Source organism: Mesoplodon bidens (assembly GCF_964165515.1).
Source record: "Mesoplodon bidens genome assembly, chromosome: 5".
Taxonomy (NCBI): domain Eukaryota; kingdom Metazoa; phylum Chordata; class Mammalia; order Artiodactyla; family Ziphiidae; genus Mesoplodon; species Mesoplodon bidens.
Window position 1 is genome coordinate 9,467,310 of NC_138161.1, and position 125,874 is coordinate 9,593,183.

The 125,874-nt window shown below is 43.6% G+C and overlaps 3 protein-coding genes across 6 annotated transcripts; 1 reads left to right on the forward strand and 2 right to left on the reverse strand.

Moving 5' to 3' along the window:
- Positions 1 to 235: 235 nt before the first annotated feature.
- On the forward strand, positions 236 to 946 carry CLDN14 (claudin 14; the record flags this gene model as incomplete). The annotated part of the gene is made up of 1 exon (XM_081235473.1): positions 236 to 946. The coding sequence occupies one exon, from the start codon at positions 236 to 238 to the stop codon at positions 944 to 946; it is 711 nt and encodes a 236-aa protein (XP_081091599.1).
- A 47,098-nt stretch (positions 947 to 48,044) lies between these two features.
- On the reverse strand, positions 48,045 to 68,920 carry CHAF1B (chromatin assembly factor 1 subunit B). Of its 4 annotated transcripts, none has more exons than XM_081234260.1 (14): positions 68,844 to 68,920; positions 67,979 to 68,173; positions 67,401 to 67,533; positions 65,369 to 65,486; positions 64,670 to 64,773; positions 62,299 to 62,395; positions 60,531 to 60,615; positions 59,021 to 59,114; positions 54,543 to 54,612; positions 54,356 to 54,447; positions 52,729 to 52,876; positions 51,302 to 51,727; positions 49,346 to 49,440; positions 48,045 to 48,772 (listed from the first exon to the last, which is right to left on the reverse strand). In XM_081234260.1, exons 2-14 carry the CDS (start codon positions 68,102 to 68,104, stop codon positions 48,681 to 48,683), a joined length of 1,680 nt encoding a protein of 559 aa, XP_081090386.1. In that variant the 5' UTR covers positions 68,105 to 68,173; positions 68,844 to 68,920; the 3' UTR covers positions 48,045 to 48,680. The 4 variants fall into 4 exon arrangements, with proteins under 4 accessions (XP_081090386.1, XP_081090384.1, XP_081090385.1 ...); XM_081234258.1 differs by having other exon boundaries at positions 67,401 to 67,536; XM_081234259.1 differs by having other exon boundaries at positions 67,401 to 67,536; positions 67,979 to 68,151; positions 68,844 to 68,900.
- Positions 68,921 to 80,160: 11,240 nt separating this feature from the next.
- Positions 80,161 to 121,543, reverse strand: MORC3 (MORC family CW-type zinc finger 3). Its single transcript, XM_081234478.1, has 17 exons — positions 121,336 to 121,543; positions 112,577 to 112,649; positions 110,705 to 110,837; positions 109,336 to 109,550; positions 108,647 to 108,794; positions 106,842 to 106,989; positions 103,836 to 103,964; positions 103,502 to 103,624; positions 100,402 to 100,499; positions 93,490 to 93,594; positions 92,426 to 92,548; positions 92,245 to 92,319; positions 91,277 to 91,322; positions 89,361 to 89,527; positions 85,344 to 86,229; positions 83,661 to 83,815; positions 80,161 to 80,889 (listed from the first exon to the last, which is right to left on the reverse strand). The coding sequence occupies exons 1-17, from the start codon at positions 121,372 to 121,374 to the stop codon at positions 80,736 to 80,738; spliced, it is 2,817 nt and encodes a 938-aa protein (XP_081090604.1). The 5' UTR covers positions 121,375 to 121,543; the 3' UTR covers positions 80,161 to 80,735.
- Between the last annotated feature and the right edge of the window lie 4,331 nt (positions 121,544 to 125,874).

Below are 125,874 nucleotides of genomic sequence, written 5' to 3' on the forward strand. Positions count from 1 at the left end.
TTCCAGGGAAAGCGCCTTAGGCGAGCCGCTTATTCGTTCACCCAATCAAGTCTCCGAAACTATTTTTAAAAACATGTTAATCGTGGAACCAACCGCCTATGGAAATCGCCGTTTCGGTGGCAGAAATAAATGCATCGAGATAATCTTTAACCCGTTTCCTCTCCCCCCGCCCCGCCTCCCGGCTTCATTAGGACTCCCGCGGGCTCCTGAGCGAGCGGCCACCGCCAGCAAGGTCATGGCCAGCGCAGCCGTGCAGCTCCTGGGCTTCCTGCTCAGCTTCCTGGGCCTGGTGGGCACGCTCATCACCACCATCCTGCCGCACTGGCGACGGACGGCGCACGTGGGCACCAACATCCTGACGGCCGTGTCCTACCTGAAGGGGCTGTGGATGGAGTGCGTGTGGCACAGCACGGGCATCTACCAGTGCCAGATCTACCGCTCGCTGCTGGCGCTGCCCCGCGACCTGCAGGCGTCCCGCGCGCTCATGGTCATCTCCTGCCTGCTGTCGGGCGTGGCCTGCGCCTGCGCCGTGGTCGGCATGAAGTGCACGCGCTGCGCCAAGGGCACCCCTGCCAAGACCACGTTCGCCGTGGTGGGCGGCGTGCTCTTCATCCTGGCCGGCCTGCTCTGCATGGTGGCCGTCTCCTGGACCACCAACGACGTGGTGCAGAACTTCTACAACCCGCTGCTGCCCAGCGGCATGAAGTTCGAGATCGGGCAGGCCCTGTACCTCGGCTTCATCTCCTCGTCCCTGTCGCTCATCGGCGGCACGCTGCTCTGCCTGTCCTGCCAGGACGAGGCGCCCTCCAGGCCCTACCAGGCTCAGCCCCGGGCCGGCACGGCCACCGCGCCCGCCTACCGGCCACCCGACGCCTACAAGGACAATCGGCCCCCCTCGGCCACCTCGGCCTCGCACAACGGGTACAGGCTGAACGACTATGTGTGAGTCCCCATGGCCTGTCCCTCCCTGGGCCCCCAAGAGGCGCCGGGACCCAGGCTGCCGACTGCTTCAAGGTCCGGGCACCAAGTTTACTTTTGGGCTGCTTTGGTGTCCAAAGGAATAATGTGAACCTGAGGAAATGGGCTTAGGATGCAGGGAAGGCGGGGAAATAAGATGAGGAGAAAAGCTCTACATACCAAAGACTAAAAAATAATAATAATAATAATCCTTCCTGTTTTTATATTTATTATATGTATTTATGTGGGTGATTTAATGACAGCTGAATAAAAAGCGACTTGGGAGTTTGGTCAGTGGGGTTTGTTTGCAAGCCAGGAATAAACCTTTTGGATGCGGTTGTCTCTGAAACTGACAATATCCGTGTCTGTTTCCAGACCCTTATTCTGTCTGCTAAGATGCTGGTAACCATAGTCAGCACACCTCCGGGCTCTGCCCACACAGGACAGGAGGGCTGGGCTGATGTTCATCCAAAAGATGCCTGAGCAACATCACCAAAAACTGTTGCCCTATCCTGGCTCGATCTCAGAGGCAAGGCAGGAAATACAGGGCTTCCTTGAAAAAAGATACTTGCCATCCACCACAAAAGAAGGGCAATGTCATTTTCTGCCGGTGAGCAGTCGGCCCCCACTAGTAAGGCAGCAAAAGTCAGAAGAAAACAAAAGGCAAAGTGAAACACGCCTGTTCACTTGGCTTTCCAGGCACTGACAAGAGGCCCAGTTAGGAAGGCTGCTCGCCCCAAGCACAGAATGTCACTGGCTTCTTTTCTGGGAATAGAAGTATGATGGCAGCTGACATCAGAGCAGGTACAAGGGCTGCTGACTGCTCTTTTAGCTGGAAAGAACTGCTGCGAGGGCCAGGTGAGGCCTGACCTCTTTAAGGACGCAGATGTTGCTTTCAGGGCTGTGATCTAAATCTCTCTCTCACACACACACACACACACACACACACACGCTGCTCCCCCGTTAGCCCAGGGAGTCTGCTCATGCCTCTGCCGCAGCTTCAAGCTGTGAACATGGAAGGAAATACCCTGCCGTGTGGAAGGGCTGAGTCTGAGGTCTGTTACGTGAAGCCCCACCATTCTCAAGGGGTCTTCGAATAGGGCCACCAGGGCTCCATCTGTCACTGTCTGCAGGGAAGTGAGCCACAGAGGGTTAGCCACACGTGGCTGGGCTTACTGGCGGGGCGTGGCCTGGTGAGACTCTGGCCCTAGGATCAGGGAGGTAGAAGGGGAGAATCCCGGGCAAGGATTAGGAGGCCAGACGGACCTCAGCCCTGCAAATCTGGATCCAGCAAGGCTGGAAGTTGCTTGATGCTCCCCTGACTTCATGCCTCCTCCTGACCGGGTCCTCCAGGCCACTGAGATGGTGACAAGAAGCCCAGCTGCCACGTGCTTCCCATGTAGGCAGAGGCTCTCACCAGTAATGTGCGTACACCCCGCAATCCTCTTCTGATTCCTTTAAGCCTCACCAGTTACACCTAATAAACTACACCATTGATGAGATCTAGCAACAGGAGAATCTTCTAGCAACATTGAAAAGTCAGGGTTTAAGGTACAATCCTACACATACATATTTCTTTTCTATTTTGTGCTGACCTCTAGACTCCAAGCAACAGGGGCCGCTTCTGTTTGGAAGGAGAGGGTACCACACATTTTAGCCTCTATCTAGCCCCGCAGCAGCTAAGAGGGCTGGGATGTGCCATCCTATTTAGGTCAGGGATTTAGATCAGAAAGGTCTTCATTTATTTATGATGAAACAAGCAATTTTAACTTACTCTTTAAATGATAAAAACAAATCTGAATCTATAAAGAAGAGAAACAAAATCTTCTTAAAACGAAATGATATTCTGTCAGTCCTTACTTGATGGTCACTATCTAGAATGTGTTTAGTGAAGTTATTCTAGTTAATAGACCGATTACAAATTTAAAGATAAAATAGCTTTTTAAAATTCGAAGTAGAGTTGATTTACAATATTTTATTAGCTTCAGGTGTCTAGCAAAGTGATTCAGTTATATTTTTCTCAGATTATTTTCCATTATAGGTTATTATAAGATATTGAACATAGTTCCCTGTGTTATACAGTAAATCCTTGTTGCTTATCTATTTTATGTATCGTAGTTTGTATCTGTTAGCCCCAAACTCCTAATTTGTCTCCCCCCTTCCCTTTGATGACCATAAGTTTGTTTTCTATGTCTGTGAGTCTGTTTTGTATATAGATTTGTTTGTATTATTTTTTTAGATTCCACATATAAGTGACATTGTATATTTGTCTTTGTCTGGCTTACTTCATTTAGTATGATAATCTCTAGGCCCATCCGTGTTGCTGCAAATGGCAATATTTCTTTCTAAAATAGCTCTTATCAAAGTCTTTCTCTGAATTCTGTCACTACTGAAGTAAAAGATGTTCCTCTCTCCTACTCAGGTGAAAGACTAATAATAACAGTGATTACAATTTATCAAGCACTTACTATGTTCCAGGAATACCTTTTACTTACTAATTTGGTCCAAAGAGATACATGAGAACCCAATGAGACAAATACTCATTTTAACCCCATTTTCCAAAGGAGGAAATCAAAGTGCATAGAGATTAAATTATTTGCCCAGGGTCACAGAGCTAGTGAGCAAAAGACCCAGGATTTGAACCCAAACAGGTAAGCAGGGAGAAAATACATTCACTCAAGTAGAAGCATGACCTATAAGCTCATTAATTTCATGTCCAGACTATTTCCAAATAATTAAGTGAATTGTTTCATGACCGTATTTAGTTCTTTTTAGAACCATCACTCCACAAAGCTTCTGTTAACTGGGTTCTGGCTGGATTAGAGGAAATGTGATATCAGACCCATAGGTCCAAGTTTGAATCCCCATAGAAAGCAGGAAGTGACACAGAGGAAGTGACACACGGATGGCTCTGACCTACAGCTGGCCCACCAACTGTAGGAAATAGACCCAAATTAGACCTTAATTCCCTCCTTCAAGATACAGGGTGTAAGAACGCTGTTCCCAGTTTCCTCTGGCTCCTTTGCTCTCATCCACTCCTAAGACAAGAGCTCAGGTCCTGTGGTCCCCTTTTTCATCACATCACAATCACCAGGGCCATCAAGTAGATGCCTGCCTCTGCCCACCTCTTTGTGACTAGGCAGTCATAACCAAGGCTGTTTTGAACAAAGTATGGTCTCCTTTCGAGGTACAACATGTAATCCCAAAGTTCAAAATAAAAAGGAAACATGAGTCAGATTCTGATGTTTTCCAGCAAACTGTTGTTATGAATGTAAATTACAATATGACCCTCATGGGATAAAGAATGCTGTATGTCTTTGCTTCCCTAAATCAAATCAAATTTGGCTCTGATCCAGAGGTCTAAAGCCAGCCACGTTTCCTTGTTTCCTCCCCAGCATTTAGGAGGGCTCAGGGCCCCAGCACTAATGGAGGCCCTGGACTTGGGGAAGGGGTGAGGCCCAGCCTTTAGTCCTTGGGGTCGCTCTGGTTACCTACTGACTGCCAGGGGCTGGTTCCTTCACAGCCTGGGGCCCCTGATGCTACTCCCAGGCCACAGCCCATCCACCCACACAGTCACCCATGTCGTGCCCCAGCCCCTCCCAGGCCATGTGTGTGAATGGGCACTGGAATCTTCTACCCTGAGGAACCCTTAGTCCCAGGCTCAGTCTCTGGGAAGCCACTTCCTGAAACGGATCCACGCCTCTCCTATACTCAAAGCACCAGAACGTCCCCATTTTTGGAAAAGACACCCTAATAGCTTTCCTGGGTTAAGTTTTTTGAAATCAAAAGGCTCTGAAATCCCACAGAGAATCCTAATTTCGTAGCAGCCACTGTTGCCCTAAGTGGAAATAATTTGAAAACTACGGCACATTCACCATTTGTATAATAGTCCATTACTTGATAGTTATAAACCAAAGATGGGGCCAGGATCTGCACCCTAAATGCCCAGCCCCAAAGCCCCAAAGCGTTGCCACATGCCTCCCTGCTTCTCCCTGCCTTGGACCCTGTGTTTGCTTGTTTCCAGGTAGAGGGAACAGCGTGGATGGTGACAGTCGGGCATGAGATGGGGATCTGGACTAAGAGGCAGCCGTGGAGGTGGGAAGAGGCTAGGATGTGCCCGAAGGTAGAGATGATAAAATTTACCGACGGCTTGGTTGTGGGGTGTGAAAAGAAAGAGGCTTAACTGTTGATGCCAAGATTTGGGACTGGATCAACTGGAAGAATGGGTTCACCATCTTCTGAAAGAAGGAGATTCTGGAAAGAAAGTGTTCTGGTAACATAGATTTTTGTTTTCCATGTGTTTGGTCTGAGCCGCCTCAAGTGGAGATGGCGATCAGAGCCCTTAGATGTGTGAAGCTGGAGTGGAGAGACAGATTACTGTGGGAGCCTCAGCCCAGGACACAGTTAGCCATGCAGCTAGAAAGGGTCTCATAGGACGTGAACACAGGTGAGCAACCCAAGAAGCCAAGGGCTGCTGAGGGTTTCACATTTGGAGGCTGGGAGGACGGGGGCATCCAGCAAGGCAACCAGAAGAGGAAGACCCCGGGAGCACGGAGAACCAAACTGGGAGGTTCTGGAAGCCGAGGGGAAGGGAGCGGCGTTCAGTCACCTCTTTCTATCTTCACAGTAACTTAGGCAGTATGAGCAGCTGCATTTAACAGATGAGGAAACGGGGCTTCCCTGGTGGCTCAGTGGTTGAGAGTCCGCCTGCCGATGCAGGGGATGCAGGTTCGTGCCCCGGTCCGGGAAGATCCCACGGGCCGTGGAGCGGATAGGCCCGTGAGCCATGGCCGCTGAGCCTGCGCGTCCGGAGCCTGTGCTCCGCAACGGGAGAGGCCACAACAGTGAGAGGCCTGCGTGCCGCAAAAAAAAAAAAAAAAAATTTATCCAGCAGGGGAAGTCTAATAAATACTGCAATTTCAAAGCAATAATAAGCATAAAGGATATTTTAAGAAATTTGCAACAATTGTAATTTGATGTGAAAATATCTGTAATTTTCAAAGTTACAAGGGTTGAAATACCAAAAGAAAAGTAAAGCAACTTGCTCAGGTGACTTGAAGACACTTAAAGCCCCTTGAGCATGAGAAGACATTCATGCAACCGGAAGTTCAATTTTCCTTCTGCATGTAAGCGATAGTTCATTAAAATAATCCCTAATTGCTCCCTGGGGACCCAGAGGGTGTTAAGTGTGTACCTCTGGGGTGGGGACTGCAGGACAGCAGGGTGAAACTGAGCACCATTCCTGAAGACAGCAGAAGCCTGGGTCCTCCATTAATTCTCAGAACACCCTTTCCTCTATTTGTCCAATGAACACAGTGATAAACCTGGAACTTCTGTCATTTGTGCAGGAAGCGCCATCTCAGGGCCCTGAGGGGATGAATTGTACCACTCCTGTCAAAACCCAAAATCCAACCGAGTAAATTTGAAAGATCCAGTTGGTTTTATTAGGCGATTCATGAGTTAGGCAGCAACCCAGCTAGCACCTAGAAGCACGCCCAGAGGGATTGTACATAATGGAAGGTTTTTATAGGAAGAAGGAGGGAGCTATTAGCAAGAGAAAAGAAAGGATTCTTTTTAAGTCAGTATATCTTTGGTGGGGGGGGGCGATGACAAAGGTTTGTGGGGTTTTTATTTTTATTTTTATTGGAGTATAGTTGCTTTACAATGTTGTGTTAGTTTCTACTGTACAGCAAAGTGAATCAGCTATATGTATACATATATCCCCTCTTTTTTTGGATTTCCTTCCCATTTAGGTCACCACAGAGCATTGGATGACAAGGGTTTGATCACACAGATTGCCTCTTCTTCCTCTGGGGAGGGTTGGAGGGGAATGAACAGGACCCACGTGATGGTGCTGACCAGGTTTGGTATCATGGGCTTTTAGCACAAGTGATGCTATCTGGGGCCTGTGGCTTTCCTGTTAACACCCCAAAGGCACTGTTCCCAACAGTGATAAACCGGACAGGGAGCTCCTCCCGGTGGCCGGAGAAGCACCAGGCACCTGATACCCAAGTCGTGGGTTTCAGGCCAGGGACCACTGGCTGCGGTTTGCTTGTCCTCTCGCAAGAGGGATGGAGAGGCAGCTCGCTAAACCGAAGTAGGCGGACAGCAAAGGCAAACCCATCACACATTTCTTATTCAGGAAACGTCCATTTCAGACAAATGAGATTAGAGCTGGCAATGCTCTGAAGCTGAATGGTCAGTGTGGGAGAGTGGGCAGCAAGCTGAGGAAGTCCCAGTGGCAGGGGCTGGAGTGGGGGACAAGTGAGGGAAACAGGTTTAACTAAGACTTCTAGGATTAAAAGGAAAAGCCACCTCGCTTCTGCTATAGCATCCTCACTCCCAACCAAGAGACACAGGAGTGTGTGTGTGTGTGTGTGTGTGTGTGTGTGTCTGTGAGAGAGAGAGAGATTGAAATCTGAGGTCCTGTAATATTTGAAGCCTTTTCTTGAATCAAAAAGCACAAAGCCATTTTCTGGGCAAATATCCAAAGGAAAACACAGAAATTTCATTCTAGTAAATTATTTTAAAGTACCACCAACTGGCTTTCACAGGTGTGTGTGGCAGGGGAAAGGCATTAGCAAACAGCCCATTTCCTGCCTGAGAAAGGCCAGTGGAGGTCACCCCGTCAATCTCGGAGGGCCCAGGCCCTGGGGGCGGATCACCTGGGATGATGATGGCACCTCTTGACTGCCAGCTTTGCCCCAGGAAAGCTCAGCACAACATACTCCTTAATTCTTTTCTCCTGAGGGACTTTCTATTCAAAAGCTCGCCACCCTCCCATCCCTGCTGAGTAAATGATTGACAGGCTCGAGCTTTCCATCCCACCAGGGCTCCTGCAGGGAGCATCAGCTGCCTGCAGCTCGGGGGGAGGTCTGGGGTTGTTTTAGTCATCCCAGGCATTTTTCCAAAATAAAGCATTTGCATAGGTTTCCTATCCAGCATAATAAAGAGCAAGAAGGCAGGACTTAACAGCCAGGAAATCGCTGGAGAGTTTTGGTCTAGTGGCTTCACCAGGTGTCTGGGGAAGCTGGTGCCTGCCTTGGGGAAGAGCTCATTGTGACTTTGCTGAACATGGGCAGTGAGCGGGGTCCCGGGACAGTGAAGAGGTTGGGGGAAGGGAGAGACCCAGTGCTGCACTTGGGAGTCCTTGAGCCCAGCCCGCTGCCCAGACAACCCTCTCAGCAGGAGGGATGGTCTCTTTTCCATCCATAGCTCCATGGATATTTCTGCTATGAAATTCATCATTCACCTTTGTAGGCATTATGAATTGCTCTATAATACCCAAGCATAAGAATAACACCTGCCTTTGCTTTTTTAAAAAATCAAATCTGGTTCTCTTTCAACCACAATGAGATACCACTACCTGTGAACACCTAAAAGTTAAAGGATTGACCATATCAAGTGTGATGGTGGTGACGGACACAGCTGAGAATACAGGTGGAGAGTCTACAGTTAAGAAGAAGGGCCCCAGGGGTTTGAGCGCAAGGCCCGACGGTCTGGAAAGCTGGAACTGAGGGTGGGGAACACGTGGGCTTCAGAGCTCAGCAGGAAGTGGAACCAGTGCTTGGCAGATGCCGTCGGGAAGATAGGTACTGGTTTTGGATTAGGACTTGTTTTCTCACTTACCTTCTCTAAAAGAAGAATGTGGCCATTAGCCTTTGGTTCTGGAATGGGATTGGGAATGGCCTACTCCAACTGTCAGCATGATTTTCAGGCTCCATATCTTCTTTTTTTTTTTTTTTATCAGTTGAACACATTTTAATACGTTTAAGTGGCATTTTAACCTCTTTTATTTATTTTATTTTTATTTTATTTTATTTTATTCTATTTATTTTATTTTATTTTATTTATTTTATTTTATTTTATATTTTTGTGGTACGCGGGCCTCTCACTGTTGTGGCCTCTCCCGTTGTGGAGCACAGGCTCCGGATGCTCAGGCTCAGTGGCCATGGCTCACGGGCCCAGCCCCTCCACGGCATGTGGGATCTTCCCGTACAGGGGCACGAACCCGTGTCCCCTGCATCGGCAGGTGGACTCTCAACCACTGCGCCACCAGGGAAGCCCTAACCTCTTTTATTTTTAATTTATTTTTTTATACAGCAGGTTCTTATTAGTCATCCATTTCAAACACATCAGTGTATACATGTCAATCCCAATCTCCCAATTTATCCCACCACCACCACCCCCTGCTGCTGCAGGCTCCATATCTTCTACATGGAAAATATGTCAAAGAGCAGGAGCAGTGACTTCACATCTGAGGACATCCCAGTGGGAGGGAAAGAGAAATCACGTTTATTCCTCAGGAACACTGAGGTACCCTGGAGTAAGCTGACACTCTTTTGTAACAATGTTTTCAGTAATGCTTTAAACTCCAACACACTGTTTATGTATTTGAAACCAAGTCTGTTTCTTGTTTTGTATTTTCTCTCTGGAAATGGCAAGGAGGTGGTCTTAAAAGAAATAAATTAAACAAAAATAGGCAAAAAAAAAAAAAAAAAAAGATGGACCTGACCCAGGGCAGACCCTAGGGATATTCAACATGAAGGCTGACAAAGAGCAGAAGAGGAGGAAGAGGAGAGTGGAGGTGAAAATGCAAAATGCAGGGGGTTACTTGTTTATTGACTCCCTCCAGCCCTACCACACACATACAGAAGGTTATCCTAAAGCAAGTGAACAAACTGTCTGGGGAGAGAATGATTACCTGGGAAGAGTCAGGTAGTGTAGGTGTCAGCTTCTACTTCAGGCATTTGAGAAGTCCTTGGGATAAAACCAGCTTCCTACTCCGTCTGGTAAAGGGAAGCTTTCCTTTTGATAAACCTGGCTTATGTAAATAGCACTCCCTGCCAGTTTCTGTTTTGCCTTACACTTCAGAGAAGCACCAGACATTTGAGGAAAGCCTGCAGCATGAAAGAGAGAGAAAAGATAAACAAGGAGAAAAAACTGACACTGGAGGAAACTGATAGTTCAGGGAAGAGAAGAGAAGGTTTTAAAATCTGTATTCTCTATTCTCAGAGAATTCAGGGTCTTGTTTCATCCATCACAACAGAATGCCATGAGAAAGATGAGGAAATGGAAAAGACTCTCAAGTTAAAATTTTTCTAATATTACATTTTTAACATTTAAGTAGAGGGATTTGAATGTATAGTAGAGAAAATGTTCCAGAGCATAGCAAAGATTAAAATACAAATAAAAGGGCACCATGAACTAGAAAACATTTTATAAAACATATGAAAGACACAAAACATCATTGTAGGAGGTCAAACATCTGACAAATAAGAGTTCCTGAAAGCAATAAAGAAAATGGATGAGTGGGAAAAAATGATGAAAAAAATTTCCCGGAACTGAAGGGAGACATGAATTTCCAAATTTGAAAAGGCTTAACAAGTGTCACATAGAAGGAATAAATGAAAATTTACACTATTAAATGAGATACATCCCCATGAAATTTCAGAACATCAAAGTAAAAGAAGCAAAGACCTTAAAAAAAATTCCCAGAGAGAAAAAACAATCCAGATCATATAGAAAGAATAACTGGCTCCTTCTCATCCAAAGCAGCCCTATATCCTTGTTAGTCTCTGTCTCAGCACACTGTGAACTCCTCTCATAGGCCTCCTCAGAATGTGTGATTGTTTTCTTAATTTGCACATGCATTTTTTCCTGACTCCTCTGTTAGATTCCAGGTCCTTCAGGGCAGAGATTTTGCCCATCTCATTCACTGTCATGTGTGTGAGACCTGGTACAGCCCTAGGCTGAAAATATGTCTGTGTTTTAATTGGAGGGGAGCAGGGAAGGCAGGAGGCATGAGTCCCTCCCTGGAAAGTCAGCAAACCAGCACTGATTCATACTACCATGTAAATGACTGCTACCTCAGCAACTTCAAGTACCTGAGGGTGGAGGGAAAAGGGCACCAAGAGTTACTTGGGTCCTACACCACTTGGCAGCCTACCCAAATTAAGAACAGTCTTGGGAGAGGCCTCAGCCCAGAAGCTGTCTTTGGAGCTTGAGTTAAATTCAGTCTCTTGTCTGCTCTTCCATGTTGGCTAGGCCACATTGGCATAGCAATCTTCCTCTTTTATGTGCTTTTTCCATTTCAGCCATCTACTTTTTCCACTCCTGAAATACGACACTGCAAAGCCAAAGCAGTGTATGAGGGCTCAGGTCTTATAGGATTAAGAAACTCTACCAGCACACACCTTAGGGTCCATGGGTTCTATGAGAGCATTTCAAGTAGGTGAGACTGGATAATTGAGAAAGTGTGAAATGATGGATGGGAATCCTACAGGAAGCCACAGAAAATTGTAACCAACACATTTTGAAGGGAAGGAGAATCCTTCTAATTAAAATGTAATAATGACCCAGCAATTTCACTCCTAGGTATATACCCAAAATAACTGAAAATAGATACTCAAAAAAAAAAAAGAAAGAAAAGAAAACAGATAAACAAATCTTTGTACATGAATGTTCATAGCAGCATTACTCACAGTGGCCAAAATGTGGAAACAATCCAAATGTCCATTAACAGATGAATAGATAAACAAAATATGGTATGTTTGTACAGTGGAGTATTACTCAGACACAAAAAGGAATAAGGTAGGAATACACGCTTCAATGTGGTTGAACCTCAAAGAAAACATGCTAAGTAAGAGAAGCCAGACACAAAAGGTCACATATCGTATGATTGCATTTATATGAAATTGCATGATGTCTTCAAGATTCATCCACATTGGGCATGTATCAGAACTTCATTCCTTTTTATGGCCAAATAATATTCCATTGTGTAGATAGACCACATGTGCTCTGTGTGTTCCCTGCTGGACCAGCCCATTCAGATTGGAGGTTCCCAGGGATTGTGGGGGAGAAGAACAGGGAGTGACTGCTTAGAATGTTCTACCATTGCAGATCAGCATCAAGGCTTAAAGAAAAGGCTCTCAACTAAAGCAGCATCAAGCTTTTTCACAGCTCTGGACTTCTTTATCTGCTGTTTCTTCTACCTGGAATGCTCTCTCCCTAAATCTTCAAATGGCTTATTCCTTTCCTTCATTCATGCTCCTTCTCAAATGTCAACTCCTCACAGATGCCGTCCTTTCCTCACTAGGAAGATCTGGAAGCTGCAGACAAGTGGCAACTGTTGGATAAAATAAGTGCTAATAGACAGAAGAAAAATCTTACAAACCAGCCTACAAGGCATCACTCCAACTCAACTGCTCAAACCAATGCAGAAGGGCAAACTGAAATCCAAGGGTAACCCCACATGCACAGAGCAAGATAAGACATCAACCCAGTTTCCAGTAGAGTCAACAAGTTCAGAGAGAAACCACAGGGCCAGAGTTTCCAGAATGCAGCTGTACATAACCTTGGTCTTCCTTCCAAATCCTCAAGCAGCTGAAGATCTAAACAGAGAATAGAAATTATTAGCATCTCACATTCCAAAATAAATGCTAAGGGGAAGGTTCAAATAGTGCTCAGGAACACAGGAAAGAGAAATTCCACCAATATTATTTTTGAACAATCAAGATAATAAACATCTCCAAAAATTTAGTCATGCCTCTTTGCAATCTATCCCTCTCTCCACCCTCATCCCCAAGTAACTACTATATGGTTCCCTTTATAGAAAACTCTAGACAGATCTTAACGTTCTCACCACACACACACAAAATATAATTCTGTGATATGATAGAGGTGTTAGCTAGAGCTATGGTGGTAATCATATTGCAATATATAAATGTATCAAATCAAATCAACATGTTGTACACCTTAAATTTATACAGTGTTGTATGTTATACATACACATTGTATATGTATTGTTATATGGTATACATATACATTGTATACTGTTATACATATACATATACAATGTTATATGAAAATACAAACAGGGATAATTATACTTTGTCACTTCTTATCATTATGCCTTCATGTCCTTTTCTTGCTTTATTGCAATGTGTGTAACCTCCAGAACAATGTTGAATAGAATTGTTGAAAGTGAGAATCCTTGCTTTATTCCCAATCTCAGAGAAATCAGCTGTCTTTCACCATTTGATATGATGTTAGCTTCAGTCAAGTATATTTTAGAGAAGACTATATAAGTGACATAGTTCATGAATTCTTGACCATTTGATAACATATTTCTGTTGCCTTGTCATAGCAATGATAACTTGACTGGGTATGGAAAATTGGGTCATACACAACCCCTCAAACAAAACACTCATTAGACAATGCTCCAGTTTCTTCTTTCATTTAAAATTGCTAAGGAGAAATCTGAAGTTAGACTAATTTTCTTTTAGTATATAACTTTATTTTTGCCATATTTCCTTTAACCTTACCCTTTCAATAATTTCACTGAGGCTTTACAGTTCTTTATTATTTTTGTCCTAAATAATGAAGGACTCTATTGACGTACAAATGTATGTTTTCCTTCATTTCAGAAAATTCTGGGTTTTATTATACCTTTTAGTTTTTTATCTACTCATTTTGTTCTACTATATTTTTTAGGTCTACAAAATTAACTGTATATTGGATATTTGGGTTGTCAGTCCTCCATATTGAGCATTGCTTTTTTTCAGATGGAAAGGGTTGTCATCTTGATCACAGTGGTAGGTTCACAGAAGTGTGTGTGTGCATGTGTGTGTGTACATAGACTGATCTTGTATACTTTATATATGTGCAGTTTGGTGTACTTCAATTATACGTCAATAAATTGCAAAAAAATTTACTTGAAACTGTAATCTGAGAGCTAAAATAAAAATAAATAACTCAGAAGTGGGGAAGTCATAGGATGAAATATCAGCTTTGAGTATTGAATCTATTAAATATAAATTACATCTAAATAAGACAGACATTCTAATTACAAGAATTCTAATTCCTGAAAAAGAGGAAACTAATTACTTTTAATTGACAATGGTATAAAGTAGGACAATAACTCCAGAACAAGCAAATAAAATTGGGGAAGAAGAGAATAGGTCGTCCAAAAGTGCTAATTTTCTCATCTTTCATATGAGAAAATAAAGAGGGATGATTGTGTTACTGAAATTGATATATTGTGAAAAATAGGCTTAAGTCTACTTTATAACTTTAAAGTTATTTAAAGTTATAAAGGTAAATACTGGAACCCAAACAGACTATATGCCTGATAAATTCAAAGGAGAAAAAAAGTTAACATAGCAAATGTTTAGAAACAGAAAAAGTAGAAAGGAAATATTAAAAATACACTCATATATGTTTTCAGTTAAACGTAATCATTTATAATATAAACAGATAACCTTACTAAAAGGTGAGAATTCTCATATTGGATTTGAAAAAATCCGGACTTCCCTGGTGGCACAGTTGTTAAGAATCTGCCTGCCAATGCAGGGGACACAGGTTTGAGCCCTGGTCCGGGAAGATCCCACATGCTGCAGAGCAACTAAGCCTGTGTGGCACAACTACTGAGCCTGCGCTCTAGAACCTGTGAGCCACAACTACTGAGCCCACAAGCCACAACTACTGAGCCTGCGTGCCACAACTACTGGAGCCCACATGCCACAACTCCTGAAGCCCGCGTGCCTAGAGCTCGTGCTCTGCAACAAGAGAAGCCATTGCAATGAGAAGCCCGCGCACCACCCCAAAGAGTAGCCCCCGCTCGTCACAACTAGAGAAAGCCTGTGCACAGCAACAAAGACCCAATGCAGCCAAAAATAAATAAATAAATATTTTAAAAATCTAAGTATATGCCCATGTATTAAAACAAAATGACTGGGGCTTCCCTGGTGGAGCAGTGGTTGAGAGTCCGCCTGCCGATGCAGGGGACACGGGTTTGTGCCCCGGTCCGGGAAGATCCCACATGCCGCGGAGTGGCTGGGCCCGTGAGCCATGGCCGCTGAGCCTGCACATTCGGAGCCTGTGCTCCGCAACGGGAGAGGCCACAACAGTGAGAGGCCCACATACCGCAAAAAAAAAACCCCAAAAACAAAAACAAACAACAAAAAAACCCAAAATGACTTAGAGAAGCTGAAAATAAAATTACAAACAAAATGATAGGTAAATGGTGAGTAAAATGATGACAAAAAGAAAGCAAGGGAAGGTGTATAATATTAAAACCAAAGAAATTTGAATTCAAGGAAAACTCACTAAGTTATACATAAGGGTCACTTCATCATGATGAATTTTATAATCCACAATGAAAAGATCTTTCTCATGAACTGGAAAAAACTGGCAGAAACACGTTAATGGCAAGATATTTTAACTCACTATCATCAAGTAAGACCAAACAAAATAAAACAAAAAAACCAAAAAAACCCCCAAAAACCAGATATAAATGGTCTGAATAATAGGATGAACAAGGTTGATCTTATACATGCATGTCTAATTCTTTGTCCTGAAACAAAAGAGAAAATATAGCACATTGTCTTTTCAAAAACAATAGCAAACTTATACAATTTTACAATCTATTAGATCACAAAGAAAACCTCAATAATTTCCAAGAAGTGAAATAGGAACCACATTCTAAAGCTATAATAAAACTAAAAATAATAAAGTTGAAGTAAAAAAAAATATTAATACCCAAGCTATTGGAAATGTTAAAAAAAAAAGTCTGTTTTTCCTTGTTTCAAAAAGGAAATCAAACTAGAACTGCAGACTATCTAGGAAATTACAATAATGAGGATATTATATATCAAACCCCAGGGGATAGGGTCAAAGTTGAAGGCAAAGTAATAATCATATCCTTAAACACTTCATGCAAAAATGAATCGAGCATTTGGGTGGGGGAGGGACTAGAAAAATTAATACAAAACTTAATGAAAACATAAGGGGAAAAAAACAGAAGAGTTGATAATGAATTCAAGATTTAGGGTTTTTGAAAAGCAAAGTAAAAAGACCACAAACTAGCTTGATCACTTTTTTTAAAAAAGACAGGGATGGGAGAGCACAAATACATAAAATCGGGATCAAGTAAGGGAAGCAATTAGAAAACAATACTTTTAGCAACTCTTGCCAGTTAATGGTCTTCTGGGAAAGAACATCTTACTGAAATTGGACTGAAGAAAAGAGGGGAAGGCTAACTCGGTAATTTGGGTAAAAACTGTAAAAGCTGTCAATGAACTGTTCCCCCACAAAAGCCTCAGGCTCAGATGGTTTGATGGCAATTCTTTCAAACTCTGAAATAACAGGCAGTTTTGAGGCTATTTAAACTCTTCAAAGGCATGAATGGATGGTGGTACCTTCCACCAAAGTAAATCGTGTGTGTGGAGGACAAAGAGAGGTAGAGTTTCTGTTGAAACTCACCAGCATGTTTGAATTTGGAAATGCTTTCTCAGCTATAGGTTCTGATCTCAGAAGACCCATAGGAGCCAGAGACAGAGCTTGGGAGATGTGAGCCTACAAGCCATAGGTGACGCCTTAGGTAGGTGACCTACTATCTCACCACTGAGAAATGCACAGAGGAAAAAGGGAAGGGAAACATCAACCCAGAAGGGTGGATGGAAGAAAAATAGCCCAAGAAAGAAATTAAGGAGGACTAGCCAGAGATTCAGATACATGTCAGTGAAAGACAGACCCAGGGAAAGTGACCAGCCGTCAAATGCTGATGTGGGCCACTCAGTAGAGAGGTCAGGGCGATGGTGAGAACACAGCCAGTGAGCCAAAAATAGGAAGCACTCATTTCACAAATAGTTACTGAACATCTACTAGAGACTAGGCACAGAGGAAAAAGAAAAGGATGTAAATTTTATGTCCCTTAACATTAATAAAGAGGAACAATTCAAATTATTCATTACTTTAAAAAAACTTTTCAAGGGCATGGAGAAAGAGAGAAAGCCTCCAGACTCTCTCAGGTGCTAATCATTCACCTACCATTTCTCAGGTCTAAAGCTACCTTTCTGTGGTCGGCTAGATAGAGGGCCTGAGAACTTGCCCTTCAGACTCCAGCAGGAGGCGCTAGAGGGAGGTGAGCGTCGTAGCTGCCCGTGGTTCTGACTCCAGGTCCCTTGGCTCACCCTGTACAAGCACCTCCTCAGAGTGACACGGCAGCCAGGTAGTGCCCCTCCTCAGAGGTCTAATCTCAGGCTCCAAGGGGGCCCCTCGTGTGCCCTTTCACCTCCAGCCCTAGGGGTGGAAGCTGCCCCCTGAACTCTGGATTTACCATGATGAACCCTCTTTGTTTCTTTCAGCCCATCAGTACCTGTGTAACAACACCCCGTATTAAATCCCTCTACTTGACACACCTAGTATGGTTTCTGTTTTGCTGGCTGAACCCTGACTAATACAAACACTGATAGCAAAGCCAGTGAAAAATTTCACACAGACACACACACACGTACACACCAGGCCAAGCTCAGTATCTCAGTTATAAATATTGATACAGATGCTTAATAAAATATTAGCAAACAGATTCCATAAAGATAAATATACACCATAAATAAAATGCATTTATTCTAAGTGGATCTCAGAGACCTCAGTAGGTCAAAGAAGAAAAAGTAAAATATGACCATCACAAGAAGAGCCATTAAGACATTTGATAGACTTTCACAGCCTTTTCTTTTCTTTCAGTGTAGTTATTTTTTTTTATTGAAGTGTAGTTGGTTTACAATGTTGTGTTAGTTTGAAGTGTACAGAAAAATGATTCCGATATATATATGTATACACTTTTTTTAAATTCTTTTCCATTATAGGTTATTACAAGATGTTGAATATAGTTCCCTGTGCTGTACAAAAGGATGTTGTTGTTTATTTTATATGTAGTAGTAGTATCTGTTAATCCCAAACTCCTAATTTATCCCTCCCACCCCTTTCCACAGCCTTTTCTAATTGCAGAAGAAGAAGAAGTCAGAAAAAAAAGCACATTTTTAGGTATAAAACAAGGGGACCTGCCTCTGGTGTTGAACATTGTTCCGAAAGTGTTGAACTATACTACTGATCTAGGGAGTCAAGAAGAGAAATAAATGATTGAAAATGGAGGGAAAGTTATATTTATTTCCTGATAATATGGTTGAAAGCCTAGAAAATCTATTTCAGTAAGATGGCTGGTTAAAGAACAAATAAATATGACTTCCCTGGTGGAACAGTGGTTAAGAATCCGCCTGCCAATGCAGGGAACACAGGTTTGATCCCTGGTCCAAGAAGATCCCACAAGCCGCGGAGCAACTCAGCCTGTGCACCACAACTACTGAGCCCATGTGCCACAACTACTGAAGCCTGTGCGCCTAGAGCCTGTGCTCCACAACAAGAGAAGCCACCGCAACAGAGAAAGCCCGCATGCAGGAACGAAGACCCAATGCAGCCAAAAATAAAATAAATTTATTTTTTTAAAAAAAGAACAAATAGATAGATGATAGGTAGGTAGATAGATAGGGATAGATTTAAAACTTTCGGGCTTCCCTGGTGGCGCAGTGGTTGAGAGTCCGCCTGCCGATGCAGGGGACACGGGTTCGTGCCCCGGTCTGGGAAGATCCCACATGCCGTGGAGCAGCTGGGCCCGTGAGCCATGGCCGCTGAGCCTGCGCGTCCGGAGCCTGTGCTTCGCAACGGGAGAGGCCACAACAGTGAGAGGCCAGCACAAAAAAAAAAAAAAAAAAAAAACTTTCATATAACAAGCAATAACCATTGTATTAAGATCAGGCTGGATCTAGTTGAGAATACAGAAACTGCACCAGTTATTATAAGAGAGTAGTTAATATAAGGAATTAGTTAAACAGGTATTAGAGAATGGAAAACGTGAAAAGGGAACTGTGGTAAGCAAAAGAAATTCCCCCCAGAGATGTCCACTTGGTAATACCCAGAACCTGTAAACGTGGAGGGTTACAAGGCAAGGGGGAACTGGGGTTGCAGGTGGAGTTAAGGTTGTTAATCAGCTGACCCAAAGTAGGGAGAGTAGCCTGGGTTATCCAGGTGGGCCCAATGAATTCACCAGGGTCTTTATAAGTGGGCGCGGAGGGGGAAGGGGAGGGCGCAGAAGAGGCACCACCAGAGAGCTGGCGGCGTGAGACAGACTTAGCCCAGTGCTGCTGCTGGCTTTGAAGATGGACAAGGGGCCCTGAGCCCAGGAATGCAGGCAGCCCCTGGAAGCTGGAAAAGGCAAGGAAATGGATTCTCCTCCCCTAGAGCCTCCGGGAGGAACCAGCTCTGCCTACACCTTGGTTTCAGCCCAGGGAGAGCAACACTGGACTCCTAACCTCCAGAGCTGTAAGGTAATAACTTTGTTTTAAGCCACTATGTTTGTGATGATTTGTTATAGCAGCCACGGGAAATCAATATGGGGACACTGAATGAATACAGAGAAAGTAATTGCAGGAAGCAGCTGTCTCCTGTAGGGCTGGGAAGCACGGGAAGAGCTGAGAGGTTTGGAAGCTCAGAGGACAGGTCTGCAGAGCTGGGGCCCAGAACTTTGGGGTCTGAGCTGTTACTCTGGGACCTCTAAGGAGAGGGGGCTGGACCAGGGAGTACAGACTGGCACCAACCACCGTGTGAGGGTGAGGGCCCTGCTAGGCGATGCCAACAGGACATCAAGCAAAGGAAGGTGCAAGTTCGGCCCCCTCTAGCCTAGCAGCCTCCTCTTCGCTGCTGGTCACAGAACCCAATGCACAGTCAGCTTTCAAAGGAGAAACGTAAGAGGGGGTGTCCTTGCCTCGTTCCTAATCATAGAGAAAAGCTTTCCATTTTTCTCCATTGAGTAAATGTTCCTGTGGGTTTGTTGTATATGGCCTTTATTATGTTAATGTACATTCCTTCTATACCCAATCTGTTGAGGGTTTTTATAGGAAAGTGTGTTGTATTTTATCAAATGCTTTTTCTGCATCTACTGAGATGATCATGAGATTTTTATCTTTCATTTTATTAATGTGATGTATTACGTTTGTTGATTTGCATATGTTGCATCCCAGGGATGAATTCCATTGGGTCATGTTGTATAATCCTTTCTACGATGTTCTTGAATTCGGTTTGCTACTATTTTGTTGATAATTTTGGCCTCGATATTCATCAGGGATATTGGTCTATAGCTTTTTTTTCTTGTGATGTCCTTATCTGGCTTTGGTATCAGGGTAATGTTGGCCTCGAGGAATGAGTTTGGAGGTATTCCCTCCTCACTTTTGTGGAAGAGTTTGAGAAGGATCGGCGTTAATTCTTGTTTGACGTTTGGTAGAATGTGCCCGTGAAGCCGTCTGGTCCTGAGGTTCTCTGTGTTGGAAGGTTTTTGATTTCTGGTTTAATCTCTCTGCTCTTTTGGTCTCAGCACTCTTATTTGATACAGTGTTGGAAGTCCTAGCTAGATTAGTTAGGCAAGACAAAGAAAAAAAAAGCCATCCAAATTGGGAAGGAAGAAGTAAAACTGGTATTTGCAGATGGTATGATTCTGTATATAGAAATCCCAAGACTCAGTGAAAAAAACTGTTGAAACAATGTAGAGGACAAACGTATGGACACCAAGGGGGGAAAGCGCAGGAGCAGGGGTGGTGTGATGAATTGGGAGACTGGGATTGACATGTATACACTAATATATATAAAATAGATAAATAATAAGAACCTGCTGTATAAAAAAAATTTATTTAATTAAATTTTAAAAAACTGTTGGAACTAATCGATGATTTCAGTAAAGTTGCAGGATACAAAATCAACATGCGGAAATCAGTTTGAGGTGGATTTTTCCATTACTGGCAACAGAAACACACCCTAACTGATACATAAAACTGCAATTATTAAAACAGTAACTGGCTCCACAGTAGACAAATTCATGGATAGATTTATAGGACAAAAGAGAATAGAGAAAGAGATTCATCAACATATGGAAATGTATTAAATAATAAAAGTGACTTCAGGGACTTCCCTGGCAGTCCAGTGGTTAAGACTCCGTGCTTCCAATACGGGGGGGGTGGGGCGGGGGGGGCGGGGGGGGCGGGGGGGCGGGCAGGTTCGATCCCAGGTCAGGGAGCTAAATCCCACATACCCCAAGGCGCGGCCAAGAAAAAAAACGTGACTTCAGATTAATTGGGGAAAAGTAAATTACTCAGGAAAAGGTGTTGAAGTGGCTGGCCAGCTATTTGGAAAATGAAGCCTGACTTTCAACCTCACTTCTGACACCGAAATAAAATAAGTCTCATAGAGCTCAAAGATTCACTCTTAAAGAAACTACAAAACCTAGAAGAAAAGGAGTGAATATTTTTATAGTCTTGGGGTGACAAAGGCCTTTCTAAGCAGAAAGGAAAAAAACAAGAAATTTAACTATATACAATGTAGAATTTAAAGTTACCAAAAATAACACTTAAAAACTCAAAACAAACTAGAAAAAAATTGTAATACATATATAAAGGAGCTCTGATAAATTGATAAGAAAAAAACTGAAAAGAAAAATGGGGAAAAGATAGGCATACAAATGACCAATTTAAAAAAAAAGGAATTAATGGAGATTCCAAATGAAAACAAGATATTTTTCAACTACCAGCTTACCAAAGATTTCACTTTATGTTAAACTGACACATACACTGTTGGTGGGAGTGTAAATCAGTATAATCATTTAGTAGACATTTGACAATACAGATTACACCTTGACATATGCATATCTTTTGACTCAGTGGTTTCTAGGCCTTATCCAAAAGGAATACTTTCACATGGTAGCAAAAATAGTTACACAAGATATACCTTGTAGCATTGTCTTCATTAGCAAAAAAGAAAAGGAGGGGGCTTCCCTGGTGGTGCAGTGGTTGAGAGTCCGCCTGCCGATACAGGGGACACGGGTTCGTGCCCCGGTCTGGGAAGATCCCACATGCCGCAGAGCGGCTGGGCCCGTGAGCCATGGCCGCTGAGCCTGCACGTCCGGAGCCTGTGCTCCGCAACGGGAGAGGCCACGGCAGTGAGAGGCCCGCGTACCGCAAAAAAAAAAAAAGGAAGAAAAGGAAAAAAGTGAAAAAACGACTCAGGGGTGCATGACTGGGGGAATGATTAAGGAAATATGCTAAGTCCACTAGGCACGTAATAAAACCTCTTCCCAGGGTCGCAAATGGCCTCTACTTTGCCAGAACCACTGGTCATCTTACCTCTCGGCAGCCATGTGACACGCGGACCACCCCCTCCTCCTGGAAGCCTCTTCCTCAGGCCCGAGGACACGTGGTCCCCTGGTCCTCCTCCCGCTCATCTCTTTCCCTCCTGCAGTGTCTCTGCTCTTCTTCCCTCCCAGACCCAGATCTCTGTCCTTGACCTTTTTTCTCCTCCTTGACTGGTGATATCATTCAGTCCATGATTTTAAAATTTCATTCGTATGCTGCTCTTTCTTAAATCTGTATCTCTCCAGAGCACCGGGTATGACTATTCCACGCGTCCTCCATTTCTCTACTCACAAGTCCCCTAGTATCTCCAGCAACACGGCTGAAAGAGAAACCAACGTTTCCTCCCAAACCCCAAGGTCCCCCTATCTCAGCCCCTGGTATCGTTGGCCTCTCGGTCCTAGAACTTAGTGTCATTCTTGTTTCCATCTTTGTACAACAATTAGGCAGTAAGACACTGGGAAAATGCTACTAGCTGTGGACCTCTTATCCGTTCTACTGTTTTTTCTTACTAACAGAACTCCAGTTTTCTTTGGGGGTAGCAGTGTACTCAGATAAACACATTTATATTTCCTAGTCTCCCTTATATCTAGATTTGGGCCAATTAAATATAAGCGGAGTTGCTAAGGCTTCCAGGAAGTCATTTTAGCAGCTTTTTGTCAATGCCTGGAACACAGATGTGACACTGGAGCTATGCAGCCACTTTATGACCACAAGGCAGCATACATGAAGTACTTGATTTTTATGTTTAAATCCTTGTGGCCTACACTCCAGGTCTGGCTTCCCTCGCCACCTAAATTGGAAATTAGGGAATTCCCTGGCAGTCCAGTGGTTCAGACGCCGCATTTCCACTACAGGGGGCCTAGGTTCAATCCCTGGTCAGAAAACAAACAAACAAGCAAACAAAAAATTGGAAATTAGCTGCAAACAGACTTATCAATGTCCCCAAGGCTCAGCAAACCATAGGATCCTCTCCTGTTCCCTTAATCTTCCTGAATGTTTTTCTGCTGCAGAGTGATTTTTTTTAAAGGAACAAAAGAAAATTCATAAATCTGAGAGCTGTCTGACCATCTAACAGTTGACACCATCTCTGATCCCCAGGTTGGAAAACGGGGATCCAATAACAGACATACACAGGAGAAACCACCACTGTAACTGGTTATGAAGCTCGTAAATATGCACAGCCAGGCACCTGGTGAGACGGCTGTCGCTGTGTTTCAGAATGTCATTGCAAATGGGGCCAACTTGGAAAAACACTTTTTCCGCTGAGCATTAGCACCACCGAGAAGGGAATCAATCCCTTGGACTTGTTACAAAGGAACAAAAAAACGGACCTTTCAACTAGGCATTTTATTGACTTTTAACACATACCGGTCACTGCCTTTTAGTTTTTTGCATTTCCACAGTAATTTCCTCTCTCTACCCCACTTTTTAATCTCTAAAGGTACATTTTTTTTCTAAATGGACTAAATAAATAAGTGTGAAAGGGTTGAATTCATAGCAGGATATGGGGGACATGTTGGCCGCGGGGCAGGAAATGTACTTACCAGAGAATCGATAAAGCAATCTCTCTTTTGAGGGTATGCTTTTGAATTTGGGAAACAGCCTGAGTTTGTCTGGCAAGAGGAATAACATTCAGCAGCCCCAGCCCTCTGCAGGATGCTTCGATGCAGACGCAAGTCTCAGCAGGACAGCCTAGAAGGTGCTAGTGATACGCCAAGAGCCTGGGGAGAGATAGAGCCCCCGTTACAACTGCCAGTGACTGGGACTTGTTGCACCCTTCCACCACCTGGCTAATTCTTGGAAACCTCTCTCTCCTGAACTAGGACTTTGGCTTCCATTTGATCTGGACCCTTCCAGAAGGGGCTATCTAAGGATAAGCCAGTGCAAATTAAAACCCCAGATGGCATCAATTGACTTATTCAACAGTTGTCTTCCTTGTGTTTAAGGCATGAAGAAAATAACCCTCTTTGCTCCCAGCGGGCAGGGCACGTATGCAGGTGCTGTCTCTAGTCTGGGTGTCATGTAAAGGAAAGAGAAGCCCCACAGGTAGCAGAATCGTGTCCCCTCTGAGGCGCCCCCCACCCCACACCGAGCTTCCGGCTGGATGCTGTTAACAGTAGCTCCTGGCTCAGTTGAGATGCTGGGGCTCGGGTTTCCTCCTCTGTAACTGAGGGCGCCGACTGAGCAACTCTGCAGTCCCAGCCAACTCTCTTCGTTCTATGGCTGCAAACACTTATTTCATCCTGGGGGTCAAGGAGACAAGTAAGAGTGGTGGGGTGCAGGGAGCAGCTCCAAGGGCCCATTAAGGGGCTCTGCATCTCTCTCTGTGGGTGGGAGATTGTCAAGCACAGAATCACCGGATCCAGACAGACAGATCTGTAGGCTGACCTTTGGAATAACCAGACCTGCAGCTGGGCCTCAGGCTGCCCACATCCCCAAGTCGGCGAGGTCTGGAGGGAAACCTCAGAAGCCTCCTCATTTTTTTGAATGCAGGTAACCTTCCTCTTAGGATGCCTTGAATGGGAACTGACCTAAGCAAACTACTGCTCCCGCTGGAGTAGTTTGTTCAGAGCCAATATGGGCCACTTGACCCAAGCACCAGGAAAGGGAACCTGGGTAGGTTGGTAGTAAGGGAACGGATGATGCAAGGTGAGAGGTAGACGAATAGGTGGGGGAGAGGGGATGGTTATACAGCAGGTAGATGGTGCACAGATGGATGGACGGATTGGTGGGCATGATGGCTGGGTCATGGTAGGTGGATAGGCGGGCGGATGAGTGAGTGGCTACAATAAAGAGGCCATTTTCAGGACTTCCCCGGTGGTCCAGTGGTTAGGAATCCGCCTTCCAATGCAGGGGACGTGGGTTCGATCCCTGGTCCAGGAACTAAGATCCCACATGCCACGGGGCAACTAAGTCCAAGCGCCGCAACTACTGAGTACGTGAGCTCCAACTAGAGAGAAGCCCGTCGGCCACAAGGAAGAGCCTGCGTGGTGCAACTAAGACTCCATGCAGCCAAAAATGAAAAATAAAATTTAAAAAAAAGAGACCATTTTCGTAATAGCTTTTAGATAGAAATGATCAGTGTTTACAATGATTCCAGAAAATCCTCTGGCTAAAGAGCAGGTTGAGAGACGAGTGTTCCTCATTGGTTTAATGTTTTCCAGCTTGTGAGTTCACTTTTCACAGAACCTGGCTCTTTCAGCCATGTTTTTATAATTTCTCAGCTGTCTTTTATAGAGTCACACCACAATGCCTTTCTTATCTTAATGGATCATTCATTCATTCAACAGCTATTTATTCATTGTCTAGCTTTTGTCGGGCACCATACAACACGTTGTTTCTATTTTTTTTCCAAATAAAAGGGAAATGCTGACATTCTAGAGTAAGCAGACAAAAAGCATACAAGAAATGAATTTATAATCATACACTGTGATCAATGCTGTGAAGAAAATGAGCATGAAGTCGTGAGAGAATGACAGGTAGGTCTCAGCCAGAAAGAGGTCAGCAGGGACCTCTCCAGCAGAAGTGGTTGAAGCCAAGACCTGAGGGCCAGCAAAGAGCCAGGTGGGAGGAGAGCAGGGAAGGGGCCTCCAGGCACAGGACAGGGTGTGTGCAAAGGCCCTGCGCAGGGAAAGAGCTGGGGGTTCAGGGGCAGAGGCGAAGTGTGATGACCAGGCTGACCTCACATCCTGGTGCGCTGGGACCATCCCAGGTCACACCTGTTATCCCAGTGTATCTGCCCAAAGTGCCCTGGTTTGGACAATCTATTTCACGGTCACCCTGATGATAAGGAAGAAGGAAACGATAAGAAACAAGTCAGAGAGGAGTGTGGGAGCCAAGCGCACAGGCTGTGCAAGGATTCTGTCTATTCTATGCACACTGAGAAGCCACTGGATGCTGCTTCTGTAACCTTCCCCACATACACTTAACAAAGGCAGCTGGGAAGTTCAAGACCAGGAATTTCCATCCGTTCATAAATCAATATATATTTATTGAGCATATCAGACACTGTGCTATGCACTGGAGATTTAAAAATGAAAAAGATGGGTTTCCCTGGTGGTCCAGTGGTTAAGACTCCACACTCCCAATGCAGAGGGCACAGGTTCAATCCCTGGTCAGGGAACTAGATCCCGCATGCCGCAACTAAATATCCCGCTTGCTGCAACTAAGACCCGGTGCAGCCAAATAAACAAATAATTTTTTTTTTAATTTTTAAAAAAATAAAAATGAAAAAGAGAAGGGAGTTCCCTGGTGAGCTAATGGAGAGGATTCCAGGCTTTCACTGCCATGGCATAGGTTCAATCCCTGGTTGGGGAACTGAGATCCCACAAGCCACATGGCACTGCCAAATAAAAAAATAAATAACTAAATAAGAGAGGATATACAAATGGCCAATAAGCAGGTGAAAAGATGCTCAGCGTCATTAGTCCTTAGTGAAATGTAAATCAAGATAACAATGAGGGTCTCCCTGGTGGCACAGTGGTTGAGAGTCCGCCTGCCAATGCAGGGGACACGGGTTCATGCCCCGGTCCGGGAAGATCCCACATGCCGCGGAGCATCTGGGCCCGTGAGCCGTGGCCGCTGAGCCTGCGCGTCCAGAGCCTGTGCTCCGCAATGGGAGAGGCCACAGCAGTGAGAGGCCCGCATACTGCAAAAAAAAAAAAAAAAAAAAAAAAGATAACAATGAGAATTACCACATGTGTTCGTTTCTTAGGGCTGTCATAACAAAGTACCACAAACTGGGTAGGTTAGACAACAGAAATGTATTGTCTCCTGGTTCTGGAGGCTGGAATTCCAAGATCATGGTGTGGGCAGGGTTGGTCTTGTCTGAGGGCTATGAGGGAGCATGTGCTCCAGGCCTCTCTCCTGAGCTTCTCAATGGTCATCTTTTCCCTGTGTCTTCACCTTGTCTCCCCTCTGTGCATGTCCATCCCTGTGTTCAGATTGGATAAAGTCCCACATTAATGGCCTTATTTTAACTTGATTATCTCCGTAAAGATCCTATTTCTAAATAAAATTACATTCTGAGGTACTGGGGGTTAGGACTTCAACATATCTTTTTGGGGGGACATAATTCAATCCATTATGTCATATGACCCAACAATTCCACAACTAGGTATATACCCGCAAAGAATTAATTACAGACTCAAATAGATACTTGTACACAGTGTTCATAGCAACATTATTCACAATAGCCAAAATGTGGAAACAATTCAATTGTTCATAAACAAATGAATGGATAAACCCAATGTGGTATATCCATACCGTGGAATATTATTTGGTCATAAGAGGGATTTAAGTTCTAATACATGCTGCAACACGGATGAACCTCAAAAATATTATGCTAAGTGAAATAAGCCAGTCACAAAAAGAACAGATAGTGTACAGTTCCACTTACATGAAATATATAGAATAGGCAAATTCATATAGACAGAGTAGGATAGAGGTTACCAGGGGCTGTGGGGTGAGTGGATAGGGAGTTGGTGTTTAATGGGTATGGAGTTTTTGTTTGGGGTGATGAAAAAGATCTGGAGACAGATGGTGGTGCTGGTAACAACATAATGAATGTAATTAATGTCACTGTGTTGTACATTTTAAAATGGCTAAAATGGGGCTTCCCTGGTGGCACAGTGGTTAAGAATCTGCTTGCCAGTGCAGGGGACACGGGTTCAAGCCCTGGTCTGGGAAGATCCCACATGCCGCGGAGCAGCTAAGCCCATGCACCACAACTGCTGAGCCTGCGCTCTAGAGCCCATGAGCCGCAACTACTGAAGCCCACATTCCTAGAACCTGTGCTCCGCAACAAGAGAAGCCACCGCAATGAGAAGCCCATGCACCACAACGAAGAGTAGCCCCCGCTCGCCACAACTAGAGAAAGCCCATGTGCAGCAACGAAGACCCAATGCAGCGAAAAATAAATAAATAAATAAATACAGAAATAAATAAAACTAAGCAAAAAAAAAAAAAGGATAAAATGGCTAATTTTATATTTTGTGTATGTTACCACAACTTTAAAAAAGGAGATCTAGTTCCTGCTTCCCATGACCTCACAGAGGGGTGGTGGGGTGGGAGTGGTAAACAGATGGAGCTGGAGGGAGAACTGCTTTCCCTCCTGAAAGGCCCCTTGGGAGTGGCCTTGGTCACAGCATCCACCCTAGACAAGGGCTGGAAGGGGTGGCTCCCAGGCACCCTGAGATTCTGCTGGTGGTGACAGGTAAGAATCCCAGGCCAGGCAACGGCTAGAGCCAGCTCCAAGAGAGACCAAGATGATTTCCTATCAATGGTTTTCACATCTAAAACCAAAACACTGTTGGGGACTTCCCTGGTGGCATAGTGGTTAAGAATCCACCTGCCAATGCAGGAGACACAGGTTCAAGCCCCGGTCCGGGAAGATCCCACATGCCGCAGAACAACTAAGCCCGTGCGCCACAACTACTGAGCCCGCGTGTCGCAATTACTGAAGCCCGTGCACCTAGAGCCTGTGCTCCGCAGCAAGAGAAGCCACTGCAATGAGAAGCCCGCACACCGCCATGAAGAGTAGCCTCCGCTCGCCACAACTAGAGAAAGCCCGCATGCAGCAACGAAGACACAAAGCAGCCAAAAATATTTAAATAAATAAACTTATTTTTAAAAAATAAAATAAAATAAAAGCAAAACACTGTTGATGAAAAAAATTAATTGATCTAAGAAAGAAATGGAAAATTTTATTTGAACCAACCTGAGGATTATAACCTGGGAGACAGTCTTTCAGAAAGCTCTGAGGACTGTTCTCCCTGTCATAGGTTAAAGCACAGTTACATAAGTTTTTTAGACAAAGGGTTATACATCAAACAGCATATACATCAAACAGTTTACACAATCCAGAGCTACACGTACAAAGTAAGTAGTGGGTCATGGGTCATTGTGGCCCCTTAAAGATTGAGAGGAAGGTTATTTCTTAAGGAGTTGTGACCCTTTATGAGATTAAGGAGGAGTGTTATCTCCTAAGGAGGTCTGGTTAATGCAGCATAATATCAATACATGCTAAAGGGGAAGGAGGAGGCCCAAATGGGCAGAGAAAAGTTTTATGTTTAAATCTTCTTGTCTTGACATAAAATATGAATTTTATTTCATCAGTTTTCTCCTTTAGATCATTAGTCTTTCAATAGAAAGCACTAGGTGATCAAATATTTGGTCCCTTGATATGCTAGAATGATTGCTTACCTACCCTGGGTCCACCTTGTCCCTTGATGTTGGTCCTTAATAACCTGGTTCTTTCTTTCCTTTTAGGGGGTTGTACTAATAAGATGTCTGGCAAGGGCTAACAGTCAATTCCAAGTTGTCCAATAGGACTTCTGCCAATTTTACCTTGCCTGTGCACTGTGCATGTTCATTAATTATATAGAGAACTATAGATGTGATCAAAATTGACAATAGGAGTAACAAAGTAATGAGTAAAGCTTTCTTTTTTTATTGAAGTATAGTTCATTTACAGTATTATGTTTCAGGTGTACAGCAGAGTGATTCAGTTATATATATATATATTTTTTCAGATTATTTTCCATTATAGTTTATTATAAGATATTGAATGTATTTCCCTGTGTTATACAGTAAATCCTTGATGCTTATCTATTTTATGTATAGTAGTTGGTATCTGTTAATCTCACACTCCTAATTTATCCCTCCCCTGATCCCTCTCCCTTTTGGTAACCATAAGTTTGTTTTCTATGTTTGTGAGTCTGTTTCTGTTTTGTATATAGATTCATTTGTACTGTTTTTTAGGTTCTACATTTAAGTGATATAATATTTGTCTTTCTCTGTCTGACTTACTTCAATTAGTATGCTATTCTCTAGGTCCATCCATGTTGCTGCAAATGGCAGTATTTCATTCTTTTTTATGGTTGAGTAATATTCCATTGTATATAGATACCACATCTTCTTAAGCCAATCATCTGTTGATGGGCACTTGGGTTACTTCCATGTCCTGGCTATTGTAAATAGTGCTGCTATGAACATTGGGGTGTATGTGTCTTCTTGAATTAGAATTTTCACTTTTTCCAGATATATACCCAGGAGTGGAACTGCTGTATCATATGATAGCTCTATTATTAGTTTTCAAGGAAACTCCATACTGTTCTCCTTAGTGGCTGCACCAGTTTAAATACATCCTCACCAATAGCATACAAGGGTTCCCTTTTCTTCACATCCTCTTCAGCATTTATTGTTTGTAGACATTTTTATGATAGTCATTCTGACCAGTGTGACGTAATACCTCATTGTGGTTTCAGTTTGCATTTCTCTAATAATTAGCAATGCTGAGCATATTTTCATGTGCCTGTTGGCCATCTGTATGTCTTCTTTGGAAAACGCCTATTTAGGTCTTCTGCCCATTTTTTGATTGGGTTGTTTGGGGTTTTTTAGATATTGAGTTGTATGAGCTGTTTGTATATTTTGGATACTAACCCCTTGTTGGTTGCATCAAAACTAGAATTTAACCCTGGTGGTTCAGTGGTTAAGAATCCACGTTCCAGGGCTTCCCTGGTGGTGCAGTGGTTAAGAGTCCGCCTGCCGGTGTAGGGGACACGGGTTCGTGCCCCGGTCTGGGAAGATCCTACATACCGCGGAGCGACTGGGCCTGTGAGCCATGGTCACTGAGCCTGCGCGCGTCTGGAGCTTGTGCTCCGCAATGGGAGAGGCCACAGCAGTGAGAGGCCCGCGTACCGAAAAAAAAAAAAAAAAAAAAAAAAAAGGATCCACGTTCCAGTGAAGGGGATGCAGTTTCAATCCCTGGTCTGGGAACTAAGACCCCACACGACGCAGGGCAACTAAGCCTGCACTGCGCAACTACTGAGCATGCGAGCCCCAACTAGAGAGCCCGCGTGCTGCAAACTACAGAGCCCACACATTCTGGAGCCCACACGCCACAACTAGAGTGAAGCCTGTGCGCTGCAACGAGGACCCAGTGTGCCGCAACTAAGACCTGTCGCAGCCCAATAAATAAATAAATAAATAGATAGATAGAATTAAAGATTTTGGATATTAATCCCCTGTCGGTCACATCAAAACTAGAATTTAATATCCACTGAAACATAATCTTTTCTCTGTCTAAAATTACCCTAATTTCTACCAAATGTAGCCAAATTAAGACTAATTTGTTTGCAAAATAAGTCTGGTTAATGACCACATAAACTCTTTTAAATTGTCTGTGCTGGAATTTTTCATAAGGAATCTCAGACTGAACCTTTAGAAGGCCAGGAAAGCCACGCCAAGGACTTTCCACAGATCCCACCTGCGATATCTATGGATATGGATGAATTCCTCTCTTTTCAAGGTCCCCATAATATCTTGAGATTCTTGTATCTGTTAGGAGGTGGCCTTTCTCATTTATCTGATAAGACTGCTGGGAACCTAAGAGTTTCCAATTTCAGGAGGGATCAGGTAGAGAGAAAAGATAAATGTTTCAGTTTCACTTACAAAGATATAATTTATCAAATTGCCATGAAGTCATAATTAGCTTGAGGGGAAAGATTTCCTTATCTGGAAAACACAGATTAAAAACCAGTCATATTTCAGACAAATAACCAAAGAATTATAACCATATTAATCAGTTCACTCAGTCTTATGTGACTAATTCTTTTTTTTTCCATTGAAGTATAGTTGATTTACAGTATTGTGTTAGTTTCAGGTGCATAGCAAAGTGATTCAGTTATATATATTTTTTCAGATTATCTTCCCTTATAGGTTATTACAAGATATTGAATATAATTCCCTGTGCTATACTATGTGACTAATTCTTTATCTTAATCTTCTATTAACAGTTTTATGAAGCCATCAGTATTTCCATTAGAATTCTTTAGTTTCTTACCCAGTTCAGCAGTATGATCTGAAAGTTATCAGAAACTCGTACTTGTCAAAAAGTCCTTTCTATGAATCTTTTTGAAGATGAAGGCTTTTTTTTTTTTTGCAAAAGCATCAGGTGAAACAATAATTATCTACCTGATTATAACACAATTGACAAAGAAAATTGGTTATTGCTCTGACAAATATTTAAGATCATTGCTAGAACTATGACTGATAACATTTTACAAGGACATTTTCAACTTTTAGAAATTTCATATAATTTCTAGAATGTTTATATTAATGGCACTTACCCATACAATATATCCTAAGGTTTATCACCACTCATTTGACAGTGCTTCCCATGTAATTTAACATACCAAATAAGCCTAATTAGTTTAATATTCTTCTCTCTGAGATGCTTCAGGGGCCCTCTCTGAATATTTAGGACTATTAATGAATATGTTTGGTGCCACACTAAGACATTTTCTGTTTGGAAGAACAAAGAAGTAAATGTTTTCTAGAAACCATAAATAGTATTTATAAGTTTTTAGTTTCTCTGTAAAAGGAAGCCTGTGTTCAGTAACTAATGTTCCAGTATCTTATTTGAAAATGATCTGAATATTCAATGAATTCCCATTATTTAATTTAGAAAAACTCTGAAGTCTTGAGTTACCAAAATCTGGAGAGACTATTTTGGATAGACATTCCCCAAATATAATTATTTCTAAAGAGTTTACCTATAGGCTCTTATCTCATTTACATCTATTTTATTTACCTAAAATTTTCATCATACCAAGTTATTTTTCTTGCTTACAAATTTTGAAACAGGAATAAGATCTTATTTGATTTCTAGTAAACCTAGTTACAGTAAAAGTAATATACTTAACGTTGATGACTCTAAAGACATGTCTATATTAATTAAACCAACAAACTTGTTTTCTTTCATTAAAATTAATCCTAGATCATGTGATTCTGAAATTCATTTGGGTTAACTTCTTTTATATTTCTGAGTATTTATATAAGCGCTTAAATTCCTTTAAGCCAATTAAATAGAGCTCTTTTACAAATTAATTTTGGCAATACTATACATCTACAACACACATGCATAGATACATACAAACATACAGACAGACACAGAGACCCCATAGTTCCCAGTCCAAAATTTCAGCCATGATTCAGGTACAGTAATACAAAACCCATCAGTTACAAGAGGCTGGATTCAAACTGGGTTTCTGGCAGATGGAACAAATCAAGGTCACCTGTTTAGATGGCTAAATCCTTTTTACTAGTATTAATAGAGAAGACACTTAAGATCTGTATTTGTCCTTGTCAAGTTCCAAATAGCCTATCCCACTTTTGTTTTTTCTTTCTATAAGAGTTTACCTTCCTGAAATTTGCATTTAAAAAGATGGCCTAGATAAGAGTACATTTGCATCTCAAAGGCATAGGAGGAAAAATTCAAGTTCTTAAGGCCAGAATTTTTTTTCAATACTTAAAATCCTCTTAAGATAAATAGGGGAGGGACTTCCCTGGTGGTCCAGAGGTTAAGGATCTGCCATCCAATGCGGGGAACAAGGGTTCGACCCCTGGTTGGGGAACTAAGATCCCACATGCCACGGGGCAACTAAGCCCATGTGCTCTAGAGCCCAAGTGCCACAACTAGAGAGCCCGCAAGCTGCAACTACTGAGCCTGGGCGCTGCAACAAAAGACCCCACACGCCTCAACAAAGATCCTGTGTGCTGCAACTAAGACCCAATGCAGCCAAATAAATAAATATATATTTTAAAAAAGATAAATAGGGGAGGGCTTGGGAGTGGTAAAAGAATAGGTGGGCCTTTGGTCCTGGAGCCACACCTCTGGTCCTATAAAGATTAGATTTGTAAAACAAGGATAGCTGTTTTTAATTCCTCAAAGAGTAGGGCGGCCACCTCAATGATATCAAAAGACTGACATATCTATTCACCTATGTTGAAATGTTTTACTTTCTCTCATTTACTTTAAGCGAGAAGGCAAAAAAAAAAAAAAAAATTCCTATCAGGCTCTGGATATCAGCTTTGGTCAGTTTGCTCAGACCAGTGTCCTCCTTGGTAATGTAAGCAGATAGGGTAGGGGGTCCCTGGAGAAAGAGAACCAGGCATGGATTTCTTTACAGGAAAGCCATTTCTGGCCTAAGCTATTCTGTGATCTAAGCCTGGCCACAATGCTTGTCCTTGAACAGGTCTCAGTAACTAATGATCTTAAGGAAACAAAAAGAATGCAGAAACAAGTGACTGCTATCAGGCTGTGAATGAAAAAATGTTGCCTGCCGTATGAGTAAACAAAGGATGTTGCAGCCATCAAGCCATCACATTACAGCCACCCCCGATGGTGAGCCCTGAGGGGACTCAGGATAGAACCAGGATGCCTGCCATCAAGCCATCAGGCACTGCAGCCACCCCCAAAGGTGTACCCTGAGGAGACTCAGAATGAGAAAGAACAGAATACTGGCCCCAGATAGCTGAGGTGCACATCAAAGGAATGATTTCAGTGAGCCCAGATTCTTGCCTCTTTCCATACATAGAAAAGCACTAAATCCCTTAACTTGAGATGTCTGGTCTTCTTTAACTAACAGTAACCTTTGGATGTTCCCACTACCTGGTCTTTGTTGCAGAAACTCCTATAGATCCTGGCTCCTCCCTGACCTCTTTGGACCAGTTCCTCAGAGCTATCCGAGAAGCTGCCTCCCGGGCTTGAAGTCCTCAGGACATCCGTGGAATAAAACATACTTCTCAACTTTTAGGTCGTGCTTTTTTTTTTTCAGTTGACAGGCAAGAGAAATAACAATAGCAAAAACAACATGTCAGTTGTAAAGACTCCCAGTTCTGTTTCAATGGTAAAGATAAGCCTGAAGCTCAACCACCAGATCAACGGGAAGCTAAGGGAGGATGATGTTGACCTTTTCTGACCCTCATGACTTCAATCAAATAAAGCTTGGACACTGTCACGGCCCAAGCCCCTTCATGAATATGCATGTACCCTTAACTTAAAACTTCCCCAATTTTGCTGTTCAGACAGATACTGCTTTCGGAAAGATCCCTGGTCTTCTCCTTACATGCTGCAAGTAATATTAAATCCTTCCTTCTCCCGTCTACGGCTTGATTGTGTATTTTGGCTCAGCACCCACCAAGAGGCAAACCCAGTTTTCGGGTAACAGTAACCCATTTACACGTTTTTTTCTTTTTTTTGCAGTACGCGGGCCTCTCACTGTTGTGGCCTCTCCCCTTGCGGAGCACAGGCTCTGGACGCGCAGGCTCAGCGGCCATGGCTCACGGGCCCAGCCACTCTGTGGCATGTGGGATCCTCCCGGACCAGGGCACGAACCCGTGTCCCCTGCATCGGCAGGTGGACTCTCAACCACTGCGCCACCAGGGAAGCCCCATTTACGAAAGTTTTTGAGGACCCTCCCTGGGGTTAATAAACCATGGCCCTCAGTTCCATCTTTGATCTGAAGAGGCTCACCTACAGCTTCAGGTGGTCCCATTTCTAAAGGTAACTAGTTAAATAGTCTCTTCAGAGTGGAAAGGCAATTCAGACAGAGGATTACTAGAATGTGTACTTGAATAAAGGAGGATAGAGGGGAGAAGTAATTAAAGTTTAAGTACCTTTTGTATCGTTAATCTTGCATCAGCTTTCCACAGGCCTTTCAATGAGACTGTTTTGGAATTTTGAAAACTTTTGGGGCTGTAACTGAGCAGGGCCCTGTGGGGCTCCTGTGCACAAAGCCTTTCTGTGTCCCCCATTTCTTTGATTATAGGAAATAGCCTTCATTCAGCCTCCATGACCTTCCCTGAGTTCCAACAGGCAGCTTCAAGCAGTTGTTAATTAGGGAAGGGAGGGGTTGCCAGACAAGAGAGAAACAAATAGTCAAGAGAAACAATAGTGCAGTCTTGGGGCAGGGTCCTGGTTCCCCATCAAGGGATACACACAGCAATATCTTTGAGCTGTTTTGCAGATAAACACCCCCGACCAGGTGGAAGAACCTAATGGTTAACGATGGTACCCTGCCCACACGCACTAGACCCCAGACCAGCTGGAACCAGAAGGTTGGAGATGCTGGCTCCCACGTACCTCACCACCAACCAATCAGAAGAGTGTCCCCAAGCTGATCACACCCTCTTGGAACCATTAGTATAAAATTTCTCACTACCTTCTCCAAGTTGGGACACAGTTTTGAGGGCATCAGCCCGCTGTGGTCCCCTTTGCCTGGCAAAGCCATAAAGCTATTCTTTTCTACTTTACCAAACCTCTGTCTCTGAGATTGAGTTCCGTGTCAGGGTACAGAGGCTAGATTTGGCTTCAGGGCTTCTGCATACCAATTAAAATAGGTACAATGGTTCAAGATGAGAGGCTTCTAAAATTTTAACAATTTTAGAATTCTTTCCAATTCAGAGAATCCTAGAAGCTAGTCCTATAAATATTCTCTCCTGCTAATCTAATTTTAGAAATTTACCACTCTAGTTTCCAGTAGACTCTGCAGGCAGGGATCCAGGAGATGGACATCCCCATCTTGGCCATTTCAGGGCAGAATTTTCTTTAATTCCCAACTAAGTACTTGAGACATACATAAACCCAGCTGGTATCCCCATAGGGGGCCGTCTGTCCCCATAGGTGGCTGTCTGTCCACAGACATACATAAACCTAGCTGGTAGCCTAATTCAGATATGAGATATGATCTGAACAACTTTCTGAGGACAGTGTGGTGGATGTGGGCTGCTTCTGAGTCCAGTTCCCTAAGTAGTTACTTTTGGGTCAGTCTGACTCTCTTTTTTTTTGGCTGAGCCAAATGACTTGCAGGATCTTAGTTCCCCGACCAGGGATTGAACCCGCACCCTTGACAGTGAAAGCACGTAGTCCTAACCACTGGACTGCCAGGGAATTCCCCAGTGTGACTCTCTTATGTGACTTGGTTTCTTCCTCCAATTGTCTAAAAGTGCTGTGGTCTTTATATTATATGTCCCTGGAAGAGCAGTATTTACTTAATGGGGTTTGCCTGTAGGACCGCTATGTATTACAAGGACTGATCCTCAGACACTTCCACTAGGTTCTCAACCACCTGAGAACACCTTGTGCCCAGAAGGAGCAGATGTCTCTTATTCTTCAGAGCTGAATTAATTCAGTTTCTCATCTTATTAGCAAAAGTTTGGTTCAGACCATATGTCAACTTTTTTTTTCAATTTAAGCCAAATTTAACAAAAACCCAGCCACCTATGTTTCCCTGGGCCTCCTACCCAAATCCCCCTAGGTCCCAGTCAAGGAAATGCACTGCTACCCCTCAAGACTCCAAGTCTTAAGTAAAAGGAGCTGGAATAAAATTTGGGGGATCATCACTTAAAATGCGGGTATCAGGAGAACTCACTAGAACACCTGAGAAGTACCGAGAAGCCAGTGGGGCCCATGCTGGTACCAAGTGCCAATTCGGGGTAGACTCCAGGTGTCCTCTAGGTGGGTGTCTCTAATATCCTGCATATGCCATGCAGATGTCAATGAAAAAAATTAATCAGTATTCAATCTAAGAAAGAAATGGAAAATTTTATTTATGTCAATGAAAAAAATTAATCAGTATTCAATCTAAGAAAGAAATGGAAAATTTCATTCATGTCAACCTGAGGTTTATAACCTGGGAGACAGTCTTTCAGAAAGTACCGAGGACTGTTCCACCCATTAGAGGTCAAAGCACAGTTGTATTAAGTTTTTGAGACAAAGGTTTCTACATCAAATTATGTATTATTGACAGTTTACACAATCCAGATCTACCCGTACAAAGCAAGTAGTGGGTCATCATGACCCCGTACGAGATTAAGAAGGAAGGTTATCTCCTAAGGAGACCTGGTTAATGCAGCATAATACACACTAAAGAGGAAGAGGCCCAAATGGGCAGAGAAAATTTTTATGTTTAAATTTTCTTGTCTTGCCATAAAATATGAATTTGGTTTCACCAACACTGATGCTTAGTGAGCACCTACTACACAGAAAGCCCTGCACTGTCTCATTTCCTCTTTATGGAACCGAGGAGATAAGAGCTGTCTGCAACCCCAACTTTCCTGAGGGAAACCAAGGTGCAGTGAGGCCACGTAACTTGTCCACGGCCACCGTTGTTCCGTGGTGGGGCTGGGACTCGGGACCAGTTCTCTGGGCCCAGGGCCGCCCCCTTTCTGCCAAGGAGAGCCCAGCAGGTCCATCCTAGCAGGCTGGAAGGGGTCTCTGGCCAGGCCAGGCAGGGGGTCGCAAGCTCCATCTCTCCCTTGCGATGCCACCGAGTGTGTTCACAGTCCTCACAGAGCATTCTGGGCTCTGCAGAGCTCACCCCAGGACCTCCAGCACATTCCACCAGCGCTAAGGTCTGAAGTGGGCACGGCCAGGGACAGAAAGGAGACCCCGCGTAGAATGACCAGGCCCAACTCCTCCAGCATCGCAGAGCTGAGCCCTGAATGGTTCGTGCCCAGAGAAACCGACTTCCCTCCCACAAGCGCCTGGGGTGCGTCTCCACTGAGGCCCTACTTTGAATTCTCTCGTTTAGTTAAGCGCAGTATGACACCTCCACGTTGCATTGGAAAAGAGAGCTCTGGTTGCACAATTCCCCACACTGCTGAGCAGACAGGCACAAGAAACCAACCAGAAGATGAAGGTAAAGGCCACATAGTGCCCAAGACCACGAGAGCGCAGAGGTGGTGTCTGCCCGCCCCGCTGAGCTCACCGCCAGCATCCCCCCAACGCCCAGGCCTCTGGATGGCCAGATCCTATTTCTTCCATCTGCTTCATCAGCCAGGAAACAGGAGCCCCCAACTAAGCCAAAGCTCTGGACTTAGAAGTAAAAATAGCCAGTGACTCACGGCTGGAGCTGAGATCAGACAGACCCGGTTTTGTCACTTGGGCCAGGCTGCTCCACAAAGCTGTCATTTCTTCCACGGCTGCCACAGTTTCCACCACCCAGGGCAGGGCAGTGGTGTGGCAAACTGCACGATGGAGGGTGCCCTTTCTGAAGCGTGTTTAGCCTGGAAAAGAGCGCCCCGAACAAGAAGGGGGTGTTCCGTGAAATACTGGAAAGAGGGCGTGAGCTACTGTGTGTGGACACGACCAGAGCCGTGTTTTTTTTGTTTTTTGCGTGTTTTTTTTTGCAGTACGCGGGCCTCTCACTGCCGTGGCCTCTCCCGTTGCGGAGCACAGGCTCCAGACGCACAGGCTCAGCGGCCATGGCTCACGGGCCCAGCCTCTCCGTGGCATGTGGGATCTTCCCGGACCGGGGCACAAACCCGTGTCCCCTGGATCGGCAGGCGGACTCTCAACCACTGCGCCACCAGGGAAGCCCCAGAGCCGGGTTTGAGTCCATAGATGGGAGATCTGTCTACCTAGGCTGAGCGGAAATGGAACAGGCATCCTCACAAGGTTGAGGGCTGAGCTCCCCGTCACTGGAAGGGTCCAAGCTGAGGCTGAGGGAGATGAAGCAGCAATGCACGGTATCCCCAGTTGGGAGGAGGGGGAATTACATGAGCAGAACTGTCAGCGGTGGTCAGGGGCCTGGCCCCAGGGCTCTGTTTTCCTGGAAGCCAGTTTGGCATCTGGCCCTCATACAGCCCAGTGGGGGCACCTACCCTCCCGGGCTTCGGTCTCTCCTTTTTCTGTAAGAAGAGAAATTGGACAGACACAAGGGATCTCACCAGACTGGCTGCTTCCGGCTCTGAAACTCAAATCTCACCCTCCCGAGAGTGCAGTCTTAGAATTTCACGCCATCAAGTAAATAACTACAGTAATGAGAGCCCGAGTTGCTGCCGCTTTCATCTTGATCTCCAAAATGCTCCTCAGGTGTGGCCCCCTGACCGCACGCCAACCTTCTGGCCCAGGCCCATCACCGCTGCCTGGGCTATTGCAGTAGCGGCCTGACTGTGGTTCCCTGCACAATCCATTTTCTGCACGGTGCGCAGAGGGCCCTTTCTAAAGCACAGGGGAGAGCAGGTCCCTGCAAGGGGTTCTCCTTTGCACTTTAAGTATATTTGGGCTCCTCTCCACAGCCCCTGCCCTGTGTCTAACCTCATCACACACCATCTACTGGCTAGTTTGCAAAGCTCCAGCCACACGGGTGTCTGTCTGTCTGTCTGTCAGTCCATTCCTGAAATAGGCCATGCCTTCCCACCTTGGGGCCTTTCTGTCTGTTTCCTCTCCCCACGCCTCCTCGTATTTCAAATCTTGGCTTAAATATCATCCCTCAGCTCACACTATGTGAACACACTTTGAAAAACGGGTCCTCTCCCTGACCCCTGCCCCTGCCCCTACCCTTCCCCACTGTAAAGCCCTGTAGTACGTGCTGCCGTAGAGGAGGGGTCACGCTCAGCGGTAAAGGTGTCAGAGATCTGGAAAGGAGCAGTAACGGCTGATGTGTTTTTTTGTTTGTTTGTTTTTAATTTATTTATTTTATTTATTGATTTTTGGCTGCATTGAGTCTTCGTTGCTGCGTGAGGGCTTTCTCTAGTTGCAGCGAGCGGGGGCTACTCTTTGTTGCCGTGCGTGGGCTTCTCATTGCGGTGGCTTCTCTTGTTGCAGAGCACGGGCTCTAGGCATGTGGGCTTCAGTAGTTGTGGCTCGCAGGCTCAGTAGTTGTGGCTCAGTAGTTTTGGCTCACGAGCACAGGCTCAGTAGTTGTGGCTCTCAGGATCTAGAGCGCAGGCTCAGTAGTTGTGGCGCACGGGCTTAGTTGCTCCGCGGCATGTGGGATCTTCCCAGACCAGGTATCGAACCCATGTCCTCTGCATTGGCAGGCAGATTCTTAACCACTGTGCCACCAGGGAAGCCCAGCTGATGTGTTTTGAGGCTCAATGGGGGGCACCCTGCACCGTGCGGTCCACCCCCAGCTTCTCATTAAATCCGTATTGCAAGTCCATGAGGCAGGGGCTCTCTGTGATCTCATGTTACAGGTGAGAAAGAGACAGACAAGGCTCAGCAAGGCGAAGCAACAAACCCTTTGCCACACAGCAAGTGGCAGAGCCAGGGTTCAAGCCCAGGCAGGCTGCCTGGCTGGCCCCAGAGCCTGTGACCTTCAAGCCCTGCAGTTGCCAAGAGCCTGTGTTCTGCTGGGTTCAGCTACCACAGGTTAACTCACTGGTGCTTCTGGTTGTACCTTCTCATACGAGCCACTTCCATGCTATTTCCAAAGTTCCTGTATTGTTCTTTTAGGAGTTCTCAGAGTATCGTGTATTCTCATTTTGTAGATTAGGATATTTGAGTGAAGAGAGGGCATTCTATACTAAACGTCTTAGAGACCAAATTAACCATCAATTAGGGATCTGGACCCACTGCTGTTCAGAGTCCAGTCTGCTGGTCAGCTCACCAGGCCATGGGCATTCTCAGTTCCCAAGGTTGGCTCGAATTGGTGGTTGTGATGCTTAATTTTTTTATGTGAATTAATTTATTTTTTATTGAAGTATAGTTGATTTCCAATGTTGTGTTAGCTTCAGATGTACAGCAAAGTGATTCAGTTATACATATACATATTCTTTTCCATTATAGGTTGTTACAAGATATTAAATATAGTTCCCTGTGCTATGCAGTAGCTCCTTGTTGTTTATGTGATGGTTAATTTTAAGTGTCCATTTAGAGAGTGTTTTGGGGGGAGGTTAACATTTAAATCTGTGGACAGATTGGATGAGGCCCACCCAGTTTAGGGAGAGCAATCAGTTGAAGGCCTGAATAGAACAAAAAGTCCAACCTCACCAAACAAGAGGGAGCTCTCCTGGGTTTCCACTTGCCAGCCTTTGGACTGGAACTTCAGCATTGGCTTTCCTGGATCTCCAGGCTGCAGGCCCACACTGCAGATTTTGGACTTGCCGGCCTCCATAACCGTGTGAGCCACTTTCTTGTAATAAATCTCTCTCCCTCTCTGTCTCATTTGTGTATTTATATACATATATAAATACACATATATGTGTATATTTACACACATATATGTGTGTGTGTATATTTATATACATATATAAATATATGTGTATATTTATATATCCGCACACATACTATTTGTTCTGTTTCTCTGGAGAACCCTAATATAGTGGTTAAATATCTCCCCAGAAATCACTAAATTTCTCCCCTGAGAAAATGGAACTCTCAGCTTAAGAGGAAGGTACATGTCTCACTCTATCCTTTCAACGACCATATGAGGCACTGAAATGCTGGAGTCCTATTTCACAGATGGAAAGACTGAGGCCTAGGGAGGTGACATAAAACGTGCCAGGTCACACAGCAGCTCATCAGTTGAGACAGAATGAAAACCCCATGCTTTCTAGCTCCAAAGTCCATACCCTTCCCACTGTCCTGGTCATGTATCCCACACTCCCCTCACACCATCCCACACACTCCGGCAGCCACATTTGTGGGGAGAACCCCACAATCACTTGGCCTCCTGGCCTAAGTTCCCCCGCCTCCTTCAAGGACAACTCCCTCGCCAGTCTTCCACGCACGAGTGTGTGGAATGAGGGCTAAAATTCTTATGTGCTGGCTTGAACTTTAAAGCTGGAAGGGCCTTGACTGGCCTCAGCAGAAGTCCCCCTCCTGCTCTCCTCCTGAGGAGAAGGTCCAGAGACAAACCCTCCTCTGATCCCAGCGTGGTGCCTGCTTTCCCTGAGTCTCGCGGGCCAGGCCCCTCTCAGCTCTCAAGGAATGTGACAAACCAGACTTCACCTTGGTTTTTCCACTTAACATCTTTCCATGGCAGTGCACGTGGTCCAGCTAACAGCTGCATTACATGCCCCTGTATAGCTATACTGTAATTTAATTGATCTCCTTTTGGTAGACACTTGGATGATTTTCAGCTCTGTTTTCCATTTCAAAATATTGCAACAAATCTTTGTGCATATATCTTTGTGTAGTTGTGAGGCACGGCGGATATTACATTTGTTGCTAACGTAGAGAAATGTCATTAAGACTATTTTTTTGGTTCAAAACTTTAAAAACCTTTTTGAGGTTAGTGTCTTCCAACGCATTATACCTTTGACTACACTGAATATAAACACCTTCTAACTCTAGCTTGTATGTATGTGAAACGCTCCTGGAGTGCCTGCCAGCATACGACTTGGATTTATACAACTCTTTGGAACAACAAAATAGCGTTTAATTACCTAGAAAGTAATAAACATGAAAAATGTATTGTAATATATAATACACTACTTCCATAACGGGATTAAAAATACACTTTTAGAGCTTCCCTGGTGGCGCAGTGGTTGAGAGTCCGCTTGCCAATGCAGGGGAGATGGGTTCGTGCCCCGGTCCCGGAAAATCCCACGTGCCGCGGAGCGGCTAGGCCCGTGAGCCATGGCCACTGAGCCTGTGCGTCTGGAGCCTGTGCTCCGCAACGGGAGAAGCCACAACAGGGAGAAGCCCGCGTACCGAAAAAAAAAAATCCTTTTTTAAAAATGCATGAAATCAGTTAATAAATTTGACAGTGGAGCGAAGGCCTAGCAATATCGCCCTCTAGTGGCTCGTTGGAGTACTCGTTCCATCAGGAATCGAAATTCATCACTTCCGCAACCACGTTCAGGAGGCGGGAGGCCACTGTGTGGCGCTGGCTTTGGGGGAGGCTCCGGTAACACGGAGTCTCCTCATTCCTGTAACTGCTGGGTTAGCAGCAGTGACACTGGACCTGGGGGGCAAAGTTTTCTTCAAGATCCACCCTCTTCTTGAGTAGCTGAATATGGAGGGTTTTTTGTTTTTGTTTTTTTTTAAGGAATTTTGCCTTTAAAAAAAATATTTATTTATTGCTGTGTTGGGTCTTCGTTTCTGTGCGAGGGCTTTCTCTAGTTGCGTCAAGTGGGGGCCACTCCTCATCGCGGTGCGCGGGCCTCTCACTATCGCGGCCTCTCTTGTTGCAGAGCACAGGCTCCAGATGCGCAGGCTCAGTAATTGTGGCTCACGGGGCTAGTTGCTCCGCGGGATGTGGGATCTTCCCAGACCAGGACTCGAACCCGTGTTTCCTGCATTGGCAGGCGGATTTCTAACCAGTGCACCACCAGGGAAGCCCTGGAAGTTCTTCATGAAACCAATGAGCTCAAAGAATTTTAACTGCGCGTCACTGGTGTATCTTCAGATTTCACAACTCCTACGAGTTCTCAGTGCTGACTGCACGTTGAACCTCTCGGGTTTTTACAATGCACATGCCCGGCTGGGGTCTCCCTCACCTTTAGAAGCTGCTTCCGGGGTCACGAGCCTAGACTCGAGTTGGTTTTATTTTGTTTTGTCTGTAAAGCCCCGCTGGCGATGTGGAGCAGGGCCAGGCTGGGAAGCACGGGTGCTGCCAGCTCCGTGTCCTTGGTGGGCAGGAGGAGATGGCGAGAGAAGAGGGGAAGAGGGCCTGGAGGGCCGACACCCAGCACTGCACTCCTCCCAAGCAGGCACTTCTCAGACCTGCCAAGGGCGCCGACCAAAGGCAGAGAGACCTGGAGTTACTACAAAGACTTGTTATTACACTTGAAATGCCTTTCCAGGTAAGCTTCTATGACAGAAGGCGACACAAGTCATTTGGGGTGTTAAGAGGCCAGAGTGTGGACCCAGGACAATCATCACTAAGCATTTGTTCTTAAAACAGTTTTTTTTTTTTTTTTTTTTGCTGCGCCATGCAGCACGTGCAGGATCTTAGTTCCCCAACCAGGTATCGAGCCTGTGGCCCCTGCAGTGGAAGCGCGGACTCTTAACCACTGGACCGCCAGGGAAGTCATGCAGACAGCTTCTTAACAGAGGCCATACTTGTTGCTACAGTGTCTCTCAGAGCCTAAACCAGAGGGAAAGTACAGGACTTCTGTAAGGGATCCAGGCCCGGGAGTTCTTTTCTCTGCATGCTGACACTGTTTGTGCTGACGAGGGCAGGACTCGGGCACAAACTGAAGAAAACAGCCACCGCCTCTCGCGATTTAGCTGTTAAAGCCACCGTAGATCTTGCTTAAAAGCAGGAAGTGGGGGCTTCCCTGGTGGTGCAGTGGTTGAGAGTCCGCCTGCCGATGCGGGGGACACAGGTCCGTGCCCCGGTCCGGGAAGATCCCACATGCCGCGGAGCGGCTGGGCCCGTGAGCCATGGCCGCTGAGCCTGCGCGTCCGGAGCCTGTGCTCCGCAACGGGAGAGGCCACAGCAGTGAGAGGCCCGCCTACCGCAAAAAAAAAAAAACAAAAACGCAGAAAGTGGAAGGAAACAGCTGGGTGATGTATGGCTCGGCCTTTGATCTGGGATGCGAGCTGCACCAGAGATTCACAACTCAGAAAGATTTTACTCCCGCTGGAATATGACAGGGCGCCTTCCCGACCCCGATGATAACCTCAGCCTGGTCTGGACCACCCGACCAGCATCCCCGGAGATGCGCACAGGCAGGTGTCGGGCCGACTCCCAGCGGTGCGCGTGAGGGGCCAGGGAGGCCGAGTAGCTGGTGGGGCTCCACACCAGCGGGGGCTGCAGGCTGTCCTCACCCCCATCACCCAGGGAACCCCCAGACACCCAACCCAACCCACAGAATGCATCAGAGACGAGAAGGACTCCTTGCCTCAGGGAAATCCTAGAACACCTGGCCTGCTTCCTTCCCTCCCTGTCCCCTCCCTTATTCTGTTCCCGCCTTCCTGAGAGGTCCTCCCACTTTAAGTTGTCAGCCCCTCTCCACCCAGCTCTCCTAACACCCCTCAGCTTTCTTTTTTCCATAGTCATCTTCTAATATATATTTACTAGCTTTATTGTTCGTCTCCCCCAGTCAGAATGTGAGCTGCAGGAGGGCAGAGAGCTTCGTCTGTTTTGTGCCCTGATGTATCCGCCGGTACCTAGAAGGTGTCAGATAAGCATTTCTTGAATGAACAGATGAACAAACAAGTGAGCACGTGGACGCGTGGATTACTTCCGCAGTCCTCTCCCACCACCATCTGCTGAATGATGCTCCCCTCCGTGTCTGGCCGCCAGGGGCTGAAGCCGGTGTCCAAGGCCACTTTGGTCAAGCCTGACATAGACGTGGACCCCTCAGGGGAGGTGGGGCTGAGTGGCAGCAGAGGCTCCGAGCCAAGGCAGCCCTACCGCCAGGCAGATCCGGTGGGGACAGTGCCCTCCAGTGGCCACAGGAGTTCGCGTGAGCACAGATGCCTCTTACCTCCGTAAGCAAGGATCTGGTTTACCCTCCAGCCCTTTCATTGTTTCTCATTTCCGCCCTCCTGCCTTTTCTCTGACCCCTCTCCCCTGCCAAAGGAGGCAGTTTTCAGAGCTGTGAAGAAACTTCCTCAGATGAAGCAACTTGTCCCTCAGAGACAGACAGACAGACACACACACACAGGTGAGAGGGAGCTGAGACTGAAATACAGCAAAATAGCCCGAAAGATGCAGGAGTATCGGGAGATTCCACCCCGTCTCCTCAAGGACTCACGACCTACTTAAAAGGACACCGGCAATATTTTGGTGAGAAGGGTCAACAGCACTGTTACAATGCACAAGTGAGTGCTCTCGGGGCTGCAGGGGACACAAACGGGCCCGAGGACTGGCTGTGGCTCACCCTCCCGCTGGCCCCTCTGCCTCTCCCCACCGGGGGGCCCTTGCCCTGGTGGACAGCCTGCGTGGGGACGCCCCTCTCCCCACGGCCGCAGCCTGGCCCGTGATGAGCCTTCACCTCTGCCACCGGCGGCCCTGCCAGCTCTCCTCGCGCGGGTGCGCGGCCAGGGCAGGGCGGCCCTCCCTCACTGCCGGGCTCCAAGTTCCCCTGAGCCCTCCCGCGTCTCCCCACCTGTCAGCGGGATTCAGACACGACCCCACCCAACTACAGATGCAGGATGGCCCTCGGCGGGCATGCTGCCCACCCAGCGGGCGAGGCTCCTGTCGCAGAAGGCCTCCCTTCCCCAGTCACTACCCAGATGGAAGCAGGTGGCTTTAGACGAGGACTGGGAGGTGACACCGCCTGGGCTTTTATTGCCGAGTCTGTAATTTACAGTCAAGGAGACGGCTGACCAACAGGCAATGGTGCCTATCAACGTGCACTTCCGCTGAAGGGGCGCCGGCCCCCTCCCACCCATTCCCGTCGCCCCTCCACTGGGCGTGGCCGGGGAGCCAGCCGGTTCACAGAGACAAGGGACCCATGACGACTCCTGTTTGCACGGGGACCGACCCCTACAAAACACACCGTGCTCCAGCCGCAGGCAATGTAAAAAGACCTTCTCCTCTGAAGAGCTGACATCTCACACGTTACCCTTGCAGTTTGGCAGCCCGGGGAGAGAGGCTTTGCTGTCAATCGGCGATGAACCAGAGAAGAAGCCAGAAGCAGCTTTTGGTGCAAATGCATTTAACCAGCAGAGACCATCTCCGGGGAAAGCTTTCCTCTCATGATTTCCCAATCTCGGCTGCGCATCAAATCACCAGAGGAGGCTGAAAGAATCCTGATGCTCAGACTGTGCCCCAGACCAAGGAGGGCAGGACCTGGGTGTTGACGTCTGGCAGGTCTTTGGGTGACTTCAAGGTTGAGAACCCCTGGTCAAAACAGCTGCTATTTGACATTTTTAAATGTCTTCATGTTGAACGTGACCCACATCTGCATTATTACAACTCTGCATGGATCCACCTGCCAGCTCTCCACGTGGTAAATCACCCCGCTTGCCACTTTCCCATGTAGAGAGAGGCAGACTCTTTTTCTGGTTAACTGGGTTGTGGATTAGCAACCGGCTGACGCGTCTTTCCAGCTCTCTTCTTTGCTGCTGACCTGAGCTGACAAGAGTGTGTTCTTCCATCCTCAGCAGCTCCCTGCCCGAGCCTGGACCTGCGGGTCCCGAGCTTGCCCTCTGATTTGGTTCAAACAGGGAAGGGGTCCTGGGTGTAGCCTCACCTGCGGGACTCACCGTGTTCATCGTGCCAGAGGGACAGCATTGAGGGCCACGAAATCATCTGTAAACCCCTCAACGTGAAGCAGCCGCACCAGCTTCTAGGGCTCCACCCATCACCACCTGTTGGTCACATCACCAGAGTCTCCTGCGCTACGAGGAGACTCCAAACGTGGGAGGCCTCCTGCAGCGACAGCACCTCATACGTCTCAGCCCAGGAGTCCGGTCTGCTCCCCAGAGGGAAAGGACCATGCCAGCATCCCAGGGACCGAGAGCAGAGGCACAGACTGCTAAGGAAAGGTACTTTTTTTTGCTTTGAAAAATCAGTCTAAGAAGTTAACCTATTTGGATACCAAACTGTATCTAAAGTAAAATCTCAACTCTCCCCCCTCCCCAAAATAAAATAACATTAATAAAAACATAGAAATTTTAAGGAAATATGCCAAAACAGTAACAAGGGCTCCCCCTGGTGGTGAGATGGGTGATTTCCACCTCCAACCCGTTTTTTCTACTTGACTCTTTTCTAACTTTCTAGAATGTGCATTACCACCTTTAAAATCAGAAAGCAAACATAACAAACTTCCAAAAGTTAATCAACTATTTAGAAGCTAAGGTGATCTAATAATCAAACACTCTAAAATTCAACAGAATAAGCCTTCTCGAACCACCTTCTCCTCTAATTCTAGCTGTGGAAGGAGTCCACCCATAAAGTGTCTGTACTTTCAGACAAGTATTCCAAGGGGGGGCGGGATTTACTGATTTTCACACTAGGTAACATTGAACTGTTCCAGTCTCAGAAACTCATCAAAAAGAGAACTTAGTCTATTAAAATGTTCACATCTCTGAGGTAAAAATGTGTGCTAAATACAACAGCCAACATGTTTCTGGAGAAAATCGGTCCATGCGTATCTTCTGTTACAGAAATCCATTTTCTAGTGTCCGTCAGGCTCCATCTGATTTCACTGGTCTCAGGTGTGTTTGGTGTCGCCCCTCCCTGGGCACACGGGGGTCCCCAGACCTAGCAGCCTTCAGGCACATGACAGGTCTCATCAGGGGTCCAGACCTTGGGGACCTTCTTTGTGCTCACTGAGTCTGGGCCGCTTAAGCTCCGGGGGACTGACCTGAAGGTCTCCAGGCATCTCTAAAATGTGAACACACATGGGGTGGACAAGTGAGTGAAGACATCTTTAAGTCAAGAGCTGATGTTTACAAAGTAAATTTCATGCGCAGACAAGGAACTGAACTGCCTGGCCAGGTCCTCTATGGATCTAAGGGGAAGGTCTATCCCAGTGGTTCTCAACCCGGGGCGACTGTGCCTCTCGAGGGACAGTGGGCAGTGTCTGATGACGTTTTAGAGCGTCACAAGTCGGGGCAGGGGATGGGTACCGGCACCCAGGGGCGCTGCTCATCATCCTGAATCCACAGTGCAGCCCCAGAGCGAGGAATGACCTGCCCAGCTGCCAACACTGCCGAGGCTGAGAAGCGGCCCAGCTCTACCCATCTTCCAAACCCACCGTCTGCGGGGCAGGGAACACCGTGGCGGGAAGGTGGGCTCCCGGATGAGAATACACACGCAATCAGTGGGTTTAAACGACGGGCCTGGTGAGATGCATCCTTGCTTTCTCAGAACTGACTCCAAGTTAGGTGGTGTTCATTTCCAAAAGAGATGGTATTCTATCTTTAATTATACTAAACCAGTAACAGTATCACTTACCTGACTGAATTTCTTCTGTGGAAGGGCTGGAAATGACGCTGGTTGGTATAGAATTCAGTGGAGTATCTGTCTTTAAGGGTATCAAGTTTATTCTCCTTGATTAAAAAAAGAAAGAAAAGGCCATTAGTATCATCGGAATGGTTTGCATACAACACCAAATATCAAAGGAAACATGTAAAACTTTCAGCTCGTATCATGCAAGGCACCAATATGCCCCCTTACTTAGTAACTAAGGATCATGTATTAAGTTAAACCATCACATAAATAAGAGTCAGCTTAAACCTTAACCAGTCCTCTAAGTTTCAAAACCCGTGTTTTGTGATCTACCAATGACATGCTAAACCCTCTGCTAGATGTTTCCTCCATAAGCCTATCAGACATGGCTTCCAGTGTGGAAAGCTCCAAAATATAGATGGTTCTTTTTTAAAATCCACAGTCTTAATTCTCAACAACTATTTTTTTTTTAAATTATAACTGAAAGAAGCTCGCAAGAAATTAAGAGGGGAAAAACTTTAATACCAAAAATGTTTCAAAGAACACTTTCCCACTCCCTTCCCCCACCTAAAAATAAATTTAAAAAACATTGCTAGGGACTTCCATGGTAGCACAGTGGTTAAGAATCCGCCTGCCAATGCAGTCGACACTGGTTCAATCCCTGGTCCGGGAAGATCACACATGCCATGGAGCAACTAAGCCTGTGTGCCACAACTACTGAGCCTGCGCTCTAGAGCCCACGAGCCACAGCTACTGAACCCGAGTGCCTAGAGCCTGTGCTCCACAACAAGAGAAGCCACCGCAGTGAGAAGCCCGCGCACCACAATGAAGAGTAGCCCCGGCTCGCCGCAACTAGAGAAAGCCCGCGTGCAGCAACGAAGACCCAACGCAGCCAAAAATAAATAAATTAATTTTTAAAACAACATTGCTAGTCTGTAGAAAGAAATACAGAAAGAGCCCAGCATTACACCTAAACCACATTATGGATCCGCCAATGAAGTCGCGTGAACATGGCAGAGCGTGTGGGGGGTGTGCAGTGCTCCCCTCATCCCCCCCTGCCCCCCCAGCCCCTTCCCCAGGCCGCCTCCCAGTGTTGGGCGGTGGGCCGGGGAGAAGGCCGTGTGCAGGATCAGAGGTGTCCAGGGAAGGAAGCCTGGAGGCCAGCTGCTGCCTGACGACAGGGGCCATGCTGGGCAGTCCTGTCCGCTCTGCAGTGCCAGCCGTGAGCTCGGGCACGTTCACCAGCCAGACGGGCATGAACAGGGGAGAAAACGACAGCAGAGCCACCTGGAGGCTATTCAGACCCGCGGTGCCGCTCACCATGAGCCAGTCTGCTGGACGCGCCAAAACCCCGTCGAGGAGATGCTCCTTTGACTTCCTACCTATCGTAAGTGCCTGTTACCGTCTGGGCAGGAGAACACGGGTAAAGAACGGGGACACGCTTCCTGCCCTGGGGGGCCTGTACTCTAACTAGGGAAACAGAAGCATAAATCAAACACCTGCTATCGAATGCGACGTGTCGTGACACAGAAAAGGGCTGAAGGGACATCCAAATGGGTCTTCTGGGAGGACTCTACTGTCACCCAGGGGAGCAGGTGTCCAGGGCGTCCCCAGAGGGTGAAGGCACAGAGACCTCCAAGGGCAGAGTGTGCCCTGGGGACCTGACGTTCAGAGTCGGGCTGGAGGGTAAGGCACGCGGGACGAAGCAGAGTGAGGGGTCACCGTGCTGGACGGCAGGCTGCCACAGAGCCGGTGACGGGCCGGGCGAAGAGCCGGGGCCTCCCCCGACGGGGCGGAAATGGAGCCAACAGAGGTCTGTAAGCAAGGAAGCGGCACTCTCAGGTCTGATGTTAGGGAACATCTCTCTGGCAGCTGTGTGGGATTTCACCTATTAGAGGGGCTTTCGGCTTATCCTGTCTTTTGACAAGGCAAGGCAGTTTCTGTTTCCATCACAGCTCTCACCGGGGTGTTGACTTGCTCCAGGCCTGCAGTGTGTTCAGAGTGACCCTCCGGGATGGGTGGGCTTTCGCATTCTGACTGCCGGGCTGCAGGGTCTTCTCCTCTGAGGGCCCTGCCAGGAAGCCTCTGGCACCGGGAGCGGTCACAGGGGTGTCCTTGGCCGCCGTGGGGGCCGGAGACTGTTTCGCCTGAGGGGGCGTTGCAGAGGGGCTGCTGGGGTCCCGGACTCTGCTGCTGGGGGCTCCCTCTCCCAGCCTGGGTCCTGGCGAAGACCCTGTCTGACTCTTGGTTTTCTTCGCTGTATCGGGAGTTCTCACGCACAGAACTGGCTTCTCTTTCAAGCGAATTCCAAGCTCATCCTTCTCAAATGTCACGAAGGAACAGTAACCATCCGTGGAACAGATGGCCAGGAAGGCCCCGTCGCTGGACCTGCGTTCCCGAAACAGAACAGAAAGCGAGAAACTTTACCGAAGTCTACAGGCCACTCTTAGTGCCCTCATCGCTGGTTAGGAAATGGAAGTTCAAGCAAACTCACAAGCTTTGCCTGAAGGCAAAGCCCTCAAGGGAAAAACACGGCTGAGAAAGGATCTGGGCTCCTCCCTCACGCCCTTTCCCTCCCAACCCACCCCTGCTTCGTCATCAAATTCACCGGAATAAAGGTGAGATGATCGTTTTTTTTTTCTTTTTCTTTCCCTCCAAGATAAAAAGAAGATGAGGGCTTCCCTGGTGGCGCAGTGGTTGAGAGTCCGCCTGCCGATGCAGGGGACACGGGTTCATGCCTCGGTCCGGGAAGATCCCACATGCCGCGGAGCAGCTGGGCCCGTGAGCCATGGCCGCTGAGCCTGCGCGTCCGGAGCCTGTGCTCCGCAACGGGAGACGCCGCGGCAGTGAGAGGCCCGCGCACCGCAAAAAATAAATAAATAAATAAATAATTTAAAAAAAGAAGATAAAGAGTGATAAAGAGCAAGAACTAGATGGTAGGCGGCCAGGCCCAGCCGGGGCCCGAGCACACGGTGGAGACACAACTGGGAGCCCAGGGGTGCTGAGAACCCCAGGCAGAAAGGCGAGGGCAAAGTGACCCCTCAGGACGGGCACAGTTCTGGGGCCCCTCCTTGTCTGCGCAGCAGGGGCCCGCCTGTGTGGGCTTCCTCCCGGAGGGCCTGGCGAGTCCCCACAACACCAGGGACCCCGGGCCTCCCCTTGGTTTATGAGAATTAGATGAACCACACACAGTCTGCACGGCATCAACACCCACTGCAGTCACAACAGGAAGCAGTACTTCAGCAAGTTAGAAACAGCTTTCCTTTTTACATTGATTCCTTTAAAAAAACTGGTAAATAAGGGCCAAAAAAGCCAACTGTAGGATGAAATGCTCCCTGACCCGAGGGGCAACTCCAGGGGAATGTACACTGTCCCCCCCATTCACTCACCAGGAAATATCACTCAGGGTGTGGTAATGTATGTTAGACACGTAACCAAACGGGAACAGCTGCTGGGTGTCGTACAAAAGCACAGAGTCTTCAGAAGCCACAGCAAACACCAAGCGGTAGGGCAGGCTCACCAGCTCCACACCTGGCTCTGGTGATGGGCGAAATCAGGAACAGAGAAAGTCAAACAAGCAAAAGCAAAGTTCCCAAAGAAAACAAATTTTCCCCAAAAGCCCTCTCCCCAGGGACGTAAGTGATGTAATTTTACTAAATGCTTTACGGAAGAATTCAGTTTTTTGTATTATTTTATATAGAAATATAAGAATCAAGGATAACCATGCAGGAACCAATGAGGACACTGTGTTATGATTCAACACTCATGGGCACCTGCGGTTCAAAAAGAAGAGAAGAGGGCTTCCCTGGTGGCGCGGTGCTTAGGAATCCGCCTGCCAATGCAGGGGACACGGGTTCGATCCCTGTTCCAGGAAGATCCCACATGCCGTGGAGCAACTAAGCCCGTGCGCCACAGCTACTGAGCCTGCGCTCTAGAGCCCACGAGCCACAACTACTGAAGCCCACGCGCTTAGAGCCCGTGCTCCGCAAAAAGAGAAGCCACTGCGATGAGAAGCCTGCGCACAGCAACGAAGAGTAGCCCCCGCTCGACGCAACTAGAGAAAGCCCGTGCGCAGCAACAAAGACCCAATGCAGCCAAAAATAAATAAATTAATTTTAAAAAACTATCAGGCATTCCAAGAAGCAGAAATATATGACCCATAATGAGGAGGAAAAAATCAATCAAAACCAATCCTTTGTACACAAAGCCATTAAAAGAGTTACTGTAACAAGTGTATTCCACGTGTTCAAGAAGCAAGAGGGAAGGTGTAAAGCAGAGATACGTGAGGAAGACCCAAGTTGAACTCTAGAGATGAAGACTACACCGTCACAGATAGAAAATACACTGGATGGCACCAAGGGCCGGTGACACGGAAGATTAGTGAACTCAAAACAAGCTGTAGAAACTATCCGCAGAGAGGAAAGAAACAAGTAAACAGAGCATCAGTAAGCCATGGGTAACTTCAAACAGTCTAATACACGTGTAGCTGGAGCCCCTGAAGAAGAGGAGAGAGAGGGGGATGACAGAAAAAGTATCTGAAGAAATAACTGGCGAAGTTCTCCAAATCTGATGAAAACTATAAACTCGTAAATCTAAGAAGTTCAATGAACCCCAAGCACAAGAAACATAAAGAAAACGGCAGCAGGCACACCATAATCAGATTGCTGAAAGCCACTGATAAAGAGAAAAATCTTAAAAGCAGCCAGTGGTGGAAAAAGTTAAACAAAAATCCAATTCATACAAGTTTTCCATAATTTTCACTGCATAGGAAATCAATAATAAATGACATTCAACCTGCTTCAGTAGAGAAACAAAGCTAGTATTTTTAGTCCTTTAAAGTTGCTTGCAGCAAAGAAAGTGCATTCTAGACGACGCAAAATCTGACACGTATTTTGATAACATCAGTCTTTGCTCTCAAGACTGACCGAACTGAACCAACCCACATACTCACCTCTCCCCACCCTCCCTGGTGACCTGCCTCAGAGAACGTGACACACCCCTGTGGCTCTAAGGTACCTGCTTCCACCACTGGCCTCAGCTCAAAGTAGACGGGGCAGCAGCGGACAGCGAGCGTCGCCTTCCCAGGACACGGAAGATGGGCGATAGGCCTGCAAGATGAATCGCGGTTTTGCAAAAAAGCACCGTCACTCAACAAAAGCAAAAAGAAAGGGTAAACATGTCAAATATTTCTTCAATTGCATACCTTTTAAGATTTTTCCTGGAGAAAACATAAGTTGTATTTGTTACGTTTTCACCGGATTCCACACATCCAGCTGGGGAAGCAGTAGAGGAAGGCAAGGCCATGTGTTATTAAACTGTTCATCAGCAAAGACGCATCAGTTCTGGTTTGTAAAAGATTTTCCCCGGAACATTATTACCTGGACAATGTTTTTGTGAACTGAGGACAGATGCAAACACCCTGTCCCTGCCCGGGCTCAGCCCTTTACTCCAGTTCTACCCACCTGTCACCTCCCCAAGGGGCTCAGCTGCCCCAGAGCGCCTTCCAGGCCTGGGTGGGAAGAACATAAGGCAGGGACCCCTGAGCATAGCAGACCTTTGCCTGGGAATCCAGCCAATTCCTGCTAGTGAAGTGCTATGATCAGACCCCCGGCTCTCTGTCCCCTAGATTCTGACCTCAGTTGCCACCCAAAACCTGAGACTCAGGCCTTTTCTCATCAGCCTGATGGAGCCCAAAGGCTGCCAGGAGACCAGCCCTCTGCTAACATCTCCAGTCCCTGCAGAAGCTGCCTTTGCCCTGGGGAGCAGCCCACATCAGCCCACATCTGAGAGCCCTTCTTCTCTCTCTCTCTCTCTCTCTCTCTCTCTCTCTCTCTCTCTCTTCCATTTGATCATTTCATCCCCGCCGGGGAGGGAAGCAGACACAGCCAATAGTCTTTCTACTCTCTTCCCATCTCACCCCATCCTTCCATCCCCAAGTAATCCGTTTTAACAAACCATCGGGTCATTCTATATTTCCTCCATGCTCACATAATTGTTCCAACCAGTTATAAGTCAATCGCTTGTAATATTCATATGGTGGGTTTTTTAAATCTGTATGACAAAATGGGGTATTATTTATACTTTTGCTCATTTTGCTATTCTCAGTCAGTTACTCGTGACAGTTAACCTGCGTGACACTAAGGCATCCTTTTTTCAGTAGCTACCTACTATGCACTGGTCTGAAAATACCGTAATTTATTCACCCATTCTCTGTTAATGAGTACTGTTTTGTTTTTGCTTTTTTTTACAGCTAAGAGCCATGCTTGGACTTCCCTGGTGGCACGGTGGTTAGGAATCTGCCTGCCAATGCAGGGGACACGGGTTTGAGCCCTGGTCCAGGAAGATCCCACATGCTGCGGAGCCACACCTGTGCCACAACTACTGAGCCTGCACTCTAGAGCCCGCGAGCCACGGCTGCTGAGCCCATGCGCCACAACTACTGAAGCCCGCGCACCTAGAGCCCGTGCTCCGCAACAGGAGAGGCCACCGCAATGAGAGGCTCGCGCACCACAGCGAAGAGTAGCCCCTGCTCGCCACAGCTAGAGAAAGCCTGTGCGCAGCAACGAAGACCCAACAAAGCCAAAAATAAATAAATAATTCATTAAAAACAAAAGAACGTGTCATTAAAAAAATAAAAAGCTATGCTTGCAAGAAACATCCTTGGACACACACACTCTTATGTACTGTTTTCACTTCTTAAGGACGTGAATATCAGACAAGGAGCAGACTGGCCGAAGCGTACATGCGTTAAACGGTTACCAGACTGCCGTCCCAAAAGGCGCTAACAATCCACACTCTCTCCAGCAACAGCCATACACATGCCCGTCAGCGACAGATATTTTCACTGTTTTCCAGCCTGAAATGAATAAAGGGATACCTACTGTGTCACATTCACTTGTGTGGCCTTCACTGTTGGGTTTCCCAGCACCTCCCTGTGTGTGCCAATTCTGCACACAAATTTGCTCTTCCATGAGCTGCCTTTTTGTACCTTTCTCTCGTTTTTCTCTTTTGGGTTTTTCTCCTTTTGTCTTTTTGTTCTTCTTGCCAATCTGGAAGAGCCATTGTCTACGATATCTGTTAGCACTCTCTTCTGTATCATAACCATTATTTTCCAGTCCCATCATACGACTACTGATTTTGCTTACTGCGTCTTTTGCCATACAAAAGCTCTACATTCAAATACAGCAAAGCAGGTCTATCATTTAAGAGCTTCTGGGTTTCCAGTCTTAGTTTGGTCTTCCCCAGTCTTAGAATGTCCTCCTAGATATTCTTGCAAGAGTTTTACATTTTCACCATTTTTAGGTATTGAATTCACCTGCAGTTTATTTTATTTATTTATTTTTAAAATATATTTAGTTTATTTTTGGCTGCACTGGGTCTTTGTTCCTGCGCACGGGCTTTCTCTAGTTGCGGTGAGCGGGGGCTACTCTTCACTGTGGTGCGCAGGCTTCTCATTGCAGTGGCTTCTCTTGTTGTGGAGCACGGGCTCTAGGTGTGTGGGCTTTAGTAGTTGTGGCACGCGGGCTCAGTAGTTGTGGCTCGCAGGCTCTAGAGCGCAGGCTCAGCGGCCATGGCTCATGGGCCCAGCGGCTCTGCGACATGTGGGATCCTCCCGGACCAGGGCACGAACCCGCGTCCCCTGCGTCGGCAGGCAGACTCTCAACCACTGCGCCACCAGGGAAGCCCCCTTTATCATTTTTATTCTCAATAATGAAGCAGCCTGTTGTGACCGGGTCTAGGCACAGACAGGTCTGGTTGGAATAACTTGTGGGAGTGTAGTGGTCAAGGCTGACAGGTCAGCAGAATCAGCAAGGACACGTCAGGGTCACCGTCAGCAGGAGGGTGAGAGGTTGAGTCCAGCAGGGTCAGCCAGAGCAGTGCTGTTGCCAACATGGTCTCAGAGCAGACCGTGCCCTGCTCTCCATGGCACAGATAGCATCCTGTGTATGATATGATGACATGACCAGGGCTGGGCCAAACGGGAGGGCGCAGGTCAGGTTTGCCACTAAGTGTCCCAGCCAGGCTGGGCAGAGGAGACCCCAAGAGTGTGTGAATCATACACACATGTGTGGGTTAGGCTGTAAAAGGACATTGGGGAACACGTGGGAATGACATTGGCCTAGGGGGGTCCCAGGACCAAGAATAAGCAGTTGCTTAAGTATATTGAAAGTTGTTTACCAAACTCGGTAGCAGGTCCTTTCCTGAACGGCAGCTCCAAACATATTTCCACTTAAAATCAGGTACCAGGTGGGTATCTGCTACCACCATTATTATTCTTGGTGGGGTTAATAAATGCAGGAAACGAAGTGACAGAGATGGGAAGAGAGAAAACTGTGTGATAGGATTGTGTTTCCAGAAAATCCAAGAGACTTAAAAATACTCTCAGAATAAAAAAAAGAATTTGATTAGGTGGCTAGATATTATAAAATACATAAAATCTGTATCTGCTACAGTAGAATAAGTACTTAGAAATGTGAAAAGGGTAATTGTTCCATTTGTAACAGTGCAAAACCCAAAAGACATGGAAATGCATAGGAAAAAATTTAATATGGCATAGAGACTTTATGAAGAAGACTAGAAGGTCTTATTGATGGTTATAAAACAAGTTCTGAACAAATAGATTTCATGTTCTAAAAATTAACATGATAATTGATTTCCAATTAGGATCCCATTTAAGGTTTTTTTTGTTGTTGGTTTGTTTCGGTTTTTTGGTTTTTTAATTGGATGACATCTCGGATTTGTTTAGGAGAGTAAATGCAAAGAACAGTAAAAAAGTATGAAAGATAAGAATAATACTTGAGCAGGCATTTGCCTATCTAAATGTCAGAGATTCTGTAGTGCTACTGTTACCAAATCAGTATGGTATTGGTATAGGAATAAACATATAGCTTAGTGGATCAGAGCAGAGAATCCAGAAATAGATTCTGGGATAAAAGGGAATTTAATAGGTGACCTGAGTGGTACTTCAGTGGGAAGAATGGATTACTGAGTGAATGGTTCTGGAGTGTCCAGCTGTCTGGAAAAAAATTAAATTGGACTCTTAGCTTATATATAAACTGCAGGTGGGCTTCCTTGGTGGCGCAGTGGTTAAGAATCCACCTGCCAATGCTGGGGACACGGGTTTGAGCCCTGGTCCGGGAAGATCCCACATGCCGCGGAGCAGCTGGGCCCGTGAGCCATGGCCGCTGAGCCTGCGCGTCCGGAGCCTGTGCTCCGCAACGGAAGAGGCCACAACAGTGAGAGGCCCGCGTACCGCAAAAAAAAAAAAAAAAAAAAGATAAAGGCATTTTATCATTAGTTTTAGAACGATGACCTCCATATACGTCTAGGGAAAAGGCACTCATTAAAATTTTTTTAAAGTTGAATGTGCCTAAGGGAGTATGTTTATCACTCTAGTCTAGTGGCTCCCAAACTTGTCTGTACATTAAGATCACTGGAAATCTTTTTAAAATTCCAAAACCCAGACCACACACTCCAAACCAATTAAAACACAATCTCTGGGAGTGGGACCCAGGTACCAGCACTTTTTGAAGCTCCCTGGAGGTTTCAACGTATGGACAAGTTGGGGACCACTGCTTTCATCAGAATTCCCTGAGCTGCAAAGAGCATCACAAAATCAGGCGCACAGACACCACCACCGCTGTTCTCATGCCCTTAAATCAAAAGCTTTGTTAAACACACCTGGTGTGAGAAGCAAAGATCCATCAGGAGTGAAACTAAGTCTACGAAAGAATGACTTCATGCTGTCGTCATGGAACATCCGGTAACTTCTCGCCTGCGGCACACAGAGTCTAAACGTTATTCCAGACCTTTGCATTCACAATACAGGCTTACCGATTCCTATTTTTTTCTCTACATGTTGTCATTTCTTACTGACATAATAAGTGAAACTGAAATAAATTACATATCAAATAATCACGCAAGTCTGCAAGGGCAATCACTCGTGAACTGATCGCCCATTTCTGGTAAGGAAAGCTGTGTGTGTGTGTGTGTGTGTGTGTGTGTGTGTACGTGTTTGTGTGGCTCTATAATTATACAAATAACCCTCTGTAAGCGCACACACCACACTGTCAACAGTGGTTTGTCTGGGGAATGAGACTGGGAAAAGGCAGGAAGATGACTAGGAGCCCTTTGCTTGCTACCTGTGTGTTTATATTTAGAATCTCCAACCCAATGAACCCTTTTTAAAAAGAAAACAGTAATCCTATCATCTTTTCAAACAACATTTCTTGAACACCTGTGTGGAACAGTTTTTGCTACCATGCACTGACACTTTATGAACACTAAGCATTTAATCCTCAACCAGGCATGACTCTCCTAACTACACATGTGACCTCTCAGCGCCGGCCAGCTCACACAGCCCACTCTGCCTTACGCGCTGTCCCAGGACTGGATTTGCACCTCATCTCTGCTTTGGTTTTTGTTGTTGTTGTTGTTGTTTGTTTGTTTTTAATTTTATTGAAGTAGAGTTGATTTACAATGCTGTGTTAACTTCTACTGTATAGCAAAGTGACTCAATTATACATGTATATATTCTTTTCCATATTCTTTTCCCTTCTGGCTTATCACAAGATATTGAATACAGTTCCCTGTGCTACACAGTAGGACCTTGTTGTTTACAGCTTTGTTATAGTAACACCTTTCACCGACTAGGATTAGAGTGCTATCTTCATTTACCAGTTCTTTCAAAAATCAAAATCCTTTCCATTCCTGAGTACCAACCCGAAGGCCAGAGTCCCCCTCCACCTGCCAAGGAGGTGTATCGCCGCTGCTGGACCCACCTGCCTCCCGGTTGCCTAGTGCTGGGGTCTTCCTAGTCAGTGGTTCCTGACCCTCACTGCACCTCAGACCACGGGGGCCCTGCCTGCCTCAAGCCAAGTGAATCACAGCTCTGGGGATCGGGCCCAGGCGCCCATATTTTTACATGCTTCCCAGGTGACCCCATAGTTCAGCCAGGGTTGGAAACACTGTCCTCCACCATCACCTCTCCCCTGGCCCCCAGACGTCCCCACCTCCGTACAGGCCAGCCCAGACCACCACACTGAGACTTGGTGGTCTAAGGGGAAGTCATATCGCAGTTCAGGTGTCGGGTCCTGGAAACCGGGGGTTTAGCTACGAGCGACGGAGGAGCTCACGACGTCCTAAGTCCCAGCTCCGGTACGGCTAAGACGGGATGTCCAAACATTTGTACCTCTCCTTCAGGCCCTACTCCAGAGAGCATCTTTGAGACATTAAAAGCCACGCGTTTCTTCTGTGTGCTGTACACCCTCAGGATCCTAAGTAAAGAAGAAAAGTCTGATTTATCGCTTCTAGTAAACGCATTATGTTTTACAGAGAAACAATCTATTACCAGAACTGAAGATTGCTTCACCAACTTTTGGCCTGCAAAACCAATGACCAATGACTTTCACACTTAACTGAGTGACACAGGCAAATATTAACAACCAAAAGGATATCACTAACTAAGTGGGGAAATATGTCATAATTTCATTCTTTATTGAATGTTTCAACTTGTCAATGGACATAAACTTGTAAGCCTGGCCTTGTTTTTCAGGTCTTGGGCATCTGGCTCAGGGGCCATCTGGATGACTGCAGTGCAGTTTATCTTGTGTGGAACGGTCTCGCCCTCAGGGATTTGCAAGAGTAAGGAAAACAGCAGCAAGTAAATTGGTTGTTGGTAGTTCATAGTATTCCCTGAGCTAATCAAATTGTTTCACTCCTGACTGCCTGCATAAAACACATATACCAGGGGACTTTCCTGGCGGTCCAGTGGTTAGGACTCTGTGCTTACCACTGCAGGCGGCACAGGTTCGATCCCTGGTCAGGGAACTAAGATCCCACAAGCCACTCGGCATGGCCACACAAAAAAACAAAAAACAAAAAAACCCACATATACCAGAAAATAAATGACATTTGGAATGTTACAGGAGATTCTATGAAAAATAAACACTTCCTTAGTGCTTTCATTCCAGGGCCATTTGAAACTCAGTTTGTTATAGTTAGAAGTAGTTGGATAAATATTATAAAGGACTATTATGACTGGCGAGTGATATGCTTGGCACCTCTGGGTTGTTTTTTTTTTTAATTTTTTGTTCCAGGAACACAGTTAAATTATTGTGTTTAGGGCTTCCCTGGTGGTGCAGTGGTTAAGAATCCACCTGCCAATGCAGAGGACATGGGTTCGAGCCCTGGTCCGGGAAGATCCCACATGCTGCAGAGAGACTAAGCCCATGCGCCACAACTACTGAGCCTGCGCTCTAGAGCCCGTGAACCTCAACTACTGAGCCCGCGTGCCACAACTACTGAAGCCCACGCGCCTAGAGCCCGTGCTCTGCGACAAGAGAAGTCACGGCAATGAGAAGCCCGCGCACCGCAACGAAGAGTAGCCCCCGCTAGCTGCAGCTAGAGAAAGCCCAAGTGCAACAACGGAGACCCAACGCAGCCAAAAATAAAATTAATTAATTAAAAATATATATATTGTGTTTAAATGTACCGGTAAACACAGCAACAAGACCTCCTTTCAGAGAAGACAAAATATCTTATTTTCATATTAATTTAAATGGGGTTGTTAAAATCACTATAGCAGTAAACTCTAATCAAAGAAATAACTATCCAACCCTACCACTAGTTATCTCTTCTTAAGTCATATTTATAAAAGACTTTTTCTTTAAAAGTTGCCCAAGAAGTTTAAATTTAATTCAAAGCTATTTCTGCATTCCCTCACCCACTCAATAAAGATTTATTAAGTACTAACTTCGTGTAAGGCTCTTGTCCTAATTAGTTGCCAATTTCTTATTATGCTGTAAGAATAGCAGTAAAACAAAATGCTTTATATGAAACCAAGAATGAAAGAATCAAAGCCAGACTGTGGTTTACATTGGTTAAGCTGTAATAAAAATACCTCTGAAGAAAATTTCAAGCAAACAGAAATGAAAGTAACTTGCCAAATACTAACTTACCTGTCACAGCTCAGGGTAGCAACATATTGACCCAAAGGATCCCAGGTTACTCCTTGTACATAACTTTTATGTTCATTAAAAATTGAGATCTTTTGTCCTACGAATAAAGCACACAACACACACATTACCAAAACCCACTAATGCACAAATGGTATAAACTACACTTTAAGTATTGTTCCTTTAGGCCGTTCCATAATTAAGCAGTTGGTAACTTAGACTCTACCAAACTCCACGTCAGGCTCTGGGGACCAAAGATGACTTCACATGGCCCCTCCTCCCAGGGAGCTCGCAGCTCATGGTGGGGACAGACCCACCACCAGCATGCACACTGTGACACGACGCAGACGCAGAGGAAGAGGGCAGCTAACAAAGCAGGGGGTGAGGTCGAGAAGGAGTGAGCTCAGAGTTCGGTTCTCCAGGTCAGACAGGATACAGGGGGCCGATGAGGGGAGAAGAAGGTATTCTGAGCAAATCCACGGGGTGAAAGTCAGTTTAGGCCTCTGGAGCAGTGACAAGTAGCCGAGACTGCTGGTGTGTGCAAGACCCTCGTGTGCAAGGAAACGGTTCTGGGGGTTCATGGTGTGGCTCAGAGCAACGCTGAGCTGGGAAGTGGCCCGCATGATAAAGATGAAACTGAGGGTCGCAGAGAGCACAGAAAAGTGTCACTAGTTAGGAGGTGACGGCACACCAGGTGACAGCTGAGGGCCTGAACCACAGCACTGTGACTGGGGATGGGAAAGGGGCTTTGGGGGAAACATTTAGAAGATAAAACCAGGAGCACACAGAGATCACCCGGATAGAAAGAGGAGGGAGTTCGGAAGCCGTGGCCAGTCTTGAAAAAACAAAACCCAGGGAATTCCCCGGCGGTCCAGTGGTTAAGACTCCGCGCTTCCACTGCAAGGGGTGGGTTCAATCCCTGGTCGGGGAACTAGATCCCGCATGCATGCCACAACTAAGACCTGGCTCAGCCAAAATAAACACATAAATAAATAAATAAATATTTTTTTTAAAAAAGGAAGTGAAATCACATTAGTCTACTGCTTAAAACCCTTCAGTGGCACGCGGTCACACCTTGGTTACAATCTGAGACCCGACCCCGTGGCCTGGACCCGCCACCCTCCAGCCTCAGGTCCCCCCTCCCTCCTGCTCCTGCCGTCCGGCGATTTCCTGCTCCTGGGACACAAGCAGCAGCTCCGGCCGCCGGGCCTCTGCACCTGCCGTTCCCATGAAGTAATGCACACGGCTTGCTCCCCGGCTTCATTCCAGTCTCTGGTCAAACTCCACAAGCTCAGAGAAGCCCTCCCAGATCACCCTCTCATCCCCGGACCCCTTCGAGCGCGATCACGTCCTGGCATCATACATTTGCGTGTTCATCTGACACCCCACTAGGACGTAGCCAGCACCTCCAAGAGTGCCCAGCATGCTGGCCGTGTTCAAGATCGTTACAACTGGCTTCAGGGGGTGCTGATGGAGTGTGGCAGCGGACACTGAAATTATCCAACCCACAGCCAGATTTGGGTAAAAGAAGACAGTGACACTGGTCCTCCACATTGCCGAGTGTCTGGGATTGATGAGAAAGAGCATGAGAGAAATAAGGCAAGACAGAGGGCGCTTCAGCTGGACCGCACAGAACGGAGAACAGAGGCCTCCACAGCGTGGACGAAAACTGGGCTGATGCCATGCTGAGAGCACAGGGGAGGCCAATGCCTCTGCCTGACTCCCAACCTGGGCACTTGGGTTGCAAGAGAATCAGCAGATGAAGAAGAAGAGAAGAAGAGATTTGGGAGAAGACGTCAAGCTTGAGTACAGGACTGCAGGTCAAAGTGGTCAGGCGTCAGCCACCACTGGCTTTTGGCATTTCACTGCTATTTTCATCCTATGGTAACTTCTCACATGTTTATTGTCCCCTCAACTAGTGAACAGGTTCTTTCAAAGCAGTGAGGTGTCCTGGGCTCACCTTGATGTCCCAAAATGGAAACCCGACCCCACCTACCCCAACATCGAGCATGCAATGAATGCCTCACTGATTATGACCTGCTAACTTCCCGAGATCCTAAGATCCTAAGTTCCAGGACGGCAGGGATCAGCCGTGTCCCGCCCCGCTGGCCCCGTCATGTCTGCACCCCCAGGCGTGTGCGATCTACCTTGCTTTGGCACCAGCAACTCATGACACCACTGCTAAGCCTCATACATTCTGACTAGGCCCTTAAAAATGCAGTGGATCCATGGCATGTGGGGCTAATCCCTAACCTGTCATGCGAAACACCTATTTCAGTTCCCTAAAAAAACTCTTCTGAAGCCTTTAAAGGTTCGGCTTTTTAGACACTTAGAAGAGTCCTTCCCCCGATAATAACAAAAACACATCAGCTACCTTTACTGACATCCCATATGATGGCCGTGTTATCCACAGAGGCAGAAGCCATTAAATTCCCATCGGTTGCCCAGCAAATATCATACACATCTTCTAAGTGGCCCCTAGAATCCAAAGAGGAGAAAAAGCAATTCTTGTCTCAAGGAGAGAAAAACTTGTCAAAAATTTAAAAGCAATCTCAGGGACCATACATTACAGTGGGACTTTAGGAATTTCCACTAGAGCTATATTAGCTATAGCTATAAACTACTACCTTCAAGGATATTTGTATCTTTAAAATTGATTCAAGCTTACTAAGGAAAATTTTATAAGACAAACTAAGAAAATCCATTTTAATCATATTTTTATCTTTTAAACTATGCCCGTATTCCTGTCTTGCATAAGTAAAAGTTTTAAGTGAGATATAAAAGTCAAAATGCAGGCTTTCCTGGTGGCGCTGTGGTTGGGAGTCCGCCTGCCGATGCAGGGGACATGGGTTCGTGCCCCGGTCCGGGAAGATCCCACATGCCGGGGAGCGGCTGGGCCCATGAGCCATGGCTGCTGGGCCTGCGTGTCCGGAACCTGTGCTCCACAAGGGAGAGGTCACAACAGTGAGAGGCCCGCCCACCGCCAAAAAAAAAAAAAAAAGTCATAATGCGCATCAGCTTAATGCATCCAGGTCCTGAGGATAAACCCCTCCCAGGCCCCTCCCGTGGTTACCTCAGGGTTTTGACCACGGTCCAGTTCTCCTTGTTCAGCTGAGCCTCATCCTCATCCTGAAAAGCGATCTGTTCTGGTTCCTTGTTATCATTCACCTTCCACAGCAGAATGACAGCATCTGTGGAGCGAGTCAGTGAAAGACACGCCACCCTTTACAAAGCATGGCTCCTGCACTTCTGGATTTTTAGGGTATTAAATAATATCTGTGCTGTTCAATAGACACTATGGCCACAAGGATTTACGTCTAAGAATTCGGGCAGGAAAAGCAAGTTTGCCTTCTGAACAAAAACTCCAAAATCAAACTCATACCAGATCAGAGCTCTACAAGGTCACCTTAAACAGAAGTGTCCCCAGGCCAGCAAAACACTACTGCAAAGCGACTGACTACATTAACAAATCCACAGGCATAACCTGTAAGTGGCCCAATAGGGAAACAACAGAGGCACCAACGCAAGGGTTGGCAACTCATTCCTAGCTGTGTAACCTACGGCCAGTCACTTCCCATCTTGATGCCTCGGTCTCCTCACCCGTAAAATGAGGAGGATAACAGTGCCTAGCTCATCAGCTATCGTGAGGATTAAAGGAGGCAAATGCATAAAGCACGTACCACACGATGCCCGGCACGTGGTAAGCCCGTGCACGTGTCAGCTGTTAACACAATGGACGTGTCAGATACCTTAGCGTGATGTCACCAATTGTCTGAGTCCTCTAGCTCCCCACGTTCTGACGCCACGCTCACCACATAACCTTCTGACCAAGACGTGGCTTCCCTTCGAGGAATGCCCGAAGGAGGAGAGTGAAGGAGCCGGTGGTGCGGACACACACGTTCTCTCTCTAAATTAACTGGAATCCCGGGAGCTTGGCTGAGATGAGGCTGGCCCTGATGCACCGGCACTCTCCACGTGCTGACTGACGGACAGGTGGTTTCCGGGCCCTCGAGGCCCAAGGACCTGGGCTGCCCTGTGCGGCCTCACAGAGGACGGCCCGCCAGCCTCCCCACCGCCCCGTTGCTGTTGCCACTCCCCACCCCTCCCTCGACGGAAACACTGGACATCAGGGCACTGAGTTCAACCAGGCTTCTTTTCCTCCTTCTTCAAACAACATCTGAGATGTCTTCTTTCTTTTTATTCTGACTTCTAGACTATCTTAGTGTTAGAGCATGATAAAAAGATTTACTTCTTCTGTATCATTTTATGCCATCTAAGCACAAGCAGAAAGGGAATTTCCTGGCGGTCCAGTGGTTAGGACTCCGCGCTTCCACTGCAGGGAGCACGGGTTCAATCCCCAGTCGGGGGACTAAGATCCTGCATACCGCGTGGCGCAGGCAAAAAATAAAATAAATAAATAAATAAAAGCACAAGCAGAAAATATGAATCAATCTACTCCTACCAAAGAAACATAATTTAGAGGGCTGGGTTTTTTTTGTTTTTTTTTTGCAGTATGCGGGCCTCTCACTGTTGTGGCCTCTCCCATTGCAGAGCACAGGCTCTGGACGTGTAGGCTCAGCGGCCATGGATCACGGGCCCAGCCGCTCCGTGGCATGTGGGATCTTCCCGGACCGGGGCACGAACCCGTGTTCCCTGCATTGGCAGGCGGACTCTCAACCACTGTGCCACCAGGGAAGCCCTAGAGGGCTGTTTAGACTATACTCCCGGAGCCAATTAATTCATTAATTACACAGAGACACGGAACGGACTGTGATCACTTACAGATGCTAAATAAACTGCCAGCCAAACAAGGCCAGGCCAGTTGCCTTGGGACGTAGAACGGTAAGCACCTACCTGCTTGTCTCCAGTCAGCCCAGTGGGAGCAAGTGGGAAAGGGGCCGTTTTCAAACAGGTCTTCTCAGTTTACGCTTGGCATCCTCCACCCCTTCACACTCCCCACATTAGTTTACTCAACTATCTAAATGACAGATTGAGAGGGTCAAGCGACCTCTAAAATAACAAAGTATGTCTAGCTCAAATCTCACTCTTCAATATGAGACACATGGGTATCTGGTTTCTGAAGAATCTTGAAGTACAATACTCACCATCCCCTCCTGATGCTAAAATTTCCCCACTTGGAGAAAAACGCACGACATTGACAGCTTTGGTATGGCGAGCAAGATTGGACAAAAATTCAACAATGGCCTTTCCATCTGGTCCTTTTTCTACCTTCCAGATCTGCTGATACGAACACATTCATTCAGAGAAACGTATAGCGAGCACGCACCATACAGTAGCGACGGAAACACCACTGCGCTGATTTTCAGAAAGAAAATTTAGTCTCTCTTTTGAAATGTAAGAGGAAGGAACTCCTATCTGAAACATAAACCTAAAGTCCGTCCCATGGCCTCCCACCTCTTTCTAGTGCAAACTGTTTCCCGGGAGGAAACTGGCTCAGGGCTCTACAGCAATGGGGACCCAGTGACATCACTCTAGATAACAGGACCCCAGGAAGAAAGGTGCTCTCCTTTGCTTTCGTTGTTGACTCAAGGCCCTGAGAATTTAGCCCTCTGGGCTACGTAACTAAGCAGTGTGTGTCTGCTGACACTCATTATAAATAGAAGAGTGGAGAATGCTGCTTCAATAGGGCTTCCCTGGGCCTTTCTGCCTCGGCCCCATTTACCCTGACAGCGGTGTCCACCCCCGCGGAGGCCAGCCTGTGGATCCTCCCGGCGGCTCCGTGCTGGAAGTCCAGGCTGTACACTGGCTCCTTGTTATGCCAGGCGATCTCACAAGTGATGACTTTCATCCTCCTGGGTCTTCAAGGGGCAGAATACCGTTCCTCGGGGACCGTTCCTTCTCCAAAGACAGAGGAAAGCTGAAAATCGTCGGTAATGAGGTGAATATTATAGCAGGACGATGTACTGAGCGCCTAGTAGGAGCCAGGAACTCTGCTAACCGTCAAAAACGCACGCTGCGTTGGGAGAGGATGTTACTGTTGACCTCTGACGTTAACACCTAGCAAGTTTCACCTAAAATGGTTCGCTGAGTCGTGGCTGTTCAGTTTATTCTCCTGCTACCTCCGGAAAAGCAAAATGGGACACCCGGGCAGAGGAAATCAGGGCACCGGGTCGGGCCTGGCTGGGCGCCCGCCCCCGCTTAGGGGAGGCTGTCGGACGAGCCCGGAAAGCCGGGGCGGGCCGCCTGGGGGAGTGGGCCGCGTGGGAGGGGGCTACCCTGGGGAAGGGGGCTCTCTGGGAGGAGGAGGCCGCCCAGGGGAGGGGCCTGCCCGGGGAACAGACCGAGGCCGGAGGCGAGAAGGCAGCTCCCTTCCCGCCGCTCGGGACGGGACGCTGGGCCCGGGAAGCCGGGACCGGACTTGCCTGGGAGGAGGCCGCTCGGGGCCGGGGCGGGGACCGGACGCGCGGACGCGCGCTTCTCGGGAGCTATCCCGGGTCCTCTCGGCCGGCCGTCAGCGAGAGCCTCTCGCCCCCCAGGTCCGGCCGGGAAACCGCGGGGACGCAGAAGCCAGGGCGGGGAAGCCTTACCTGCAGGGACGCGGTCAGTCCCGGGTGCCGCCAGCTCCCGCCGCCGCGCGCGCCGCTTCCCGCTCGCTGCAGGCTCCGCCTCCGCATGGGCGGGACTCCCGAGACTCTCCGCCTCCGCGCGGGCGGGACTCCCTGGAGGCCCCGCCCCGCCGCAGAGGATGGTCCAGCGCCGCGAGTCCTGCGAATCTGGGATGGCTTCCGCGGGTTTATTAATTCCCTGCGGACAGATGCACAGGTGGAAGAAAGGGGGAGTCCATCGATTCGTTCGTTCAATCACTTATTCCCTTGTTAATTCATTCTTTTAGCAAACATTTACTGAGCATCTGCTATATGCGGAACCCTGTGCCGGTCCTGGATACACAGTGGAGAGCGAAGCTGACTCAGACTTACCCTCAAGAGAATTTACAGTCCGGTAAAAGGGAAAGAGCCGTCCTGTAGGACAGGTGGGGAGGCTGTAACTCTTGAGACCCGCCCAAGACTAACAAGTCTTTCACTGGTGCAGCGAATATTTGACAGCTGTAACCTGTATCAGGCCCCCGTTTTGGTCACTGGTGTTTCAAACATAAATAAACCCCAGAAACGGTCTTGGGGCTTCCTGTCATGTACACAAATAATTATAATTAAAAAATAAAGTGAAAAGGAGTGTGAAAGGAACAATGTGCTCTTACAGTTCTGAGTACGAGGTTATTTTGAATTTGAAGGCTCAAAGGAAGTTTGAAGAGAAGGAGGCATTTAAAGTGGGCTTCAAGTGATAAGAGTTTCGGATGAGCAGCTCTGGGAAATGAGAATTGAAGGTAAAGAAACTCACCGTTGACAACAGAGGCACAAAGGAGGAGCAATGGGACCTGGCAATGAATGGGAAAGGATGGATGGATCAGTGACCCAGAAGCCTTTGGACATGGATAAGCAGGTCATATGCACATAAGTTTCAAAGGCAGTTTCAATCCTCCTTCTACATTAACTGGAATCCTGGTTGCATACATTACTCTGGGAGCTTCCCTGAGATGAGATTGGCCCGGATAAATGGACAATCTCTTTGTGCTGACTAACAGCAGGTTTCTGGGCTTTCAAGGCCAAGGGGCTTTGTAAAATGAGTGCTACCCTGTGCAACCTTGCAGAAGACAGCTTGCCAGCCTCCCCTAGGTGACTCTCCCACTCCTCACCTTTCCCCTCCTCTCTCTCTCTGGATATCTTGGCCCTGAATTCAACCAGGTCTCCTTCTCCTTTTGCAAACAAAAACTGACATTTTGGTTTTTTTATATATTTTTAAGATATATATTGGCTCTAGATCGTTTTGGAGAATTCAAAGCTATGTGATTGTTCAGTACCTGGATTGCTTACAGTACACCTCAAATAGCAGATGTGGTTACATACATGTTTTAAGAACAGAATTTAACATTTTAAAGTGAGGCTGTAAATCAGAAGGCGGAAATAGATGCAGCAGGACTTTTGAAATGGGATAATTTTCCAAATGTGACATTTTATCTGTGAGTTTCCCAGAAGGCCAGGAAAAAAATCCCTTGTGATGCATAGTTGATCAAAGGAACATACAGGTTCATCTGAGGAGCCAATTCTTCCTGGCTTTTTAAAACAATTTTCTTTCGGCATTTTTAGGAAAAAGAATTGACATGGATTCTTATATAAATGCTGGTTGATGCTTGTAGCCGGTTTCATGAAAGGTATAGAAATTGTCTACAGATGGATGTCTCATGTTGACAAAAATGATAGGAGGCTCCTTAAGCCTGTTTTCTACAGAAAGGTAGGATAATGTAATCCAGATATGTAGTTTTTAGATGTTCTCTCTTGAGTCATGGCTAGGATTTCTAGAAGTTGGACTGGGAATGACGAATATGTACTGTAGATAATCTGATTGTTTGAAAAGCACACATAAGAGAAAAAAAAAAAAAGGAAAATCCCACTCCTATGTATGTACCGAAAAGAATTAAAAGTAAAAGCAAGGATGCAATTAGATATTTATACAACGGTGTTCATAGCAGAATAGCAAAAAGTGGAGCCAACCTAAATGTCCATGGACGGATGAATGGATAAACGAAATATGGTACATACATACAATGGAATATCATTCAGCCTTAAAAAGGAATGAAACATATATGCAACAGGATGGATGAACCTTAAAAACGTTATGCAAAGTGAAATAAGCCAAACACAAAAGAACAAATATGGGGACTTCCCTGGTGGTGCAGTGGTTAAGAATCCGCCTGCCAATGCAGGGGATATGGGTTCGAGCCCTGGTCTGGAAAGATCCCACATGCCGCGGAGGAACTAATCCCATGCGCCACAACTACTAAGCCTGCGCTCTAGAGCCTGCAAGCCACAACTACTGAAGCCCGCCTGCCTACAGCCTGTGCTCCACAACAAAAGAAGCCACCACAGTGAGTAGTCCCCGCTCGCTGCAACTAGAGAAAGCCCACGCACAGCAACAAAGAACCAACATAGCCAAAAATAAATAGATTAAAAATAAAAAGAACAAATATGTTACCATTCCACTTCTATGAGGTACCTAGAATAAGCAAATTCGTAGAGACAGAAAGTAGAGGCCACCAGGGGGGCAGGTGGGAATGAGGAGTTATTGTTTAGTGGATACAGAGTTTATCTGAGATGATGAAAAAGTTCTGGAAATGGATAGTGGTGATAGTTGCCCAACAATGTGAATGTACTTAATGCCACTGAATCATACACTTAAAAATGGTAAAATGATAAATTTTATGTAATGTATATATTTCCACAATAAAAAAATTAATGAGTTAATATTTACAACAAACACACACACACACACACACACATAAATATTACTGGAAGGATAAGTTAATGGGGATATAGATAAGACAAGATTGACTGTGAGTTGGAAATTGTTGAAGCAGAGTGATGGGTACACGAGTTCATTATAATAGTTCCTCTATTTTTTAAAAAAATTTTTACTGGAGTAGTTGGTTTACAATGTTATGTTAGTTTCAGGTGTACAGCAAAGTGAATCAGTTATAGATATATCCACTTTTTAAGATTTTTCTCCCATATAGGCCATTACAGAGTATTGAATAGAGTTCCCTGTGCTATACAGTAGGTCCTTATTAGTTGGGTTTTTTTTTTTATTAATTTTTTTTTTTTTTTTCTTTTTGCGGTATGCGGGCCTCTCACTGTTGTGGCCTCTCCCGTTGCGGAGCACAGGCTCCGGATGCGCAGGCCCAGTGGCCATGGCTCACGGGCCCAGCCGCTCCGCGGCATATGGGATCCTCCCAGACCGGGGCACGAACCCGTATCCCCTGCATCGGCAGGCGGACTCTCAACCACTGCGCCACCAGGGAGGCCCTTTTTTTTTATTAATTTATTAATTATTTTTGGCTGTGTTGGGTCTTCGTTTCTGTGCGAGGGCTTTCTCTAGTTGCGGCAAGCGGGGGCCACTCTTCATCGCGGTACGCGGGCCTCTAACTATCGCGGCCTCTTGTTGCGGAGCATGGGCTCCAGACGCGCAGGCTCAGTAGTTGTGTCTCGTGGGCTCCAGACGCGCAGGCTCAGTAGTTGTGGTTCACAGGCCTAGTTGCTCCGCGGCATGTGGGATCTTCCCAGACCAGGGCTCGAACCCATATCCCCTGCATTGGCAAGCAGATTCTCAACCACTGCGCCACCAGGGAAGCCCAGTTATCTATTTTATATATAGTAGTGTGTATATGTCACTCCCAATCTCCCAGTTTACCCCTCCCCCCAACCACTTTACCCCCTGGTAACCATGTTTGTTTTCTGCATTTGTATCTCTATTTCTGTTTTGCACATAAGTTCACTTGTACCCTTTTGTAGATTCCACATATAAGCAATATCATATGTTATGTCTCTCTCTGACTTACTTCACTCAGTACGATAATCTCTAGGTCCATCCATATTGCTGCAAATGGCATTATTTCGTTCCTTTTTATGGCTGAGTAATATTCCACAGTATATATGTACATCTTCTTTATCCATTCCTCTGCTGATGGGCATTTAGGTTGCTTCCATGTCCTGGCTATTGTTAACAGTGCTGCAATGAACAGTTTCTCTACTTTTGTATGCAATTGAAAATTCCTGTTATAGAGGGAATTCCCTGGCTGTCCAGTGGTTAGGACTCCAAGCTTCCACTGCTGGGGGTCCAGGTTCAATCCCCGGTCAGGAAACTAAGATCCCGCAAGCCACCTGGCATGGCCAAAAAATTAAAAATAAATAAATAAATAAATAATCCCTTTATAGAGCTTAAAATATCTGATACTGAAAAAAATCAATTTAAGGACACAGTAAATTAGTGGGAAATGAGAAACTACTGGTTAAAGTGATGATGGTGAATATGGCGTATAATACTATTATCATATACTTTATGTAACATAAGTATATGTAAGTATTATAGTATGTAATCATTTTTATTATTGTCCTAGACCCCTGTAATTCTCTGCCCAGAAAAAGAGGTAACAGGTATAGTTAGTTATGTCAGACTGCATCACTTCTCTGGCTGTCAGCTGGTTAGACAACTCACACTGTAAAGTCACACAGCAAGTTGGGAAGGGCGCTTTCTAGCATCTCAGCAGTCTGCATGAACACCACAGTTTGAGAGATACTCCACCAAGGGAATCGCAGAAACATGGGACAACTGCCTATCCAGAAAAAAGAAAATGAAAAGCCCACATCAAATTACTTCCAGTCAGCCCTGCTTCAGATCACAGTACAAACTTTCAAAACATAGGCCACACAGTTCAAAACACAGGCCAGTTTTCAACAGCATTTAACAGGAATGAGGAAGACTGATGACTCATGTACTTTGTGAATATAAAGCACCATTACACTTTGCTATGAAGATACAGCTGAATTCTGGATAATATTTACATAATTGAAGACACTCATAACCTAAATATTAGCCAAGTTGGGGTAAAAGTTCTTTTGAGTCTATTCTATATATCATTACCATAATAAGTCCTGACTGCTTTGCAAGAAATTAATACTGAACCTTGAGGTTAAACTTGTTTTACATGTTTGAAATAGGTAATTGTATTTACTCAGCCCATTCTTATTAGAATGCCTGTGTAGGAAATTTACTTGTGATTCACACTCCAGTTCTGTAATGGTTAATTCATTCTCTATGACCACACTCACCTAAAAACTTCATCTGAATTTGAATGGCTTGAATTTACCAAGACTTGTCTTCACGGGTCTTGACTTTCTCCCTAGAGGCCAGTATATGTAAATTAACTTCATGATCACAAAATTAATGCTAAAAAAGCAATGCATATTTTCCTCTATGCCAACTGGATGGATATTGATGGCATTCTTTTTGTGAGCCGTGACCAATGTCCCAAAGACAAATACAGGGACTTCCCTGGTGCCGCATTGGTTAGGAATCCACCTGCCAACGCAGGGGATGCGGGTTCGAGCCCTGGTACGGGAAGATCCCACATGCCACAGAGCAGCTAAGCCCGTGCGCCACAACTACTGAGCCTGTGCTCTAGAGCCAGCGAGCCACAACTACTGAAGCCCCAATGCCTAGAGCCCGTGCTCCGGAAAAAGAGAAGCCACTGCAATGAGAAGCCCGCGCACCGCAACGAAGTGTAGCCCCTGCTCACCGCAACTAGAGAAAGCCCGCGTGCAGCAATGAAGACCCAACACAGCCAAAAATAAAATAAATCTATAAAAAAACAAAAAGACAAACACAGTTGACCCTTGAACAACACGGGTTTGAACTGGATGGGTTCACTTATATGCAGATTTTTTTCAATATACTGGAAACTTGGGGGAGATTACGACAATTTAAATATGCAGATAAGGGCTTCACTGGTGGTGCAGTGGTTAAGAATCCGCCTGCCAATGCAGGTGACACGGGTCTGAGCCCTGGTCTGGGAAGATCCCACATGCCGCGGAGCAACTAAGCCCATGCGCCACAACTACTGAGCCTGTGCTCTAGAGCCCGTGAGCCACAACTACTGAGCCCGCGAGCCACAACTACTGAAACCAGCGCACCTAGAGCCCGTGCTCTGCAACTGGAGAAGCCACCGCAATGAGAAACCATGCACGGGGCTTCCCTGGTGGCACAGTGGTTGAGAGTCCGCCTGCCAATGCAGGGGACACAGGTTCGTGCCCCGGTCCAGGAGGATCCCACATGCCGCAGAGTGGCTGGGCCCGTGAGCCACGGCCGCTGAGCCTGCGCGTCCGGAGCCTGTGCTCCGCAACGGGAGAGGCCACAGCAGTGAGAGGCCCGCGTACTGCAAAAAAAAAAAAAAAAAAAAAAAAAAAGAAACCCACGCACAGCAACGAAGAGTAGCCCCTGCTCGCCACGACTAGAGAAAGACCACGTGCAGCAACGAAGACCCAATGCAGCCAAAAATAAATAAATAAATAATAATAAAAATAAATAAAAATGCAGACGAAGTGCATAACCTAGAAATATCTAAAAATTTAAGAAAAAGTTGGGGGGAGGGTTAAATTAGGTGATTGGCATCAACATATACACAGTGCTATATATAAAATGGATAACCAACAAGGACCTACTGTATAGCACAGGGAGCTATAGTAATATTTTGTAATAACCTATAAGTGAAAAGAGTCTGAAAAAATATATATATATAACTGAATCACTGTGCTGTACACCTGAAACATGATATTGTAAATCATTTATACTTCAAAATAAATATATAATAAAATGCACGATTTCATGTAATAAACAAACATAAGAAAAATTTAGGTATATCATGAATGCATAGAATATATGTAGATACTAGTCTATCCTTACATAGGTATAAGGTGAGTGATATTTAACATAAAATTAATGTAAGTTTCCTGTTTTATAACTTTGCTTTCAAAGAATTACATTACCATACAGTATGCTTCTCTCGTAACGGGAGAAACTGCATATCATCACAGGTAAGAGGTTTTTAAAAAAATGTAACGTTTCCAATACTGTATTAAGAATATAACTGTAGGGACTTCCCTGGTGGTCCAGTGGTAAAGAATCCACCTTGCAATGCAGGGGACATGGGTTCGATCCCTGGTCAGGGAACTAAGATCCTGCATGCCACAACTACTGAGCTCACGTGCCTCAACTAGAGCCTGCATGCTGCAAACTACAGAGCCCATGCACCACAACTACAGAAGAGAAAACCCACACACCGCAGCTAGAGAGAAGCCCTCGTGCTGCAACGAAAGATCCCACAGGCCTCAGTGAAGATCCCACATGCTGCCACTAAGACCCGATGCAGCCAAAAATAAATAAATAATAAATTAATCTATGAAAAAGAAACTATAGAAAAAAAGAATATAACTGTAATACTGTATGCCATAAAGATTTTATAACAAGCTTCCCTGGTGGCACAGTGTTTAAGAATCCGCCTGCCAACGCAGGGGACACGAGTTTGAGCCCTGGTCTGGGAAGATCCCACATGGCGCGGAGCAACTAAGCCCACGTGCCACAACTACTGGGCCTGTGCACTAGAGCCCGTGAGGCACAAATTCTGAAGCCCGTACGCCTGGAGCTGGTGCTCTACAACAAGAGAAGCCACTGCAGAGAAGCCTGCACACCGCAACGAAGAGTAGCCCCTGCTTGCCGCAACTAGAGAAAGCCTGCATGCAGCAACGAAGAACCAACACAGCCAAAAAAAAATAAATTATAACGGGCTTCCCTGGTGGCGCAGTGGTTAATAATCCGCCTGCCAATGCAGGGAACATACGTTTGACTCCTGCTCCGCGAAGAACCCACATGCCGCGGAGCAACTAAGCCCGTGCGCCACAACTACTGAGCCTGCACTCTAGAGTCTGTGAGCCACAACTACTGACCCCGTGTGCCACAGCTACTGAAACCAACGTGCCTAGAGCCTGTGCTCCGCAACAAGAGAAGCCACCGCAGTGAGAAGCCTGCACACCGCAACCAAGATTAACTCCTGCTCACCACAACTAGGGAAAGCCCGCACACAGCAAAGAAGACCCAATGCAGCCAAAAATAAACTAAATTTTTAAAAATTTTATAACGATTAGTGTATAAGCTAGGCAACCGTGAAGCAATTGTATTGATTACACTAGGCTACCAAAAAGCAATCATATTCCTTGCTGCTTCATTACCAGTGCATGAATCATTATACCTGTAAATAAATGAATTTCTTTTTCCTATTACCTTTTCATTTTCAATGGGTACATGTAACATCTAGTGTTATCATTTAAGACAATACAGATGTACATACTGAGATGGTCCATCTTGTAAACAGATGACGAATTTGGTACTGTACTGTATTTTCCTTATGATTCTAACAATTTTTCTCTAGCTTACTTCATTCTAGGAATACAGCAAATGATACCTGTAACATAGACAAAACATGTTAATTGACTGTTCATTGTTGTAAGGCTTCCGGTCAACAGTTATTAGTAACTTTGGGGGAGTCAAAAGTTATACATGGATTTTTTACTAAATGGGGGTCAGAGCCCACAGGCGCCAAGTTTTTCAAGGGGCAGCCGCATATAAAAAGACATGAATCCAGTGGGTCTCTCACTCCATTCCAATGAGTCTATGTGACACTGTGCAAAGTAAGACTGAACCAACTTCTGAAAGCTAGTTGTCGTCTGGGTAGTGTTTGTGGCCACATTAACAGGCATTTAGCTTTTTTAAAGCAATAAACCAAAGAACCCAACAGAAAAGAATAGGCAGAGACTATGACAGGGTACTCAGAAAAAGGAATTAAAATGGCCAATAAAATATATGAAAACATGTTCAACCTGAGACAAAGTGCAAGCTTCCATTTTTCCACATATCAATAAGCTTGATGGAGATCGGAAAAAACACACTCATACATCTATTTTTCATAGTATGAATACTCGCAACCATTTTTGGATGGCGACATTTATTAAGATTAACACGGCATACACTTTGACCTATCAGTATTCACTACAAGGTATTTACATTCTGGATATACTTTAAAAAGTATGTGTGGTGTGTATTTTCACAGCAGCAGCTTTTGTAGTAATATCAAAAGACGAGAAATAAATGAGGGCTGAGAGCATATTCATGTCATAAAATGCTACTAAGGCTGTTCAATATGGAAATGTTACCAATTATATGGTGTGATACCTGTGTAGATTTGATACAAATATATAATCAAATACAAAGATATAAAATTTAATATAAACTGAATGCATATATATATGAATGTGTGTATGTAGGCAGCTAATATTTTCTGGAAGGACATAAGAAAACACTTTTCACTTTATACCATTCTGTTGTATTTACATTTCTAACTTGGGCATCAACTCTGCTTCCCTCCCCCTGTCCTTGCTTACCGCAGTGAGAAAGTGGTCATGCAGATCCTGAGTTTGTTTCAGGAACCACTTGAGTTCAACACTTACAAATATTCATCACTGGAGGGTATATAGATCAATAGCTCTCAGCTCTGACGGTGCACTGGGAGGCCTTAAAGAAAAGAAGCCTGACAGTTTGGTCCAACCCCCAAAACTCTTAATTAGTACGGGGTGCATCCTCACACTGGGATTCCTAAGAACTGCCCAAGTGATTCTAAAATGCAGCCAGTGAGTGGTAAGAACCATTAGTACATATCACTTTAATTATTCTTCCATGACAAATAACGACCTAATGGGCTGTATGACAGCAGGAATCAAGTGTCTGAGACCATGGGCAGAGTCACCAGCACCTCCTGCCCACATTAGGAATTTGAGGCCCAAATAAAGGCCACATCCATATGCCATGCCTCTCCTGCTGTGTGAAAATTAGCTTTTACTGATTTTGTGGTCTTAGCTGAGGTCCTGTTTGTAGGGACTGTGGACTATTCTGGTTTACGTCCTCACACTGCTTTTAAGTTTTAAATAATTAGTTTAAGCCACACTATCCTCCCCCACACTAGCCTTTGAACAAATTTAACTTAACAAAAAGACAGGTAGAAACAAATTTAACTCAACAAAAAAAGATAGGTATAGCTACCTCAATAGATGACATGAAAGCCCATGTACATTCTTCTGTTAAATTTGCTAGCCACAAAGTCATATCTTGGCAATATTTACTTAAAGTGAATATTAGGTAAGTATTTCCAAAGAATCGATTTAGCAAGCAAGTTTCTCTAATTCTATGATTAACTTTGCCATTAAGCCAGTTAACAGCCATATAAAATATGTATTTTTGCAAGAATATAGCTGACCAAAAGGAAGGGAAAAATAGCAAATTCCAGAAATAAGTGCTACATAAATATTCACAAACTTAGACATGCTATACACAGCTGCTGTCATTTAGGCAAGGTTTCTTTAGATTAAATGACTTACACAAATAAAGTTTCTTTCTTGAGTGTAAAATGCACGCACACACTCTCAAGGTGAGCCCAGTCTTAGAGCCTTAATGGAAGTAAATATAACTTCTAAATTTTTAGAAATTGTATCTTCTAAATATAACTTCTAATAAATATCGTAAAATGAGCTCAACTTGAGGGTCTTAACAGACACAATCTTACTTTTCAAAATATAACTTGAATACAGAATTCCTTAAAAGTAGTATCTGAAGTGTGAGCCATCATATATATTTTTATTTTATTACAAGATATTTTAAAATTTGAGCAGATACAACTGTGACAGAAAACCAGCTTCATACCAAAAATACACTTTCAATTACTTTATCAAGCAAATAAAAATTTCATTTATTTGCTTCTTCTATAAGTTAATGTACAGTAAAAATTTAATATTGTACATGACAGACATGTAATTAAGCATACAAAAGGAACATGTATTCAATGTTCAGAAACAAAAGTAAAAATAAATAGCAATGATAAAACTTTGAAAAAAATAATGCACATTTTAGTTGTGGAAAATATGATTCTTAATTATATATACAGTTATACTTAATAGAAAGCCATCTCTTTATAATTGCACAAAACACGGGACCAGTAAAGCATAATTTTTATGGCATGTAATACTATAATCCTAGGTTGTTTGTTGCTTAACTCCAGGATATAAAACACTTAGGTTTGTAATATAATAAAAGGTATGCAGTACTGGTTTGTAATATAATAAAAGGTATGCAGTACTGTTGGAGAAAGATTGTCTTCCTCAACTCATATTAACCTGTAGTAATCCTACAAAAGGCTGTACAGGAAATTTCACAAAAAGAAATATTAAACAATTATTGTGCCCACTCCATGTGGACTAAGCAGCCAAAAATGGGCTTCAGAGTAAATGTGGTGGGGCATTTAATATTTTTTATATTTTTATACTAAAAATCATTATTTTTTTCTGTAAAAACACTTTGTGTTTAATAACCATGATCGGCAATCTCAGCACACACAAAAAAAAAACCTGGCAAAATGGATGGAGTTTCTGCTTACTTTATTTTCATGAATAAAATATTTCAGGAGATAAGAATTTATAGAAAAGAAACATTAATGCTCAATTACTTACAACTTATCAGGAGTGTTATTCCATTTTTAAAAACCCTGTTTTAAACTTCTCTGTAAGAAAATCAAAGGTAACATTTCCATTTGTATTATGGCACAGCCCTCAAGTCAGAGAAAAATACACTTTGGGGAACCAGAAAAGACTGCACAAAGGTTAGGGGCAACCTGAAAACCTCTTGGTGAAAAACACTTGAGTCCTCTAGGGTAATAAAAAAATATGTGTGACTTAATTAAAAATATTTACATTTCAAAGCAGAATCATGAGTTAGCTATGTAGCTGCTCAATACCAATGATTCACAGGCATTTCAAAAGGTGTGATAATGTGTCCACAATATTTGTGTCCACACTTGAATGCATAGAATACAGAAAAGATTATGGTTCTTCAGTCCGTTACGTATCATATCTATAACAAAGTTGCTTAAATTTTGAAAGCTATACAACCAGAAAGACAGAGCAAATATTTTTTACTATCTCACATAAAATACACTTTTAAGTACTACTGATTTCACTCATTTGCTCGACAACTTGTCCTAAGATCTCATCAACTACATCGACATCATAATTCACTTGCTGAAGATCGAGATCAGGTACAATCATGGCCAGGAGCTGTCCTACGTTAACTCGAAGAGATCGAAGTTTGAGGCTGCAAATACAAACATTACACCTATTAGACAAACATTATAACAATACGTTTAATATTCAGGTAGGCCTTATAATTTAAGGGAAACATTAAAATGGAATCTCTGTAGAATGATATACAAACTAAATGAAAAGCAAAACTTTCTCAAGAGAACTAGACTTAACAATTCATTTAACTTAATAATTCATAATTTAATAACGAAGTATAATATTTATCTGTTGGTATGCAGAGTGTTTCAAAACACTAGCAGCTCTGTTTGGTTCCAACTATTACAATTTTAATTCGAGACTGGAGAAAAGATGAACTGGTAAAATACATAAATTACAAGCTATTATTTACAATTGAAAATCTTGTTATCACCTGGAAAACAATAATGATACACTAGTGAGAACACTGGTCTAAGAATAAGAATGTATCGCTTTGAATTTCAGCTTCCTTTTTAGCATAGTGAATTGAATTGTTCCCTAAAACATGTTCTGAGATATCCATAGTAGTATAAAAGGAAAAAGAAATGATCCTGTGGTCAAATAAGCTGATACACCTTTGGGTTAAATAATGGTAAAAAGACTTTTTAAAATGCAGGATTTCTGGGACTTCCCTGGTGGCACAGTGGATAGGACTCTGCACTCCCAATGCAGGGCGCCTGGGTTCAAACCCTGGTCAGGGAACTAGATCCCACATGCATGCCACAGCTGGGAGTTCGCATGCCACAACTAAAGAGCCGGTGAGCTGTAACTGAGGAGCCCTGGAGCAGCAACTAAGGAGCCCACCTGCTGCAACAAAGACCCGGTGCAACCAAATAAATAAATACTAAAAAAAAAAAAAAAAAAAAAAAAGACAATGCAGGATTTCTCTGAACCTATCACATGCTAAAGTTCACTAACTATCCGTTTTACTATGCATTTATTATAAACACTGAGAAACCCTGGATTAAATGATCATTATCATTCCTTCCGTTTTCTATACTGTATCTATCTGAATATCCACATTCTAGACTTCAAATTTCTACAACTACACAGCAAGCAGCCTTTGTGTCGAAGGTTGAGACGCCCGGGTCAAGAGGATGTTACAGTTGTTTTTGTTCGGCCCCCTCCCCAAATATAAGAAGTCTACATTTAGTTTAGATACTGATCTTTCTAGGGTGGAAATCTCTGAAGGAGCGAGCTGCTCATCCTTGCGTTGACAACGCATAAAAGTGTGATTTTAAATGTGTTTTTTGTGAGCTTATGTTAAGATTCCATTGGACCTTTGATAAAATTTTACATCATCCCCATACCAGCTGTTTTTTATCCAAGCTTTCCCACGCATCTTCAATCAGAGGCCCATTTCTATACAAAAAATAGAAAAAGACCAGTATGACCCTACAACCATCTTTGACCTATCCTATCCTTTAAGTCTTTTGACTGTCCTGGCTAATTCCTCCTCTCTACAGGACACATCACAAATCCCTATTTTAGTACAACGAACAGGACTGAGAGAAATATTGTGAGCTGCATATGCAATTGTAAATATTCAAATAGCCACATTAAAAAGTAAAATGAAATAAATTTTAGTTACATATAAAATATCACTTCATCATATAACAGAATATTGAGGCATTTTATTTATTTATTTATTTTTTCATACCAGGGCATCAAAATCCAGCATGTATTTTATAATTAAAGCACATCTCAATTTAGACTAGCTAGATTTCAAGTGTCAGTGGCCAAATGTGGCTATACTGTCTCGGAAAGCACAGGGCTAAAAGATGATCAGTTACTCAAAGTTTAGTGTGCAAGTGAATCATCTGGGAGATTGTTTAAAAGTTTCCAATTTAATAAACTGCACTGTGGTCCAAGGATCTGCATTTTTACAAGCACCACAGATGCTTGTGGTTCCCATTTTCAGAAACACCAGCTGGGATTTTTTTTTTCTGACTCCTTGCCCCCCCATGCTTATATGTACTGATCTATTCATTCTATTTCCATGAATAGATTTAACGAAATCCTTTAAAACCTTAAACTAAAAAACTAAGTCATAATATAATTAATGTCAAGTAAGGATGGTAAATTATTTCTCAACGATAGTACATTTTAGGTATCAAGTTTTATCATATTAGCAGGAAGAGTCGAGTTATTTTTAATGACTATTTTTGTGTTTTTTTTTTCTCTCTTGAATGGTTATCAACACACCACCAACACTGTCAGAACCCCAAGCCCATTTAATATCTTACTGAGAGAGGGTAATCTTTCATTTACTATTTTCTTATTTTCACAGAACGTCTTCCTAATTAATCACCTGTTATTAGGAATCACCTGTAATGGCAATTTTTAGTAATTTTGTGATTTCCTAAAAGTTAAACTTGGGGAAGGCATGTAGTAAAATGAGGTAGCAAACCATAAAGAAATAGTGCCAAGTACAGAAATTAAAGAAATCAAGGTGAAAAAGTAAGTTTCATGAAATGGACCCTTGTCTTCTAGTCATTGCCTAATTCAGCCCATCCTTCAATATCTGGCTCAATTTTCACTTTTTCCCAAAAAACATTCCAAACCACTCTGACCAATCAGAGCTTAATTCCTTTGAAATTCCTATTTCATTTAAGTTCACAAAATTGTTAGTTCCTTGAAGGGAAGAATGATGACATGTACTCCTTTTGTACCTCTGTCTATCAGAATGTTGGGATCACAGCAGCCAATAACTTCTTTTGCTAGAACAATCTGTTTGATGTGCACTAGCAAATAAGTATCATGCTAACCAGAACTGCAGCCCTAGCCAAATGCCTCATTTCATATTACCTTTCCCCATCAGTATAATTTACAGACTCCTCGATGTTACTTGATGTTGACACATCTCCAATTTGTCGACTTGTAGACTTTAATTGTTCGATTTCAGTTTTCAGTTCTTCACACTGCAAACGGATTTGTGATTTTTCCATTTCCAATAATTCAACCTGACAAAAAATTAATTAATTTTGTAACTGTACAATTTAAAAATACTAATGTCAAAGTGCAAATTTAAGCTAAGAAATGTACAAAATCCTCCTTGATGAAAATTACCATCAAAAAATTAGGACACCTCCCCGCTCCAAAAAGAAAACCAACAGAACACACACAAAAAACAATAGCTTTCTATAAATAAAGCTTCATTTGTTTAGTTTCAGCTCTATATCTTTTTACATTAGAAGAATACAAAATGTTAATTAAAGCATGACTAAAAACAAATGGGGGCTTCCCTGGTGGCGCAGTGGTTGAAGAGTCCGCCTGCCGATGCAGGGGACACGGGTTCGTGCCCCGGTCTGGGAAGATCCCACATGCCGCGGAGCGGCTGGGTCCGTGGGCCATGGCCGCTGAGCCTGCGCGTCCGGAGCCTGTGCTCCGCAACGGGAGAGGCCACAACAGTGAGAGGCCCGCGTACCGCAAAAACAAACAAACAAAAAAAACAAATGGGGCCTAAAAACCCAGATAAAAATGCCCAAATTATGTTGAGGTCATAGTGACTTTCATTTCTTGCACACTCACCAGCAATAAGTTACAACAGAAAGCTTACATTGTTTATGTATTTTGTCATCTAGCTCCTGAGCCAACACATCAAGCGGAATGTCTGAATGAGCAGTTATGTCAGCAGTATTTCCAGGAAGAAGGGGCAATTCGGTACCATACTGTCGTTTCCAAATGCCTTTTAGCAGAGAAACTCTCCTTTCCAATGCCATGTAAATATAATACGTAAAATAGTTTTCAAAGGAGCTACCCAAATCTGAACTGGGGGCTCCTCCTTCCTCAGTAAAAGAACCCCCAAATAAAGACTACATTTCCAAGGCATCCACTGGCCAGGTGACTAAGTTCTGACAGATGGCATATAAGCAGCTTTCAGAAACCCCACCCCTTCTCTTTCCTGTTGCCTGGAATGTAGATATATGTTGGCTGGACCTGAAGAGCCATCTCAGACCACAAGTGCAGGTTGAGAAGCAAAGCAACGATGTAGAAGGAGCCTGTGTCTCTGATGACTGCGCAGCTGCTACTGTTACGTGGGGTTTTATGTCACCTTCAGAGGAAGCTAATCATAACTAATACACGGTACCTCTATAAAATGAGGTATTGTCATCTACCCTGTGTGGTTATTTTCAGGCTTATTAATAACGGACGGAGAACTCCCGGCATGTTAGTAACTGAGCGTCTCAGTGGGAATGAGCGGGATGACCCCTCACGGCACAGCAGTGTCCTGCGCACTGCAGGACATTTACCAGACCTGGTTCCCACCCATTCAATTCCAACAATGCCCATCCCTTCAAGACACTTAAGAACTGAAACTGCCCTACACATTTCCATATGCCCCCAGGAGGACCACTCCCAGTTGAGAACCAGTGGAGTCGGTAAATGGAAATATGATTAAGTGATTTATGCCCACCTAGCAACTGGCAGTCAAGCTTTAGATGCCCCTGGACTCCCACGACTCTCACTGTGCCGGATGACGTAACTTACCTCACTTTTATACTGGTCCCTCTCGATACTGCATTTGTCCAGCTGTCTAAATACATCGTCAAGCTGTACAACCATCTCATCCACTTCACTTTTACTCTCACTATTGGAACACTGACTGCATTCAGCCTTTACATGTTGCAAAGCACTACACTGTTTTTTCAGCCTTTCTATTTCTTCCAAAGCTTGCCGATACTGAGACACCATATGGTCTGGACTTTCAGATTTACCGTTAATACTTTCAAGTAAAAATACAGCATCAGTTTCAGTAGACTGATGGCAAGTTTCCTTCTTCACGTATTTGTCATTCATTTCCAGTATCCTCTGCTGTAACACTTTGATTTGGTCAGTAAACACGTGGCACTGTCTTTTATAATTTTCTTTTTCTTGGGTGACAAGCAGCAGCTCATTTCTTAGTTCACTTAACTGGCAACCAGCATCACCAGCAGATTTATCAAAGATTTCCTGGGTTTCACGTGTCTTTCCTTCAGTTTCCACACAGGATGGCAGTATGGCTGTGTCATTTCTTACATCTATCTCATCTTCAATAGTTTCTTCCTTTTTAACGACTAAACTTGGTACTTCAGTCTGGGTGGCTGCAGTGGTTCCCTGATTGCACCTGGATGATGAGGTGTCTGTTGAACTAGTCTGGCCACACGGTTCATTATCACCCACAGGCTCCACCTGAACACCGCTTTGCTCCATGTGACTCTGTTGCAATTTCACTTCAATATCATCGTCCACTGCAGGCTTGGGAGTACTGTTTTCTTCTAAGATGATGACATCTTCATCATCATCATCTTTATAAGAATTTTCAAATGCTGGATTACTCAATCTCCGATTCTTTGCATTCAAAATTGAGGAACGAGTAGAGAGTCTCCGTTTCAGGCTGGAAAAAATTTTATATATGAAATACAAGATTATAAAATGTAGATATGGAAAAAATAGACGACCTTGAAGTAATCTAACTATCTTGAAATTCTAAGAAATGCCCATGTTCATTTTTTAAAAAAATGATATATTACACAGTACTGCCCAATGATTTAATGAAGGAGAGACTATTTTCTCCTTTTACAGATAAGGAAACAACTACTGAGACCTCTTTTCTCCTTTTACAGATAAGGAAACAACTACTGAGACCTCTTTTTAAAAGTACCACATCCTTATACTGCCAGATACCTCTTCATCTGACGTCTTCCGGCATTTCAATGTGACACGTCCGAACAGAATGCCACCAGCCACCCCAGGGCTGCTCTCTGAACTCCAGAGCTCAGTGAATGACACTGCCATTCCCGTTTGCCCATCAGAATTTTTATCAACATTCAGTGATCAAAGGTGAACCACAAAGTAAACCAGCATGCCCTATCCTTTCATGGAAAACAATTTCCCCTGCATTAAAAATTGCCTCATTTTCTTCATCTGCTTAGTTTTCTGTGAATTTATCACCAATAGATTACTTTTTGCCCCACTTAGAGGGATATTTGTACTGATTTGCTATTTGGGCCTTATGTGTTAAGACCTCATTTCTCAAGAAGGATTTTCCCCTTTCTTAGGCTTACTCTCTCATATGGAGAGGGCATAATCTCCAATAAAATCTTGAGAAAGGGTACATACGACATAAAGAAATGTGAAATTTTGCATGGTGAAAATATGTTAATTCACCTCTCAAGTTCACTGCTGGCTTGAAAAATACAGACTTCCAGGTTGGGAATTACTTTCTCAAAACTTTAAAAGCATCAATCCACTGTTATCTACCATTCATTGTTCCTGCCATTCTGATTCCTGATCTTTTGAAAATAGCCTGTGTTTTTCCTCTCTGAGATATTTCTTACCCTTTCCAGCCACCATGCTGTGTATTTAGTGGCAATTAAGTCTTTCTTATATTATTTCCCCCCTTTTGTTCTCTGATTTCCCACTCTGAAATGTCCTTACTCAGATGTCGGCCCCTCCAGTACATCGTCTCTTCTTTTTTCTATCTTCCAACCATTTATCTTTTCATTCTAGGAGATTTATCTGTTAAACATCTACCCACCTCTCCATAAATTTCACATGGTTTCTTCTACTCCCTTTGTTTCAGTTTTGTACATCTGGGGATCCTTGGCTATATTTCTATTTCAGACTAGAAGCAGTAAGGTCTGGGAATGTGAAGGATGCTCAGGCTGCCATCATCTTCTAGAGCTTTTTCTCTTGGGAGCCCAGCGAGGGAAGGAAGGGAGGGGGATTTCTTCCACTCAGTATTCAAACTTTCCCTTACTTCTTGGCTTCCAAAACAGTGGCTCACCCACATCTTCAGCAGTAGAAACTGCTCCAGAAAGTAAACTCCCTGACTTTTGACAGAGGAAGAGAAGCAGCACTGCTGGACTTCGCAGGCTGGGAAGAGGTCTAGGCAACTACTCTTCCTTAAACTTTCATACAAGCTTCCTGTTCTCACCCCTATTTTCCACCTTCAGAAGTTCCTAATGCTTCCAAGTTCTGAGACTGTCTAGGGATCAATGGAGTTAAGCATTTAATTGGAAGTTGTCCTATTATTTTTCTTACCAGGCCAATTCCTATTTGTCTCTCTCAAGACTTAGTTTAGGTACACCTTTCCACAGACTTTGGCTCTATGAATTTAAGAATAAATACAGGCTTTAAAAATTAATGAAGGGGACTTCGCTGGTGGTCCAGTGGTAAGGAATCCTCCTTCCAATATAGGAATATAGGGGACGCAGGTTTGATCACTGGTCGGGGAACTAAGATCCCACATGCCGCGGGGCAACTAAACCCACACACCAAAACTACTGAGCCCCAGTGCCTCAACTAGAGAGCCTGTGTGCTGCAAACTATAGAGCCCATGTGCTCTGGAGCCCACACCACAACAAAGAGAGAAAACCCACATGCCACAAGTAGAGAGAAGCCCACGCGCTGCAGCAAATAGCCCGCGTGCCGCAACTAAGACCCGACACAGCCAAAAATAAAATAAATATATTTTTTAAATTTAATGAAAAGTTTTACTCTATTCTCTTCTTCCATTTTGATGGCAGTCACGTCCGAAATTAAATTCCATTATCGCATCTGTAACATTACAAATTTTACTTTTTCTTACTTTGTCTGGAACCATCTTTATGAAGAAAAGCCAATATTATGGAGACCAGTTAAAAAAAAATTCACACATGTTCTCAGTTAAGTAGCAATCCAGCCACAAAATAAGACCTCAAAATGTAGGCTATAAACAGCAAACTCTTTCAAAACATGCCCTCCCTCATGTATATATGCGTGAAGACAATTTCTAATCTTTTCTGAATTTTCAAAAATCCTTTTAAGAATTTAACGAAGGCTACAAAACCTCTCGGAACGTCTGGCCTCGCTATTTCAGAGAGTCTTGTTTCAATGTTTCTCTTTCAATAACAAATATCAGATGGAGTCAGTCTAATGTACTAGTTCACTGCCGTCACACGCCTTTTCACCTGTGTCCATTCTATCCCCTTTGAATGGGCCACCGTACAGAGCACTTACTGCTTTCAGAATTTCAGGGACCAACCTAAGTACCAGCTCATCATACAGCCTTCCCGACCACTGCAGTCAAAAGAGCTGCCTGTCCAATTCGTGTATCACTCACACCTTTCTTCCTCTTCCTTCTCCATCCACTCATCCGAAGTGCACAGCACGTCGCGGGCTATGCTAAGAATGTATGGGTCACATTTGACATTACAGTGTTGTACAGTTAATTGCTTCAGGTTTTTATTTACTCAGATACTGATAATCTTAAAAGCAGGAATTTTCATACTATACAGAATTTCAAAGAGGTGACAATTTGATCTCCACAATAAAAACAATTAATATTCTTTTAATTGATTTAAACAGGTAACGTAAGTAGAGTGGGGTTAAGTTCAGACAATGAAAGCGAAGTAACTTGTCCTTAAGACTTTTCACATGCATATCAACTACACTTTCTTAGAAGCGTATTACTGCACTGAAGTGTCAAGTAAAGGCTGTTTAATATTCATTCCCCAAATGGAGAAACACATTTTAGCCACTGACCTGTTATTCTCAGGTTCAGACTGGGGTGAACCTCGATGATTATTTATCAGTCTCGTTGCATAAGTATTTGCTGCTTCTGAAAGATGTCCTCTTGGAACATTTTCCTTAATGGGAAGAAAGCTTTGACTTGACAAAGGAGTTGTTGGAAACAAGAGTTCAGCAGGAATCTGTTGAAGGAAAAAAAACTGATCTTAAAGAAATTTTTAAAGTGTGTCATGTTCCAAACACAAGATATTCTTTCCCCTTTCCCCCGTCCCAGAACGCACTGAGAACTATCCTAACCGCATACACTCCTTGTGCTCTACCAGACCAGGGAGTGACAAACAACAGGCCAAAGAGCCAAATCCAGCCTTCAAGTGAGCTAGGAATGGTTTTACATTTTTAAAGGCATGAACAAAGCAACCAAACAACGAAAGAATATGCCACAGAGACTGTATATGGTCCACAAAGCCTAAAATATTTACTATCTGGCCTTTTACTGAAAGATCGGCTGACCTCGGACTATATAGAACGTATAGAGATATAATAAAAACTTATTTTTCTAAGAGAAAGAAATTGAGGATAAAGTCACAAAGACACTGCCTTTAAAAACCAAAGTAAGCCCACTATTCTTTTTCTCCCAGTTCTGTTCTCACCCTCAAACCCTCAGCCTTTATACAAGAAAACATTTCAGTGTAATGATAAGCACACATACACAACTGCAGCAGACCACAACTTCTGATACAAGAAGTACAACTACCTATTTATATACTCAGAAAAAGTTCAACACCATTAAGCGTTAAGAAAGATATGGGGGTATGAAAGGACTTCCCTGGTGGCTCAGTGGTTAAGACTCCACGCTCCTGATGCAGGGCACCTGGGTTCAGGGAACCAGATCCCACATGCATGCTGCAACTAAGACTTCGCATGCCATAACTAAGGAGCTGGCAAGGCGCAACTAAGGAGCACACCAGCTGCAACTAAGACCTGGCCCAACCAAATAAATAAACCAAATAAAATATATATATTAAAAAAAAAATAGGGGTATGGATTAAGAGATAAAAACTACTTTGTATAAAATAGATATGGGCTTCCCTGGTGGCGCAGTGGTTAAGAATCCGCCTGCCAATGCAGGGGACACGGGTTCGAGCCCTGGCCAGGGAAGATCCCACATGCCATGGAGCAACTAAGCCCGTGCACTACAACTACTGAGCCTGAGCTCTAGAGCCCTTGAGCCACAACTACTGAGCCCACGTGCTGCAACTACTGAAGCCCACGCACCTAGAGGCCATGCTCCGCAACAGAAGCCACTGCAATGAGAAGGCCGCACTCCACAATGAAGAGTAGCCCCCGCTCACTGCAACTAGAGAAAGCCCGCGCACAACAACGAAGACCCAACACAGCCATAAATAAATAAATAAACAAACAAATAAATAAATGCAACAAGGACATATTGTACAGCACAGGAAATTACAGCCATTACTTTGTAATAACTTTATTGGAGTATTATCTGTAAGAATTCTGAATCACTATGTTGTACACCTGAAACTAATATAATATTGTAAATCAACTGTACACTATGGTTGAAGGGTCAACACTACAGCTTTGGTCCAGGTTAGTACTACCATGTGGCTCCCTGGGTCTTCCTATGAACTTTTCCTTGACTGTCTACCTAACAATAAGATTCTTAAAAGAATATCTGCCTTTCCTCAGAAGATGCCCAACTGAATAATAAAATTGAGAAGTTTGAGTGAAGTTGTGGGTTAGAAGTCAGTATTGGGAAAGAGGGTAAGAAGGGGTCCAAGAAGAGAAGAGAAACGTGAACTGAATGAACAAGATTGCTTCAATTTGTTATGTAACTCCTGAGCTTAAAATTGAGTATTAAATTAATCACAACACAATACAAGACACAGCTATAAAATGGAAGGCCTAATTACCCGAGGGATTACTTCCAGTTGTCTGATCCTGAATTTTTCCTTGTCTCTTAAAAAAAAAAAAAAAAAAGAGAGAGAAAAGAAAAATGTATTTAAATTTACTTATGATTTTTCAATTCTGTTTTCGAATGACATACTTCCATTTCACTACTAAGTCAGCAAGATAGGTACACTGAACTTTGCTTCAATTTCGTTATAATCAGTGGTCAGCACTCAGGCAGGCAAGTACTTTCCACCTCTTATCTCAGCAACACCCTAATGTCTTCCACTCCTGCTACTGGATTTATCTTTAAGAACAGTGCACTATAAATCAAAACCACCCAGAAGATCTTCATCAACTCAGCCTTCCGTGTGCAGTACACAAGCCTAACGTTCACCATGGTTCACTATCGTTCCCCAGCTTCTCTCTCCCACCTCTATATTCCATTATCCCCATTCACATATTTACTGTACTTAAGCTGAACAAACCTTTGCTTCCTACCCAACAAATCCTACCTTTCCTTCAAGGCCTATTACAAAATTGTCCTTCATGAATTTTCCTGATCCATTTCCCCATCCCCAACCATAAGTAATTTCTCCTTATGGGCTTCCTCACAGGACTGGATCATGCCTTTTACGGGAGTCGTCAACTTCAAATTGGTAATACACACATCTCACTTTCCCCGTTAGACCTTGAGCTCATAAAGGGCAGTATTCACTTTTGATTCATGGATGTGTAGTCCAAAAGAACAAAACTATACTGTATATTCAAAGTATCTTGTAGATAGGACGGCAATAAACAGCAGGTATCCACAGTATAAACTTTAAAAGCACTTGATGTTATGCACTCCACATCATATCTTTTTTTTTGGAGTCATAATCTTTTTTGGCTATACTGCTTTATCTTGGAGAAATATCAACTAATGCTGCAGACACACCACTGTTGATGATCTGGGTATTATTTTCCCACCATACAATAATATAACACTCACTTCTTTTTGTAGGTTTTTTCATAAGTGGGATGCACCAAATCTTCATCTTCAGGTTCTTCTGGAACATCACAATTTCTAGTCAGAAAAATCACATGGGAATAACACGTCACCAGCGCCTATTCATACATCTTGAACAGTACTTTCTGCCTTTCCAAAAAGGCTACTACCAACTATATGATACCTGAACTGTGGGTCAGGGTTATTGGAGCAATACCATTTTTCTGGAAGTTGATCTATCCCATCTGGTAATTTTCGCCACTTTAGACAGGAATCACATTGAACCCATGTCTGATCAGGACGTTTCCTGTAACAAAATAGCAACTAAATATTAGCATGGAAATATGGATCTAAGTACTTCACTAGACTTTCCACATCATTTCTACCACAAAATGCCCCTATTATTTAATTCTGTCCCTGAAAATTCCGGAACATTTGATAGTAAGTTAAGATTTTAAAAACAACAATTTTGGCTACTACTGAAGGTTAAAAGTGACAGACCAATTTAAACAAAGTGACTTAGTCTTGTTTAATAGCATACTATTACATTTTTTCTATAATAAAAACTAAAAAACTTAGAAAATACTACAAATGCCTTGCCCTGAAATTTATGTTAAGTTAGCGTCTGCAGTGTCAAATCTAATATACTTATTAGAACAATAAACCATTAAAAGTACAGAAAAGAGGCAAGTTGTAGTACTGTAATTTAAGCAATTTTTATAACTGTATTTATTACATTTTATCCTCTATTATAGCACATCTCTGAATAACTTAAATGTACATATTCTTTTAGTTTATAAAAGGCTTTCGAGTTGTGGGATTTATTTCTTACTGTGGATTAGATTCAAAAGTTTATGAACACTGTAGAATCACCATGCCCTCCAATATCACATCTTGATATTATAGTCACTTATTATTATTATTATTTTTATATATTTATTTATTTATTTGTTTATGGCTGCATTGGGTCATCGTTGCTGTGCACAGGCTTTCTCTAGCTGTGTTGAACGGGGGTTACTCTTCGTTGCGGTGTGCAGGCTTCTCATTGCGGTGGGCTCTCTTGTGGTGGAGCATGGGCTCTAGAGCACAGGCTCAGTAGTTGTGCTGCACGGGCCCAGTTGCTCTGTGGCATGTGGGATCTTCCTGGGCCAGGGCTCGAACCCATGTCCCCTGCACTGGCAGGCGGATTCTTAACCACTGCGCCACCATGGAAGTCCCAGTCACTTATTATTTTTGAAATGTACTTACTGTATATCTTCAACCAGCAAAGTCAGAGGATATTCTGCATTTTTCTTCACTTTCATTTCATTCCAGTAATCATTGAGCTTATCTCCTAGTGCTGTTATTGTAAGCCTTAAAAAAAAGTAAATTATAAAATCAATTCAAGAAAAAAAAAGATAAAGATTAAATCCTTGACAAACAGTGAAAGCATAAACAACCTGGTACTGATCATGTGAACACGGGGGAGGGGCCTCCAAAAGGCACAGTTAAGAAACTTAAAGTAATGGCAATTTTCTCTAAGGATGTAGATAAGTTCATAGAACAGAGCCAGGACCATCTAGGAATAAGACGGACAATACTAACACTTTGGGTTCTCTGTTGAGGAAGTGTGTTGCAGACCAGCTACTGGGAGAACCACAGGCTTTCTGAATTTCACCTCAACCAACAAACTTACAAGCTTCAATGCAAACCAGAATGCAGCTGTTTGCTTTATAAAAGTATGCAGCCATTACCAGCAAGTATAATTCAAAATAGCTTCTGTCCCACAATTAAGACTTTCACCTTTCCCACAATAAGGTGTCAGTAAAAAAGCAAATCAACAGGACCTACTGAGATAAACATGACTACGGCCACAATTGAATTATCACTTGTTAATGAGTTAAGTACCTACTGTGCCAGGAACTGTCTGCACACACAACATACAGTCAGTGTAACATCTTAAATTTAAAACAGACTTAATGTGATCCCTATCAAATTACCCATGATGTTTTCCACAGAACTAGAACAAATAATCCTAAAATTTATATGGACCCACAAAAGACCCAGAATTGCCAAAGCAATCCTGAAAAAAAAAAAGCAAAAAGCTGGAAGCATAACCCTTCTGGACTTCAGAAAATACTACAAGCCTACAGCAATCAAAACAGTGTGCTACTGGTACAAAACAGACATACAGATCAATGGAACAGAACAGAGAGCCCAGAGATAAACTCACACACCTACAGTCAATTAATCTTTGACGAAGGAGGCAAGAATATACAATGGAGAAAAGACAGTCTCTTCAGCAAGTGGTGCTGGGAAAGCTAGACAGTCGCGTGTAAATCAATCAAGTTAGAACATTCCCTCACACCACACACAAAAATAAACTCAAAATGGCTTAAATACTTAAATATAAGACATGACACCATGAGACACCTAGAAGAGAACACAGGCAAAACACTGACATAAATCGTAGCAATGTTTTCTTAGGTCAGTCTCTCAAGGCAAGGGAAAAAAAAAAAAAAGCAAAAATAAACAAATGGGATCTAATCAAACTCACAAGCTTTTGCACAGCAAAGAAAACGAAAAGACAACCTATGGAATGTGAGAAAATATTTGCAAAGGATACAACTGCCAAGGGTTTAATTTCCAAAATACACAAACAGCTCATACAACTCCGTAACAAAAATACAACCCAATCGGGCCTCCCTGGTGGCGCAGTGGTTGAGAGTCCGCCTGCCGATGCAGGGGATACAGGTTCGTGCCCCGGTCTGGGAGGACCCCATATGCCGCGGAGCGGCTGGGCCCGTGAGCCATGGCCGCTGGGCCTGCGCATCCGGAGCCTGTGCTCCGCAACGGGAGAGGCCACAACAGTGAGAGGCCCGCGTACCGCAAAAAAAAAAAAAAAAAAAAAAAAAAAAAATACAACCCAATCAAAACTTGAGTAGAAGATCTAAATATACATTTTCCCAAAGAAGACATACAGATGGCCAACAGGTACATGAAAAGATACTCATCATCACTAATTATCAGAGAAATGCAAATCAAAACGACAATGAGGCATCACCTCACGCCGGTCAGAATGTCCATCATCAAAAAAGTCTACAAATAATAGGGCTTCCCTGGTGGCGCAGTGGTTGAGAGTCCGCCTGCCGATGCAGGGGACACGGGTTCGTGCCCCGGTCCGGGAAGATCCCACATGCCGCGGAGCGGCTGGGCCCGTGAGCCATGGCCGCTGAGCCTGCACGTCCGGAGCCTATGCTCTGCAGCGGGAGAGGCCACAACAGTGACAGGCCCGCGTAGCGGAAAAAAAAAAAAAAAAAAGTCTACAAATAATAAATGCTGGAGAGGGTGTGTAGAAGAGCAAACCCTCCTACACTGCTGCTGGGAATGTAAATTGGTGGAAGGACTGTGAAAAACAGTATGGAAGTTCCTTAAAAAACCAAAAATAGAGTTACCATATGATCCAGCAACACCACTCCTGGGCACATATCGGGAGAAACCTATAATTCATAAAGATAGGGCTTCCCTGGTGGCGCAGTGGTTAAGAATCCACCTGCCAATGCTGGGGACACGGGTTTGAGCCCTGGTCCGGGAAGATCCCACATGCCACTGAGCAACTAAGCCCATGCACCACAACGACTGAGCCCACATGCCACAACTACTGAAGCCTGCACGCCTAGAGCCCGTGCTCAGCAACAAGAGAAGCCACCACAATGAGAAGCCCACGCACCGCAAAGAAGAGTAGCCCCCGCTCACCACAACCAGAGAAAGCCTGCACACAGCAACAAAGACCCAACGCAGCCAAAGATAAATAAATAAAATAAATTAAAAAACAAAAAGATATATGCACCTGGGGCTTCCCTGACAGTCCAGTGGTTAAGACTCCATGTTCCCAATGTAGGGTGTATGCGTTCGATCCCTGGTCAGGGAACAAAGATCCCACATGCCACATGGCATGGCAAGGGGTGAGGGGGGAAAAACGATACATGCACCCCAATGTGCAGCACTATTTACAACAGCCAAGACATGGAAGCAACCTAAATGTTCATCGAGAGAGTAATGGATAAAGAAGATGTGGTGTATACATCAATATATACAATGGAATATTACTCAGCCATAAAAAAGAATGACATAGTACCATCAGCAGCAACATGGATGGATTTAGAGATTATGATACTAAGTGAAGTAAGTCAGACAAAGACAAATATTATATATCACTTATATGTGGAACCTAAAAAATAGTACAAACAAACTTATTTACAAAACAGAAACAGACTCACAGACTTTGAAAACAAACTTAAGGTTACCAAAGGGGAAGGCGGGTGGGGAGGCATACATTGAGAGTATGGGATTAACAGATGCATACTACTATATATAAAATAAACAACAAGGATTTACTGTACAGCACAGGGAACTATTTCAATATCTTGTAATAAACTATGATGGAAAGGAATAAAAAAAGAATTATAGACATACATATATATGTATAACCAAATCACTGCTGTACACTTGAAACTAACATAATATTGTAAATCAACTGTACTTCAATAGAGTAAATAAAGCTTTTAAAAATTAAGACTCGGGCTTCCCTGGTGATGCAGTGGTTAAGAATCCACCTGCCAATGCAGGGAACATGGGTTCGAGCCCTGGGCAGGGAAGATCTCACATGCTGCGGAGCAACTAAGCCCGTGCGCCAGAACTACTGAAGCCTGCATGCCTAGAGCCCGTGCTCCGCAACAAGAGAAGCCACCACAATGAAAAGCCTGCGCACTGCAATGAAAAGTAGTCTCCGCTCACTGCATCTGGAAAAAGCCCACGCACAGCAACAAAGACCCAACGCAGCCAAAAAATAAATCAATAAATTTAAACATTTTAAAAAATAAATAAAAATCAAGACTTGAAATTCTGTACTGACAGGTTAATATTAGACATGTCTATCCCCATTCATTATCTCTATTTTTGCCCACCAGGAAGCCCCACTATAACAACATATAAACATCCGAATAAGAAGGTATCAACTCCCCTCCCAAACATGGTTCTCCTTTCATATCACTTTTTCAGGTCTTCCTCCTCTCCTTTTCTTATCATCTCTATTCCTCAATCCAAGAGACTGTACCCATTTCTGTTGAAAATATACCTAGGAGTGGAATTGCGGGGCCATAGGGGTGGACATTGATGTTCACCTTTACTCAATAGTCTTATAACTCTGAAAAATGATCAACAATTTTCACACCAACAGCACGTACAGGAGTTCCAACTGCCCCACATCTTACCAACATTTGCTATATCTTATTCATTTTAGATAATTTTTCCATTTTGATCTAATGTATCAATACTTTTTGCATCTTGTTAAAAAAAACCACCTAAATTAAAGGTTATGAAACTATTCTTGTTTTCATTTCATTTTTGCCTTTCTCATTTAGGCTTAAAATCCATCTCGAATTGATTTTTCGCTTCATGTAAGAGGGAGAAGTTAACGTTCATTTTGTTCACACAGGTAGCTGAACCATCATTTTTAGAAAGATGATCATTTTCCTACTACACCTTGGTCATACATCAGCTGACCATATGTATAAAAAGAAGGGATCTGTTTCTGGCTTCTCTATTCTATTTCACTAGACTATTTTTCATTAATACCACTTTCACTACAGCGTTTGAAGTACTGATATTTAGTAGTATGAGTCCTCTTGATTTGTTGTTCTTTGTCTTAACTATCTTTGGTCTTCTGACTTTCCACATAAAGTTTAAATTAAGCCTATTAACATACATACATACCTGCTGGGATTTTTTTTAACCTGGAATTGTATTTAATTACTTTGGAGAAAAAATGACATTTTATAATATTCAGCCTACGAACTCCTGAACCTGGTATACCTATTTATTCAGATTTGAAATTTGACTCCACAATGTTTTATAGTTTTTAGTGTGTTGAGGTCTTTTGCATATTTTATTTACTCCAAAGCACTTGCTTTTTTGATTATGTATAAAAGTTTTTGAATCTCATGGTTTGTTTTTTTTTTTTTTTTTTTGCTGGTGAACAAACTTCTGAATACTTCTTATCTAGCAACCTTAGACTCTGTATTACATTGCAGATTATTTTGGACTTTCTATATACTTGATATTGTCACCTACAGAAAATTATTCCTTTCCAACCCTTATACTTTCATTTCTTTCTTTTTTGCCTTATTTGTTCTGGTTATTTCCTCAAGAACAATGGTGAAGAGCTGATAACCGCATCTTACTCCCACTCTTAAGGGGAAAGCTGTCAATAATTCACCATTAGGAACTGCTGTTTTTTTGCTAAATAGTTGGTATTGCTAATATGCCCTTTCTATTAATGGTTTTGTAAGAGTTCCTTTTCTCCTACCTCACAAATTGATACTGTAGTTTCTCAAGTGCTTTTTCTGTACCTATGAAAATACCCATGAGATTTTTCTTTAACATCAGCGTGATGAATTACATTGAATTCTGAATAGTAAAAACCACCCATGCCATCTTGGAATACAATCCACTTGGTTTTAATGTATTATTCTTTTTACAACTCACTAAATGGTATCTGCTGTTTAATTAAGATTTTTATATCTTAATCATGAGTGACATAAATTTTCTTTCTTGTAATGCGTTCATGAGTTCACTACTAGTTATGTGGTCTCTTAAAACCTTTAATGATTGTGTAAGCTGGCGCTGCCACTTCCTTAAATGTTTGAAAGTATGTGGGAAATTTTTAATTTGACTCAGTTTGAAAGGAAGGTGTCCATATCATCTAAAATGGTCTAAAACTGTTCATGCTACCCCTCTATGTTTTTCTGTCTGTAGATCTGTAGTAATGTCCTCCTTTTCATTTCTGATATTGATGATCATTGTTTTCTCTTTTTCCTTAGTCTTGCCAGATGCTTACAGACTTTGTTAATCTTACCAAAGAACAAACTTTGGGCTTTTGATTGTGTCAATTATCAACTTACTGTCTTCCAGTTCCAAACAGGTTTTTTTGGTTCAGTTTTGTGATAATGGAGCTTGATCCTGTAAACATTCGTCCTTTGCCAGCCTGAGGAATGTTACACTGGGTTAACGGGGCAATGAACCTACCAGGTGAGAGCAGCAAGACACACGGCCTTCAGGTCTGGTGCTCCATTGTTATCTGGCTGGAGCCCATGGCCTCCCAAAGGAGCTCCAGCTGTGCTTTCAGGCCACGCTCTTCCCTCCAGCAGCAGGAACCAGTTCCAGCATATACTCACAGCCTTGTGCAAAGACAGGTCTCCTCGACAGAACAGCTCCAGCCCAAGCCCACCCACATCCCCTGGCAACAGCAGGCCATGTCTACAGACCCAGACTGGCCAGGCCTTCTGGCAAGCTTCTCGCCATGGCAGGTGGCCTGTTCCTGTGTTTGTTATGACCTCTACAAAGAGATCTGAATCTCCGACATCAGGGACCGGGGATCCTCTCCTAGTTCCTTTATTGTCTACTCTTTTTCAACCTAGAGGTTTAACAGCTGCTCTTCTGTATCAGCTAGTTCTGGACATCTACTGTCCTCTTTTACCTCTTTGAGTGATCACCTTCTACTATTCTGGTTAACAACTCCCTATATTTTCCCTGTTCAAATAACAGGGGTAGCTTCTGTCTCAGGACTATACTCTGAATACTTATTGATTTTCTCTATTGTGTGTTTCCTAATTTGCTGATTTTGCTCTTTATCATTTCCCTCCTTCCACTTTGTTTTTATATGAAGTTTGCATTCTTCTTCATAATATACACTTATTAGGACAACTGTTTGTGCTTCCTAAATTTATAAGTAAAATTGATGGTCATATTTATTTTATGGCTTCTGATCACTCTAAAAGATATGAGCATTTCTGTCTCAAGTACATAGGACTAAGTTATCTTAAAGTTCCCATCCAAGATCAAAGTTTCTGGATTTTTATATTACACAAAAAAATGTTACCAAGAAAGCAGGAACTTCCTCTATTTAGTACAAATCTCAAAAATTCTTCATCAGTAAAGACAGAGGAGAATATATTTCTATTTGTGACGGAGTAGAATATAATCCCCAGGGATGAGAAAATGATTACATGTGTTTTCTATGCAAGCTTCCCACAAAACAGAAAGAAATCCAGCTTAGAAAAAGTTATGAAAGTATTTCCAAAATAAATAGTAAGAAGTCAGTCATTTAAATAGGTAACATACCTGTATTCGTTAGTATAATCGAAATCTTGTTTATTATGAGTTGGCTTTAAGAAATAACAGTCTATAATCCCCACTACTCCAACACCCATGTTGTTTGCCTGAAAAATAAAACTGGCATTTTAAACATGAAACATGATGCTTCAAACAACTATCCCTTCACCAAGATTTAAGATCTGTATGAAACATTGTCCTGTATTTTATCTCATGATTCTCATGACATTTAGATTGAAAAACAGTGTCTGGTAGGTAATTTACCTTTCTGGGAGCTAACTCCTAAATATGTAACAACAGCTTTCCTCCAAAACCACTTCCACTGTTATCAAGTATTCATGTAGACAAGTATTATCATTCCCGATTTTATACTAGGGAAAAAAGACGCCCTCTACTGGGATGCAATTTCTTAGCTACTAAAAACCACAACTAACTCCTTCCTGTATCCATAGTGCCTAGCAAAGGCTTTGGCACGTAATATTCTGTAAGTTTGTTAGATAAAAATTAAAGACACTTATCCAAAGTTACACATTCAGTTGTTTATTGTGATGAAGTAAAAACTTTAATTCAACTGACCTAGGTTATTTTTTAAACCTGCTAGCTAAAACACTGAACTCAAAGTATCTGAGTCATTTTCTGATTATCCACATGTGATTAACACATGTATTTTGTTCACGACTATAGCTGAGTCTAAGTATAAAGAGAAAAAGTGAAATACTGACTTATGAGAATTTTCAGATGCAACTATAGACAAAACCATGAAAACCTAATCATAATGCTACTCCACTGAAAACCATCAGTGGTTCCTCATTTCGTACAACTTGTAAACCACAGAACCCTTCAATCTTAGTTCTTTTTCACCTCCTTTCTGGCCTCATCTTCCTCTCTCCCATTCCCCATTTACCACCTGGTCCAGGCATAACAACTCCCTTAATGATGCCATCCTCTCAGAAGCCTTTCTTTTCCTTTGCAGACATTCCTTTCTCTGTCTAGAAAGCTCTTGCCAGACTTTCCAAAACAGTAAATCAACTTAGTCCCATCTCAATCACCACTTTCTCCAAGAAGCCCTTTCTGCTGCTCCAAGGATATACCACATTCCCCTCATCAGAAAGAGCTCTGGGGGCATTTGCTGTACCTTTTCAACTTTTTATGCTGAGCATCTAGCGTGGAAAATCATGCCAAGTATTTAATAAATGTTTACTGAATCCAAATACTACGACCAGTCCATCTTCTGGTAAAGAAAAACATTAAAAGTTGGCTGTAGGGCTTCTCTGGTGGCACAATGGTTAGGAATCCACCTGCCAATTCAGGGGACATGGGTTAGACCCCTGGTCCGGGAAGATCCCACATGCTGTGGAGCAACTAAGCCCGTGTGCCACAACTACTGAGCCTGTGCGCCTAGAGCCCATGCTCTGCAACAAGAGAAGCCACCACAATGTGAAGCTCGCGCGCAGCAACAAAGACCCAATGCAGCCAAAAATAAAATACATTTATTAAAAAAAAAAAAAAAAAAAAAAAGCTGGCTGTAAAAGCTTATTTTTTACAAGGTTAAACTTAACCAGAAATTATATATAATGCAAATTTAACTGGGTTGGAAAAATGGATTACGTACCTTAAGTCAAAACACTTGAGAAATAAGGCCTATTACCAAAAATACATTTCCAATTACCAGTGAAATTCAGAACTTTATAATTATAGAGTATTTCTGGCAAAAATTACTATTCCAGGGCTTCCCTGGTGGTGCAGTGGTTGAGAGTCCACCTGCCGATGCAGGGGACACGGGGTCATGCCCCGGTCCGGGAAGATCCCACATGCCGTGGAGCGGCTGGGCCCGTGATCCATGGCTGCTGAGCCTGCGTGTCTGGAGCCTGTGCTCCGCAATGGGAGAAGCCACAACAGTGAGAGGCCCGCGTACCGCAAAAAAAAAAAAAAAAAAAAACTATTCCAATTATAAATAAAAATTAGCATTTTAAATAAAAGTTATTGATACCTTGCATCATGGTTGTCATATTTCTGGATTTTTCTAATTGAAATCAGTGGTTATAAAGAAGAGCCCAACAAAGTTCATTTACTTTTTTAAAAATTGAAATATAGTTGATTTACAATACTATATTAGTTTCAGGTGTATGACACAGTGATTCAATATTTTTATATAGTCCATTTAAAATTGTAAGATATTGGCTATATTCCCTGTGCTGTACAATATATCCTTGTGGCTCATTTATTTTACACATAGTAGTTTGTACCTCTTAATCCCCTACCCCCATCTCCCCCTGCCACCCTGCCCCCACTGGTAACCATTAGTTTGTTCTCCGTGTCTGTGAGTCTGTTTGTGTTTTGTTACATTCATTCACTTATTTTATTTTTTTGATTCCACATATAAGCGGTAACATACAGTACTTGTCTTTTCCTGACATATTATACTTCATTAAGCATACTATGCTCCAGGTCCATCCATGTTGTTGCAAAGAATTTAGAATGAAATAAAATGAATAGAAAATGAACATCATAGAATTGGAAAACAAAATATGCCTGGACTTAAAACCTTTAACAAAGCTGAATTTTAGAATTTATCACAAATTCTTAACACCCACCCACACACACCAAAAAAATTTTCTGTGAAAGCAGGTAAAAGATAAACAGATCGATGTAGTGGGCAATGTTCACCATCCTAAACTGAATCCTACAACAATGGAAGTGGTTTAGGAGGAAAAACTGATATATTCAGGAACTAACTCCAGAAAAGTAAATCACCTATCAGATACTATTTTTTAGGCTACTGAGTCAACAACTAATTAAAACCAATCAATTTTATTCTAGCATGAAAAAAATCAAGGATCCTTTTCCAAGTGTAGGGAAAATATCTGCACCTGTGCCTGAGGTCTAAGGAGGGTTACCTATTAGCCCCAATTCCCTCTGTAAAACAGAGATAAAATGTTCTGTCCTCAAATTAATATAAAAGCGTTCTAAGGTCAAGTGCCATACCAATGTTATTAAAAACATTGACATTTAAAAGTCATTAGGCAAAAAGCACATTGTTTCACATCTGACCCGATAACGTTATCCTAACTTTTATAAAAGATACAGACATTTTCAGATATAAACTTACCCTTAACTGACATCCAACTTTTTCATAAGCTTTGATGAGTCTATTCCTGTGATACATCATTATCCCATAATGATCTTTATTTCTGCAGTTGAATCCAAAAGTAATTCTCACAGTTTTATTAGTCTTAAATGTTAAGGAAACTTCTGAACACACCACCTCACTCCGTTTAAACCACCCTTCCTATTTTGTTATTTTTTGAGTCCAAAGGTGCAAAAAAGGGCAAAAGTTGGAGAGGATTAGACTCTATCAGAATAAAAGGAGAAAGGGGGAAGGGAAATACACTTGACTGATACATATCTATATACAGCATCATAACAAGCAAAATAAAGGATACTAAAAATTTGGGTCGATAAATATCACGTTCAATGTAGGCAAGACTCTTCGAAACTAGCTGTGTCTTCACTTTCTGTCCACGCAAGATGATCTGCATTCGTGGCTTTAGATATAATATACTGCAGTAAGCCTGCAAAGACACACAATTATCTGTCCTTTCCAAATAATTATCTATGGATTTGTTCAACATTACTTACGCATGTATTTAAAAAGGAAGCTACCACCTTGCTTTGATAAAAGACGTATTAACTCTTCAATAAAATACTATAAAGGTGGGCTTCCCTGGTGGCGCAGTGGTTGAGAGCCCGCCTGCCGATGCAGGGGACACGGGTTCGTGCCCCGGTCCGGGAAGATCCCACATGCCGCAGAGCGGCTGGGCCCGTGAGCCATGGCCATTGAGCCTGCGCATCCAGAGCCTGTGCTCCGCAACGGGAGAGGCCACAACAGCGCGAGGCCCACATACCGCAAAAAAAAAAAAAAAAAAAAAAAAAAAAAAAAAAAAAAAACTATAAAGGTGTATTAGTTAATATCTGAATACCTTTTATTAAAAACAAGCTCAATATACTGTAGCCAGTAAAAATGACTTACAGAAAACAATCTATTGACCTACATAGATGTTGATGTGTTAAGTGAAAAAAAGTTAAAAAACAGCATGTATAGGGCTTCCCTGGTGGCGCAGTGGTTGAGAGTCCACCTGCCGATGCAGGGGACACGGGTTCGTGTCCCGGTCCGGGAAGATCCCACATGCCGCGGAGCGGCTGGGCCCGTGAGCCATGGCCGCTGAGCCTGCGTATCCGGAGCCTGTGCTCCGCAACGGGAGAGGCCACAGCAGTGAGAGGCCCGCGTACCGCAAAAAAAAAAAAAAAAAAAAAAAAACAGCATGTATAGATAGTATGGTCTTATTTTAATTAAAAAAAAATGTTTGGGGCTTCCCTGGTGGCGCAGTGGTTGAGAGTCCGCCTGCCGATGCAGGGGACACGGGTTCGTGCCCCGGTCCAGGAAGATCCCACATGCCGCAGAGCGGCTGGGCCCATGAGCCATGGCCGCTGAGCCTGCGCGTCCAGAACCTGTGCTCCGCAACGGGAGAGGCCACCACAGTGAGAGGTCCGCGTACACCAAAAAAAAAAAAAAAAAAAAAAAATTTTTTATGTGTACAAAAAGGACTATTTTCTGACTCTCCTGTCAAAACTATATATTGCTATTATAATTTTAAAAGCATCAACAAATTTTATTTGGGCAAAAATAAGCAAAATCTAATATAAACAAAAGGGACTATTATAAGCTTGAAAAGGAAAAAAATCATAAATAACGCACCAACATTTAAGCAGAGTAGACAAACAGCACTTCTTCCATATGGAGCTGTAAAAATCAGCAGTCATCTAAATGTGTTTTCAAGTCTTTTTTTTTTCTGGCTGCCTGAGGCTTGCGAGATCTTAGTTCCCTGACCAGGGATTGAACACGGGCCATGGCAGTGCAAGTGCCTAGTCCTAATCACTGGACCGCCAGGCAATTCCCTAAACGTGTTTTCAATTCTTAATACGTGGAAGTTTAGATACCTTAGAATTGTGACCAAACTTTGCATCCTACAACATGTTAAAATATGATCTCCTGTGCCTGTCTCCAAGCTATCAGAAATCTCTGAGGGAAATGAACTGAACAACTCAAGAAGGATATATGAAAAGTTCAACACAAAACTAAAATTTGAACATTTCTCTTATTTTTTTTCCTGACTCCTGATTTCAAAATTAGTGGTGTTTTGCCCGTTTATAAAATTCATTAATGATATTTTAAAACATTTTTTTCATGGTACACTAACATCATACCATCTGCTCTGGCTACCTCTGGATATTCTTGAGTTAAGATTTTCTTAACAACTAGGACATACTTCACTAACACACTGGGGTATATCAAGGAATAGTAATAGCTGCCATTGTAATTGCTAGAATCTCAGAAAAAATTACATAGTATACTTGTAAACGTCAAATGAATCAGCTTGGGGTTATGAAATAATTTTAGCACAAAAAAAGGGAAAAGGGGAATTCCCTGGTGGTCCAGTGGTTAGGACCACTCTCCCTGGTCGGGGAACTAAGATCCCACATGCTGCAGTGCAGCCAAGAAAAACAAAAAGAAGGAAAAAAAAAGGGAATAGTATTATATGTCTTATCATAGTGACTAAGAAACTTAATATTCTTTGTTTTAATTTATTTATTTATTTTGGCTGCATTGGGTCTTTGTTGCTGCGTGGGCTTTCGCCGTTGCAGCAAGCGGGGGCTACTCTTTGTCGCGGTGCGCGGGCTTCTCATTGTGGTGGCTTCTCTTGTTGCGGAGCATGGGCTCTAGGCGTGCAGGCTCAGTAGTTGTGGCGCATGGGCTTAGTTGCTCCGCGGCATGTGGGATCTTCCCGGACCAGGGCTCGAACCCATGTCCCCTGCATTGGCAGGCGGATTCTTAACCACTGCACCACCAGGGAAGCCCGAAATTTAATATTCTTATTATATCAACACTGTTATATTGAGATATTAATTCCTTCAATCTTAAAAACATTCTCATCTCTAAGGTCAAATCTCAAAGGTATTTATCACAAAATTCTACGAACGTGCATTATGTATAGGCTATACATAATTTATTGCTTTAGGGTATCAATAATGTGTGTGTGTGTGTGTGTTCTAGAGAATAATTTAAATTTTAAAAGACACACTCTGAATCTGGCGTTTTGATGGAATCAATCAATAGGGCCATCATAGGACAAAGTGATTCTAGTATTCCCAATTCAAATAATTAACCACACAGTGAAAGAACTTTGACAAGCACTGTTAGACCTGATGACGTCGCAATTAAAAAACTTTTCTAAACAAATAAAACAAGCAGTGTGCACAAGACCAATTTAATAAATTGGTTCATGTCTGAGAGACTTAGAGATTTCTGGCAGCATTTGTAATACAAGTGGTTAACAATCTCCATTATTTGATGATTTTTCTCACTCCCACAGAGAGAGCTGAATACCTACCCTCAGAGAATAGTCACTCTCCGGGGCAATTTGGTCCATCCTTTCTTGCTTCTTGTACCCTTTCTTCCCTGCCGTCTCATCTAAATCTTCTGGAATTCTGATGTCATATTTATCCTTATCAAAATCAAACTCTGTTGCACTTTTGTAGCTGCAAAAATAATTTTTTTATAAGAGCTGAATTTTAACTTCGCCATAAGATGAGCAAGCAAATAACTTTGAGTTAGCAAAACAAAACACGAACATGTGGTGGGAGTTAAGGTCAGAGGAGTTGGAGGGAGGGAGGGAGGGAGAAAAGAAATCCAGAAGGTACAGAAAAGAACTGCATTCATTCACACGTTGCCATTGGGAATGTCAAATGATAGAACCACATTCTGATAGTTTCTTAAAAAAATAAACGTGCAACTACCATAGGATCCAGTAATTACACTCCTGGGCATTTAGCCCACAAAATGATGACCATATTCCCACAAAAATCTCTATGCACATATTTCATAGCAGGGGTCTCCAACCCCCGGGCCTGTTAGGAACCCGGCCACACAGCAGGAGGTGTAAAGCTTCACCTGCTGCTTCCCACCACTGCATTACTGCCTGAACCCCACCCCCCGACCCTGTGGAAAAACTGTCTTCCATGAAGCCGGACCCTGATGACAAAAAGGTTGGGAACCCCTGTTTTATAGCTCTATTTGTAATAACGGAAACTTGTAAACCACCAGATTGGTAAACACACTGTGGTCCATCCATATAATGCAATTACCACTCAGCAAGTAAGAGGAAGCAAACGGACACAAACAAGAACCTGGATGAATCATCAGAAAATTATGCTGAATGAAAAAAGCTAATCCCAAAAGGTTTCACACGGTATGATTCCAGTTACAGAATATTCTTGAAATGACAAAGTTATAGAAATGGAGAACATGTTAGAGGTTGCCAGGGATTAAGGAAGAAGTGGGTGTGGATATAAAAGGGATCCTTGAATTGATGAAATTGTCCTGTACCTTGACTGTATCATTGTCAGTATCAACAGTACTACTGTACTGTAGTGTTCCAAGAAGTTATCATTGGGGGAAGCTGGGTAAAGAGTACATGAGATTTCTTACAACTACTATGAATCTACAATTATCTCAGAATTAAAAGTTAAAGAAAAAATGGTGGTGGGGATGGGAGGGGCAGGGAAGAAAGAAAAAGAAAATAAAAGAAAAAGGGAATACAGGTGGCCAGAAAAGCACAAGAATTAAAGGATTTTAGGATTATCACTATTTGTGCTTTATTCCTATGGTTCAACAGATCTTAGATCTCTCAATATCACACACTTACCCTAAATTTTAAAACTTTATTTGCAAAGGATTTTATCCTCACAAAGATTTAGCAACACAGAAGTCTCATTTATATTATTTTTCTCAACAGATGCTGAATTGTGCTTAGCTTTATGTAATTAACCAAACAGACAAAGATTTCTCTAACTTACTCAAGTTGGGACTTGTTGGCTGGGCTTTATCTTTTCGTTTCATTTCTCTTTTTTTTTTTGAGGAGAGGGATGGTATAACCAAGAGCGAAAATAGAGTGCTATGGAGACAGAATGGCAGGGCTAGGAAATTTATTTTTAGTAATATGAAATTATCTCAAATTGAAGCCAAAGTAGCCTCAATAAAATACCCTTGGAAAAGGTAAATCATTAACTATGCCATAAAGTGAGGACCTTCCAATATATTTGCACTCTTGTGTGACAAAGCATGAATGTAATGAAATTATTCCCACACGTGCACTTTACTTCCCAAATGGTTAACTAGCTGAGGTCTACCGTTTACCTTCTGAGATTCCAAATGATGATCCTTGTCCCCTTCTTACCGATGATAGCATCAAGCTCTGCCAGTAATTTCTGTTCCGTAGAAAACAGAGAATGTTCCAGAACTGCAGCAAGACTCGCTTTTGATTCTGTTAAATTAATTATGTGTCGTATATCCAAAGTTAAAGACTTAGACCAACGACGTATTTTTCACCATTACGATACGGAAACCAACTCAAACTAACTGAAAAACCATTTCCTAAATTATTTTTTAAGTTTCAAAATGACAGTGTGATTTCAATTGAACACCAAGAAGGATGAAATATGAAGAAGTTTATTATTATTCCTACTTTAATTATTTCCAATATTTGAATGTTTATACAGAAGACATTTTCCTAAGGATATCTTGCTTTTCCTGGTTTTTAGTGAAAATTTCAAGCCAGATCATAAGCTTATCAGCCCACAAAAAGACTGAAATAAAGAAGCTTAACATGAAATGCAATCGCCTTATGCTAAGGATTTCCATGGCACAATTCCAAAAGAGAACACAAAGGGACAAACACTTAGCCCAGATGTAGAGTAGAGGCAGTGGACAGGAACAAGAGCTAGAACGGAAGGTATGATTAAAAAACAAGAATCTGGAGGAGGGCAGAAAGATGGAATGGTTCAGATTATTTCTTCATAGTTTCAATTTCAACATCAAAAGGATATGGTCTTTGTCGAATGCCACTATTGGGACAACAACATGTTCTGCTTTTATGACTTCCAAGTAGGTCTGAGACAAGAAGCCCACGCTCATGCTTTCTTCATTTTTGGTAAAAACCATTGCATCTTTACCCAAACGCATAGAACCTGACTTGAAGCCATTCCCATACAATCCAACTGGGACGTGACCATTCATGGTGACTTTGTCACTGAAGCCAAAGCTAAAAAGAAAAAAAAAAATTAATAAGTATGTATAATCTTCATTTAATTCAAAAACTGTAATACCAAGTAAAGGGCCTAAGTTTGAATGTTAGCCTTATCCTTCCTTGCTGTACAATCTTGGGCAAATTACTTTTAATCTGTATTGATGTGTTTCCCTATCTCTGAAACGAAGGAAACCAAATCCACATTACAGGGATGTAAAGATTACACATACTAAAACAGGAGCTCATTGCCTGGCACATCCTAGCTAAATAGCTGAATTATAATTTAGGCTCCAGGGACCTTGAGATTTCACCCCATGAAATCTCTTCCTCTAAGTGTGAATGATTCTCTTGCTCTCAGCAAGTCTGCCAAACTATGATTATTGATCGGGTGAACCTGCCTTTTTTATCAGAGTAAGGAGTATCTGAGAGATAGCAGAAAGGCCTCTGAGGCAAATCCTCCCTCTACCTCATACCTGTACTATGTATCTTAGCTTCTATTTCAGGCACATTTGGCTTCATCCTGACATCCTATTCTGTGACTCTAGAGCCCAAGCTCTTACGACTATGCTACTTCCTCATCCTCTGTGTCACTTTAAAATTACCAGTCCCCATTCCCCAGAGTGGTGAGTTTTATTGGAAATAGTAGCTAAAACTATTTCCACTAAAGCACAAACAACTGATGTCAATGTGCTACAACTCTAAAGGAATGGTGGAATTTTAGATAAGTCAGACATGGGGAGCGGGTGATGAGAATGGCAGGGACTGCTTAATAATCTAACAGTAGGGCTTCCCTGGTGGCGCAGTGGTTGAGAGTCCGCCTGCCGATGCAAGGGACGCGGCTTCGTGCCCCGGTCCGGAAAGATCCCACATGCCGCGGAGCGGCTGGGCCCGTGAGCCATGGCCGCTGAGCCTGCGCGTCCGGAGCCTGTGCTCCACAATGGGAGAGGCCACAATAGTGAGAGACCCGTGTACAGCAAAAAAAAAAATAATAATAATAGTAATAATCTAACAGTAGTAGAAAATGACGGACGACTTAGGAGAATAGAGCACACTGTGGGTATAGCATTTCATGTTTAAAAAACAAAAACTACAGGCTCTAAGTATGACACATGAAACACCTGAACTAGGTAAAAGCAATGAGTTTAAAGGAGTGTGACACTTTTACATACCTCAGCATTTTATGTAATTTGTCTGAAGTCATACCATTCCCATTATCAGTAAATGTCAGGCATATATGGTCATTTATCACTGTTTTGTCAATCCATATCTGTTTAGCATTCACATCAGGATCGTAAGCATTATCTGAGAAACAAGTTTTGCGAAATTTTGATTTTAAAGAAGAGCAATTAGTTCAGAACAACACTTTGACAAGCAACGGAATAATATATTTTAAGGAAAATTTAAAAGCTGAAATGTTTTGGAACTCCTAAGATTTGACAACATGAAACTAAACTGTACCATGCTATATATTGTTCATTGACTATTACAGAATTAACTCTATCTAAAGCCCTCCATTTGTTATACGGAGAGCAGAGACTGGTACCCACTACACTGAAAAAGTGTAAAGCCAAAAGAATCACTGCACTGAAGAGATGATCAAGACAGGAAGGTCTTCTGCCCAAAGAACTAGCCTAGCTATCGTAGGGAAACTGAGAGCTGAGTGTCAACAGCACTGCAAGTTAACATGGAAGGAAGGTCCACAACAGTTACTGAATAAATGAGAAAGCAGTATGCTAACCTATACACACAGATGAAGGTTTACTTCTACCCAGTTCTTCAAATTGTAGCCCTTTTCAATCTGACAGAAGTTTCTGGTGGCTGGTACATTTTTCTCATCTCTGTACAACTCACCGTTTAACACCCTTGCCTAGCATACGTGTTTCTCTCAGAATAAGTAAGTACGAGGAATATATCAAAGAAAAATGAAAAAATTTTCAACAGTAGCAGTAATAAAATCAATTTGTGAACTATCTAAGATCTATCAGAATATCCCTAACTGACTAAAAATACTTTTGAGGTATATTTTGAAGTCTTCATTATAATATAAATAATGGTTCTCAAACTATCCTTCCGTAAGCCTTCAATTAAAATCAAATAATCTTTTTCATCAACCACCTTAGCTTCATAAAAAAACTTAAAAATCCGATACACCACAAAGAGCACCATGACTCTCAGTTGCCCTAACCCAAAGCTAGGGAAGCTCTATGTATGAACAACCCCAGGCTAAGTAGCTCCTCCCCCTTGCCATGAAAAAGAATGACCGTGAAGAGTTGCAATGTTATCTCATTTGCACTTCAGAGTCTACATCTGAACAGCACATGTTAGCTGAGAGACTCCGGAAAATCTAACTTCACCAAAGAAAAGAAGCGTTCTCAAATTTTCTTTCTTTTCTCTTCCTTGCACATCCAACATAGGACCCTTTCTTGATAATGAATCTAAAGTATATCTAAGAATTCCCAAGAATTCATGTGCACTAATTTTACCAAGAAAAAAAAAAAAACATGACCCATAATGCAAATCTGAACACAACCTTGCCTCTTTCCTCATGTTCATTAAAACACTTTTAAATATAATCCTATACCTTGATCATTCTATCTACTGAAAAACCAAGAATTTATTACCACAAATCTAACATAATATAATCTTCCTAGTTACTAACACCAGAAAAGTGAATCCACTGTTATAAATATTTTCAGACTATTAAAAAAAAATAACATAATTCTCACGTTTTGGCAATAGACGTATTTCTTTTATAATGGACTAAAAATATTTTCAACATAAATGCTTTAGGAACTTTGCAAATTAAAATACTTTGATAGTAATATAGGGAAATACTCTGACAATTGTATAGGGAAGGCTGAGTAGTGATTAATTTGATATCAGTTTGAATAGCTGTTATGCTAGGTAACCTTTACCAATGTTATCGCTGAGATACACTTTGGTTTTTTTAAAAGCACATCTGTATACTATTTTTCAATAAAAAGCTTTTTAGAATTTCAATTGCAAGCAACAGATTATATACGAAACACCAATTTACTTACCTATTAATTCAGCAACCGCACTAAATGGCCAAGTGTGACTAGTAGAATTTGTATGTAAAAACTTCGGGCAAAGCTGAAATAGACCAATGATTCACGTAAATTAATTAAGGTCTTACTTTTGAGAACAGACGCCAAAATAATTTTCTGTCCCAGTATTAAGAGAGACCAAGCAAGAATGACTTAGCTGCTTGCGTCAGGATATATACCTGGAAGACATAACCCGGAAAATGAGATTCCTGGAAGATAAGGCTGTAAATCAACTAAACAGTTTCTCATCAAGCTGTGCTGCAAAACCCTTGCCTCCTTGCGTCCACCAATCCAGAGCCGTATCATAAAGTGCCCAATCCCAAAGCTATCCACCCTACAAGACCTACCTCAAAATTACCATGAGATAAAACTAAGACTTTGTCAAAGGGGTGTTTTCTCCTTTAGTGCATTAAGCTTAATAAACTTAGCTCTGCTTATTAATCAACAGCCTTTTCTCATGGTCTCTCCAAGTTCATTATATCAACAGTTGAACTTGCAGCACTGGAGCAGTATACATCTATAAAGCCTTCAAACAATGTCAAGTAACAGTTTAAATGCAACAAACCTTCCTGACCTCCAGAGATTTTATGTCTGATTCATGGTAATACAGTAGGGAAGAGTATGTTAATCAACCTCATGCTACAGGGAACTCTAAATTCCTGAGTAGTGCAGATATCAAATGCCTAAAAATGTACAAATGTTAAAAAGGCTGAGGCTTGGAAATTTCAATATGCAGAGTATTTCCATGAAATGAGGACTTTTTTGTGTTCCTTTTGAACACATTATCTCATATTTAAGGGGGAAAAAAAGAGGCACTTTAAGTGTTTCATGTGAAGAGCCCTAGAAATATGATTAGATTATAAATCCAACCAGCTGCATTTACAGTGTTCAGCTGCTGCTACAAGGTGTCAGAAAGAGGTCTACTTTTCCTCTGTCCACCCTCGATTTTAGACAATCCCTAAGCATATTTGTTTACTATCAGGTTAAAGTACACATGTGAGAAATAGTATTCTGTAGAAGAGTGGTCTTCAAACTGGAGCATATGTAATTCAGACCTCCTATGGCATACTTTCTATAGCACACATTCCGTGTAATAATGGTGTATAAGGAATTCCCCAACTTTCTAAAACAAGAGTTTTTAGAAAGAAAGTCAATTTCCAGGCCTTCACCTTCTACAAGAAACCTTTTGTCAAATTAGTCTACCTGAGTCCTGTCCCAGGCCCTCCCCTTGCACAATCATCAGTCCTCCATTTATAAAAGAATACATAGTGTACTCCTCACCCATTCTAAATCTTACTATGGGGCATGGCTTTGGGGTGTAAAGCCTCTGGCTACCAAAGGAGAAACCGATTAATCAATACCAGAAACCCTTAGAGTACTTTCTGTCTTTGCTCTCTATTTTATGAATTTGTTAGGTGTGAAGTCTAGAGTTAGAAATTGGGTGTTTCGGTCCATGTTGTAATACTTTGATTTTAGATGTACAGCAGACTGTGGGCAGACTGACAACTTACGTTTAATGACTTCATCCTATATACCAACTCCAAACTGACATGGCACACACTGTTCTTGAGTTAGAGTCCCGGGGGAACAAAGCAAAGAAGGCATCAGTAAGAGATGAATGCTAAACAGTGGCTTTTTGGGTATTCAAACAAAAGCATTATTTTCAACTACTCTTAATTCTCATCTCTCGAACATGTCATCAGCTGGAAAGAAAAACATCCTTCAACAGCCAACACACACACACACACACTTAACCTTCTGTGCCTCAAGTTTTATCATCTGTGAAAATGAGGATGATAATAATATCAGCTTACCAAGACATTAAGAGAATTTAAAAACTTAATATTTATAAATGCTTAGAAGAACACCTGGGACATAATAAGCATTATAAGTGTATGTTTTTTAAAAAAACTAAGTATACCCTTAAAGGCACAACTGAGCTCATATATAAATAAAGAAAATCCTCAAGGGCCTCAAGTAAAGAAGGAATTAAAAACTAAAATAAAATTTGAAATTGTGTATTAGAGTGGGGTGCTGAACTGGAATACAAAGGTTTCAATGTTAATGGCGACTCAGGGGTAGGAGACATGGCAGAAGAGAAGCACGCACTTGAAGTAACTGCCCCCTCTTACCTCCTCAGTAAAAAAGGGGGTGGGGGAATATGCCCTATGGGAAGCTTTCTGTTTTGGTCTGGACTCTAGGTTAAAAAAAAAAAAAAAGTGTAGGGCTTCCCTGGTGGCGCAGTGGTTGAGAGTCCGCCTGCCGATGCAGGGGACGCAGGTTCGTGCCCCGGTCTGGGAAGATCCCACATGCCGTGGAGCGGCTAGGCCCGTGAGCCATGGCCACTGGGCCTACGCATCTGGAGCCTGTGCTCTGCAACGGGAGAGGCCACAACAGTGAGAGGCCCGTGTACCACAAAAAAAAAAAAAAAAAAAAGTGTAACATGAAATTCTGTAAAGAGGCATGCCTTCACTTGGGTTAAGCATTTCAATTTATATAACCTGCAGAACCACTGTGGAGACACAGCCTCAACCAGACTGCATAGGGTTCTCCCAGAGACATTATGTGGGGAATATTTGCGTAAACAATCTAAAATAACATTTAAGGAAACAATCCACCAGGAGAAAATATTAGCAGACAAGATACAGTAGTATTAGACATCGCCCCCCAACACTAGGTAAAAGAAATATCAGCCTATAAAACAGGAATCCCTTGAAATAACTAGACATTTAAAAAGTAATCCTCGGGCTTCCCTGGTGGCGCAGTGGTTGAGAGTCCGCCTGCCGATGCAGGGGACACGGGTTCGTGCCCCGGTCCGGGAAGATCCCACATGCCGCGGAGCGGCTGGGCCCGTGAGCCATGGCCGCTGAGCCTGCGCGTCCGGAGCCTGTGCTCCACAACGGGAGAGGCCACAACAGTGAGAGGTCTGCGTACCGCAAAAAAAATAAAAATGAAAAAGAATCAATAGAACTTTGAGAGTCAACAAATAGTCACAAATTAAAAAAATCATTTAAATATAAGATGGAAGCCTGAACACATGGACGGTGTTTACCTCTGCGGCCTCCCGAAGCCGCTCTATAATGAAAGGAAAAAAGGGGCATAAACCCAGAAGAATAAAAAGGGTCAAAGGAGTGATTACTAATAGCAGACAAAACAGTCAGTAGTTTGGAAACTGGAAAGCACAGACTAGTAGTGACAACTGATTTAACAGCCTGGAAAAAGCTAAATCCGAAGCCTGTAGGAGATGAGAAAACCAACCAGACGCAGGTCAGGAACCTTGGCAACCCCAGAAAGTCTTAGAAGTTAGACTTTGTACCTTTGAAGTAAAAGATACTAGAAGTTGTATGAAAACAAGATAGGTGGAAAGTCTTTAAAAGAAGAAAGATTCCCCAGCTCCTTCTTTTACCCTGAGCAGCCCTTCAACTACCCTCAGCAAACCAGGTAAGGCTGGAGGTCTGTTCTCTGGAGAAACTGACAGCGGCGGGCTCACAGACAATCAAAAGCAGGTGGATTAAAAGCAGGTCAGCAAATAGACCAGAAATAAACCCTCTCATATATGGTCAAATGATTTTCCCCAAGGGTATAAAGACCATTTAATGAGGAAAGGACAGTTTTTTCAACAAATAGTGCTGGGAAAACTGGATATCCATAAAAAGAATGAAGTTGTACCCTTACCCTATACCGTAAACAAAAATTAACTCAAAATGGATCAAAGAGCTGAAACCATAAAACTCTTAGAAGAAAACATAAGGGAAACCTTTTACGACATTGGACTTGGCAATGACTTCTTGAAATCACCAAAATTTAAAACTTCTGTACATCAAAGCAGCAGTCCCCAACCTTTTTGGCACCAGGGACTGGTTTCCTGGAAGACAATTTTTCCACAGACTGGGAAGGGGGGGGGAGGGGCGGGGGATGGAGAAATGGTTCAGGCGGTAATGCAAGCGATGGGGAGACGCAGATGAAGCTTCACTCGCTTGCCAGCCTCTCAGCTCCTGCTGTGCGGCCCGGTTCCTAGCAGGCCATGGACCACTGCATCAAAGGACACAATCTACAGAGTGAAAAGGCAACCTACAGGATGCGGGGCGGGGGGGGGAATCTGCAAATCAAGTATCTGATGAAGGGTTAATATGTAGAATTTACAAAGAAGTACAACTCAACAAGAAGACTACAAACAGATTAAACAATGAGCAAAGGACTCAGATATTTCTCCAAAGATGCTCAACATCTCTCATCATTAGGGAAATGAAAATCAAAACTATAACGAGATACCGCCTCACGCTCAAAGGGTTGGGTATTGTTAAAAATCAAAACAAAAAAACACAACAACAAAAGCAGAAGGTAAGTGTTGGGGAGGCCGTGGAGCAACTGGAACTCGTGCGCACCCTTCGAGGGAATATAAAATGGTGCAACCACTGTAGAAAACAATATAGAGGGGGCTCAAAAAATTAAATATACATTTGCCATAGGATCCAGCAATTGTAATTCTGGGTATATACTGAAAAGGACTGAAAGCAGGGTCTTTTTTTCCCTCCTTAACTGAAGTCTAGGTGATTTACACTGCCGTGATAGTTTCAGGTGTGCACCCGAGTGATTCCATGATACATACATACATATATACACACACAAGCGTATGTATAGGTTTTCCAGTATAGGTTATTACAAGATACTGAATACAGTTCCCTGTGCTATACAGTAGGTCCTTACTGTTTTTATTTTGTATAAAATTTATCTATTTTGTACACAGTAGTGAAAGCAGGGTCTTCAAGAGACATCTGCACACCCATGTTCACAGTAGCGTTATTCATAACAACCAAAAGTGGAAGCAACACAAATGTCCATCGATGAATGAATGAACAAAATGTAGTATATTCATAGAGCGGAATATTATTCAGCTTTAAAAAGGGAAGAAAATTTGATACATGCTACAACATGCATGAGCCTTGAGGACATTATGCTAAGAGGAACAAGCCAATCACAAAAAGACAAATAATGTATGATTCCACTTATATAATGTACCTAGAGTAGTCAAATTCACAGAAGGTAAAACGGCCAAGAGCTGGTGGAAGGGGGAACGGAGGGTTGTTTTTTAATGGGTACAGAGTTTTAGTTTTGCAAGATGAAGAGTTCTGGAGATTGGTTGTACAACAATGTGAATGTACTTAACGTACTGAGCTGCACGCTTAAAAATATCGTTAAGATGGTAAATTTTATGTTATGTGTATTTTACCATAATAGTAAACAAATGAAAACCAAATCTGCAAACTGAACAATGGGATACTCCTATCTCCTTTTCCCTACTTCAGAAGAGCTAGCAGCCAGGATTATATAAGCCATGCAGGAGACTAGATGTAGAATTCCTCTCTGGAAAACGGAATGATTTCTAAAATTTCTATCTGGTTCTTTCACAATTGTGCCAGGCCATTCTGGATAGCTTTTTTTAATCCCTCACTTGAAAAAGAATTCTTTTACAAGTTTTAAAAGTTATTTTAAACATACTTACTTTATGGTCTAACACTTCCATTCTTTACGGTCAACAGATACTGACAGAGAGTGCTCCAACAACATCGCTGGCTCCTTCTACCTGATCGCCCAACACTGAAGCCCACCAAAGGACTAGCTCTACTCGGGTATGAACATCCATTTTTTTAGTGTCTCACTTGGAGATATAAGTAGAAAGCTGACCATCTCCAGACATTTGAGAATGTGTAAAATTAGAATAAAAAACACACAGTAATGGGCTTCCCTGGTGGCGCAGTGGTTGAGAGTCCGCCTGCCGATGCAGGGGACATGGGTTCGTGCCCCGGTCCGGGAAGATTCCCACATGCCGCGGAGCAGCTGGGCCCGTGAGCCATGGCCGCTGAGCCTGCGCGTCCGGAGCCTGTGCTCCGCAACGGGAGAGGCCACAACAGTGAGAGGCCCGCGTACCACAAAAAAAAAAAAAAAAAAAAAAGAATGTAAAGAAACTAGAGGCAATGCAGTGAGCAAAAGAAAACTTCAAAAATACTATGATTAATATACCCAGAGATAAAAACAAATATTTTATTGAGAAAGATTTTTAAAAGATATTCAGAGAATAAGACAGTGTTTATAATAATTAAATATATGGTAAGAGAAAGGTAAGAGAAGAAACGGAGGAAATCTCCCAGAAAGAAAAAGCAATGGGAAGGAAAACAGGAGACAAAAGAAAACAGAAAAATAAAGGGAAAACTGTCACCAAATAAATGAGAAAATTTTCCATATATTATGGACTTGAGTTTCCAGCCTAAGTACCAGTACAATGCATAGGACTCTATTAAACAATAAAGCATGCCTTTAAAATTCTAAAAAAAAAAATTTCTAATCTAGAATTACAAACCCAGCCAAATTATATGTAAAGAGCAAGGGTAGCAAAAACATATTTCCAAGAAAAGACATAAATTTTCTTCCCATGTACTCTGTTCTCAAGAAGCTACACCTGTTTTTGGAAAAATGGATAGGCTTCACTGCTAACAGTAAAAAAACAAAACAAAACAAAACAAAAAACCAGCAAATATTTACTGAGTATTTATGGCGTGAACAGGACCTTTATAAGACTTTTACAGGCACTGGCTCATTTAAACCAACTTTCCAGTGGGTAAGATTATTATTCCCACTCTTCAGGTCACATACACAGTTATCAGTCAGGATTTGAACCCAGGCATGTGAGCTCCAGAACCAATGCTCTCAGTCACAAAATGGTATTAGCATTTGAGAGCTATTCCAAAGGAATAAGCAAGCCTTTATTCCAACGAAACTTCATTTATGGAAACTGAAATGTCTATTTCACATAATTTTCATGTTACGAAATATTATTCTTTTATCTTTTTTCCCCCAACCATTTAAGGATCGTGTGCCATACAAAAACAGGTGGCAGGCTGGATTTGGCCCATAAACTGCAGTTTGCCAATTCCTGTCCTAAAGCAAAAGACCAGTATAAATACACTCCAGAAGCTGCAGATGGGAGATTTCTGTCAATGAGGTTCCAAACGGCCCATTATTACCCACAAAAGAAAGATTTAGCACATGGACAGCTGCTACACCCAGAGAGCCAGCTAACAACAATGCCAGTCTCTCAAGACTGACCCTTATCTTTGCTCCCTCTGTCTTCTCAATCTTGAAGAGACAGAGATAGCAACTTGGGAGGAGCTGGGGAATGGGGAAGAGAATCAAAGTGCAGAAATAGCAAGGAAAAAAAAAAAAAAAAACCCAGTTCACTCCTTTTTCTCCCCAGTTTTCTGGGCCAGAATTTGGCCCAATATGAGAGGAAAGAGCAGGGCTTTAAAATGAGTAAGAGCTTTTAAAGTAGTTAAGGTCTGACTTAACTGTACCCGAGGCTAATTGGAAAGCATCAGAATCTGTCCAGATTCACCCAGGTGAATTAGCAAATAATGTTTAAAGCCAGTGGTAAGAAAGAGTAAAGTTCCTCTCTGTCTTCCATCTACTAAATACTATCTCATTCAATAAACCAGTTAGGTAACCAAAGAGCCTTTATTCCGAATATGTAAAGAACACTCATAAATGAATAAAAATACCCCTCAAAAGAAAAATAGAAAAATGGGCAAAGGATATGAAGTTGTTTTTTTTTCTTTTTTAAATCCCAAACCAAAAATCTCAAAAGAAAAAGAAAATAGAAAAATGGGCAAAGGATATGAAGTCGTTTTTTTTTTTCTTTTTTAAATCCCAAACCAAAAAGGGTGAAATGTGACAAACTTTCAACTTCAGTCAAGTAAATGTAAAGTAAACAGATACTATTTCACACTCATCAGGAAAAACGTTAAAGTCTAATGATATCTACCAGGTGTTGGCAGGAATCTGGCTAAATGAATGCAAGTCAATGGGCAAAATACCATTTTTAAATCAATGGTATTACCATTCGAATGAGACTGCTGCAGCCATTCTCTGGCCAGCACCAACACCCTCCAGAGAAGAGGTACATTTTTGCATAACAACGCCAACTTTTTAAGGAGAATCAGGTAGGGAGGCCACGCCCACACCTTAGGCTGTGAAATTTTAATTCATATTGTGTGACCGCTCCCTCCGAAAAAGACTCACAGATACAAAAAAAAAAAAAAATGCTCAAGGATCCCCAAGAACCCGAGACGCTCCGGAACAGACACGACCCGGAGACTAGAGGGGAAACGGGAGAGCTCGGTGGTGACCTAGTAGCGATCTGGGCCCGAGGGCTTAACTGGAGGGAAGCAGCAGGAATTTAAATGAATCAGGAAGACTAGTACCAGCTCGCAGCACCCCGTCCCACCGCCAGGAGGTCAAGGCCGCTGGGCACTTCTGGCAGCAGACTACCTCTCCCTCCCCCTCCGGGACACCCCGCGGGCCCGCAGGCCGGGATGGGTCAGAGGCCCCGCGGTCCGAGGGGCGGGCGGACTGGCCGCCGAGGCCTCGCCCTCGGACGACAGCTGCGGGGCAGCCAAGAGGGAGGCAGGAGGAGGGGCCGCGGCCCCGACCCGCCCCGAAGCCGCGGAGGCAAAACAGAAACGCAGCCCGGCGCGCGCCGCCCGGCCCTGCCCTGCCCGCCGCCTAGCAGCTCAGCCGTCGGTAGCGAGATGGCCGCCGCCGCCTCCCCCGGCCCCGCCGCGGCCCCAGCCGCCGCGCCGGGCCGACGAGTCGCCACCGCCCACTGCCGGCCCCCCCTCGCTTGCCCGCCTGCCCGCCCTCCTGGGACACGGCCCGCTCCACCCCTCGCGGCTGCTCACCGCGCTGAGGCGGATCCCGCTGGGTGGCTGCGCCGCCATCTTGAGCAAGTTACAAAGCCAGGACCGGCCTCAGCCGCAACCCGACTGGGAGGCGGCGGGAGACAAATGTGGAGCCCGGAGGCCCCTCCCACTTCCTGGGCGGAGCTCGCGGGTGACCCCGCCCACTTACTTCCGCCTTCCGCGCTGTGGAATTGGGAGTGTAGGGGAGGTAGATCGCCCTGGGGGTAAAGGGAACCGGGACAGCGGGAGAGATAGGCTTCAAGCTCCAGGGCCCTGCAGAGTAGGGCGCATGCGTGAGGCACCCGTAGGCTCGAATGGGTGACTGCGGTAACTGAACCTAGAGGCTTTGTCAAACAGTAATCAGCATGGAGGCTGCAAAGAGCTTTATTTGGGATCCTGGGAATTGCAACTGGAGAAAGGTGCCAGCAAAATAGGATGAGTGGGAAAGAGAAAGAGTCAGAGGCTTATAAAGTCAAAAACCACTAGGTTGTTAAAGTTGTCTTGCACGAATTATGATTAACTTTGATGCTAAAAGGAAATATTTGTCCTTAAGGGATAGACTGTCACGAGTTATTTAGGGTAAGGGCCGGATAAGTATCTTGAATTTCTGGAACATCGTGCAGATGTTCTGGATACCTTTGTTAGACGATAGATAAGCGGTCAAAAGGTCAGACTTTGTCTGGGCTGAGACATGCATAAGTCACACTTCCTCAGTGGCCTCTGGCTCCATTTTAGAGAGATCTCTTAGGAACACCTACTCCTTTTTGATTTTCCTTTTGCAGCTTGAGGGCCCCAAGTTTGAAGCCGGGTGCCATGGGCGTTGGTGACCCAAAAATGTGCACTTGAGGTGCTTGACCAGGCTGGACATGAATTACACTGAAGAAAGCCATCACATGCCCACCAGTGTCAACGTGATTTGAAACCTTATTAATGAAATGAAGACTGTACTTTTGGGATGTACCTTGAAAATTATCATCCTTCATCCTGATAAAAAGAGTCCTTTCTCATATTGCAACTTATTGAGTCCTTTTGCTCGTGCACATTTATTCAGTATCGACTTGGAGCTGGGCCTTGGGCTACGTTAGTAGTATATAGAAATGTATAAGTTGGGATTTCCCCCGTGGTCCAGTGGTTAAGACGGCAGGGGGCACGGATTACATCCCTGGTCAGGGAACTAAGATTCCGCATGCCATGAAGCGTGGCCAAAAAAAAGAAAAAGGAAGGAAGGAAGGGAGAAAGAAAGAAATGAATAAGTCAAGGGCTGTCAGATACTGCGGTTAAAGAAACAGTTAAAAGGTTTTTAAAAATATTCATTGCGTTTTTATAATTGTGAAAGAAATACATTTTCTTTGTAAAAATTCAAATAATACAGAAATATAAAATTTACCCCAATACCTTTACCAGAACATATAAACAATTTGGCGTACATTACTCCAGATTTACTATATGCTAAATATTGGGTTGGCCAAAGAGTTCCTTTGTTTTTTTCTGTAAGGTGGCTCTAGTAGCGCTTAGTCGTCTTTAACTTCTTTTGAAACAATTTTGTTAGATTGTATGTGACAGCTGTCATATCAGCGTGCATTAAAAAAAAAATCAAAACTGGTGAATTTTTGTGTAGCCATTATAATGTTGAAGATAAAAAAAGCAACATTTTGACATATTATGCTTTATTATTTCAAGAAAGGTAAAAATGCAACTGAAATACAGAAAAAGATTTGTTCAGTGTATGGAGAAGGTGCTGTGACCGATCAAACATGTCAAAAGTTGTTTGCGAAGTTTCATGCTGGAGATTTCTCACTGGACTGTGCTGCTTGGTCGGGTAGACCAGTTGAAATTGATAGCGATCAAATCGAGACATTCACTGAGAACAATCAACGTTATACCACACGGGAGATAGCCGACATACTCAAAATATCCAAATCAAGCGCTGAAAATCATTTGCACTAGCTTGGTTATGTTAATCACTTTGATGTTTGGTTTCCACATAAGTTAAGCAAAAAAAAAAAAACCTTCCTGACCGTATTTCCATATTTCTGCATGCAATTCTCTACTGAAATGTAACGAAGATGTTCTGTTTTTATGACAGATTGTGACGGGTGATGAAAAGTGGTTATTGTACAATAGTGTGGAACAGAAGAGACCGTGGGGCAAGTGAAATGAACCACCACCAACCACACCAAAGGCCAGTCTTCATCCAAAGAAGGTGATATGGTGTATACGGTGGGATTGGAAGGGAGTCCTCTATTATGAGCTCCTTCCAGAAAACCAAACGATTAATTCCAACACGTACTATTACCAGTTAGACCAACTGGAAGCAGCACTCAACGAAAAGTCTGGAATTAGTCAACAGAAAACGCATAGTGGACTTCCCTGGTGGTGCAATGGTTAAGAATCTGCCTGCCAGTGCCGGGGACATGGGTTCAAGCCCCGGTCTGGGAAGATCCCACATGCCACGGAGCATGAGCCCGTGCGCCACAACTACTGAGCCTGTGCTCTAGAGCCCGCAAGCCCCAACTACTGAGCCCATGTGCCACAACTACTGAAGCCCGCGTTCCTAGAGCCCGTGCTCCACAACAAGAGAAGCCACTACAATGAGAAGCCCGTGCACCGCAATGAAGAGTGGCCCCCACTCACCACAACTACAGAAAGCCTGCACACAGCAGTGAAGACCCAACACAGCCAAAAAAAAAAAAGCCATTATCAAAAAAAAAAGAAAACGCATAGTCTTCCATCAGGATAACGGAAGGCCACATGTTTCTTTGATGACCAGGCAAAAACTGTTACAGCTTGGCTGGGAAGTTCTGATTCATCCGCCATATTCACCAGACATTGCACCTTTGGATTTCCATTTATTTCAGTCTTTACAAAATTCTCTTAATGGAAAAAATTTCCATTCCCTGGAAGACTATAAAAGGCATCTGGATCAGTTCTTTGCTCAAAAAGATAAAAATCTTTGGGAAGATGGAATTACAAAGTTGCCTGAAAAATGGCAGAAGGTAGTGGAACAAAACAGTGAATACACTTCAATAAAGTTCTTGGTGAAAGTGAAAAATGTGTCTTTTATTTTAAAAACCAAAGGAACTTTTTGGCCAACCCAATACTATTTAAAATATGGAAGTCTAGCTCCTCTGCAACTTGCGTTTTTGTTTTATCTAATTATTTCAATTTGAGGTTTTTAGGTTCTCAAATATTTTTGAATAAATGAATGAGGAAATGTTAAAAAAAAAAAAAAAGCCTGTGTTCTGTTGCCACCCTTGCTACTGACCACTGGGTTCTCAACTGAAAAAAAAAAAAAAAAAAAAAGCACAACCTAAAAGTTGAGAATTATGTTTTATTCGGTGGACATACCGAGGATTAAGCCAAGGAGACAGGCTCTCATTAGCTCTGAGGGACTGTTCTCTGTTCTGAAGATGTAAGGGGGTTGCCAGGATATATAGGGGTTTTTGCAAAAAACCCAGGTAGTCGGAGCATCAAAAGATTACTGTTAATTAAAGGAAACCAGACATCTCAAGTTAGTGAATTTAGTGCTTTTCTAGATATGGGGAGAGGCAAGAGTCTGGGCTTATTGAAATCACCACTTTGATGTACACTTAACTCTCTAGTGCCAGTATCCTATTATTCTCCATCCTGAATCCCCTCAGTGCATACAGTGGGTGATGGCTTGATGGCCACAACATCCTTTCTTTACTGATACGGCAGATGTCATTCTTTGTCCACAGGGTAAACGACATGTGAAACACCTAAGTAAGAGTGCTAGTTAATACCACTTGCAATCCTCTGGACTGGGTAATTTCTCAGTTTCCTCCAGCTTTCAGATTGTATTGTTATGTGAGAGGCTCTTTCATCAACTGTTTGTTGAGAACCGACTTTGTGTCTATCAAAGTGAGGGCTCCAAGAATGTGGTGATGAGCAAAATAGAGGATTCCACTCTTGTGGAATCTACAGTCTCTTGGCTGTTTATTCAATAAGTTGTAGCCCATTAGTGAGTTGTGAAATCAATGTGGTGAGTCTCAACTAGCACTTTGCAAAAAAGAAAAAAAAAAGAATTTTAATTTAATAGTATAGTGTAGTGTCTGTCTGGGCCTAAATCCAACTTATCCACTTGTTAACCATGTGATGTTCAGCAGTGTTGATTTTGAAATGAGATCAGCCTGGAATATCCGGGTGGGCCCTAGATGCAATCACAAGTGTCTGTGTGGGCTTCCCTGGTGGCACAGTGGTTGAGAGTCCGCCTGCCAACGCAGGGCACACGGGTTCGTGCCCTGGTCTGGGAAGATCTCACATGCCGCGGAACGGCTGGATCCGTGAGCCATGGCCGCTGAGCCTGCGCGTCCGGAGCCTGTGCTCCACAACGGGAGAGGCCACAACAGTGAAAGGCCCGCTTACTGCAAAAATACATACATACATACATACATACATACATACATACATACATACATAAAGTAAAACAAGTGTCTTTGTAAGACCAAGGCAGAGGGAGATTTGGTCACAGGAGGCTACTTGGCCACTGAAGCATCTCTCCGGAGACTTGAAGATGCT

Excerpts from the sequence above, each read along its gene's own strand:
- CHAF1B (XM_081234258.1), bottom strand. The coding sequence starts at position 68,104 with ATGAAAGTCATCACTTGTGAGATCGCCTGGCATAACAAGGAGCCAGTG. Across the intron at positions 67,537-67,978 it reads GGGTGGACACCGCTGTCAGG|CAGATCTGGAAGGTAGAAAA; the intron begins GTAAATGGGGCC and ends TGTTCGTATCAG. Across the intron at positions 51,728-52,728 it reads ACCCTGAGTGATATTTCCTG|GTCCAGCGACGGGGCCTTCC; the intron begins GTGAGTGAATGG and ends TCGGGAACGCAG.
- MORC3 (XM_081234478.1), bottom strand. The coding sequence starts at position 121,374 with ATGGCGGCGCAGCCACCCAGCGGGATCCGCCTCAGCGCG. Across the intron at positions 112,650-121,335 it reads GCGGGATCCGCCTCAGCGCG|CTTTGCCCGAAGTTTTTACA; the intron begins GTGAGCAGCCGC and ends GGTCTATTTCAG. Across the intron at positions 108,795-109,335 it reads AGTGGCATTCGACAAAGACC|GACACATAATTAATTTAACA; the intron begins ATATCCTTTTGA and ends CTTTGGATATAC.